This window comes from Mytilus trossulus, chromosome 11 (assembly GCF_036588685.1).
Source record: "Mytilus trossulus isolate FHL-02 chromosome 11, PNRI_Mtr1.1.1.hap1, whole genome shotgun sequence".
In the NCBI taxonomy this organism is placed as follows: domain Eukaryota; kingdom Metazoa; phylum Mollusca; class Bivalvia; order Mytilida; family Mytilidae; genus Mytilus; species Mytilus trossulus.
In genome coordinates this window covers 36350350-36469659 of record NC_086383.1, presented here as the reverse complement: position 1 = coordinate 36469659, position 119310 = coordinate 36350350, and the positions used below count along the sequence as shown (strand labels likewise).

At 33.6% G+C, this 119310-nt stretch overlaps 3 protein-coding genes across 3 annotated transcripts; 1 reads left to right on the top strand and 2 right to left on the bottom strand.

Moving 5' to 3' along the window:
- Nucleotides 1-11014: 11014 nt before the first annotated feature.
- On the bottom strand, nt 11015-46096 carry LOC134691043 (uncharacterized). Its single transcript, XM_063551237.1, has 4 exons — nt 45753-46096; nt 34703-34900; nt 25211-25974; nt 11015-17405 (listed from the first exon to the last, which is right to left on the bottom strand). The coding sequence occupies exons 1-3, from the start codon at nt 46045-46047 to the stop codon at nt 25229-25231; spliced, it is 1239 nt and encodes a 412-aa protein (XP_063407307.1). The 5' UTR covers nt 46048-46096; the 3' UTR covers nt 11015-17405; nt 25211-25228.
- Nucleotides 46097-59728: 13632 nt separating this feature from the next.
- LOC134690009 (uncharacterized) lies at nt 59729-72848 on the bottom strand. Its single transcript, XM_063549979.1, has 7 exons — nt 72739-72848; nt 71482-71501; nt 69958-70245; nt 68286-68606; nt 66992-67033; nt 65879-65929; nt 59729-62900 (listed from the first exon to the last, which is right to left on the bottom strand). Exons 1-7 carry the CDS (start codon nt 72825-72827, stop codon nt 60307-60309), a joined length of 3405 nt encoding a protein of 1134 aa, XP_063406049.1. The 5' UTR covers nt 72828-72848; the 3' UTR covers nt 59729-60306.
- A 15686-nt stretch (nt 72849-88534) lies between these two features.
- Nucleotides 88535-94723, top strand: LOC134690334 (uncharacterized). Its single transcript, XM_063550299.1, has 5 exons — nt 88535-89409; nt 91305-91431; nt 91997-92133; nt 92930-93107; nt 93854-94723. The coding sequence occupies exons 1-5, from the start codon at nt 88858-88860 to the stop codon at nt 94108-94110; spliced, it is 1251 nt and encodes a 416-aa protein (XP_063406369.1). The 5' UTR covers nt 88535-88857; the 3' UTR covers nt 94111-94723.
- The last annotated feature ends 24587 nt before the right edge of the window (nt 94724-119310 follow it).

Below are 119310 nucleotides of genomic sequence, written 5' to 3'. Positions count from 1 at the left end.
TAAATGCTTTGGTTTTTGAGTGATAAGCCAAAAACTGCATTTTACCCCTAAGTTCTATTTTTAGTCATGGCGGCCATCTTGGTTGGTTGGCCAGGTCACCGGACACAATTTTTAAACTAGATACCCGAATGATGATTTTGGCCAAGTTTGGTTTAATTTGGTCCAGCAGTTTCAGAGGAGAAGATTTTTGTAAAAGATAACTAAGATTTAGGAAAAATGGTTAAAAATTGACTATAAAGGGCAATAACTCCTAAAGGGGTCAACAGACCATTTTGGTCATGTTGACTTATTTGTAGATCTTACTTTGCTGAACATTTTTGCTGTTTACAGTTTATCTCTATCTATAATAATATTCAAGATAATAACCAAAAACAGCAAAATTTCCTTAAAATTACCAATTCAGGGCCAGCAACCTATCAACGGGTTGTCCGATTCATCTCAAAATTTCAGGGCAGATAGATCTTGACCTGATAAACAATTTTACCACACGTCAGATTTGCTCTAAATGCTTTGGTTTTTGAGTGATAAGCCAAAAACTGCATTTTAACCCTATGTTCTATTTTTAGCCATGGCGGCCATCTTGGTCGGTTGGGCGGGTCACCGGACACAATTTTTAAACTAGATACCTGAATGAAGATTGTGGCCAAGTTTGGTTTAATTTGGTCCAGTAGTTTCAGAGGAGAAGATTTTTGTAAAAGATAACTAAGATTTACGAAAAATGGTTAAAAATTGACTATAAAGGGTAATAACTCCTAAAGGGGTCAACAGACCATTTTGGTCATGTTGACTTATTTGTAGATCTTACTTTGCTGAACATTTTTGCTGTTTACAGTTTATCTCTATCTATAATAATATTCAAGATAATATCCAAAAACAGCAAAATTTCCTTAAAATTACCAATTCAGGTGCAGCAACCTATCAACAGGTTGTCCGATTCATCTCAAAATTTCAGGGCAGATAGATCTTGACCTGATAAACAATTTTACCCCATGTCAGATTTGCTCTAAATGCTTTGGTTTTTGAGTTATAAGCCAAAAACTGCATTTTACCCCTATGTTCTATTTTTAGCCATGGCAGCCATCTTGGTTGGTTGGGAGGGTCACCGGACACAATTTTTAAACTAGATACCCTAATAATGATTTTGGCCAGAGGAGAAGATTTTTGTAAAAGTTAACGACGCCGGACGCCGGACGCCGGACGACGCCGGACGCCGGACGACGCCGGACGCCAAGTGATGAGAAAAGCTCACTTGGCCCTTCGGGCCAGGTGAGCTAAAAAGTCTGTATAACTGTGATTTTCAACAATTTTCAAAGTTGTAAACCCTTAATTTGGCAAAAATTAATGGAGCGGAACATAACTTAAACTTGATCTGTAACTCATAATGAGTAACTCACATACCAAAAATCAGCCCAATATCTGAAAGCCTTTAGCAATGTTTAGAAAAAAAGTCTGTATAACTGTTATTTTCAACAATTTATCAAAGTCCAAAGCCCGTAATTACGGCAAAAATAAGCGGAGCGGAACGAAACTTAAACTCGATCTGTAACACGTACATCATGGTTTACTCACAAACCAAAAATCAGCCTAATATCTGAAGGCGTTTGTATAAGGATTGTTGTGGAATGACGAAATTTCAGAATTTCATACAAGGGTAAAACTATATGGCACCTACAACTTCATAGTGGGGCCAAAAATATAGGACAAGAGCAACAGTGTTCTTTCAAAACAAAAAAACATATCTCGGGAATAAAACAACATTATATGAAATTGATACACAAAAACATTGAAACATTGCTAATACTAGCATTTTTTTTTTATTAAATTGCCCACATAGATTGATGTGACGCTTACGTAAAGATTAATTAAGATTAATGTTTAGATAAGTATACTGCATTTATCATACAACCAGATGCTCCACATGGCACAGCTTTATACGATCGCAGCGGTTGAACCCTGAACAGTTGGGGCAAGTATGGACACAACATTTAAGCTTGATACAGCATATTGAAGAACCCCATATATTCAATTTTTGTTGAAATCAAACAAAGATTAATTTTTGACCCTTTGGACCTTAATGTAGACCAATTTGAAAACGGGACAATACTGTGCAATTGAATTTTCTTGCTATTGTACAAAACTGTGCAATTGAAAAATTTTTGCTATTGCGCAATATTGTGCAAATAGATATTTCTTGCTATTGTGCAATACTGTGCAATTGAAGATTTTTTGCTATTGCTTAATACTGTGTAATTGAAGATTTCTTGCTGTTGCGCAATACTGTGCAATTGAAAATTTCTTGCTAATGCACAATACTTAATATAATAATTTTGGATTCCAATTTGGACAAACTTGAAAACTGGGCCAATAATCAAAAATCTAAGTACATGTTTAGATTCAGCATATCAAAGTACCCCAAGAAATCAATTTTTGTTAAAATCAAGCTTAGTTTAATTTTGGACCCTTTGGACCTTAATCTAAACAAATTTTAAAACAGGACCAAAAATTAAGAATCTGAATACAGGGTTAGATTGGGCATATCAAAGAACCCCATTAATTCATTTTTTGATGAAATCAAACAAACCTAATTTGGACCCTAATTCGTTGGGACCAAAACTCCCAAAATCAATCCAAACCTTCCTTTTGTGGTAATAAACCTTATGTTAAAACTTCATAGATTTCTATTAACTTATACTTAAGTTATTGTGCAAAAACCAAGAAAAATGCTTATTTGGGACCTGTTTCTGGCCCCTAATTCCTAAACTGTTGAATTGGAACTAAAACTCCAAAAATCATTCCTAAACTTCCTTTTGTGGTCATAGACCTTATGTTAAAATTTCATAGACTTGTGTTTACTTATACTTAGGTTATTGTTTGAAAACAAAGAAAAATGCTTAGTTGGACCCTTTTTGGTCCCTTATTCCTAAACTGTTGGGACCAAAACACCCAAAATCAATCCAAACCTTCCATTTATGGTCATAAACCTTGTGTTTAAATTTCATAGATTTCTATTTACTTTTACTAAAGCTAGAGTGCGAAATCCAAATATCTTCGGATGACGACACCAACATGATACTAATATACGACCAAAACATTTTTGCGGTCGTATAAAAAGTCTGCGGCATAATTCAGAATATTGGTTAGCCCATTTGGTGAACGAGTTCATCTTTCAACCACTTTGATTGAGTCCTTCTGTTCTTTCCAACATAGTTAACGTGTAGGATGAAGTTTCTTATCAATGAAAGAAGAATGCTATTTATCGCATAAAAAGAGATTGTTATACAAGGCTCTAAGATGGAACATTTCATCTTTTGGACATATATATTCTTATTTAACACTGGAAGTATGCACTGTAAATTTCCTTTAACACAGTTTGTTTTCCCAGTCAAAATTGTTGACGTTGTGATGATGAGGGCAAAAATGGGCTTGGGAATGAATTTATAATGATTTTTTGGGATATTTCAAAATAGTTTTATGGATATGGGATATTTGTAAAAAATATTTATTGGGATATTAGGGGTAAACATTATAGAGATACGGGATATTGGGATAAAAACTTAATGGGATATGGGATATTGATACCCCCCCCCTAAACAAGCCTCAACAAGAGCTTACTACTTAAAATGTTTTTGAAATTGAAGAGCTTAACATAGTTATATGTTTGACTAAATACCAAAAACATTCCATTGAAAAAAACACCAAAAAATCAATTTGAAATTTTCAAGTTTTGCATTGACTTTGTAAGTTTCATAACTTCTATTTTATATAGTTGATATTGCATCATTATTTGCACTTTGTCAAATGGGGTCATCTGATATATCAAATTGAAGGTCTTAATAAACTCTACTTAAAAATGAAAATTTTAAACCCCCGTTTCATCCCAGGGGGACGGTTGGGGTCATTTAGTGCAAAACATTCAAATTTCTCTGATGGTAAGGTTGTCGCATATCAAATGAAAGAACATAAAGCGTACATTTCAAATTTCAATTTGACGTCTCCCACAAATGGGTTGGATGGGGTCATTGAGTGGAAAAAAATAAGTTTCTTTAAAGATTGGGTTGTTGTATATCAAATGAAAGGTCATGATATGTACATTTGAAATATCAAATTCCCGACCTCCAAAAATTAGTTGGATAGGGTTATTAAGTGCAAAAATCAAAAACTTTCTAGAACATGGCGTTGTCGTATATCAAATGAAAGCTCATCTACTCTATATGACATATATCATAATTCCGATCTCAAAAATGTAGACGGATAAGGTCATTTAGTGTTAAAAAAGCGAAAAGTGTCAGAAGGTATGCTTGTCGTATATCAAACGAAAGGTCGTACAAGGTACATTACAAAAACATCACTTTTACAGGAAATACAAACAATTGAGATACTAGTTGTAAATTTTGTTCGTCAATAAATTTAAAACTGCAACGGTGACTGGGGTATAGAAATGTTACAATTTCCGTTTTATCACGACAGTCAAACCATTTGTAGAGCGGGTTGACTGTGTAATGCTTAAATTCAGAAAAGAAACATGAAGTTTGATGCTTCATGTTGAGGATGCCATACACATCTTGGTATTTTGAAGAACCTCTCTGAAACAACTGTGTGATGATCCGTAGATTACCAGGGTAGGTACCCACTGTTATAATGCTATATTTTTCCAGGCCATCAATTCAGATCTATAACTATTGTATTCATTGTTAATTTGTTTTCGTCCTGATCATAAGTAAAATAATTGGCGCTGGACATAATGCATACTTTTCAACCTTTGTAGATGTATTCTGCTTTCGTCGATCTGATGAGTAAAAACCTTTTCTACTAATCTTCACAGTTTTTAATACGCTCATTTACGGGACGTATCATGACAATCAGTTGTCTATATCCGTCGTCAACACGTCGGACAAATACTCAAAATGCTTAAACAATTTTTATAAATTTATTATTTTGATAAAAGTAAGTAATATTTAATATAGTTGTTAATTTCCAGTCATCTGGTCTGTTGTGGAGAGTTGTCTCATTAGCAATCATACCACATCTTCTTTTTTATATTGAACTTTGTTTGAGCAGTGGTTTGTGTCCACTGCATGGCGTTTGTATGCATGTAGACTCCCTTCTCGTCTCCATAAAGCAACCATGACTCTAATCTATTGGTAACGGTCACCAAGCCTGCTATAAACGAAGACGGAAATCAAGTTGTCAACAGAGCGGGTCGATCGACCTTTTGACTGTGTGCGATGTTTGAATTCAGAAAGGATATGTGAAGTATGATGCCTCATGTAGATCTATACCTTTGTATTTGTTGTAAATTTATTTTCGTCCTGATCATACGTGAAATACTTGGCATTGGTCATAATGCGGATTATTATATACCACATGTACCAAGGTTGATGTAACACATGAGGATGTTATACACCTTATATACCACATGTACCCTGGTTGATGTAACACAGGAGGATGTTATACACCTTATATACCACATGATCCTAATAAAAGATGCATAATATAAACTTCTACATTTTACTAGAAACTTCTGTTGTAACTTTCTAGGATGTTCCATTATAGACTGTTCTAGAATCTTCCATGACAAATATATATATATATATATACAGACACTAAAGTTAGACTCACTCTTACTCTTGGATTTGGACTTAGACATCGATAGACATTAATATTCATAGCCTTTGGATTGACACTTTTATTCTACAAACAACATCATACTGGATTGTGACCGTAATATTCAGATTGGATTCCGAAAGATATCCGGATACAGATAAAGATAAAAGATTGGACTCATATTTTGACAGTTAAGTTGACAGTAATATTTGTGTAATACTTCTTGTAAACTTTTGTATAATAAATATTGTTAAATTTTACTATTGATTTGTGTCTTTTGTTGGCTACAATTTAAAGGTGATTTCTGGCCGTAACAACACCCGTAGCTTAAGTGTGAGCTATAATATAACCCAATGTCATTCCTGGGCGGTGCTGGAGGAAGATTTTTCACTCTTATGGATATTTGCCTTTATGTTGGTTTTCGAGGCTTTTATGATGGTTTATCGTGTTTACCGCTTAATGAGGCACCTATTTATGTTGGAAAACACATCTTAAAGTTACCCAAGGTCTTTACGGTGAAAATGATACATTGATTTATTAGCCAGTATTTTACTTTCTATTCCGGCTGGTCATGTGACCTTTTCTCTGGGTCTAAAAATAGATTTTGATTTTTTTTTCCTTCAAAATCTACATCTAGTGTCTTTATATACACTGACTATACTATGATTGGAGACAACTTTTTATTTACCACACACTGAATTTGAACACACTGCAATTTCGTATCTTTTGATTTGGCAAACAACCTTAACATCACTGCAGACAACGGAGGCTTGTATAGGGTAAATTGGGATACCGGATATTTGCCATTTTAATTTTAGGTATACGGGATATTTGTCCTAAAAGTAAATGGGATATGGGATATTGATGCATTTATAAGGATATTGAATTTTTAACATGAAAAACTAGAGGCTCTAAAGAGCCTGTGTCGCTCACCTTGGTCTATGTGAATATTAAACAAAGGAAGCAGATGGATTCATGACAGAATTGTGTTTTGGTGATGGTGATGTGTTTGTACATCTTACTTTACTGAACATTCTTGCTACTTACAATTATCTCTATCTATAATGAACTTGGCCCAGTAGTTTCAGTGGAAAATGTTAGTTAAAAATTTCAAATTTTATGAAAATTGTTAAAAATTGACTACAAAGGACAATAACTCCTTAGGGGTCAATTGACAATTTCCGTCATGTTGACTTATTTGTAAATCTTACTTTGCTTAACATTATTGATGTTTACAGTTTATCTCTATCTATAATAATATTCAAGATAACAACCAAAAACAGCAAAATTTCCTTAAAATTACCAATTCAGGGGCAGCAACCCAACAACAGGTTGTCAGATTCATCTGAAAATTTCAGGGCAGAGAGATCTTGACCTGATAAACAATTTAACCCCATGTCAGATTTGCTCTAAAGGCTGCGGTTTCAGAGTTATAAGCCAAAAACTGCATTTTACCCCTATGTTCTATTTTTAGCCATGGCGGCCATCTTGGTTGGTTGGCCAGGTCACGGGACACAATTTTTAAACTAGATACCCCAATGATGATTTTGGCCAAGTTTGGTTTAATTTGGCCCAGTAGTTTCAGAGGAGAGGATTTTTGTAAAAGATAACTAAGATTTACGAAAAATGGTTAAAAATTGACTATAAAGGGCAATAACTCCTAAAGAAATCAACAGACCATTTTGGTTTTGTTGACTTATTTGTAGATCTTACTTTGCTGAACATTTTTGCTGTCTACAGTTTATCTCTATCTTTTATAATATTCAAGATAATAACCAAAAACAGCAAAATGTCCTTAAAATTACCAATTCAGGGGCAGCAACCTATCAACGGGTTGTCCAATTCATCTAAAAATTTCAGGGCAGATAGATCTTGACCTGATAAACAATTTTACCATATGTCAGATCTGCTCTAAATGCTTTGGTTTTTGAGTGATAAGCCAAAAACTGCATTTTACCCCTATGTTCTATTTTTAGCCATGGCGGCCATCTTGGTTGGTTGGCCAGGTCACCGGACACAATTTTTTAACAAAATATCCCAATGATGATTGTGGTCAAGTTTTGTTTAATTTGGCCCAGTAGTTTCAGAGGAGAAGATTTTTGTAAAAGATGACTAAGATTTACGAAAAATGGTTAAAAATTGACTATTAAGGGCAATAACTCCTAAAGGGGTCAACAGACCATTTTGGTCCTGTTGATTTATTTGTAGATCTTACTTTACTGAACATTTTTGCTGTTTACAGTTTATCTCTATCTATGATAATATTCAAGATAATAACCAAAAACAGCAAAATTTCCTTAAAATTACCAATTCAGGGGCAGCAACCTATCAATGGGTTGTCTGATTCATCTCAAAATTTCAGGGCAGATAGATCTTGACCTGATTAACAATTTTACCCCATGTCAGATTTGCTCTAAATGCTTTGGTTTTTGAGTTATAAGCCAAAAACTGCATTTTACCCCTATGTTCTATTTTTAGCCATGGCGGCCATCTTGGTTGGTTGGCCGGGTCACCGGACACAATTTTTAAACTAGATACCCTAATAATGATTGTGGCCAAGTTTGGTAAAAATTGGCCCAGAAGATTTTTGTAAAAGTTAACGACGGACGCCGACGACGACGACGACGACGGACGACGGACGACGGACGCCGGACGCCGGGTGATGAGAAAAGCTCACTTGGCCCTTCGGGCCAGGTGAGCTAAAAATAAGTTGAATTTAAAAGTTAAGTACAGAAATATTTACATCTCACTTGATAAAATTGCCCCAAAAAGTTTAATATTAAAGGTCATTTTAGTGCTTTGTTGATTTTAATTGAGCTAATGGTCGTTTTATTTAAAAGTCATCCAAACCCAAGCAAAAAGTATTGATCTATTTTCGATATTTATATGCTCATGTGTACTGATAATTTTAAAAGTATTTATTTTGCTTTCCATACTTCGTTCCTTATTGTTAATTTTCCTTTTTTGGATGGTGATGTTCCTTTAGCACTATCTTAGTGTTTGTATCACAACACCTCCGCTATGCCCGCGTGTTGTAACGTTTTGGATTTTAATGAACGAAATCTATGTATTACTGGCAAATAATATTAAGTCAGGGATTTAGTTACAACAAATCACTTAAAATCTTTACTAAATTCTAGATTTGTTGCTTACCATGCCATTGGATGTTGGATGTGTAATGATTGATAATTTAGTCTCAGATGCATTACTTTTTATTAGTTGTAATCGGCTTTGAACTAGCTGTCAGTAACTGCAAGTACTCTCAGATCTAATAGAGATCCATGATGTTTATCGTTACTAGGTTAAAGTAATCGAGAAACATCACCCGTTGAGATGCTGAGTTATATTCAGGAAGAATACTTAGTGTCTTTTTGTTGATGGGATGTACAAGTACTCGGTCACGTCCACTCTTTGTTTTTGTTAGATGTATTTCTATTTGTATCCATCTGATGAGTTAAGCCTTTTTCAACTGATTTGTATAGATCGTTCTTATGTTGCACCACTGTCCCAGGTTAAGGGGAGGGTTGGGACCCCGCTAACATGTTTAGCCTCGCCACATTCTGTATGTATGTGCCTGTCCAAAGTCAGGAGTCTTTAATTCAGTGGTTGTCGTTTGTTGCTGTGTTACATATTTGTTTTGTTTATTTTTTTATACATAAATTAGGCCGTTAGTTTTCTCGTTTGAATTGTTCTACATTTGTCATTTCAGGTCTTTATATAGCTAACTATGAGGTATGGGCTTTGCTCATTGTTGAAGGTCGTACGGTGACCTATAGTTGTTAATTTCTGTGTCACGTGGTCTCTTGTAAAGAGTTGTCTCATTGGCAATCATACCACATCTTTTTTTATATTATATGCTCATATGCATTGATAATTTTCTTGAAATAATCATAGATTTTTGTTAGATGTATCCATCTGATGAGTTAAGCTTTATTGTTGTCAATGTTTTCATTTGTTTTGATGCTTTATATGATTACAGGATATTTTATAGTGTTTTACCTCTTATGTTTTACGTGGCGTGGCGAGGATCTTCAGAGGTCTCCACGTTTTACAGGTTGTTCTGATGTGCAAGGGCTGTTTTGCCAGACAAGCTGGGCCGAGGGACGTCAGAGCACGTCCCCTATCAAAAAGTAGATATTTCGCTGTATAAACTATGTTAATAACGAATAATTACTAAATAATCAATGTAAATTAATATATTTTCTTTCTATTACTGGTGTTGTGAGGAAAGAAATTAAAACAAGAATGTGTCCAAAGTACACGGATGCCCCACTCGCACTATCATTTTCCATGTTCAATGGACCGCGAAATTGGATAAAAAATATAATTAGGCATTAAAATTAGAAAGATAATATCATAGGGAACATGTGTAATAAGTTTCAAGTTGATTGGACTTCAACTTCATCAAAAACTACCTTGACCAAAAACTTTAACCTGAAACATGCACTTTCATTTTCTATGTTCAGTGGACCGTGAAATTGGGGTCAAAAGTTTAATTTGGCTTTAAAATTAGAAAGATCATATCATAAGGAACATGTGTAATAAGTTTCAAGTTGATTGGACTTCAACTTCATCAAAAACTACCTTGACCAAAAACTTTAACCTGAAACATGCACTTTCATTTTCTATGTTCAATGGACCGTGAAATTGGGGTCAAAAGTTTAATTTGGCTTTAAAATTAGAAAAATTATATCATAAGGAACATGTGTACTAAGTTTCAAGTTGATTGGACTTCAACTTCATCAAAAACTACCTTGACCAAAAACTTTAACCTGAAACATGAACTTTCATTTTCTATGTTCAGTGGACCGTGAAATTGGGGTCAAAAGTTTAATTTGGCTTTAAAATTAGAAAGATCCTATCATAAGGAACATGTGTACTAAGTTTCAAGTTGATTGGATTTCAACTTCATCCAAAACTACCTTGACCAAAAACTTTAACCGGAAGCGGGACAGACGGACGAATGAACAGACGGAGGAACAGATGGATGAACGGACGAACGAACGGACGCACAGACCAGAAAACATAATGGGGCATAAAAAAGTAACAAAAATATTGGGATCTATGTAATTCATAAAGTTCAAGATCACAGAGTCAAATGTTGTGTTATTTCTTTGCAAAACAAGGGCTGTGCAAATTTTGCCTGCTGTAAAAATATTGCAACAGTTAAGTGTAATGTAGGTACATTAGCAGAAAGCTTTCTTGTGTTAAATTTTGAGTTATTGAACTTGCATGCTAAATATCCACTTTTTGATATGGACGTGCTTTGACATCCCACAGTCTCAGCTTGTCTGGCAAAACAGCCGTTGGATGTCAGAGCAATCTTGGACAAGAGACAGGGTTGCGTCCTTCTGTTCTTTCTAACATAGGTTAACGTGTAGGATGAAGTTTCTTATCAATGAAAGAAGAATGCTATCAAAATTATATTTTACAGTCATATGCATCACGGTTTGAACAATTAAAAAAAAGAGTCTGAAATTAGACCCCTTACACTAAATTTATCGTTTAACATCACATAAAAGAGATTGTTATACAAGGCTCTAAGATGGAACACTTCTTCTTTTGTACACATACATTGTATATTCTTATTTAACACTAGAAGTATGCACTAAATTTCCTTTAACACAGTTTGTTTTCCCAGAGTCAAAATTGTTGACGTTGTGATGATGAGGGAAAAAATGGGCTTGGGAATGAATTTATAATGATTTTTTGGGATATTTCAAAATAGTTTTAGGGATATGGGATATTTGTAAAAAAATAATTATTGGGATATTAGGGGTAAACATTATAGGGATACGGGATATTGGGATAAAAACTTAATGGGATATGGGATATTGATACTCCCCCTAAACAAGCCTCACAAAGACAACGACGCCGCCAACGTCATACCAATATACGAGGTATAAAAAGTGTCCAATTAGTTATACATAACATAGTAGCCTGCTAGATAATAACACGTATTTCATCATTTATTGAGTGGAACACAAATCTAGGGAGCTTACATAAACAGACAATGAAAACTTCCTAGGATTCAAACTGTAGGAGGAGTTATGTGAAACAGCTATATACCAATAATGGGACAGAAGGACGGCTGGACAGGGGTACAATAATATGCCCCAAACTTTTAGTTGCGGGGGCATAAAAATTGCAGGTACCAAAGTGAATTAAACACAAAGTGCTGTAGACAGCAAATCCTCTGCAAGAGAGATATAATAAAGAGGAATACACATCATTCAAATATTTAAAATACATAATTTTCTTTACAAGTTTTTTATACAGAAATATAAGCAATTATAATTTTAAGCATTTATATATACATATATGGCATACACACATATACGAATCATTAAAATATGTAATTTCCGTAGCCAGTAACTTAAAGACTCCAACCAGCATAACATGGCATGCAATTCAAATTTAATAAACAGCTGTGTAAGGAGCACATGATCTGCCTTTATCATGTTTATTATGCATATTGAAATTGTCAAAAGTAAAATTGGATATTTAGAAGGCATTCAGGGGGTTATCAGCAGCAAATAAAATGGCACTGGAGAAATGAGGATACCCTAGCTAGTATTGCGTCTATTTGACTGTTCATAGTCCTATAAATCTATAAGGACAAACTAAAAAAAAATCAAAACCAAAAGCCTGTCTTGATTAACTTATACAACAAGAGTATTGATTTTGTAAAAAATTGATCAATAATTCAAGCGCTAGTAAATAACATATAAAAATGCCTTTTATTTATTCATTTTCAAAGTCCAATAACTCTGGAATGACATATTAAAAAATAATCGAAAATTGTGGTGTACTTTAAATTCGAAAAATAAGGTCGTAATCGCAATACTTTAAACTCTTATTTTGGATTTTTTAATACAAAAATGTATTGGTACCTTGTATGATGTTTAATGTATAAAATATCTGTCAAACTTAACCAATCACAGTACATGTGATAAACTAACATATATCTGACAATAAAAGTCATTAAACTAAGGGAAAAAAAAACACAATTCCAAATAAATCTAAAGGGGGTATTCGTTTTATCAATCCCAAGAACAATGTAAAGTTTTGTGGAATATTGGAGAAAGTGTGTGATAAATGTGTTGCATTGTTTAAAGTGGCAAAAGCTCCATTACTGTGAACAACATGGCGAAAAGTATGAAAATCTAGAGAGCTTTTATCTATCAATCATAATGTAATATCAAAAATACATAAGAATTGGTTAAAGCAAATTTGAATTATCATACATTGGAATTTTTTTTGGAAAAAAGTTTGTTTCCAGTTTTTGGAGAAAAAAATAATTTGTTTTTGATTCTGAGAAAAAAAAAATGTTTGTTTCCCCCTCAGCTGCCACTTTATGTAATGCTAAAATTGAAAGAAAAAAATTGTTTTCGACTTGTCGCGAAAAAAATAGATTGTCCAGAAAAAAAATCCATAGCCCCCCTCCCCCAGAAAATCAAATGGTTGCTGCCTTAGCAGTTCATCTTTTATGGACCTAATCACGATTTCTTATATACAAACTACAGAAAAATGTTTAGTAAGGCCACGGTCTTTTTAATTTGTTGGTTTACAGATTTTCTCCATGAAAAATAAGTTTCAACACACGTGTCAAAAACGTAATAGACTCGTCCACTGGAAAAACGAGAATATCGGGTAAATTTGTTGTCATGCATTCCCGTTTTTTATCCAAATGGACGATATTTTTTTATAATCTAAATACAAGAAAATTTCAAATTATTTGTTAATATTCAGTACTTTAACTTGATGTCTTAAACTTCCACCTGTCCGCATTTGGACCAGTCTATTTCTATGAAAAGATGCATCTTACAGACTGGTGACAAATAAGGGAAACAAACTTATTGCGTAATTGATTTGAATCACAGGTTTCATTCCACAAAATTATTTGCGCAAACGACATTTCAAGGTCATTAATAATTGGTTTGTCTATTTTTAGAAACGTAACCTGGAAGTTTTATTTTTTCACAACAGAAAGTGTTATCAATTCTGTTAGTGATTAATGCATTTCATTTCATAAAAAAGAGATATTTTAATTATTTTTCAGGGACAATGCATTTGTTAGGGTCGGTGGGAATAAAAAAAGCATGAAAAGTCAATTTTATTTTTATTCTGAAATCGGCAAAATCAGGTCGGGGATCCGTAAACCAACAAATTAAAAAATCCTGGCCTAAATAGACCATAAAAAAAATCTCTATAAGAATAAGAGGTGAAAATTTTACAACTCTATACACAAGAGTGCACACGCTGAAATGTCTCGCCTTCTATACCAATCATTGATATTATGTTGATAGTCTTAAGTATAAAGCTAAGCTTCATTACAACTGTCACATAAACTTAACATTAACCAAGATAACTAAACAAAGACCAATGAACCTTGAAAATAAGGTCAAGGTCAGATGAACCATGCCAGGCAGACATGTACAGCCAACAATGCTTCTATACAACATATATAGTTGACCCATTACTTATAGTTTAAGAAAAAGGTCTTACAAATCTATTGCGCAATACTGTGCATTTGAAGATTTCTTCTTGAAACTTTAAAAAAATTTAAAATTTGAAAAATTTGAAAAAAAAAATATGTCTATATACAACTGCATAACAAATTTCATTGACCTATCACTAGTGTTTCCTTATAAACTGATCCAAACACAAACTAAAACATTGTTGATGCCACTACCACTGTCAGAAACAACATATACAAATGTTGAAAACTAGTGTTGTACTGAACAAGTTAAACATAAAATAAGTTAAATTCATAAAATTAATAATAATAAGGTGACATTATACAATTAAAATACATTCCTATTATCATTAGTCTACAACTAAAATGGCTTAAATAATGTAGATGCCCTATTGTCTGAAAAAAATAATTATATTCATCTATAAAACAATCAATAACTCTCAGCAAGAGAAAAGTTGATTCAACATTTCACTATTGTTTCAGCTTTTTTTCAAGCCCTGAGACCGATATTATGTTAAAAAAAAAGCATTAAAATCAAATAAACATGTATAAGAAGCATTGTGTAAGCAGATAATTAATTATAGAAAAAATCATAATTATAAATAATTTTTTTACAAATTGATGAATTTATTTACAAATTAAGGTAGCCGAGGTAATTGTGTTGCATTATATTACTGAAATATATCAGTGGATATTCACATCCACTTTAACATCAACATCCTGTATCATTGTACAGCAGATATAGGTACTTACCCAGCAGGCGTGAGCGATTTTGAACTTACACAGTAACGAAAAATCTTTCTTTTGTTCACATAATATCAATGTGTACCTCAATCTTAACATAATTGATGTTTTAAGAAATGATTTGGTCGTAGGTTGATGATTAGAGATGTCTCATTATTTTCCCAAAACAAGAGAGATTACTAAAAGCATGTGCAAATACTTGTAAAAGAAGTTGGCCCTCGTCTCATCCGATATAATTCTATATTCATTGCAACTCTTTTTCTGAAAGGTCAATGTGTATGTGTATTAGGTATAGCTGTTTCAATAACCATGATAACTGGCAATGAAATTTTTCATACATATGTTATTTTTTTATATTTCATCCCGTTACCATGTAAGGTCAAAATCCATCATGCCAACTTGGTTAGTACATGTACCTATATCCGGTGAACTGATGATACACTGTGATCAAACATGTGTAAAAAAAAATCATCATAATAAGTGCAAGATACACTAAAATGTCTTGCTTGTTAACATTTAATAGGATGCAACAGCATGAATAGTATTACTATATTTTTTTAATGTCTTAATTCATTTAGAAAATAAATAAAAATAAAAATTGGATCACATCTAAAACAACAACAAACAAGAGTATAAATATTGAAACATGTCCATACTTTGCCAATTACCATGATTACGGTGAAAGTACTTTTATTCATTTGGTACTTATTTTCATCAAGATCCATCAAGCAAGTTACTATCATTTCTTGTGATTACATATGTTACAGGAGTGCACCAATTGTGTTTCCTTTGCAAGTTCTTTCATTTTAGAAAATATACATCAAAGGTTTAAAAGTAGAACAATGAAATCTGTTATAAAGTTCTAATTAGTTTATTGAAAATATGAGTTGTAAATAGCATACACTTATCTAAAATGTTTCAATAAATAGAATGATTATACCGTGATGCAATTTAAATGTTTTGTTGATATGAGCAGTTTTAACATGTTTAAAATAAGGATAATTATTTATAAAACCTGTGTTTTTTGCATTTGAACATCTAATGAACAACATAATATCATCAGGATTTTTTTTCTAAAAAATCGTTTTGATTAACTAGTACTGTCAGGTGATTAAACAAATTGAAATTTAAGCATTAACAAGTCAGCCTGCTTCTTCTACAAATAAAATTAAAATCAAAATTGAGAGGAATTTTGTCCGTAATCTTTCCAAATGACCCACAAATCAAAAGATGTTATAAAATAAATGCACTGTAAAATAAAACAGAATTCTTTTCATCATGCCTGTTATCCTGTATTACTCTTTAAATGTTTTTTTTTTCTAAAACCTACACATCCATGTACATGTAACTTTTCTTTTAACAATGAAAAAATTAATACCAATAAATACAAATACTTTCACAGACTGACAGTATGAATAATTGATCCTTACATTCTGAATTTTTTCACTCCTCAGATTTTTTCTACCTTTTTTTTTAACTGTTTTGAAGAAAATATAACATTAACTCAAATGAGTGAGCTGTGTAGATTGTTTCATAAACAATGGGGACCATTTTAAACTACATTATAACAATTTTAGTGGTATGTACACATGTAACGGAAGCAAATTATTTAGCAATGTTTCCATTTGTTAAGGGCATAACTCTGGAACAGTTAAAGTGACACCTCTTAAATTCAAACTTGATATGTATTCTGTTGTTATAAGCATTTTGTATAATGTTATACATTAGTAATTAGTAATAGCATTTAGTTGAGGCAAACTCAAGTTAGAAATTCAGCAATTTTTCCATTTGTAAAGGGGCAATATATTGTTATATTTTTTTGAAATCTTAATTTTAACTCTTGTGCTTATATATCTTAGTCTTTTTATTTATGACATACCAATATGGTGCAGATTCCATCAGTTCTATTTCGTTGGATCTGGTAAATATTTCTCAGGCTTGTTTGAATTTAAAAGTTTACGTTTAAATGATGATTTTGGGGCTTTAATTTCCTTTATCTCATGATCGAGGAACTTAGTTCTCATTTTAACTTCTTTTTCAATCCTACTCAAACGTTCATGAGTTAAACTAGATGCGAATCCACATGTCAAAGAAAACTTTTCAAGTTCTAATTGGGAAAGATTTGGTTGAACACTTAAGTGATTAATTAGCATCCATAGCTGAAGAACTGCACCCATGTTTAATGTTGCATCACATGGATTGTCTAAATTGTTCCATAAGGGTATTGGATCCCCATCATTTCTTAAGAGAATATCGTTTTCAGTATCATACATGTAAACATCAAAGCATTTATCACTTATTGCAATAGTTGGTATCATTGTAACTATCTGAGGAAAAGACTTGGGTTTTCTAAGCTGAAAACGTTTCTGATAAAAAGAAAATGTAACTGCTTGTGACACAAACTGGCTAACATTTGTATGCCCCCTTAATAATTTTGATTCTTTTTTTACTTCAATTAGTTGTTTTTCCTCATCTATATACTTCTCCTTTTTCTTGTCTTTGGGTAAAACTATACTACAGCTTCCACCAAGGGGAAATACCATTATATCTGGTTTACCATACCATAATAATTCTGAACCTGAAGAAAAAAATCACTTTTGTATTAACTTATTTAATCATGTTAATCAAAGAATGTTTTACAACCAGCCAACCATAGCTTACTATACACATCATAGGACAGTTGTTTCTGTGTTTAAACATAGGTATACCTTTTTTCCATCTCCTCATGGGATATTTATTGTTTACTGATTTTTTGATAAAAAATATATATGTCATTAAAGATGAATGGTCAGATCAGTCAGTGGTACATTTGTACTACATAAATGTACTATTTGTACAAGAATTTTTTATTTACTTGAAGAAGTAATATACATATACTTATATAAGTAAATTTGCAGGATAGTTATGCAAGTGTATTTTATTTACTTGTATAGTTAATAATTTTTTGGCTTTATTATGTCCCTTAGACATTCAGATTTCTTTACTTACATAAGTAAACCAGGTGCTCCGCAGGGCACAGCTTTATACGACCGCAGAGGTCGAACCCTGAACAGTTGGGGCAAGTATGGACAAAACATTCAAGCGTGATACAGCTCTGAATTTGGATTGTGATCAAATTTTTGACATTATATGGGTTTTTTACACAAAACAAATGTCAAGATTTTACAAATCAATTAAAGATTTCTTCTTCAAACTTATTTAAATCTAAAATTAAATAGTTGACACAGCATAGGTTTCTGACACAGAATGAATGTGGTCTTATGAACTTAAATTTTTTTTTTTTTGCCTTTGAGGAATTCACTATGCTGTTGAATATGTAATCCTCTCAAAAAAATGTTTAAAGAAATTTTCTTTTTATTTATGAAATCTGAAATGAGAAAAATTTAACCCCCCCCCCATTTTTTTTTCACATGCCCCTTTCCCTATTTCCAAAACTGATATCAATTCAAATTTCTAATGGAGTTTGCAACAATAACTACTCTTTTAAATACATCATAAAATATTAAAATGTAAAATAAAGTGCTTGTTATCACTGAATGGTAAAGATTGGTTGGTTGTAAAAGTGAATATACATTGGATATTGTATAAAACAATGATTTAAGTTGATTCAACTACTATTCTGAACAAAGAAAGATAACTCCAATAGAAAATTTCTTGCTATTGCACAATATTGTGCAATTAGATATTTTGTACAAGGACAGTGGAAGATTTTGGAAATAAATAATTGAACCCTCATTCTGATGAAAATATAAAAAAAAATCCATGGCACATGAATTATTGCATTTACTGAAAATAAAAAAAAAGATGTGTCTTATAAAAGAATAAAAAGGTTCGCAGAACGCAGCATGATACGACCGCAGTGGTCAAATAAGTGTTCATTTGGGCAAGCGTTGACACACTACTTAAATGGACACAATAATATGCTGGACACAGTAATATGCTGGACAGAAATTTAGACCCTTGTAGCTCCGAAACGGTAAGTCCCAGCTAAAATTTGAAAAGAATCATACAGGTTTGAAATTTCATAAACCAAACGTAACAAGAGTGCACACGCTGAAACGTCTGGCCTGCTCTCCATTATCACTTCAAATGGGAGGAAATGGACCTAACCATGCAAAAATACCACATACTCACAGACCTATGAAATGAGGTCAAGGTCAAAAGAATTATGTCAGACAGACATGTACACCCTAAGACCAATCTATAAACAAAATATAGTTACCCTACCACTTGTAGTATTAGATAAATGACGTAAGTACATGTTCTATGTGGAAGTACTGAAGAATGAAATTGTGAATTCTACTTTCGAAGCCATTAATGCGACTGAGCGTCAAATTGTAGAGCGTCATATCATCGCTACAGATAAGCTAAGGGCCGGTACTGAACATTCTAAAGTCCCCACCATGTATTGGTTACCAAAACTTCATAAAAACCCATTCAAATTCCGTTTTATCTCGGCGTCCAGTAAGTGCACTACAACTAATATTTCTGTCCTTTTAACTACTGCCCTCACTACTATAAAGGAACTCATTATCAAATATTGCAATAAAGCTTATGAATGTAACGGTACGAACTATTTCTGGAGTGTAAAAAATTCTTTGGAGGTTTTGGATAAATTACATGCTTTTGATAAGCCTTTTGAATCTGTTGACAGTTATGACTTTTCCACACTTTACACTACATTTCCACACAACCTAATTAAACAGAAATTTTCAAGTTTGATTAATGGTCTTTTGATGAATCTGATTGCAAGTATATTTGTTGTAACCGTTTTAGATCTTTTTTCTCTAGTGCTAAAGACAAATATAAAAGGTACACTTACTGGACGTGTGAGGAGATGATAAATTCTCTCAATTTTCTTCTGGACAATTGAATATATATATCCGGTTCGGTGATAAAGTTTATCGGCAAGTTGTAGGAATCCCTATGGGCACAAATTGTGCCCCGTTAATTGCAGACTTGTTTCTCTATTATTATGAGTCACAATTCATGGTAAAACTCAGTAAAGATCCTGCTAAACACCATTTAATTGACGAATTTAATAATACTTATCGTTATCTTGATGATATTTTTGCTTTAAATAACCCGGACTTCTACAAGTACACTGCAGAAATTTAAACTAAGGAACTGACATTGAATAAAGCTAATACAGACAGTTCACGATGTCCTTTTTTGAATTTGGATATTTCTATTTCACAAGGATCCCTTCATACTAAAATTTACGATAAGAGGGATGATTTCTCGTTCCCTATAGTTAATTTTCCCTTCCTTGACGGGGATGTACCGTTAGCGCCATCATACAGTGTTTATATTTCCCAGCTTGTTAGATATGGACGTGTATGTAGCGACGTTTCAGATTTTAATGAACTTAATCTTTGTATAACTGATTAATTATTAAGTCAAGGTTATCGTTACCATAAATTAATCAAAACTTTTACTAAATTCTTCCGTAGATACAAAGACGTTGTCACTAAATTTAATTGTACTTGTAGGAGTCTTATTAGGAACGGTATATCACATCCTTCCTTCTATGGGAATGTTGTGAATAAAGCCAGAAAATTTAAACGTAATCCTTTGGGACTCACTAGCCACTTGAATAAACTAATTTGTAAAGGTTATTGTCATAATATTGTTGTTAGATCTTTACAGATTGTGTTTTTTGGTACCGATATAGACATGCTGGTCAACAGTATAATTCGAAATTAAGTCTTTATTACTATCCTACAGCTTGCCCATAATTTATTTGTTATTTTTTGGCATGTGCACAAGGTCCTGTTTTCTTTATCTGTCGATGATTTTTCTGCACTAAATCATGTTTGACGTGTAGTAATTGATATTTTAGTTCTAGAAACTTGACTTGCTTACCAGTTGTTTTTTGGATTTTGAACTGGCTGGTAGTTAGCAGCGAGTACACTATTGAGGTCGATACACTTGTTGTCTTTTGTCTTCTTTGTTAATGCTTTAGTTATTGTATTTACCTTGTAACTGTATCGTTTTCTAGAGTTAAATCCTTTTCTTCTGGTTTTTATTGTTTGTTTTCTTGTTATATTGTTACACCACTATCCCAGGTTAGGGGGAGGGTTGAGTACTCACAAACATGTTTAACCCCGCCACATACTTTATGTGCCTGTCCCAAGCCAGGAACCTGTATTTCGGTGGTTGTCGTTGTCTTCATGTTCTCATTGTTATTTTTGTATCATATATCCTGAGAATAGGCCATTTGTTCTTATCTTGAATTGTTTCATATTTTATTGTTTAGGGGCCTTTTACAGCTTACTTTACGGTGTGGATTCTTGTCCATTGTTGAAGGCCGTACGGTGACCTGTAGATGAATTTTTATTTGTAGTTCAAACCTTTGCGGATGACTGTCTCATTGACAATCATACCACATCCTCTATTTTTATTTTAATCACGCAAACTTAACGTTGGTCGCTGAACCATGAAATGAGGTCAAGGACAGGTGAACTGTGCCAGACAGACATGTTCGCCTTAAGACCAATCTATAAACCAAATATAGTTGCCCTACCACTTGTAGTATTAGATAAATGGAGTTAATCACGAAAACTTAACGTTGATTGCTGAACCATGAAATGAGGTCAAGGACAGGTGAACTGTGCCAGACAGACATGTACGCCTTAAGACCAATCTATAAACCAAATATAGTTGCCCTACCACTTGTAGTATAAGAAAAATGGACTTAATCACGAAAACTTAACGTTGGTCGCTGAACCATGAAATAAGGTCAAGGGCAGGTGAACTGTGCCAAACAGACATGTATGCCTTAAGACCAATCTATAAACCAAATATAGTTACCCTACCACTTGTAGTATTAGATAAATGGACTTAATCATGAAAACTTAAAGTTGATAGCTGAACCATGAAATGAGGTCAAGGACAGGTGAACTGTGTCAGACGGACATGTACGCCTTAAGACCAATCTATAAACCAAATATAGTTGCCCTACCACTTGTAGTATAAGAAAAATGGACTTAATCACAAAAACTTATCGTTGATCACTGAACCATGAAATGAGGTCAAGGGCAGGTGAACTGTGCCAGACGAACATGTACACCTTAAGACCAATCTATAAACCAAATATAGTTGCCCTTTCACTTGTAGTATTAGAGAAATGGACTTAATCACGAAAAACTTAACGTTGGTCGCTGAACCATGAAATGAGGTCAAGGACAGGTGAACTGTGCTAGACAGACATGTATGCCTCAAGACCAACTATAAACCAAATACAGTTGCCCTACCACTTGTAGTATTAGATAAATGGACTTAATCATGAAAACTTAAAGTTGATAGCTGAACCATGAAATGAGGTCAAGGACAGGTGAACTGTGTCAGACGGACATGTACGCCTTAAGACCAATCTATAAACCAAATATAGTTGCCCTACCACTTGTAGTATAAGAAAAATGGACTTAATCACAACCAGATGCTCCGCAGGGCGTAGCTTTATACGACCGCAGAGGTTGAACCCTGAACGGTTGGGGCAAGTATGGACACAACATTCAAGCTGGATTCCGCTCTAAATTTGGATTGTGATTAAATAGTTGACACAGCATAGGTTTCTGACACAGAATGAATGTATTCAAATGAATTTAAAATTTTTGTTTTCTCTTAGAGCAATTCACTATGCTGTTGAATATTAATCCTCTCCAGGGGCGGATGCAGGAATTTTCCAAAGGGGGGGTGCTATCCCAGGGCAAAGGGGGGGTGCAAAACATATGTCCTGATACAAATGCATTGATCGACCAAAATAAAGGGGGGGTGCGAACCCCTGGAACCCCCCCTCTGGATCCGCCACTGCTCTCAAAAAAATGTTTGAAGAAATTTTTTTTTTATTTATGAAATTTCAAATGAGAAAAATTGAACCCAATTTTTTAATCACATCCCCCTTTCCCTTATTCCAAAACTAATTTCATTTAAAATATTCTAGTGGAGTTTGCAACAATTACTACTCATTTAAATACATCATAAAATATTAAGATGTAAAAAAAAAACTGCTTGTTATCACTGAATGGTAAAGATTATTTAAATTTATCAGTTGGTAGTAAAAAGTGAATATACATTGTAGATTTAAGTTGATTCTGGACAAAGAAAGATAACTCCAATTAAAAAAAATTCTTGCAGATATTTCTTGCTTAATATACTGGACAAAGAAAGATAACTCTTAATTAAAAAAAAATTTGCTATTTCACAATATTGTGAAATTAGATATTTCTTGCCATTGCACAATACTGTGCAATTGAAAAGACTTGCTATTGCACAATACTAATATAATAATTTTAGATCCTGATTTGGACCAACTTGAAAACTGGGCCCATAATCAAAAATCTAAGTACATGTTTAGATTCAGCATATCAAAGAGGCCCAAGAATTTAATTTTTGTTAAAATCAAACTTAGTTAAATTTTGGACCCTTTGCACTTTAATTTAGACCAATTTTAAAACTGGACCAAAAATTAAGAATCTACATACACAGTTAGATTTGGCATATCAAAGAACCCCAATTATTCAATTTTTGATGAAATCAAACAATGTTTAATTTTGGACCTCGATTTGGGCCAACTTGAAAACTGGGCCAATAATCAAAAATCTAAGTACATTTTTAGATTCAGCATATCAAAGAACCCCAAGGTTTCAATTTTTGTTAAAATCAAACTAAGTTTAATTTTGGACCCTTTGGACCTTAATGTAGACCAATTTGAAAGCGGGACCAAAAATTAAGAATCTACATTCACAGTTAGATTCGGCATATTAAAGAACCCCAATTATTCAATTTTGATGAAATCAAACAAAGTTTAATTTTGGACCCTTTGGGCCCCTTTTTCCTTAACTGTTGGGACCAAAACTCCCAAAATCAATACCAACCTTCCTTTTATAGTCATAAACCTTGTGTTTAAATTTCATAGATTTCTATTTACTTATACTAACGCTATGGTGCGAAAACCAAGAAAAATGCTTATTTGGGTCCCTTTTTGGCCCCTAATTCCTAAACTGTTGGGACCGAAACTCCCAAAATCAAAACAAACCTTCCTTTTGTGGTCATAAACATTGTGTTTAAATTTCATTGATTTCTATTTACTTTAACTAAAGTTATTGTGCGAAAACCAAGAATAATGCTTATTTGGGCCCTTTTTTGGCCCCTAATTCCTAAACTGTTGAAACCAAAACTCCCAAAATCAATCCCAACCTTTCTTTTGTGGTCATAAACCTTGTGTCAAAATTTCATAGATTTCTATTAACTTAAACTAAAGTTATAGTGCGAAAACCAAGAAAATGCTTATTTGGGCCCTTTTTGGCCCCTAATTCCTAAAATGTTGGGACCAAAACTCCCAAAATCAATACCAGCCTTCCTTTTATGGTCATAAACCTTGTGTTAAAATTTCATAGATTTCTATTCACTTTTACTAAAGTTAGAGTGCGAAAACTAAAAGTATTCGGACGACGACGACGACGACGACGACGACGACGACGACAACGTGATAGCAATATACGACGAAATTTTTTTCAAAATTTGCGGTCGTATAAAAACTTATCGTTGATCACTGAACCATGAAATGAGGTCAAGGGCAGGTGAACTGTGCCAGACGAACATGTACACCTTAAGACCAATCTATAAACCAAATATAGTTGCCCTTTCACTTGTAGTATTAGAGAAATGGACTTAATCACGAAAAACTTAACGTTGGTCGCTGAACCATGAAATGAGGTCAAGGACAGGTGAACTGTGCTAGACAGACATGTATGCCTTAAGACCAACTATAAACCAAATACAGTTGCCCTACCACTTGTAGTATTAGATAAATGGACTTAATCACAAACTTAACGTTGATCGCTGAACCATGAAATGAGGTCAAGGACAGGTGGACTGTGCCAGACGGACATGTAAGTCTTAAGACCAATCTATAAACCAAATATAGTTGCCCTACCACTTGTAGTATAAGAGAAATGGACTTAATCACGAAAACTTAACGTTGACCAACATAAATTTTCAAGAGGTCAGTGAACCATGAAAATGAGGTCAAGGACAATGGAAATATGCCAGACAGAAACTTTATATCATGAGGCATCTACATGCAAGATATTAAACATTCAGCTCTTCTAACTTCTAAAATATAAAGTTTACAAGAGTGCACACGCTGAAATGTCTCACCTGCTCTCCATTATCACTTCCAATGGGAGGAAATGGACCTAACCATGCAAAAATACCACATACTCACTGACCTATGAAATGAGGTCAAGGTCAAAAGAATTATGTCAGACAGACATGTACACCCTATGACCAATCTATTTTTTTGGGTAAGGTGAGCTAAAAATTTGGACCCGTTACATCTATTGAGAATGCTAAGGATATATACACAGTGATACATACCTGCCAAAACTAATGGACTTATGTAAAGTAACGATGAGCCATTCCAGCCAACTTTTGCAACACATTTTGGGCATACTTAGACATCGGTAGGTCAAAAGCTGTCTTTGGTGGTTGCTCCTCTTTTTTTACTTTTTTTATTGGCAAGTATCTACTTAGTTCATTTTGATATATTGCAAGAATATCACCAGGCAGTTTTTCCTGAAAGGTTGACTTTTTAAGCCCAACAGCTTCAAGATCTTCTGCTGAAACACAGTTTTGGAAGTTTTCAAAATTTAACACCAACCATATACAAATGACTGTTCCAACATTCAGACTGTCATCCTTATTCCAGAGAGCTATGTTTTCAGACATGTAGAGTCTGTCTTGTGTGCAGTTGTACATCATAATTCTTAGTTTAACATTTGAGACTAAGAAAGATGGAATACAGAGATTGTTCAGCTTTGGATTCAGTTTTGACTGATAAAAAGCATTTGTAATAGTTTGAGCAAAAGTCTGTATCAAATTCTTTTCATTGGCAAATCCCTGATCTTTTTTCACCTCAATGCTTGTAGTGAATACATCAGGGCTTAAATTTGAGCCTTCCCCACCAGCTCCCATTTCATTCTGTTTATCATTCGTGACTTTTAACCTTTTTGCATCAGGTTCTCTCCACTCATAGTCTTGAGTTTCTTCATCTTCAATGCTCTCATCTTCATCTTTTTTAACTTTGACAGTAGTTTTATTAACTATGATATCAGGAAAACCATACCAAACTTTGTGATGTCCTTAAAAGAAACAATAATCTGGAGTTTAAAAAAACCCTTAACCACCAAACTGTCTAAGGTCTAAATTGAAAATAGGTTTGTTTATTTGCTGTTGACTGCTTTACGCTCCTTCAGTTTGACTCTGAAATTTTTTTTTATATCGCAGAATTATTTTGTGTTTATTTCTGTAAGCAGATTCATGGATTTCCACTATTTGGTTTGCCATAACATGCATGTATCGTTTCATCAAAGTGCTAAGAAATTTTTTTTTTTTTTGAGTTGTATAATGTTACATGTACATGTATGACATATTAATGTACCAAGAATCCCCATACCCAAAAGAAAATTTCATTTGTAAATAGTATCCCTCCTTATAACCAATCTGAATAAAAAGCTCCGCCGAGCGGAGCATGATACGACTGCAGTGGTCGACAAGTGTTCATTTGGGCAAGCATTGACACACTACTAAAGTGGACACAATAATATGCTTGACACAGTAATTTGCTGGATACAGTAATTAGCTGGACACAGTAATATGCTGGACACAGAAATTAAGACCCTTGTAGCTGGGAAACCTTAAGTCCCAGCTCAAATTTGGAAAGAATCAAACGGGTTGGAAATTTCATACGGAATCCAAACTAAAAAAAATATGTTGAAAACGGACAAGAAATAAAAAAAGTTCGTAAGGAACATAATGAAAAAAACAAAACCAAAATAAGATGAAAAACAAAAATTTGACAAAAGTCAATTTTGGCCCTTTTAAGCCCCTTGTACACTACAGTTCAGGTGGATTTTGACATGTCCACCCGTCCACAGTGGGAGTGGGCACAGAGTGGGCAAAACTTCCAGCTTGTCCACCATGCCCACCCTATGGAGTGGACATGCTATTTCTCAGTTTTAAGAATTAGACTAGCATATACTTTGCCCTGAAATAAACACTGAAGCTCTCTCATTCAATAATTCTGCAAAATTTGAATTTAAATTGGAGTGGGCAAGAGTGGGCTGCCCACGGTGGGCAGGTGGAAATGTCAAAGTCCACCTGAGCTGTAGTGTAGCTAGTAAACCATAAGTCCTAGCTCAAATCTGAGAAATTTTTCGCATTGGAAGTTCCATAAGAAATCCAAAGAAAAAAACCCATTGCAATCGGACAAGAAATAAAAAAGTTCGTTTTTTTTTTTTATTTAAGACCACTTTGGCCCCTAATAGCTTGAAAACGGTAAAAGCTATAGTAAATCCATTAAACTCTGCCGGTGCGGAAGTTCATAAGGAATATAATGAAAAAAACAAAACCAAAATAAGACGAGTGATCATTGTAACAGGATGCTGTTACGAAAGTCTCCCAAACAAACCCAAAAATTTCTGGGGAAAAGGTGGACACAAGATTAGTTTTTGACACATTAACATGTTGGACTTATTATCCAAGTTGAATACATTGTAAACAAGAGGCTCTCAAGAGCCTGAATCGCTCACCTTTATTCTTTTGGTTAAATCTCTCATCAATGATTATTTTGGCTTTTCAATTTATTTAAATGTTTTTTGGATCGTCCTATTTTCTTCAAAAGCCAAAAAAAATAATCATTTTCTCCTATGTTCTATTTTAGCCATAGTAGCTATGTTTCTTGACATACAAGGAAATAAAATATAAAATTTATACTAAATACTCTGAAACTCATTTAGCCTAAGTTTGGCTGAAATTGATACAGCAGTTTCAAAGGAGAAGATTTTTTAAAGTAAGTCAACATGATGAACAAATTGCGAAAAAAGTCCTTAAAGGGCAATAACTCCTTAAGGGGTCAATTGACAATTTTGGTCAAATTGACTTAATTGAAGATCTTACTTTGCTGAACATCATTGCTGTTTACAGTTTATTTCTATCTATAATTATATTCAAGATAATAAACAAAAACAGCAAAATTTCCTTAAAATTATCAATTCAGGGGCAGCAACCCAACAACAGGTTGTCTGATTCATCTGAAAATTTCAGGGCAGATACATTGTAGATCTTGACCTGATAAACATTATAACCCCAGGTCAGATTTGCTCTAAATGCTTTGGTTTTTGAGTTATAAGCCAAAAACTGCATTTTACCCCTATGTTCTATTTTTAGCAATGGCGACCATGTTTGTTTATAGATCATAACTTCGGATACAATTTACAAACTAGATACCCTAAGGAACATTCAGTTAAAGTTTGGAAGTATTTGGCCCAGTAGTTTCAGAGGAGAAGAATTTTGTAAAAGATTTTTAAGATTTACGAAAAATGGTTAAAAATTGACTATAAAGGGCAATAACTCCTAAAGGGGTCAACTGACCATTTCCGTCATTTGACTTATTTGTAAATCTTACTTTGCTGAACATTATTGCTGTTTACAGTTTATCTCTATCTATAATAATAAGTAAGATAATAACCAAAAACAGCAAAATTTCCTTAAAATTATCAATTCAGGGGCAGCAACCCAACAACAGGTTGTCTGATTCATCTGAAAATTTCAGGGCAGATAGATCTTGACCTGATAAACAATATAGCACCAGGTCAGATTTGCTCTAAATGCTTTGGTTTTTGAGTTATAAGCCAAAAACTGCATTTGACCCCTATGTTCTATTTTTAGCAATGGCGACCATGTTTGTTGATAGATCATAACTTCAGATACAATTTACAAACTAGATACCCTAAGGAACATTCAGTTAAAGTTTGAAAGTATTTTGCCCAGTAGTTTCAGAGGAGAAGATTTTTGTAAAAGATTACTAAGATTTACGAAAAATGGTTAAAAATTGACTATAAAGGGCAATAACTCCTAAAGGGGTCAACTGACCATTTCCGTCATGTTGACTTATTTGTAAATCTTACTTTGCTGAACATTATTCCTGTTTACAGTTTATCTCTATCTATAATAATATTCAAGATAATAACCAAAAACAGCAAAATTTCCTTAAAATTACCAATTCAGGGGCAGCAACCCAACAACGGGTTGTCTGATTCATCTGAAAATTTCAGGGCAGATAGATCTTGACCTGATAAACAATATTACCCCATGTCAGATTTGCTCTAAATGCTTTGGTTTTTGAGTTATAAGCCAAAAACTGCATTTGACCCCTATGTTCTATTTTTAGCAATGGCGACCATGTTTGTTGATAGATCAAAACTTCGGATACAATTTATAAATTAGATACCCTAAGGAACATTCAGTTAAAGTTTGAAAGTATTTGGCCCAGTAGTTTCAGAGGAGAAGATTCTTGAAATAGTTTACGACGACAGACGACGGACGACAGACGACGACGGACGCCAAGTGATGGCATAAGCTCACTTGTCCCGAAGAGCTAAAAACACATTGATATTTTTGGGCCAATCATATAGATCATTCAATGCGTTTTGTCATGAGGAACAAGAAAATATATGGTTTAAGGGTAGGAATCTCATCGTTTTCAAGTTATTCAATCATTTTCAAAGTAGGCGTGGTTGGGATGACCCGGGGGACACCAACCCTATGTATCATTCAATGTGTGACTGTCTTGTCATGGTGAAAATTCCCTATGTCAGCAATTTTATAAGGAATCCAGAGAAAAAAAAACCCATTGAAATCGGAGGAGAAATAAAAAAGTTCGTTTTGAGGGATTTAGCACCTCTTTGGCCCCTTATAGCTCGGAAACGGTAAAAGCTACGTTAAATCCGTAACGATATCACCAGTGCGGAATTTCATCAGGAACATAATGAAAAAAAACAAAACCAAAATAAGATGAAAAATAAAAATTTGGCGAACAAAAAGGAGAAGTCCTTTTTAGCCCCTTTCAGCCCCTTGTAGCTCGGAAACCGTAAGTCTTAGCTCAAATTGGTGAAAATTCCCTGTTTCAAAAATTTCATAAGGAATCCAAAGAAAAAAACCCAGTTGAAATCAGACAAGAAATAAAAAAGTTTGTTTTTGGGGATTTAGCACCACTTTGGCCGCTAATTACTCGGAAACGGTAAAGGCTACGTTAAATCCGTTGACAAACTGCCAATGCAGAATTTCATAAGGAACATTATGAAAAAAATTTCATTAAAATTGAACAAAAAATAAGTCCTCCACATCAAAATTAATATAAACACTTATTTTTCCTCTTTTGGCCCCTATTTCAGGAATCAGCGGGGCATAACCCCCAAAAACAATCCCAAGCTGTATTTTGTGGATTTATACCTTATGTTAAAATTTCATAGCATTTGCTCAATCAGAACTCAAGTTATCGTCCGAAAACCACAAATCTGGACACCCATGCCGCCGCCGACGACGCCATGGGCGATAACAATATACGACCGCAAATTTTTGCGGTCGTATAAAAATCTTTAAATTTTTGTTTCCATGGTAACGGCAACAATTTTGAAAATTCCTGGTACCAAATGGACATGTATGCATGACAAGACCCATTTATGTAAAGTTTTATAAACATTGTACATATAGCAGATTTTAAATTTTGCATATTTTTGCGGTTTCCATGACAACAATATCCATTTTGAAAATTCCAGGACCAAAGTGCTCAACTAGGCATTGGTCTCTTACTTCATGTCAAACTTCTAATATAAATCAGTTTTGAACAATTTTCAAAAATCTTTAATTATCTGTTTCCATGGTAATGGCAGCCATTTTGGAAATTCCAAGGACCAACTGGACATGTATTCATGACAAGACATATAAGTGTAAAGTTTTATGAAGATTGAAGCATCTTTTAAATTTTGCATATTTTTGCAGGTTCCATGGCAACAGCAGCCATTTTGAAAAATTCCAGACCCCAGGTGCACAACTAGGCATTGGCATCTTACTTCATGCCAACCTCCCATATTCTATGACTTATGGTTCCAGAGAACTGCGATGGACAAAATTTGGTGGAAAAAAAAGGGAAAAAAACTAGAAATAGCTAATGTCAGCCCGGCCTGTTTCCATGGTAATGGCAGCTACTTTAGATTTCCCATACACTGACTTAAAAAATATGAATGAAAAGTAACATTTCTAAAAAGTTTCAGCCAGTCTTGAACATTTTTCAATTTTTTTTTATTTTCGGTTTCCATGGTAACGACAGCCATTTTGAAAATTCCAAGGACCAGTTTGACATGTATGCATGACAATTCACATTTCTGTAAAGTTTTATCAAGATTGGAGCATCTTTCAAAATTTCGAATATTTCTGTGTGGTTTCCATTGCAACCGTAACCATTTTGAAAATTCCAGACCCAGGCATACAACTTGGCATTGGTATCTTGCTTCATGCCAACCTTCTATTATGAATAGTAACATTTCTGCAAAGTTTGAATAAGTTTTGAACATTTTTCAAAAATCTTTTATCTTCGGTTTCCATGTCAATGGCAGCCATGTTGGAAATTCAAAGGACCAACTTGACATGTGTGCATGACGAGACACAATTATATAAAGTTCCATTAAGATTGAAGCATCTTTTGATTTTTTGCATATTTTTTGCGGTTTCCATGGCAACGGTAGCCATTTTGAATATTCCAGACCCAGGCATACAACTAGGCATTGGCATCTTGCTTCATGCCAACCCATTATAGAGTTTGGCTTATGGTTCCAGAGAATTGCTCCGGACAAAATTAGGTGGAAAAAAAAACCAAAAAAAACCCCAGAGAAACGGAAGAATAGCAATATGTCGACCGACTAGATCGTTGGGCCGACATGCTTAAGTTTATTTTGAACATTATCTCCAATGTTGAGGCAGTCTCCTTTCAGAATTATATTTGATGACCTTGACCTGCATCCAAGATGGTAGCTGTCAGCTGACAGACAGTCACTACATGTACCTGTCTTGTGTGACCTTCGAAGGAAAGTTTGATATTAGGTCACATAAGACAGGTGGTCACTTAAAACAGGTTGATCATTTTCCTAGTGTGACATAAATGATAACTGGATATATTTGTATGTAAACTCTGTGCATCTGCAGTACTGCTTTTGGTGCTCATTGTATCAATACAGAGAAAATTTCATTTTTGGGGCATGTTTATTTTACCCCCTCTCCCTAGGGAAGGGGTATATAGTGATCCACATGTCCATCGTCTGTCTGTCTGTCCATGCTTTCGTCTGTCACACTGTTCGTTTCCAGATGATATAAAGAGAACGCCATTACATAGCCAGTGTTCATTCCAGAATTTCAGATTGAAGGGTCAAAGGCCCCTTTGGCAGTTAATCTAGGGGCCATCTACTGATATTGGTGGGTCATGAAATTTGACCAAAATCTCATTAATATCAGTGCAAAAAGCAAACAGTTGTTTCCTTCCTGTAGGCACTTATAAATAGATTTTATATAACAAAATTATACTTTTTATTAGTTGTTTTGTTTGTAAATGTTGCTTTCATTTCTTTATAAAAAAAATCATTTATTGAATCATTGATGTACTTGTAACTTGTCCTGGAATATTGTTCGTCTCGTTAGCGAAAGCATTGCCTTGTTTATCATATAATAATTGCACAATGGTCACATTTCATAAGTTTCGCATCGTAAATCAATCACGTCTGCACTGGTATTCGGTTTAATTTTCTCGTATCACCGCTTTTAGTGTTGTTTATCATTCGAGAGTCTTCTGCCACTTCTTGATCAACAATTTAACCGGTAGCATCCTTTAAACATTAAGGAAAACATAGATTTCAAAGCAACTTTCGTTTTCGTTTATCAGCCATGATTAAATTTAATAGAAAGGTCTCTTGTATAAAAACACTGAGAACAATGACAGGGAAGACCATGAAAAAAATCCGGAAGTTTCCTATTGTGGACTACGGAAAAACGACGCGCCCGACAGGCGCAAGTGGCACGTTTTCTTTGCGCCATGGGTGGAAATTATGCATCAATGGCGCAATGGCGCGGCCTGGAATGAACACTGCATAGCTTTTTAAAATTTTAATGTTATTTCCTACTATATAAATGAAGGTCAAGTTCAATTTTTGTACAAATTAGGGTCCTATGATAAAACTATGTCGGCTGATGTTGACTGCCTTGGTTGGCGGATGGAATCATCAGACACAATTCTGAAAGGGGGCAACCTAACAGGGCTTTTTCTACCTTTTATTAAAATAAGACCCAAACCCTTCAATTTAGAAATTTCCCTCAAACACCCTAACTTGGGAATTTTGCATCTCATGTTCTTACATTTAACCTTTGGGTCAGGTCAGGTGAGCTAAAAATCTAAGAAGGATGTGTCCATGGGATACAGAGGCTCCAACTTCCAACAAATAACTTCTTATTTTCTACTTATGGCAAAACCTTGAAATTAACACTTGAAATCCAGATTTTTCCAAAAATGCACATAACAATAATCGATAGTGTGAGTCAGTTAATTTTTGCCACAATTTTTTACTTCTATATAAGAACATGGGTGAAAGTTATCTGGGTTGGTAAAACCGGAAAAGTATGTCAACGATTTTTTGGATTTTGCCCTACCTATAACTAGAGACTATCAGCACAGCTCATTATGTATACCCCATGCCCCTTCATCTGCCAAGCCCCATTAGTTAGATGACTTACATCAGATATTAAAATACAGCAAGTAGTTCAAATTTCAATGATTTACCCACCTAGGCTCTACAATACAACTATGAAATGAAGAAAACAAGCTTACACATTTAGAGACACGAAGTGGATGACATTTTACTACCATATACTAAAGTAGGTCAAAGATCAAAGTGACCTAAATTTGGTACATGACACATCATATTTGTATAATGCATCCATATATCAAGTTTAATTATCCTAGGTGCTACAGTGGTACTATCATAAGTGTCAAAGTCAAGGTCACAGTGACCTTGATTTAGTACACAACACATCGCCTTTGCATGATGCATCAACACACTAAGTTTGACAATCCTAGGTGCTATGGCACAAAAGTTCTGCACAAGACACGAAGTGGGCAAATTTTACTATCATAAAGGTCAATGGTCAAAGTCAAGGTCATAGTGACCTAGATTTGGTACTTGACACATCGCATTTCTATAAATCGGCCCTTAAAGTTTTCAATGTTGCTCAATGTTGCTAAAAGGAGTTCTGATTGGATGATTATGTAAAATCATCCAATCGCTGAAAAAAAATCTGCACAAGACACGAAGTGGGCAAGGCTTTACTATCATAAAGGTCAAAGGTCAAAGTCAAGGTCACCGTGATCTAAGTTTAGTATGCGACACATCACCTTCCCATGATGCATCCATATACCAAAATTGATAATCCTAGGTGCTATGGTACAAAAGTACTGCTCCGACAGACTAGGCGATTCCTATATACATGGTATACTCATAAATAGTGGTATATATACCTATAAACGCCCGCCCGCCCGCCTGCCTGTCGTACCTTGCCAATCTGATAACCGATTTTTACATTCGTAAAATCCCAGTTAAAAATCCTAGGTGCTACGGTACAAAAGTTCTGCTCAGCTCTGGACACAAAATTGACAAGGTTTTACTATTATAAAGGTCAAAGTCAAGGTCACAATGACCTAAATTTGGTACATGACTCATCGCCTTCCCATGCATATGATGCATCCACATACCAAGTTTGATAATCCTAGGTGCTACGGTACAAAAGTTTTGCCCCCGACATGAAACGGGACAGACGGATGGATGGACGGACGGACAGACAGACAAACTTCATTTGCGGGGGGTATAATAAGGCAAACTACAGATTATACTGATCTGATGGTTTTTTAGAAGTCTTTCTTTTTAATTAACAATTAAGAAAAAAGATAAGGGATTGCAAAGCTCACGTGAATCATCTCAACAAAAATCTTACCTATAGATGTATTCCCAAGATTCAGGTCTTCATGACATGCTGGACATTTTTTCAAATCTGCAGGCCAACTGTGATGGCCATCAATCAAATATTCTGCTGAAGGAGCTAACAGTACAAACAAATGATGGGAAAGGATTGCTTGTATTTCTGCTTCACTCTTTGCACTTTTGACCTTCTTTAAATGTTCGATGTTCTTCTCTAAGAAAACAAAAGAAAACTTTTTATCAAAATATAAATTACATGATATACCAATATACCTATTCACTGTACAATAGACCATATACTAGAGGCTCAGGTTAGCCTGTATCGCTCAACTGATTTAAACAAGCATTCTGTGAGAATTGCTAAAGCAATTTTAAATTTTAATGTCGGAAACACTGGAACCACTAAATGTCAACAAAAGTTTAGCTCATGTGTGCTTCAAGCAATATTCATCTTGTGATTTCACTTCATATTTTAAAAAATATTTAGAATATAAACCAACAGAAAATGTCCTTAATTTATACTTTGAATGTTGCTAAACTTTTTTTGTTGAGTATAATTTTGAAAAGGGACCATCCAAGGGCCATTCTACAAAAGTTTAACCCAAACTGGCCAAGCAGTTTCAGAAGATTTTTAATTGATTTTTTGCTCAATTTCTTTTTTAGTAAGGGCGGCCGTCGCCAGGTGGGGTCATGGGATAAACTGAAGGAAACCGCATTATGGCCACGTTTGGTTCAAAAATGCAAGATTCATACCACATTGTCCGTAATTTTTCACCATCAAAAGTTTTGCAATTACACATCTGACGTCATCAAAGTTACCAGTTCATGGGGCAACTGGATGCCAGTTATACTGTAAACAAAATTTCGTATAGTGGTACATGTATCTTTAAACCAGCTAAATAACTTCTTACTAGTGTTAATGTTGCATTAGAAAGCCATAGAGATACGTCATGTCGCAATGACATAGAAACTGCGGCACAATAACTAATGTCTCAGTGCTTAATTCAGGACATCCTGGGGGCCGTGCGAATGCAAAATAATCAAGTAATTATCAGAAAAATGAATGAAAACTTTAAATCGTCTAAATTAACAAATATCCTGGAAAATGAAAATCTCACTTTACTGTCTCAAGTATGAAAATCTCACTGAACAGTCTCTATTGTGTGAAAATCTCAATGAACAGTCTCTAATATATGAAAATCTCAATGAACAGTCTCTCATAAAAATCACTAACCACTTTATTTAACCAGTCCATTTCTTAATCTTCTCCTTTGCAGCATGGGATCCTATGTTAAAACTATGTTGGCTGCCTTGGTTAGCGGATTGGGTCGTTAATTCATTACATTTATAAAGTAATGGACCCTGGTGCCAAGTTTGGTCCAAATTGTCCCAGTGGTTTCCTAATGGAAGATTAAAATGTAAAAAGCTAACGAAGACAGACAGACCCCAAGTGGTAGTGATAGGCTAGCTCACATGAACCTTCGGGCCAGGTGAGACAATTAAACGATGGGATTTCATGATCTCAACACAATGGGATTCAGGAAAGAGCATTTTATTTCAACGCAAATTCAGGATTATTTGTTAATGGGAAAATGATTATGTTGTTGATAAATTTTTACACTTTTTAACTTGGCACTTGTTAACGTTACATCAGGAATGTAATTATAACGCAAATGTTAGATTTACATCCAGGTAAGGGGCAGCAATTAATTACGGAATAATGCTGATGTAACCGTAACAAAAAAAATAGAATTACATGGATTAAGGTAGAGGCTGACACTGGTCATGTGACTTTTGAAGGAATTTGATATAAAAGCGGTGAAATGTTTTACTTTTTGAATTCTTTACATTTATTTTGTAAAAGTTTATGAAATTAAACTAGAATACATTTATAAATTGATTATGTCAACATTTTACATGGGACATTTTAGCGAAAACAAAAGGACGTTTTAGCAGCTTAGTATAGGACATTTAAGCGCCGATTTTTAGGACAATTTAGCGAAAATAAAAAACATAGTAGGACATTTTAGCGACATTTTTGGGAAAATTAGCAGGAAATAAATATATATTAGAATAAATAATATATAAGAAGCACTGGCACTAAATTTAATGTATTATAATTCAAGTTGTAATGTAGCATATTTACATTGTACTAAAAACACTCGATTTAAAAAAAAAACACTAAAAATACTGGTTAAAACTCTTATTAGTTTAAAATATCAAAATATTGACTTAAACAGTAAAACACAGCACTACGATAAGTGTTATTTTAACTGCAGCTTATAATAATTCGATTGAAATCTGTAACTAAGACTTTCAGTATTCGTCAACTCTGTATCTAAAACAATCACGGACTACAATTCTGTTCCCCCAATACATTTCAGTTACTTAGAATAACGAAGTCATGGTCGTTCTTACAGAAATTATTGATCTCAAATGCTGAGGGACATTTGACGCGTGTAATAAATATATAATAGAAAAATACTTCCATAGCCAACGAAAAAGATAAGAATTAATTGGTACATACATTTCAGTTCAGGATTACACACAACGAACTGGCCAAAACTGGTCAATTAAGTCATGTGTAAAACTAGAAATTATACATATAAATAATAATATGCTTATTTTTTTAAATATGTATTACTAATTTTATACAAATACTTGGATTTGTATCAAAAATGATACTACAGGTAAAATTTCAATGAAATGTCCTTATTAAAACACAGGTAAATTTCGCTAAAATGTCCTATCCAAAATACAGGTAACCAAAATTTTACGTCACTAAAATGTCCTATGAAGTCGGCGCTAAAATGACCCTATGTACTTTTTTTCTTTTTGCTAAAATGTCCCATGCCCCCTCATCTTACCTACAATGAACTTTCCATCAATAGCTATAGGTGCACAAGAACCAAATCCCTATTGATCAGCAATAGATAATCTATATGCACATATCAAAACACACCCTGAGATTGGTATAAGGGTACCTTTATATAATTTAATCGTACCCAGGGTACAGATATACAGGGTTTCCTCTGGGTTGAATTTTTTTTGAGCCAATACTTGAGCCAAAAGCCAAAGGAGTAGGGGCAATAAGGCCCTTATTTGGCCCAAAAATTACTGCAAATTTAAAAGTTATCATACATATTCTTAAACTACTGAAAACTTGACTAAGTAATAAGGTACTAAGAAAAACAAAACAAATTTGACATCGAACAAGTTACCATGGCAACAAATCATGACTTAATTAGCATATTTTGTTAAATTTCGTGATTTTCCTTGTTTTTTCATCAAATTTGAAGTATATTTTAGATTGAAAAAGTATGTGCGCACTCCAGAAACAACTTTATATTTGGTGAGATTATGCCAATAGTTATAATAAAGCTTCTGTTAAATTATTTTTTTGTTTCTCGGCTGCGCACTATGTTTCCTCAACGGAAATAAAGATAGAAAACTGCATAAATTCTGTATTTTCATCGTTTTTGTGAAAATAGTATACATTATGACGTAATTGTGACGTCATCAGATAAAAATCTTAATGTTTTTCATTTATATTTCTTGACCCTATGCATTTCTAAACATTATGTGCCAATTTGAAATAGTTATCAAACATTTTATTTTCTTGGGCCAAAATTGGGCCTTAATGCCCCTACTCCTTTTTGAGCCACTTTGAAATTTTTTGAGCCAAAAATACTTCAAATGTTTAGGCACTAAAATGCACTTAAATATTAACCATCTACTCAGTCCCAATATGTCAATGTTACCCTAAAACATTTAGATTCTAATTAAAAATGTCCAGGCAATTTTATTTTCAGCATTATTAAATTGTTTACTTTTTACCTGTTGCTTTATGTGTTTGCATAACTATTGTTTATGTATTATGTTACCTTTCTTATGTAATATGATTAATCTAATTAGTAAATTAAAAATTACCTGATCAATCCAATGTTTGTTAAAAAATGGTTTCAAGTTACAATGTGTTTAAAACGATAGTAGTTAAATAAATTACAACTTTCTCCAAATTATATAAACAAGAGTGCACACACTGAAATGTCTCGCCTGCTCTCCATTATCACTTTTAATGTGAGAAAATTGACCTAAACATGCAAAAAATACCACATAATCACTGACCTATGATATAAGGTCAAGTTCAGCAGAATTATGTCAGACAGACATGTACACCCTAAGACCAATCTATAAACCAAATATACTTGCCCTATCTTTTGTAGTATTAATTTAGAGAAATGGACTTAATCACGAAAACTTAACGTTGATCGCTGAACCATGAAATGAGGTCAATGACAGGTAAACTGTACCAGACAGACATGTACACACTAAGACCAATCTATACGACCGCAGAGGTCGAACCCTGAACAGTTGGGGCAAGTATGGACAAAACATTCAAGCGTGATACAGCTCTGAATTTGGATTGTGATCAAATTTTTGACAATACATGGTTTTTTTTTACACAAAACAAATGTCAAGATTTTACAAATCAATTAAAGATTTCTTCTTCAAACTTTTTAAATCTAAAATTAAATAGTTGACACAGCATAGGTTTCTGACACAGAATGAATGTGGTCTAATGAACTTAAAAGTTTTTTTTTGCCTTTGAGCAATTCACTATGCTGTTGAATATTAATCCTCTCAAAAAAATGTTTGAAGAAATTTTCTTTTTATTAATTATGAAATCTGAAATGAGAAAAATTTAACCCCCCCCCCCCCTTTTTTTTCACATCCCCGTTTCCCTTTTACCGAAACTGATATCAATTCAAATTTCTAATGGAGTTTGCAACATTAACTACTCTTTTAAATACATCATAAAATATTAAAATGTAAAATAAAGTGCTTGTTATCACTGAATGGTAAAGATTGGTTGGTAGTAAAAGTGAATATACATTGTTTATTGTATAAAACAATAAAAAAAAACTTCATCAGAAACATTTTATATTGGCAAATTTCCAATGAAGTTATTTACATAAAGTTATTGGCAAATAAAAATAGAAAATGACATCATAGTCATGTCTGGCAAATGTCCAACATACACTATCTAAAAACATTTTAGATAAGATAAGGAAAAAAAGCTTCATCAGCAACATTTTATATTGGCAAATTTCCAATGAAGTTATTTACATAAAGTTATTGGCAAATAAAAATAGAAAATGACATCATAGTCATGTCTGGCAAATTTCCAACATATATTATCAACTACTATTCTATACAAAGAAAGATAACTCCAATTGAAAATTAATTGCTATTGCACAATATTGTGCAATTAGATATTTCTTGCTATTGTGCAATACTGTGCAATTGAAAATTTCTTGCTATTGCACAATATTTGATATGGAATCCTGATTTGGACCAACTTGAAAACTGGGCCCATAATCAAAAATCAAAGTACATATTTAGATAAAGCATATCAAATAAGCCCAAGAATTTAATTTTTGTTGAAATCAAACTTAGTTTAATTTTGGACCCTTTGGACCTTAATGTAGACCAATTTGAAAACTGGACCAAAAATTAAGAATCTACATACACAGTTAGATTTGGCATATCAAAGAACCCATTTATTCAATTTTTGATGAAATAACAACAACAACAACAACAACAATACTTTATTTTAAGAGGGTTACACAGTTAGCTATATAACTAATCTTCCCTGAGGCCCTCGTAATGAAAAATCAAACGAAACACAAACATATACTAGTACATTGCATACATACATTAGCATAAAAAGTCAAGTGTGATAATAATGTTCAATACAACTTGATAAAATGTTATGAAAAAATAAACATGATGACATGATCAGTTTTTTATATTATTTATACAGCTAGGTTGATTTCAATAAATGATCTGTTATTTTGTATTTGAAAGAATTAATATTTGTAATATTTCTTAACGGTATTGGCAAATTATTCCACAAGAATGGTCCAGAATACATAAAAGATTTTTTGAATAATTCTGTTTTTGGTTTAGGGAGTATGAGGTTTCCTTGAACAGCATTTCTCAAGGGGTACGGATTTCTGTCTGAAACATAATGAAACTTGTTAGTTAGATATGATGGGGCATCATTATTAATACACTTAAATGTCATCACTAACTTATGATATTTTATTCTCTGTTCAACTGTCATCCAGTTTAAGTGTTTGAATAAGGGTGCAGAAGGAGCGAATGGGTCTGTTTCTAGTATTAATCTAGCAGCCCTCTTTTGTAATTTTAATATCCTTTTTAAACCCTCACTGCTACAACTACTCCACACTATACAACAATAATCAATAAGTGGCAAGATATAACCATTATAGAATAATTTTCTGCAGTCTAGATTTAGAAATTTTTTAATCTTTAATAGTAGATATAGTCTAGATGATATTTTTGAGCAGATCAAGTCAATTTGGGTTGTCCATGTGAGGGAAGGGTCAATTTTAATGCCTAAAAGACTTTCGCATGTGGAAGATTGTATCACTTGATTGTTAATAGTTAAACAACTCTCATTGTAATGTGGCATTGCTCTTTGCTTCGTTCCAATAATCATATATTTTGTTTTATTTTTATTGATGAACATATTGTTATCATTGCACCATGCCTCTACACCATGTAAATCTTCTTGTACCTTTGACTGAAGAGTTTGATAACAATTACCAGAAAGATGTAAGGTTGAATCATCGGCATATAAATCAGTGCAACAATTTTTCATATAAATAGGAAGGTCGTTGATGTATAATATAAACAGAAGGGGGCCTAATATGGAGCCTTGGGGAACACCATACTTGATATGAAGTTTTTCAGAATGAGCATTACCAATTTGTACCTGTTGAGTTCTTTCATTCAAATACGATTGAAAAAAAGAAACAGCAGTATTATCAAATCCATAAATTTCAAGTTTTTTTACAGAGGATATCATGATCTACTACATCAAAAGCTTTCTTAAAATCCAACAGGACTGCTAAGTTGATATTACCATCATTCATATCCTGTATCCATTTATCTATGATATTGATAAGGGCAGTTTGGCAAGAGTGTTCTTGTCGAAACCCAGACTGTGCTGGGTGTAAAAGATCTAATCTTTTAAGATAGTCAAACAAATGTTTTGAAACATGCTTTTCTAAAAGTTTTGATAAAACTGGAAGTACAGAAATTGGTCTATAATTTGTTGCCATGAATTTTTCACCAGCTTTAAAAACAGGGGTTACTCTTGCATTCTTTAAAACACAGGGAAATGTACTTGTGTCTATTATTCTATTAAAAATGTAAGTTAAAGATGAAGTTATGAAAGGAGCACTCAATTTTAAAATTTTTGGTCCTATGTTATCAGATCCGGTGGATTTATTAATGTCAAGTTTGATCATCTCATTAAATAGACCATTTATTGTGACTGGTGGAATTGAAAATTTTACTTGTTCTGACTTAGTAAATTTCTTTTGTACAAAATTATTTAATTTTGCATAATCATTATTTTTGCTCATACATCTGTCAGTCCTCAGGTTTTCAACACAAGATGTAAAAAACTTATTAAAAACATTACAAATGTCCCTGACATTATTAGTTTTAATACCATCTTCATTTAAAAGTTCATATGGCTTTTCTTGTTGGGATGGGTTAAGACTGTGAATACATTTCCACAAATCTTTAGATGCTTTTGAATCTTTTACCATCTTTGAATAAAAATTTCGTTGAAACAAAGTTTAATTTTGGACCCCCATTTGGACCAACTTGAAAACTAGGCTAATAATTAAAAATCTAAGTACATTTTTAAATTCAGCATATCAAAGAACCCCAAGGATTCAATTTTTGTTAAAATCAAACTAAGTTTAATTTTGGACCCTTTGGACCTTAATGTAGACCAATTTGAAAACGGGACCAAAAATTAAGAATCTACATACATAGTTAGATTCGGCATATCAAAGAACCCCAATTATTCAATTTTTGATGAAATCACACAAAGTTCAATTTTGGACCCTTTGGGCCCCTTATTCCTAAACTGTTAGGACCAAAACTCCCAAAATCAAACCCAACCTTCCTTTTATGGTCATAAACCTTGTGTTTAAATTTCATAGATTTCTATTTATTTATGCTAAAGTTATTGTGCGAAAACCAAGAATAATGCTTATTTGGGCCCCTTTTTGGCCCCTAATTCATAAACTGTTGTGACCTCAACTCCAAAAATCAATCCCACCCTTCCTTTTGTGGTCATAAACCTTGTGTTAAAATTTCATTGATTTCTATTTACTTATACTAAAGTTATTGTGCGAAAACCAAGAATAATGCTTATTTAGGCCCTTTTTTTGCCCTTAATTCCTAAACTGTTGGAACCAAAACTCCCAAAATCAATCCCAACCTTCCTTTTGTGGTCATAAACCTTGTGTCAAAATTTCATAGATTTCTATTCGCTTAAACTAAAGTTATAGTGCGAAAACCAAGAAAATGCTTATTTGGGCCCTTTTTGGCCCCTAATTCCTAAAATGTTGGGACCAAAACTCCCAAAATCAATCCCAACCTTCCTTTTGTGGTCATAAACCTTGTGTTAAAATTTCATTGATTTCTATTCACTTTTACTAAAGTTAGAGTGCGAAAACTAAAAGTATTCGGACGACGACGACGACGACGACGACGACGCCAACGTGATAGCAATATACGACCAAAAAATAAAAATTTTTGCGGTCGTATAAAAAGCTGATCATCGATTTCCTGTTACATGCTTAGTTGATGAGTAACATCCGATAACTTCTGAATACCGCAACATGCATGTTCCGAAGTAACGAACTAGAAAATGACATCGATGTTCGCAACAACAGATTAGAATGACCAGAAATCTTTTGCGCCACATTTCTGCGCCAAAGTAAATATTTTTGCGCCAAATTAATAGATTTATCGCCAAATGCGCAAATGGCGCAGGCCAGCGGAAAGCCTGGATATACATTATAGGAATGTTCACAAATCTCATTAGTGATGTCATATTCACTAATTTGCATCTCATTTAGTGTCATTTTGGTTGGCAAGTAAACAGACTAATAAACAATGGCCAATTACTAGATAAAAATCCCAATTTTCAAACTTTAATTGCTTTGTTATTTCTAGATCGATTTTTGGTCTGTAAATTTAATTTTAAATCAGAGTTGGAAATAGCAGCCCGACCGCCAGTCCATGACTGGCTAATTTTTGGCAGGGCTGGCTAATATTTCCCCAAATTTATATAGCCATCTAGTAAATATATTGAAATATTGCATTCAGGGCTGGCTAGAATTTTTTTTTAGAAAGTTTTATTTTCATCGGTGGAAAAATGAATTTATTATTGAATTTTGAAAATTCATCCATGTAGTTTGGAAAAGTTTGAAAATGAACCTACATTTACATACACCAGATAACTGAATATTTATTCCAAAAGTTTACCATTACTAAGAGCTTTCAAAATGATTTTAAGAACCAAAAGAAATTTATAATTATCTTGAATAATAAAAAAGTTACAAATGTATGACGATTTAAAGTTAATACCCGCATCTTTATGCATTTTTTGCCCACCAAAACAAAAACACAGGTGACCTGTGACGTCATGGCGAACATTCCTATAATAGACGTATTTACACTTTCGTCCACCATTGCACAAAATCATACAGGATTCTGCAAAATTTTGCGTCACAAAATAAACCGTTTGACGCCATAATTTAAAAGTGATTGTCGAGTGACATCAAAAGGTTATTCGAAGACAATTCTTGGGGTCATTCGGAGCCGAATTCCAGGTGTAAATTCAACTATAGTACCCTGGGTACGTTTATAACAATTTTAGTTACCCAGGGTACAGTTATACATTCAAATAGTACCCAGGGTACTTAGATATAGTACCCAGGATGACAATGACCCCTTCAGCCTTACTTTTCAATACCATACATCAAGGAAGTAAATTTAAAGTCGGTGAAACATTAAAAAGTCCTTGCATACATGTACATTATTTGACAGTAATAGGAACCCCAGATGACCTTGTTGCCACTAAAATGTTTAAGGCGAGTATTTATTGCGGTGGTTCCGCATTCAATATCAGGTTTACTCTCTGCAGTGGGACCCCTGATTTATTTTGGGTTATTTTGGTTATGCAAGGTACCCCCCCCCCCCCCCCCCCCCGCCCCATAAAAAATTATAGAGTAACTGTACGTGGAGTCGTACACTTAAAAACTGTTAGCAATTGACCCCTTAACTGAGTTGTCAAAGATAAAACTTTTGTATTTGAGCAATAGAGTATTATGAAGAGTTGTAAAGGGTCATAGTTTTATATGTCACGTGTGCCTCGTTTTGAAATTATACAACAAAACATAAATAAGATATGGCCATCTGCAGGCTAAAATCGGCACTTCTCATATAGTAATAATTTTTAAAATCGCCTCATCACAACTGACCAGTTTTTGTCTGCTGGTTTGCTTACTGGTGTCAGAAAAACAAGCCAGATTGCCATTTTTGCATTATTTCCTGGTAAACGAAATCAAACAAACCAGTAAAATAGCACGTGCAAAATCACAATTCTTTATTCAGTAACTACTTAAATTTGTTTGTCTTACAACATTTATCAATTGCATCAAGTTTCTTCAATATAACGTTGCCCTCTTTGTTGTTTTTGGGAGAAAACTGTGTTTTCCTATTTTTCCAATTTAGGTGCATGCGTACTTACTTTTATTTGTGGTTATTTATATTATTTTACCGTAATTATTTACACTATACTGTTAAATCTGAGGCAAAATAAACCTTTTGAAAGGCAAAAATGTTTATTTATCATAGGTTTAATACGTGAAGAGCAATATTTTCCGGGTGTACGACTCAACGCCCTTTTTTTTCAGGATTTCTAGGGTTCAATAAATCAGCTTGCAGTAAGAAATGCCAGTCCCCATATTTAAAAACCAAAACCAAAACCAAATCATAAAATACCCGTCCATTTACCAACACATGATCAAATAAAATCACTGGGCCTATAAATGTCTCAAAAGTGTACGACTCCACGTCCGGTCACTCTACATGTTATATGTATGTCATGATTAACTAGTGTCTTTACTGAAGTTCTATAAAAACTTTCGTGTCTATTAACTTACCATCTCTTAAAAATTCTCGTAAAAGTCCAACTATACGGTCTCTTGAACCATTAAATTTCTTGTTTTCACGGTATAAATTTTCCACAACTTCTACAATGGCGTCGCACCAGAACCATGCAAAAGGCACCCCTAGTCCTACGTCATATTTGATGTCTACGTCTGAAAATGATACCGGATAAGCAGCATCGCAAGTTTTTATTTCTATGCTCGAAAACAGACTTCCTAAAACTGAGCCTGAGGAATTTCGATTTCGGTAATCAAAATGTTTCCGGAGAATGTCTTCCATTGCGTCCATTGTTATCTGATTATGTGCCCCTGATTTTTGGTAAAGGTCAACCTCTACCAAAACAACCAATCATCTTTTGTCATAGAAAAGTAGTCCTTAATAAATAAAATAGTCCCACTTTGACTTTGCATATCTTCTTCTTCTTCCGAATACGGGAGTAGACTCCTAGGTAGGAGTGTAAAACTTCCCGGACGGAGTCAAATTACAGGCCTTAAGATATGACAATCTGGCTATTTTTGCCTTTTTTGGCAATTCTTCATTCATACTTTCAAATTTAACTTGAAATTACAATGTTTGCACAATTTAGCATTTAGATCAGTGGAATAGATAAATTATGACATGCTAAAGGTCAAAAGAACAGTTTTCTATCATTTTTTGGGGTAATGTATCAAGTTTTATAGGTTTGCTTAATGCGGCGAATAATGACTTATGCACTTGGGATATACTTGTATTAAAATTTCAAATTTTAATTTAAATTAGATTTCAACCAGTTTTTAGCAATTTATTTAGCAATGGGAGAAGAGCGAAGAGCGGGCCCTTACTTTATGAAAATTTCTAGATCCGCTAGGAACTATCCATACGAACCCCGAAAAAAAAATCTGTGCCGTATGCTTCAATTTGTGTTATACTAAGCTAAGCATCTGTTTCATGTTCATTCTACATAATTCTACCTTTTAAAATTTGTAAAGTGCGTATGACGAACTTGTTGTAGGAGTTTAGGAAGTGCGTTACAGCTTTTACATTAATGCTAGCAAGACAAATCTTTGTTTGGCTTGCTTGCTTTGTTTGTATCAGTGATTGCTCAAGCATGGTAATTAAGATAGGCGGGGCTTCAGCTTGTATACATCATACTTAGATTTTATTGGACATTATATGTCTGAGGTTAAGGACACTTAATTTTAAAACATCACATGACAAATACACTTTTTTCTTGTATGAGGCTGAGAAACTGGCCTTCAACATTAACTGACTTAAAATTAATATTGTTTTTATAACATATCAATCTATTAGTTCAGTCAGTTATTTCCATGTCTGTCCTTCGATTATGAAACTCCAGAAAATATTCTAAAAAATGGGAAACAATTGTATTGAAAAGAGAAAATCGAGTGCACCTTTTTTTATGTTAGGGTGTGTTTGAGATGAATATTTTGTCTTGAAAATGTACAAAACAAGAGTATATGATACATCATCTCGCTTCAGACTCTATCATTTTATATAGCAAAGCTACAGGTTGACTTTATAACATAAAAAAAATCACAGTACTAAAAGATGAAATATAGGGGTCAAGTGAAATACCATGCGCGTAGCTACGTTTACGTCAAAACGCCCGGGCGTACACTTGAATTTTGAAAAAAAAAAATCGACATAGAATAAGAAAACCTGGTCAAAACCACATCAGCCTTGTGCTTCTTTTTTCAATGGATTGTAATTATGAATAAAAAGGTACTAAATTTACTCAAATAGATCATTTAATATATTTGTTCTAATCTGTTGTAATAGTCTGTATCTACTATGAATTCTACGTTCTTTTCTAATATTTAAAGCAATTCATTATCTGCTCAGATTCGATATAATGTTTGTAATTTTGTCAAGACTGTTATTTATGTCCCAAAAGCGAGACAAAGCGGCGTCAATATTTAGGTTCCGAATGTGGATAAAGTCTTTTGAATGTCTCTCCGTGAAATTTTACGAAAGTTGGACAGAAACTGTTTATGATCGAAAGGGTATTCTGAGCAATATAGTTATGCAATTATATCTTTAATTATCCCGCATTTTTAGGACAACATGAATTTCTTTCTGTAATTACTAAGTCATTATAAGTGGTCGTATTTTGTTATTTCTCAATTACATTAACTACTTGTCGAACCTTCATCGAATTTCATAAAAATGCAGAGGAAGCTTTTTCTGATTAATGTCTAAAGCTAAAATTGTGAAAGCATTTGTTTTTTTCATTTTTTTGTTCTTTTCTGATTGAGATATAGCTGGACTCTTCTTTATGCAATTAATTATTTTACATGGATTACTCAATTTATAAAACCTTCATATATTGTCGTGAAATATTCCAGATCAATTTTAGATTTCTTTTGAAATCCCTTTATGGAATGATAAATTGATTCACTTTTTGTGGGAAGAAATCCTAGGTGTTTCAGAATCTTTTCATATTGCTCCTCTTAGAAATATTTTTTTTCCGTGTTCATTAAAAGGTGCTTTTGTCGATTGTATGCTCACTCACAGCACCCTTTATTTAAAGTTATTTAAACTTATTTAAAAGTAATATTGGTTTGGACGTTTTCTCTAAAACCAATGATCGTTAGGCTAGCTGCCATTTTGTAAAGCTGGGGTCACATATTCACGATTTTTACTGCCGTCCTTGACAGGACCATTCCCGATAACAATTTGTCAAAAGTCTGATCAAGATCCTGTGAATCCTGAATGAAAATTCAAACTTTAATTAAAATTTATAAAACAAATAATTTAATCACGACAACAATCAGATATTGTTCAGGAAGCGTCGATATTCAACCGTTTCCAAGCGAATTTATACCGATAATCCCGTTCTAACTCCGCTTCTTATCAAATTCGTATCTTTCGCCAGGTAAAATTCGACCGAGTATGTAACGACTGCGTCCCGATCCTACCGAATTTAATCCGACAGAGATCAGACAGTGACCAGACAGTGAACCGACACTGACGGAAGTTCGAAAACTGTCGACATAATCGGGATGAGCAGGTACTGTCGGAACGTTATCGTAATAAGGAAGCTACCATTTGATTTTTAGGGGGGGCAAGATTGAAAAATGTTGTCCTGCATTTTTTTTTAGCTGTAATCTCTGTCCTGCCTTTTTTTTTACCCCAATTTCTCCTACCTAAATTGTTGTCTTGACTTTTTTTTTTGCAAGTGTCTCATCCTGCCTTTTTTTACTCAAAACTTCTGTCCTGCCTATTTTTTTCAAATTTCATCCTAGTCCCCCCAGAAAAATCATATGGTAACTCCCTAAGGTCCGCTCTGTTGCATTGCGAACGGCTTGTCTGGTCTCAGTCGTATTGTCGAGACTCTGACGTGGGTATCATTGACGAATTTCGTATTAATAACGGGACTGTTCCGGGACGGTTTCGGCAAAAACGATTCGCACTCTTCACAAGATCTGGATGCAATCTTGATTCAATCGGCAGTTAAACACGCAATGAAAAATTTATCCAGATCATTCCCGTTCCACAGGACACCGTCCAGAATACACAGATTATTGTTAAGATTTTGATCCGATACAGCAGAATTTGTCACGACAAAAGGCACGATTGTAATCCGACTAGACTAAATCGGCTGGGTTCCCCTGAATATTACGGGACGCACCAATTGCAAACTGTCCGGGTACTTTGCCGAACTACTCGGACCCTACCCGACCCGTAGGAATCTGTTACGAAATTAAACGACTGCGTTCAGCCAATGATAGGACATTCAAGATAATTGAGGATAGTAATCCGACTTTTTCACTTTTCGTTTCGTATCGCAGTCTGATCTCAAACGGGAGCAATAATCGGCAATGTGTGAACCCCGCATTACACGATGAATAAGTTAACATATTACAAAATTTAACCAAAAAAACAAACCATATAGATTCAAAAGTATGTTGCTATCAATGAATTTTTTACTGACAGGAATCATTATTGTACATTCTCGATAACTTTCCCGTTCGAACCAACTACCAGCAGGTGCTTTAATATTGAGCAGTTGGGACCTTCATATTCCTCGGCAAGGTTCGGGCGTACACGTAAAAATTACCCAGCTACGCCACTGGAAATATATCGCTACAGTTTAAGTATGCAGGGAAATGCATAGTTAAACCCCGTGCCTACTTTGGTGGTCATTTTTACGCACGAAATGCTGACTTTTACGCCAATAATTGATATATATATATATATATAAGCAACTCACTAAAACCTCAGATTATTTTCGAAAATGAATAAATAAAAAACATTCAATTTGTTCATTTTTGAAAATCTCGAAAATATATAAGCAAATACAGTTTGTACAACTTTTGTGTGTTTGGGGTAATGTTAGAATTTCATTTAAATTAGCATATATTTGAAGGACTTTAATTTCGAGAGAAATAAAAATAACATTCAAAATTGGGCATTAGTAATAAATTTTGTTTGTAATCATCAAAATAAGACCATAGTATATAGGATACAATTACAAAAATAGTATAATGTGATATTAATTTTATTATGCCTTTTTTTACACAGGCGAATTAAACAAATCAATTGATTTAAAAAATCATTATAAATTCTACCTAAAATATTTGACCTCAGTTTTTCTATTTTGACCTCTAACCCTAAAAAACCTATTGTTAATTACCATTACCATACTTTGACGTGTTCATGCGGACGATGTTATTTAAAGTGCTACTTTGCATATATTTCTGGTGTTGTAACATGATTTTTGTCTGTAAAATGAGATCAGAGACGGAATACGGACCATGTAGGAACTAACGTTTGAATAATTCAAACAGGGTGTGTTTCTCTTTACTTCAATCCCTATCAAATATGTATTTATTTTCAAAAACTGAGAATCATGTGGCGTTAACGTATTATATTTGTTAAAGTTAGTAAATTTGCCATTGTGCCCATAAAATTCTGCAGCTGCTGCGTTTCAATAACTACTTGCCTATTTGAAACAATGGCTTTATATACATTATATATTCTAGATTAAATAGTGTTTTATGACAACTTATTCAAATAATATGACACATTATACAATGTTCATTGTATATGTCAAATACATAAAAAAAAAAGTCACCTTACTTACCAAAACAATGTCTTAACAGCCTTTTACATCAATTATATAAATCAATATTTATGTCGTCAGAAAGTACACACACTTCTATAATAATGGAAATACTATCTCAAGTTACTATCAAGTGTTTTAAAGAGTTATTATACATCAACGTGATCAAGTAGATCCCTTCCTTTCCGGAAGGAATGGAAATCTTTTACATGATTCTACACGATGATGATATACAAACAAATATTTTTTTTCTCTTGTGTTTGCTTAAAAGAAATGAAAATAATCAAATTAAAAGTAAATAAAGTTAGAATAAGTAAGGCGCTTCTAGTGAAGTGAAACTGGTATCGTTATTGTTATCATTTTCGACAAAATACGGTTTCGATTCAATTGATACATCATCAATAAATACATGTTATTTTCTTTCAGTTTTTTTCTGGCATTATCAAAGTAGCTACATGAAATCATATAGAGATATTCGTCACAGTATATATCGAGTCACAGAGATTGTCTATCTTTCGATTTTTGGCAAATTGCGCCATCTCCTGGCCTCGACTAAAAATTGGTGACTAATACATGTAAATTTACGAGGGATGTGCATTGTACATAAATTAGAGTGAAAACTCTAGAATATATTTTTCAAAAAGAAAATGAGTTTTGAATAATCTATAGCATAATGCCTTAAAAGATTTGAACATTTCTGAATACAAAAATTGTATAAATTGATCCTCAAGTTTCTGTTCACTTCTGTTCTGTTCTGTTCAACACACTTTAAAATCCATATTGACGAAAAACACAGTTTGGTTTTGCCAAATATTTGACATGCCACAATCATCCAAAATATATATATTGTTTAATTTTTTTTACCCAACTAGATTCATAACCATAAGCTGTGTAGTCAATATGTCTCAATTTATATAAAAATGTGTAAAATTTTGTTTCATTTTCTGTAACTACACCAAACATTTATCATATGTTTCTTTATTTGTAGTGATATAGGAAATATTCATAGCTCACCATATGCAATAAAGTTGGGTGTAGCTTGCTTTAAGTGTAATTTAATTTTACAAAACCGCAACTGTTTACTTTCAAGAACATCTAGGTTTTCAAAACCTCAAATTTATATTAACGTGTGAATGAAGAACAGACGATCTAATTGACCAATCACATTAGAGTATTTGTAGATACGGACATACTTAACTTACATTTTATAATTAAAACTGGTTCCGTGTACAGAAAATGTTATCATGCGTATTATTTTCACTTTAGGCCCAAAGAACGATAACTCAAACTCGTTGTGTCAAATAATATTTAAAATTTAGAATGGAAATGGGGAATGTGCCAAAGAGACAACAACCCGACCATAGAGGAGACAACAGCAGAAGGTCACCAACAGGTCTTCAATGCAACGAGAAATTATCGCACCCGGAGGCGTCTTTCAGCTGGCCCCTAAACAAATATATACTGGTTCAGTGATAATGAACCCCATACTAAACTCCAAATTGTACACAAGAAACTAAAAGTTAAATAATACAAGACTAACAAAGGCCAGAGGCTCCTGACTTGGGACAGGCGCAAAAATGCAGCGGGGTTAAACATGTTTGTGATATCTCAACCCTCCCCCTATACCTCTAGCCAATGCAGAAAAGTAAACGCATAACAATACGCACATTAAAATTCAGAATTTGTATTTCAAAATGCTCTCATTGTTGAGTAATCTATTTTGAATTGATAATTAACGTAGTAAACAATGTATTTCTGTCATCTAAATATAAACTACATGTATGCCTTGAAAATATCCTCGCATATAGATTGTACCAAGACACATGACAAAGGTAAATTGATTATTTAACCTCCATATGAACATGATGAATATGTTTTACATACTCAATCTCAGCCTTTTTTATTTTTTTATTTTGAACTAGTCGTAGGTTCTTTTATGTCAAGTCTGCATGGTGTTGCTGTTGTTGTGTTTCCGTTATGAGAATTTGATGTTGTTGGTAATGCTTTTACAGTGTTTGTTTGTATCACAATAGCAGCGATTTATACAGCTTTAAATATTTGACAGCTACCTGTTTACTGTTGAAGAATGTACAGTAACGATTTCTCCCCTATTACGTACAGTTAAATATGTCAATTGACCTGCGTAATCTTTTAAAAAAGAGGCGAAAGATATCAAAAGGAACATCCAAACTCATAAGTAGAAAATAAATTGACAACGCCATTGCTAAAAAAGAAAAAGACAAACAGACAAACAACAGTACACAAACACAAAACAAAGCATATAACTAATGACTGAGAAACACGAACCCCACCACACCCATTGTATATCTGCTTGATTGTACAGTGTATGGACTTAACACCTGAAGCACAAAATATACAACTGCATCTGATCTAAAGTACCAACAGGTTCAGCAACAAGAAAACAATTAACCCCGAAGGTATGTGATAAATAGATATAAGAAGATGTGGTATGAGTGCCAATGAGACAACTCTCCGTCCAGGTCACAATTTGAAAAACGTAAACCATTATTGGTCAAAGTACGGGCCTTCAACACGGAGCCTTCAATGTTGGATCACACCTTACAGCAAGCTATAAAAGGCCCCAAAAATGACTATTGTAAAACCATTCAAAAAGGCAAACCAACAGTCTAATCTATATAAAAAAGGAGAAACACTTATGAACCACATCAACAAATGACAACTACTGAATAACAGGTTCCTGACTCAGGACAGATGCTAACAAATGTAACGGGTTTAACGTTTCAACAGGTGCCAACCTTCACCTCAACCTGAATGTAACATCACAACATAGCAAGACACGCTATAAAATATCAATTGAAATGGTTTAACTCAGTCAAAAGACATATTTACTAAAACAAGTAAACATACACTGAACGAATAAATGTGATCTTTGACACAATGTAAATACAAAATTAATAAAAAAAGATAGGAGATGTAAAACAATATCAGAAAATATAACTTTGGATAAAATATTGTGCACAGGTAAATATAATTGTTTTGCTGTAAGGAGTACATGGAGTAGCGAGAGGTCTCGTAGTTAAGGTCACTGCATTATGAAAAATATCGACGAATTAGTAAATTCAATAGCAGTACATTTCTAACGACTTTGATAAGATAGCGGATTTTCTGTAACAAGAAAGTTAATGTACACTTTTTTTTATAATAGAGGTACTGTAACAACTTAGCTATTTAAGTAAATAAAACATATTGAATTTTTTTCTTCAATTTGTAGTTTCATATGATTTTAAGAAATCTCGCAAAAACTATCCGAGGGGTCTGTAGATTGCCCGTATCTTTTGTAATCTTTCAACAGATTTTCAACATAATCTGTTCACATAATAACCATGAACATAACAACTAGAAAACATTTTGGAAAAAAAAATCAGGGCAAATGGACCCTGGGCGAACAGGAACTAGGGCGAACGTGAATCAGGACAAACGGCAATCATTCCAAATCTTCCTATTAGGATATTTCAAATATTAAGGTTAAATTAATATTAATAAAATTAAAATTAAAAATTTAACTAAACAGGCTAACTGTAATGACTTCATTCACTGGGACCAGCAACTTTTAAAAAAAGCTATTGGTCACTTACAAAATGTACATGTACATGGAACTCAGTTAACACTTGAACAAATACTAATTTAAAATTGAGTCATTGACTCTCCCCCTTTCCAAAAAATAAAAATATCCTATTTTATGAATGTTCTTTTATTCCACATTTAATAAAAAAAAAATAGAGGCATTAAAGAGCCTGTGTCGCTCACCTTGTTCTATGTAAATATTAAACAAAGGAAGCAGATGGATTCATGACAAAATTGTGTTTTGGTGATGGTGATGTGTTTGTACATTTTACTTTACTGAACATTCTTGCTGCTACAATTATCTCTATCTATGATGAACTTGGCCCAGTAGTTTCTGTGGAAAATGTAAGTAACTATTTACAAATTTTATACAAATTGTTTAAAATTGACTATAAAGGACAATAACTCCTTAGGGGGTCAATTGACCATTTTGGTCATGTTGACTTATTTGTAAATCCTACTTTGCTAAACATTATTGCTGTTTACAGTTTATCTCTATCTATAATAATATTCAAGAAAATGACCAAAAACAGCAAAATTTTCTTAAAATTACCAATTCAGGGGCAGGAACCCAACAACGGGTTCTCTGATTCATCTGAAAATTTCGGGGCAGATAGATCTTGACCTGGTAAAAAATTTCACTGCCTGTCAGATTTGCTTTAAATGCTTTGGTTTTTGAGTTATTAGCCAAAAGCTGCATTTCACCCTTATGTTCGATTTTTAGTAATGGCGGCCATTTTCGTTGGTTTAGCGGGTCACGCCACACATTTTTTTAAACTAAATACCCCAATGATAATTGTGGGCAAGTTTTGAATAATTTGGCCCAGCAGTTTCAGAGGAGAAGATTTTTGTAAAAGATATATAAAATTTACAAAAAATGGATAAAAATTTACTTTAAAGGGCAATAACTCCTAAAGGGGTCAAATGACAATTTTGGTCATGTTGACTTATTTTTAAATCTTACTTTGCTGAACATAATTACTGTTTGCACTTTATCTCTATCTATAATAATATTCAAGATAATAACCAAAAACAGCAAAATTTCCCTAAAATTACCAATTCAGAGACAGCTACCCAACAAAGGGTTGTCCCATTCATCTGCAAATTTCAGGGCATATAGAACTTGACCTGATAATCAATTTAACTCCATGCTTTGGTTTTTGAGTTATAAGCCAAAAACTGCATTTTACCCCTATGTTCTATTTTTAGCCAGGGCGGCCATCTTAGTTGGTTTTGCGGGTCATGCCACACATTTTTTAAACTAGATACCCCAATTATGATTGTGGCTAAGTTTGAATAAGTTTGGCTTAGTAGTTTCAGAGGAGAAGATTTTTGTAAAAGCTAACGAATGACGACGACGACGACGACGACGACGACGGACGACGGACGACAAGTGATGAGAAAAGCTCACTTGGCCCTTTGGGACAGGTGAGCTAAAAAAGGGAATCATGTTGTTAAACCGACCACTTTTAACTGGGAGAAGTATTTTGTATTACTTCAGCTTTGGCTATGAAAAGGCCTCTGACTGTCTGTTTTTTGTCTTCATCCTCATGTCAAGGTTACATTTGTTACTTTTAATTACCCTGCTGAAACTTTATACCAAGTTTGTAACAGTGTGGTGTATAAACTCTGACCTACATATACAATGTAAGTAGTAAACATTCATTCTCTGTGGGATAACACTATAAACAAGTCTGCTTTCTTCAGTTGTTATTTCTTGATTGTAGTAATTTGTACGAAGCGATACTTTTCAGTCAAAACGCTAATTTCAAATGATAGTTTAAATCTCTGTGACACAAACTTAGCTTTAGTTGTGTCTTTAAAGTAACATTAGTAAAGAACACAACCAGAATTTCTTTGATGACCGCTGTATATTGTATGATAAACAACATTGTAAATTTGCCTTCACATGTAGTGAAGCATAACCGGAAGTGATAAATTTCTCAACACTGTTAATTACAGAATACATTATGAAATTATTTTGTTTTACTTGTTGTCTTTCTTGAAATAGTAAGAAAAAGCGGTTAATTTAAAATGAAAATAACTTTTAAATGATAATAGGCTACAAATATAATTTTTGACATGTTGTTTGGTAGATTCCATATTTTCTGAAATGCTAAATGGTTTACTACAACTCGCCTCCTGACGGCAGATTTATGTTATAGCATCCATCATATTTCCGATACTTATATAATGAGAAAAACCATGCCCATCTGAATTTTTATAAGAGTATAAAGACATTAATAGTAAGCATTAACAATTAAGGTTGAAAATATGTTAATTTGTACTCAATGTGTGTCACATAACCAAATATCAAGCATATTGGTTACATAGGGTCAATCACTTTTTCTTTATATTGCATGAGTCATATTTAAGTACGTATTGTTAAGATTGTTGTTTGAAAATGAATCATACAATATAAACATAAACATTATTTTCAACGTGCACGTGTATGTGGCAGTTGCCGCAGTACATTTAGTTATACCTTGTAATATTATCCTGGCTACAAACTACTTATATTTGATTCAACGAGTGTAGCATTGTAAAATATATAACAACAACATTCATACCTTATAGGTTAACACAGTGTTCATTTGCGACACTATGAATTAAGTTTTAATTCCGTATCAATACTTCAAAAAAATATCAATGATATATAATAATGCAATCGATAAAAAATAAAAAGAGCTCGTTACAAACACTCCGAAGCGCATTTGTGGATTTTCATTAACCATAAACGATCAAAAGCGGAATATTTGAAAGCCAATGATTTATAAAAAACAACAATTATAGCTAAATAAAATTAATTATTATTGTTCAAAAATGTACGTTCAATAGTTTCATCTGCCGCCATGATTGCAGCTTATTAGAAGTCTTAAATAAAAAAAAATATAAAAGATAATATGGGGGAACAAACGTGTATCCAACAATATAATGCCTTAACGTACAATACAAACATATTAATACTCAACTATAACATAGTATTTGGCTTAATGCGAGTTGATTAGTTGTCACTGTTCAGTGTCATGATGGTCGTTCGGAATATATAAACAATGAATGTTTGATAATTTTAAAAATTAATTTCTGTGTACCATTATCAGAGTAACAAATTAACTAATATTGTTTTTTGACAACTTTATATAACAACCGAGTTTACTAACATGGTTGCAGGTATGTGCACAGTACTTTTCATTATAATTTGACAAAAGTTCGTCTAAATACTTCAGCTACGGTCATCTCTCAAAGTAACGACCATCTTGTGTCGGTTACGAATATTATTATTAAAAATACTATATTTGTCACTACGACCATCATGCTCGAATTTTTGAATGACTAATCTATGAAATTTGGAATGATTTAATGTGTCAAATTTGGTTTCAATAACAACGCACTCACAATAAGTGTATATGAGACAGGCGGTTTGACTCAAATGAATCTTTGACTGCACGAAAATCGGAAAAGAAAAACTTTTCCCCAGAGTTGTCTCCCATATTCGGAAACCTGCTATCAATTAATTCAGTGTATCTAGTTCATTAGGTATTTTAAGTTATATACTTATAAAAACACCTATTGATATCATATAAACATCTATTGGAATGTTTTTGTTGGCGTTCAATGAATAGGTAACATATGAAATGTGGGCATTCGATGAAGACATTGGCAGTATACATCTTTATAAATCGCACGGTTATTTCAGGTGATCCTGTCGTATGGCACTTCGCTCTTTGATTTACATTTACGGTCTTTTGTTTGACATTGAAATGATTTTAATAAGTCACTTCAAGTCAAATCAAAATAACACTTTATCAATTTGACATCTCGCTCCTTTGGATTCAAGAAACTCTTTGTGGGTCCGTAGATGGCATGTATGAGTAAAAGTTTATTCCTCTATTCAGGAATACTTTTCCTAAGAAGTATACCCTCCTTTTCTCTAACCTGGTTTACTATTTAGCAAAATCTTCCAATCAAATGCATTCTTAAATTGGTCTTGTCCTTAGTATCCATGGAATATTTGCCACTAAACGCAAGCGACAAAATTAGTGGAACTCGTTTTTTGAGATGGAACTAGACAACTAGAGTAGATTTAACTTTTAACGTTAATTTTATACACAATAGACAATATTTATTCGAACAAACATCTTTTCAATTCAAAACCAATATTGAAAGATTAATTGAATGTCTTGTATATATTTTGATATGAAAATCTGGTTTCTCTACATTCATGTTTGAATTAAACGTGATAATTTTTTTTCCGATTTCAAAAAATGTCAATACCGATATGATATATGATATGATAGTTTAATTGACAATGATTCCAAAAAAATATATAGTCCATTTAAATTGCATTAACCAAGGACCTCATACGAAACGATCTTTATTATGTATGGCAAATGAGTCACATCACCATACACATGATACATGTAGTTTTAAATAGTAGAGGGGAGAAAACTTAATGTCAATGTGCAATGTATCCTTTAAACCAAAATGTATGTGTTACGACATTTTGCAACTTACAGTTTCGTAAATGCATGTTGTCTTTATTTTATACAGTTTTGAAAAGAGGTGATGATACACCAAAATCAAAATTTAGACCTTGACTTTATTTGTTCCCTTTCGGTCAAAGGAACTCTGATAAAAAAAAACCTGGATGTTATATGTGTTAGTGATGTCACTGGTTCATACGAATCGATAATCTATTTATTATTAGGGCCCAGGTGGTCGGGTTGTCTAGCGCGTCCGGCACAGTGCACTGCAAATGAGTGCCACGATATATCAGTAGTATAAAATCGAATCTCGGCCAGGGGAGAACAAAATATTTACTTCCATAAATCTACTATTTGATAACTGACATGTACCAAATACAATTAATATGTGATAGTTTCATGGCTATTATCATTACCGACTCAGTTATCCCGTTGCTGTTGGCATTTTTTTATAAATTCATTTTTTTTTTTTGTTCTTATCGTTTTACAAAGTAGAGGTAAAAGATACCAAAATGCAAACAAATACAAAATGTAGATATAAGAACCAGCATATGTAATACAACAAAAATCAAACACAACAAAATACAAACTATCAAATAGAAAAATTCGTAGCTTAATTCGGAAGCACAAAAAGTTAAAAGCAAAAGGAAAAACAAGCCTTAAAACATCAAAAGTCATAAAAAGTTAAATTTCAAATTGAAATGGCCTTATCAGATGTCAAAACTCAATAGCTCGAAAACATCAGGCAAATGGAAAACAACTGTCACATTTCTGACTTGTTTATTATTTCACTATTTATGAAATGGTGCATTACCATAGTTTTATAGATTTGTTAACCTCTCAAATGTACATGTGTGACGATCGCATTATATTGACAACATTATAAATGTTCTCATTTCAATAACATAAATTAAGCCGTGAGTTTTCTCGTTTAATTTTTTTTTAAATCTGTCCCTTCGGGACCTTTTATAGCTGACTATGTGGTATGGGTTTTGCTCATTGTTCAAGGCCATACGGTGAAACATAGTTTTTTTTCTGTGTTATTTGGTTTTTCTTGAGGAGAGTTGTCTCTTTGGCAATCATACAACATCTTCTTTTTTTTATATAAAAAGGAAAAAGGTACAAATCGGGAACAACAGTCAACACTCTCGTTTCCTGGTACATTACTTATTATGTGTCAAATAAGAAAATTATCTCTCAAATGGATCAGGAGATGTGGTATCAAATGTTCTTTGATGTCTTTCTCATTGTTAATTTCTGATCACAAAAATGTTTCCCATTTGGGTGCGGGGTTTCTCGCTACATTGAAGACCAGTTGGTGACCTTCTGTTGTTGTCTTTTCTATGGTCGGGTTGATGTCTTTTTGACATATTCCCCATTTCCATTCTCAGTTTATTCCCATGACAGTTTTTTTTCGTCAATTTCATGCTTCTTCAAAACTTTCATTATCTCTAAATGTTTGTTTTTTTCAGCAATCTCCATAGGTGTAACGTTGTTTACCATGCGTAAATGGGCATTCGCTTTGCAAGTTAACAACTTTAAAACAATTTCCAAATGTCCGTTTTGACAAGCTTTGAATAATGCTGTTTTCCCGTCTGTGTCTGACATATCTAAATTAGCCCCAGCTTCAATCAACTGAAAAACAACATGGGAATGACCGTTTTGTGATGCTAGATAAAGAGACGATACGCCATCAGCTGTGCATCTGTTAATGTTGCATCCATGTTTCAATAGTTTTTCAACGGTCTCAACATCGCCATTTTGGCTAGCAATCATAAGTGGCGATGCACAATTTTCACGATGTACATTTGGGTCTGCATTGTATTGGAAGAGTAGGCACACAGTTTCATAATGACGATGTTGACACGCTATAAAAAGAGGTGATACTCCATCGCTGAGGCATGAATTAACATCTGCCTTATGTTCTATCAATTGTTTTGACATCTTTATGTTACCATTTGCACATGTCATTATTAGTGGTTGCCTCCCAAAATTGACGTCGGCATTGTGTTCCAATAATAGTTCCATGGCTTCAAAATGGCCTTTCGAGCACTGGCACGTTGCATACAAAGGCGAAATGTTTTTGTTATCGAGTATATTAACAGATATGTTATCTTTATCCAATAACATACGTACAACTTCTAAGTGGTTTTTGTAGCATGCAGCATGTAATGGTACCTGGCCAGTATTATTTTGACGATTAATATTAGCCCCATAACTCAACAGATTTTTCACAATTGATAAGTAGCCTTTTTCACATGCGATAAACAATGGCGAAACATCTAATTTGGTACATAAATTGATATTGGCTTTGTGAATTAATAAATTCTGCACGATTTGAGCATGTCCATTTTGACAAGCAAAATACAGCGGTGAATATCCGTTCTTATTTTGATAGTCTTTGTCTACATCGGTGATCCTGAGGATTTCATTAACAATAGTTGTATGCCCATTTTCACATGCCACTGAGAGAGGCGAATCATCAGTATTTTTCTTTATAGTAGCATCAGCTCCATATCTTAAAAGCATTTTTAAAAGTTCAAGATGACCATTTTCGCAAGCAATGTATAATGACGTTGTTCCATTTTCCCTTTGCATATTTATGTGTGGGTGTAAATAGTTGTTTCTATTCACACGCGATACGACTTCCCTCAAGTTTTTACTTTTGGCAGGAATTCCTGTGTTCTCTAGTAACCATTTTGTAAGCGAAACGTTTCCAATGAAACTGCTGAGCAACAACGGACTATCCCTGCTTTCATTGTCTGTTTTTTGTGCCAATCTTTTCTTTTCTGATGCATCTAAGTTGTTTAAGGCTTTCATTAATTTGTCGATAAATTCATGATTTTTCATGTTTATATTACAAAAAACACTGGCAGTGAGACCTTTGGTCCAATCTTGTATCAACCTATGTATATAGATATAAACATGCGTGTCAAACAATGTAATTGAGAGGTTTGTGTTATCTTGGGAGGTAAAGACTGGATTCCAAATGAATCGCTCACGTATAAAATCACTACTACAATTTGAAATACACAAATCTACATTATTGCGTACAACAATCTGGGCAAGAAAATCAAATAGTTTGTCGTGAATTGTTCTGTAGGTTCCATCTACTTTAGTAAGTAATGTATCTTCAAGTGTTTTAAATGAGTCTTTTAAACATTCAACCGATGTGCCTTTGTTTAATTTGCACTCGATGAATGTTTTTTCCATTAGATCCTGTGTGTGTATGTCTTGACTTTGTAGTTGTTTTTCAGCGATTCTGTTGTTGAATAATACACAAAGGACAAGGCAGCAATACTTAAGCTTCCCACCTTCTCCTTCAATTCGCAAGCTCTCAATTTCGTTTCTGTAAAATTCGAAGGGGTTATGAAAGAACTGTTTGATTTCCTTACAATTGCTTTTCTGATATAACTTGCATAATAAGGGGAAAAAGTCAAACTGATCAGAAAGACCTTTTACTTCATCAGCATGTTCTTTGAAGTACATTTCGGCTAATTTCGATAATTCCTCTTTTGTAAACTTAATTGTCTCCGAATTCAGATTACATTCGCTTGAATTGAAAAGGGATAAGACTTTGAATTTTGCATCTTTGAATACCTGCAACCTACATGTAGCAATGATCTTGCACGGATTCTGTTCCAAAAATGGTTGTACAATTGCTAATATTTCTTCCCACTTGTCTACCTGATTGTCGTTCAGAGTAAAATGACCGCATATGTCATCAATAACAAAAAGTGTCTTGACCCCTTTTTGTGAAAAACGTCTCAAATCTTTGGGAGTACATGTAGGAATAATACGATATCCTTCTTTTTTTAACAATAAAGCTACATGTCTCATAGTAGCTGTCTTACCAACCCCTGAATTTCCAGATACGATAACGCTAATATTATTCCTAATACGTTTCAAAACTTCGTCTGCTGCTCTGGTGCAAACAAATGAATCGTCTTCATTTCTCCACTGCTCTATAAGGACATTGTGCTGATCTGAAAGATGATGTACTAACTATTATGCATGTTGAATCAAATTAAAATATCCTGCCCCTTTTATGTTATCATTTTTTTGTAATATAACACAGTTTCAAATTTACATTAACTCAAAAGTATGTTTTCATCATAGCCAGTAAATGACAATTATAAGAAATATGTGAAAACTTCAAACTTTATATTGTTTTCCTCGATAAGAGTAAGTCCGAAAATATTATGTTCGTTGTGAATAAAATAAAGTTTTTTAGATTGTTAACTTTGAATGTATGAAAATTGTTTCATAGAAAACTGAGTGTTACAAAATCTGAAAAGAATATTTTTCAGTAAAACATTTTTTTTTAAAATGGGTTTAGCATGTTTGCTTTCCAAATTTACTATTGAAATCTTATTTCCCCAGTATTTTCAATTTTCGTGCCGAAGATCTAGCTGTGGTTCTCTCCGGTCATGTTAAAAATATTTACGATGTGAAAAAAATTAATTGCAATATTTTGCTAGACAAACTAACTTCACTGAGCATGTATTTGTATATACATTATGTACACAGCCATGTATCACCATCATTGATGGCGATCCGATGGATAAATCTGTTGTGGAGATGTCACTGACTCAGACGTATCTATATTTATATTCACGTTGCCATTGATTAAAAACAAAATTCGTCATTAAATGTATAATCTTGAACTTTGAGTTATTTACAACGCAGCAAAATCCAATGTAGATTGAGCTGCAAAAATTTCTTATCTAGGTGAAGTCGGAAGTAAATAAGAAATTTTACAGCTCAATCTATATTGGATTTTGCTGCGTTGTAAATAACTCAAAGTTTAAGCTCAATACAACCCCAGTAGTGAAAACCTTAATAGTTTGGAAAAGAAAAATTAAGAATGGAATGGGGAATGTGTCAAAAAAAAACCAACCCGACCAACGAAAAAACAACAGCAAAAGTTCACCAATAGGTCTCCAATGTCGCGAGAAATACCTGCCCCCGGAGGCGTCCTTCAGCAGGCCCCTTAACACTTATATATACTAGTTCAGTGATAATGAACGCCATACTAAACTCAATATTGTACACAAGAAACTAAAATTAAAAATAATACAAGACTAACAAAGGCCAGAGGATCCTGAAATGCGGAGTTAAACATGTTTATGAGATCTCAACCCTCCCACTATACCTCTAGCAGAAAAGTAAACGTATAGCAATACGCCCATTAAAATTCAGTTCAAGAGAAGTACGAGTCTGATGTCAGAAGAATAAACAAAATGATACATAAAAAACAACAGACTGCTAGACGTTTACTGACATGACAGTTCCAGACTTCAATTAAACTGAATATACGATTATTTTATCATCATATGAATATTAGGCACAATCCTTCCCGTTAGGGGTTTAGTAATATACCATTATAGCATCTATGAGAAGAATATAACCGTGTCATGCCAATAACTGTTTTTTTTAATAAATGTGTTTAGTTCGGATGCCCTATAAGTGAATCAATATTAACGCCAAAATATGCAATCTGTTATGACCTGACAACAGTATCGTAAATATATCCCTTCTTAATAAGTATATCTTAAGGTTTAGTTAGCTTCTGAGGTGAATACTGACACTTCAATCAGATTGATACAGGGATATGATTTATTATTGAATATTTGACACATCATAGGTTTCTGACACAGATAAATGGGGTCTACAGCGTAAAGAAATCAAATTGTACATTTAACTTTTATTGTCCAATATCATTAATATAAATACATAGATTAAGCATATCGAACAATCGAATACTTAGTTATTCTAATTTTATTGAAATTATACTGAGTCTACCTTGTGACATTAATTTGGACCGTATTTAAGAGTTGTTTGGTTTTTTTTTAATGTTTCAAGATTGTACATGGTTTTGGTTATCTTCGTTAAAAGTTATGACATGACTATACATGATATTCAAACGTTACCTTAAAATGTTAATATAAAAAAGTTAAATCAAAATCAATCTTGAACTCGAGTGTCACTGGGTCACATCTCTTTTGGATATAAGAACCACTATATATCTTGAATGTCTATTTGACTTGACAGGGTATTTACGTTTCAACACTTGTAATATAGTGAAATGCTTGTTTCGTATATAATATTAAGAAAATCGAACAACTGCTATTTTTGTTCGTACTAAAAACTTTTTAAAAGCATTTATAGACTCAGTCCTTAATTTTTACCCATCATTAGATTGTAGATACGGGTCGACCTCAACAACTAAAGTCTTCCAATGCTGTTAGGAACCAGTTATGATTACAAGTACATTGAATAAGCTTTTAAGATTGATCATACAAATATTTATGCTATAAAAAAAAGTAAAATCACACAAGTACTGATCTCAGAGAAAAATCCAATCGGAAAGTCCATAATCACATGGCAAAATTAAATGCCAAAACACATCAAAAACGAATGGACAAGAACTGTAATATTCCTGTCTTGGTACAAGCATTTTCAAATGTAATAAATGGTAGATTAAACCTGCTTTATAGCTCCAAAACCTCTCCATTTGATGACAGTTTCATCAGATTCCGTTATATTTACAATGATGAGTGAACTAAACAGACATAATAAATAAAATAGTCAAAATACGGGTACAACAGTCATCATCGTGTTACAATTTTAAAAGGAACAATTTAACAGAACACAAAAACATCTATCTATAAACACATTCATTGATTCGCGAGTCTGACGTCAGCAAAGTTTATACGTCACATATATTTGTCGTTCTATGTATATACAAACAATTTTAAAATTTCACACGGGCAATGTGAGCGTACAGCGTAAAAATATTCAATAGTATGTAAGATTAAATTTCGGAAATAGACCGAGATTTAAAATAGTCCAAAAGTTATATAATTTATAAGAATCCACAAATAGTTCATGCCACTACGCGATTACATAATTTTGACGTTTGTGGTTTAACGTATTTTCTAATTCAGAATAGATATATTACCTTGTATATTCCTTGGTATTACATTTTCAGTTTGCTCACGTTTGTGTATATCTAAAAATCGAACAAAATTATGTAGAAAAATTACTTCATGAATATGATATAAACAGATACCAATAAGGTAAAATAGTTATCAAAGGTAAAAAGGTCTTGCACGATGGGTTAGACTAAATAAATATAAACAATTGCGTTGTCATCTACAATCTCACCACGTGATTCGTGGTACACTTGTCCTATATCCGATAACAATGAAAAAAAGAAATAGTTGCACTTATAATACATTCAAAAGATAGTCCTACTGTATTTTATTTATTCAATTTTTACAGGTTTTATGCAAAGCAGTCCTATATTTGGTAGCAAAGAACTGTAACCACTAAATAGCGGTACAATGTAATGATGGTTTGGTGATTCACGTACATGTATATTATTCACAATTAATAAAAACAAAAACAATGAAGTTTGTCTAAAATAGTCGTTGAATAAAAGTACATGATAAACAAACTTGTATAACAATACATTGTGATAGTTTAACAATGCGTAAGGATTGTTTATTATCATTGGTCTTAAATTTTACATACTATATTGTATGACAAAATTCAGCATGGTGTTTTAAAAATACTTATAGTTAATGCCGGTTCATAATTTTGATTTTTAATGATGAGGAATGTTGGATCCTCAATGCTCTTCAACTTCGTACTTGTTTGGCTTTATAAATATTTTGATATGAGCGTCCCTGATGAGTCTTTTGTAGACGAAACGCGCTTCTGGCATACTAAATTATAAAATCCTGGTACCTTTGATAACTATTAATTAAGAATTAATTAGATTCTCAATTAATACAAACACTCATTTTTCTTTCATGTGTAGGCTGCATTATTCAGCCTGTCATAAGTCAGGAGCCTCTTACCTTTGTTAGTCTTGTACATGTTGTATGATTTGTGTATTTAATTTTAGCTCATTTATATGTTTTATAGTTTTGTGTGACGTTCATTTTCACTTAACTACTACACAATTTCATAAGGGGAAATCTACGCAAAGATGAGTAATAGTTATGTCGCTTTTACCGGATATTCTTAAAAAATAACCGTTTAAATAATTTCTCTAATTTATGTGTACCTCTTGTGTGTTTTTCTTTATTTTCTTTTGCTGTTATTCTCCCTTTAGAATACAAAATTGATAAACGTCCTAACTGCATAGTAATTCTTTTATCTCATGATAAATACGGATCGTAAAGAATGCACATTTTAATTACATAATCATACATTTAGGATTTTTATGCATTCTAAAACAAGTTGTGCAGAAAAAACAACAATTCTATCATTTCATTCTGTTTTGATCCGTGTTTATGGTGTATTTTAATTTACTAAAGACAAATGCCGTTTTCATTTTGTATCATTGTTCGAGTTCTTTTCATTGACTATACAATGTAGTTTATCTTACCTTCTATACATTTCTAGGAATATGATTGGTTAAAAGCGACCTCGTGGAGACTGTGTGTATTCAATATTAGGTTAGTAGGAAGGCGGGGCTTAATTCAATAAACGGTTACTGGTGAATTTATGACTTTGGCACTGTTGATATTGTTATATCAAGGTTGTTGAACACTTGAACACTTTAATATAGAAATAAGAAGATGTGTTATGATAGCAAATGAGACAACTCCAGTCTTATTTCAACAAATAAAGATAGTCGGTAAGATAAATTCTTTACATATGGAATTTACTAAGCCCGTATATATCATATTAGGTCACTAATACATTATGTAACTAATAATATTCCCCTTTCCGTCGTTAAACAACATTAAGCTATAGGTCAGCAGTTTGCTAACTTTTTCTTGATGTACATGCACCCTCACCAGAAATGCCAAAACGTAAACCTTTTGAATTCAGTGGATATTTGAGACCTTTTAGAAGAGCTTCCTTATACAAAAGAGGGAACAAATAGGAAAAACTTTAAGGCAACTTTTCCAATGTTCTTTAATTGAGGCAACGACTCTTCAACCCTGATTTGAAAGAGAAAAAGCTCCAGATTATCTTCAAATAGTGCTGTTTTGTCGTCAGTACATGAGATATAGCTTTTTAACCACGACAGAACTTAAAAAAAAACAAAGCCCGTGTCTGTATTCTATCAACCGTAATCTACGATTACGTTATATAGGGGTTTTCTGGATTAAAATTTACATGTTTGTGTTGTTTTCGTTAATTCAACAAAATGTAGTTTATATCGTGCTTTTTTTTAAAAAAATGAAGAAAAGGGTATGCTTTATAGAGATTTTTTGTCAAACTGCAGATTGTGCAAAAGTATCAGAGTTTTTCGAGGTTTCACTCGAAAAACCAAAATTTGTTTCAAAGAAATATTTAAGATTACACATAAGATAAAATAATAAAAGTAAAAAGAGATCACAAATTACCAATGTGTATCTTTATCTTGTCCTCATCGGTAACTTCAGTGTTCTTTATACGTTTTGAAAGTTCTTCATAACAAGTATCCTCTTCTAAAGCTGAAAGGAAATGTGTATATGCATCAGCGTTCTTGTACATCAGCTTAGTTAAAAGTAGTCTATTGCTTTGTTCCTTGGTGTTACCTTGGGCACACACCTCAGCCTGGTCTTCTAAGCATAATACTTCGTCACTAATGAGATGATCTACTATCGTGTTTGTAGTGGCTAATTCATTGACCAATATTTTGAAATTCTTTTGTAGTTTGATGGTATGACTGCTTAAATTCATTACTGAAATTACAAATAAATTACAAAAGATCGAATATCAAATTAAATCAAGTATAATTTTGCTTTTTACAATTAAAAATGTTTTGCAACATGATGTTTAATTTAGAAACTTGAGAAAGCCAAAAAAAGAAAGAAAATGTAAATGTTGAACGCGTTTATGTATTGATCAACATGAACACTTTTAACCTGAGATCACCCCCAGTTTTTTGTAGTGTTCGTGTTGCTTAGTCTTTAGTTTTCTATGTTGTGTTTTCTGTACTATTATTTGTCTATTTGTCTTTTTATTTTTAGTCATGGCGTTGTAAGTTTATTTTCTATCTATGGGTTTGACTCTCCCTCTGGTATCTTATTCCCTTCATCGTCTTTTAAGAAATGTATTTATTTGGGCAGAAATGGACTGCCGGCAATTGACTGTCATTTAGTAGAGTGACGTATTTGTATATTTTTGCGTTCACCGTTGCAAATGTTGAGGTAATAAAAAACTAGTAGGAACACAGGTTCCCTTTCTGGATAACTCTACACTATAACCGCTAGAGAAGAAAGTTACGACAGGCTCACATCAAAACATGACTGCGTGCTACCTGTAACTAGAAAAAAATCCGACAACAGCAAAATGAGTTTATATTTCTTGTCCATCATTAGGTTGCTACGTATTTAAAACATAAGTCATTTCTAATTATTTAATTTAGCTTCAGTTTGAAATGAATGAACCTCTTGAACAATTTGTGTTTGAAAATACCCTCTAAATAGCTCTGAATGTTTACAATGAAGATGTATGCAATTGGATTGTAATAATTGAAATAGTCTTCAAAAAAGACTAGATATAACACTTTCATACATACAAGGGCTAATGTTTGAGATTTCCGTTATGTTACTTGTTTGGCATCAATGAATATTGCTTCTCTTATTTTGTTAAAATTGCGACAACACGCTATATAAACACGCTGAAGTTTTAAAAATAACCATAATCTATTTTTGATATTATCATGATTATATACATGATCGAGGATTAAACTGTCGACTTCAAAGGACAAGTACATGTATTCGAAACAATGGCATTTATGACAATTAGGCACTTGAATGAGTATACTAAAATTGATAGCAAAGTTATACATTTATATAATCAATTTTGAAATGAGGCTTCTAGAAAAAGCTATCAATACAACTTTCCCTATCCCCACTGAAACCAGCTCACCATACTAGCTCATTAAAAAGCCAACCAAAAAAAAGGCAATAACTAGAACTGAGAAATCCGAGAAAAATATTACAAAGATAAGTTTTCGCAGAGCAACAACGACAACCAACAACACTATGTAAAATAGAATTAACTTCAAGTAATAATGTAGCCACCTACCTTCAAATACAGCTAAATTGTATTCGCCTTCACAATCGTAGTTCTTCATTTTGGACACAAGATCTATTTTACTTCGGTCAAATTCTAAAAGTTCTTCTGAAAAGGTTTGAAAGGTACCGTACGGTCTGGCCATAAGAATGTTCAGGATCATCCTATTTCGTTCTGACAAGCGTCGTTCATTCATTATATCTTCGCTGTCTTCATTCGTCAGGCAGCACTTAGATATTAGTCCATCCAAAACAGTTGTGTCAAGCGTGACATTGTGTACAAACTCATCATAATTTTGACCTGTGTCATGGGAATTAAAATCGTCAGACAGTTAACTAAGTAATATGTATTACCAATTTCGGGCTTATATCTTTAAAAGTAGTTACAGATACTTAACTTTCCATATGTTCTTTTACATGAATATTGAAAATACTTCCCTTAAAAGCGTTAGAATGAATAACATGAATAAGGCATTTATTCAGTTTTTGTCCATGAAAAGAACAGATGAGAAAATCCTTTCTATTAGAGCCTACGTATCACTATAACGAGTTTTCTTTTTTTACGAGTTTCCCTTATTGTTTTGTATACATAAATTATAAAGAACCCATACGAAACCCCATAATAAATATCGGCTTGATGTTCCACTACACCATTATCCCATGTTTCTTAAACTATCCTGATTACAAATATACATAGTAAAAACCCTATTGAAAACAGGAATAGACCAATTGTGTCTTTTTACACTGTTAGAATACTTGGTGTTTAACTTTAAAAAAAAGTTTTACAAATGAAATGTTATATGATTGATTCGTTTATACCCCTCCCCACCCACACTACTCCTTAATGCATGTACCAACTATTACACATATAATGTATGAATAAATTCCGTCTATAGGTAACGTAAAATTGCTAGAGCCCCGATCAGCAATGAAAACGGCGGAGACTTACAGCGCTGTTTTGTTTTTCTAAGTCAAATCTAATTATTTGATTAATTTTTTTTTTCAGCTACATGTATTTGTTAGACATGTTAGAGGTACATGTAAGAAGAAATAAGAAAGTTCAGGTTTTAAACAACACTGTTGCCTATCAAAATGACTTACATATGTTCAATGCTATACCAAATCACTTTAAATTACATATTTCGCTTAAGCGATTAAAGAATAAAACTGTCGGTGTTAAGGTTCATTTTTAGTTACCCATGATCTGATATTTTCAATATTGTTAACTCCATAACATTAAATATGTTGATATTGTGAGGTGAAAGTAGTTGACGTTTTTAACCTTATTCCGAAACTTAAAAAAAAGGAAAATAATTGCATGCTTTTTTTAATTTTCTCCCCTCATTTCCGAGCCTTATAATGAGACACGTACAATGTGTGATACTGATATACTAGTATGGCCTAACAATGACATACCAGTAAGTGTATCGATATTGATTAAACGACTGAATACGAATCATTTAATTTTTTAAGTAAACATAAATACATTTTCTATATGTTACTTACGCTATAAAGCTGCTTGTATTAACATACTTACAAGATACTGTTTCAGTTTTTCTAAAAGTAACAAATACTCAAACTTAATAACACTGGACAGATCATTTTTCTCATTTTTGTGAATGAATTACAATCTTTAAGACAGTTAACAGTTATTGGCAGTTACAGAACAAATGTGGTTCCGAATCCAAAACAATAACACAATGTTAAATGCTTTCTTGATTGTAAGCCAAATCCGAACTACATGTAACCGATACTCAACGGTATGACGTTTACTAATTTACTGTCGTGCTGTGTTTCGCGTCAGATGTATTTTTCCACTGAAAAATCATAAGCTCTTATGACATCATTTCACGGTTATTTCATTTAGATATACCTTTTTTCGTAATAAAAACGGTACATATTGGTTTCACGTACAACCTCGAGTCAGAAAATGTAAAATCTAAAGCATGTAGAGGTACTTTAACAATCGCCAGTAAGATACTATAGGATTATACACCGCACGTTCGTCCGTCTGTTAGTCATGCAGATCCTCAATCAGTGTGATAGATATTTTTTTAAACATTGTTTTTGAAATATTTTATCTATTGGTTTGCAGTTCAGTTTGCGACAAAGTTTAAGACTGCAAACGCTACATAAGGTCATTGTTACATCGATATCTATAAATTGAAGATACGGTTGCCGATTGTTATCTAAATTGACAATAATCGCAAAGGTCTGTGATTTTATCAGTATATTTTGGCTTCCTATACAAATAAAAACAGGCCGTCCTGATTTGGCGAAAGGTGGTGAAGGTGGCATTAAACGACGCTAACAATCAAACAAAAATAGGAAGCCATACTGCTGAAAAACGACTAACATATACTTTTGTGAAACCATAAATAAAGTTTTTAAAACTCGATTTTACTAACGTAATGCATTTTGAAATATACTTTAACAGTGTACCTGTCAAGTACCTGAAAATACAGGACAAATGTTTGCATACTATTTTTGGATTTCCTTCGACATACTAGTACTTGAATTGAAACACAATTATCATTTGAAAGTGTGACTGATTCATATATGACATTTAATTTGTCAACATTTACTAGTATTGAATTAATATGAAACATAACAGTTGTTTTTCTAGTCAGATTTATCATTAAAACATTTTTTCCTTTATTTTGTTTGTTCCTTGTTTGGATAGGATAGACAACTAAAATAAACAAAGACGACATAACACAAACAAAACAAAGGAAAATAACGCTGTATTGATGCAGATACAAACAAATTATGATTAAGCAAATGATTTACTTACTCCTGTTGTTCAACCATCTCAATGATATCTGTACTAACGTCGTGATTCATATGAACAGACACAATCACATCTTTCTTCTGAGACTCCATTCTATATTGCTAAACTGTGTTCTAAATAGACAAGAAGAACACAGATGGTTAAAAAGAGATTTTCACATTCGTATTGTCTTTGCATATATAATTAAAACAAAATGCAAGACGAGCATGTCGTCCTCATTTTTGTAATGAAGATTTATTCATTTTCGAATTCAGATGGTCTCATTTAGTAATTGTGAGTATCATACCCAGTTGTGATGATTAAAATGTCAATTAATGTGAGGCTAGAGGAATCATGCAGATTAAAAGTACAGTTTCAACAAAGTTTGCTCCACATCTTTACTTGCGTTTCTCTAATAACGATATTGAACAACACGGTATTTTCATATCAGCAAATCTATTATCGCATTTAGCAAATGTTTAGTGTCACAAGTATTGCAGTACATTCATTTATACCTAAATTTACATTTAAATCGTTTGATTTAGCTACGGATCATATTACATGTCTTGTATTTTATAGTAGAGGCAAATAACTGTATTATGGGATTTCGTTATTGGAAATTGATTGAAATGAATAAGATAAAAAAATATTATCATTTCAATGACTTTTCGGGTGTTTTTTAGCCCATGACTAATTTTGGGAAATTTTTAGAAAACAAAAATCATTTCTGATTGACGTTTATACCAGGGCATGAACAGCTGCATACCTTATTTCTCTTTTAGAAATCCTGAACAATCCAGTTCATTCAGTTAATATCTAGCACCCATACTCGTAGTTTACTACCTTTGATTAGTGTTTAGTATGACGATAAATGTTTGCATTTGTTCTTGTAGTAGTTACAACAAAATTGATTTGTAAAACTATTTCCGTTCTGCATGCATACATGTACCTTACAACAACATTGTTTTTATTTAACTGTACGTTATTTTATTTGGCGCCATTGTGTCCGAGGGATGGTTGTCTTTTTGACGTTGTTTTAAATCTAACGCCCTGGTTTTGTTGATTTTGTATTTACATTGTTTCATAGATCAAAGGTATTCGTTCAGTTCACTTGTTTTTGTTAACATGTCTTTTGATTGATATTTTATAGTGTGTCTTCTATCTTTTGATATTACTCGATTGTTTCAGGTAGGGGGAACGTTTAAACCCGCTGCATGTGTTTGCACCAGTCCTAAGTTTTTCATATAGATAAGACCGTTTGTTGGTTTTCTGTTTGATTGGCTTTACACTTGTCATTTGGGGCCCTTTGTAGCTTGTTGTTCAGTGTCGGACAAGGGTCGGTGTTGAAGGCCGTACGTTGACATTTAATGGTTAATTTTTATAAATTGTGACTTCCGATGGAAACGTGTCTCATTGGCACGCATACCACACCTTATATATCTATAAAAGCCGTTTAAAATGAATAACGACTTAGTTTAAGATTAAATCTAACCTTATGTCAGTTGTCATGTTGAAACAATAATAGAATACATGTACATGTTAATGAAAACATTAATAAAATAACAAATAAAATATTATCTCACAATTTTTATATAATATGTAACGATGTATTGTTTCACTAGATCAATGACAAATAACAACTAAAAACAACTATAATCTTATTTCTGTTCCCAATTTTTTAAAGTGTCACGATATCCAGCAATACTCATTCTTCAATTCTCTTTATAAAACTATCCTACAATTCGACATTCTGCAGTTGCGTTTGGAAAACTACTTGAGCGACAACTTGTTTCTTTAAAATCAATCTCAAACAAGATTTACATGTATATAGAACTTTTTTATATCCCATGAACAAAATTATATTTTTTTGATATCCCATGAACAAAATTATAACTTTTTTTATATCCTATGAACAAAATTATAACTGTTTTATATCCCTTGAACACAATTATAACTTTTAGTTTGCAGATGTCTTAACCATATTGGTGACATCCCATTTGTCCGACAACCATTATTCCGACAGCCCACTACTCCGACAGCTTACTATTCAGACAGCCCATTACTCCGACAGCCTACTGTTCCGACAGCCCATTACTCCGACAGCTCATTATTCCGACAGCTGATAACTCCACAATGCATCTGTCTTATGTGAATGGGAAAATTTTCTCTAAAAAGACAAACTCCGTTCTCTTTAATATTTGTGGTTGTCCGTTTTGATCCCAATTATTCGTTTCATGAGGAATATTTGTCGCAGTATATTGGGGATACACAAAATAGATTCAGTATTTTATAAAGCAAATCATATGCTGACCCCGCCGGATTTGTTGAAAATAGTTTGATGAGAATATGTACAAATAATTCCCTGTATAACGTAATTCGAAATCTTCATATACATGTACACGTAATTGAAATTGTGTATAGTTCACATGTATTTGTGTATGCGGTATGCAAATAATTGTTACGTCATGATTCCGGGTTTTTTTTACGGAATTCGAAGTCTATCCAAACAGAAATAACTTTTTATGCCCCACCTACAATAGTAGAGGGGCATTATGTTTTCTGGTCTGTGCCTCCGTTCGTCCGTTTGTTCGTCCGTTCGTTCGTCCCGCTTCAGGTTAAAGTTTTTGGTCGAGGTAGTTTTTGATGAAGTTGAAGTCCAATCAATTTGAAACTTAGTACACATGTTCCCTATGATATTATCTTTCTAATTTAAATGTCAAATTAAAGTATTGTACCCAATTGCATGGTCTACTGAACAAAGAAGAAGATAGTGTGAAGCTCAGGTTAAAGTTTTTGGTCAAGGTAGTTTTTGATGAAGGTGAAGTCCAATCAACTTGAAACTTAGTACACATGTTAACTATGATATGATCTTTCTATTTTAATGCCAAATTAAAGTATTGACCCCAATTTCACGGTCCAGTGAACATGTAAAATGATAGTGCGAGTGGGGCATCCGTGTACTATGGACACATTCTTGTTTTATCCGTTTCGTTTCTTAATTCTATGAATACATATTAAACGATTTCTGATATACGAAAAGGCGCGAAAAATAATTACTCTATAAAACACAAATTGTAAATGCGAATACAGCTGTAGTAGATTTCCTTACTTTACGGTTAACTTATCAATGTTAAATATTGATCGACTAAGTCTAGCAGGTTTGAAATATTGAATATGATGCCTATAAGTTTAACAAACAGGAAGATGAGTTCTATATTTATTTCTATGGTCAGTATATGTTTTTCCAGTATAGAATTTCTACAAAAAGAGATTAAATTATCTAATTTTAATAAAAAAATAAGTAAAATATGTGTTTTGATTAAATATGCATATTGAAGTCATCTATTAAAAGTATCGACCAATGAACACCGACAAAGGGAAACTTGACACATATTTCATTTAAAGACAGTTTTCAAAAATATTTAGATATTATTGATTTTGTGACGGTAGTCATTTTACTGTTACAAATGTAGTCCTTAAATATTTACTGTTCTTTAATAAGAAATAAACAATAAAAGAAAAAAATATGGGGTCAGCCACTTCCCAACCTATTGACTCGGCAGTTCGGTACTGATGGGGGTTATTGACTCTGCCCTTAACAAATATAGAAAAATGAAAAAACTACAGATCGAACCGAATTTTTTTTTTGGTATGCATTCTAAAAGGCCGAAAACATGGAAACTAAGCCAAACTCGATAATTTTGGGACATCCACTTTCCGACCCATTGTCTTAGTAGTTTTTTTTTATGGCTAGGAATTATAAACGCTGCCCTAATATAAACTATTGGATAGTACTACAACGCAAATGTTATGAATCTCTGGGGGTATGCAATTGGAAAGGCCAAACAAATTTCGTCCGCAACATGGAAAAAAAGTGAAATTTGATAAAGTACTAATTGGAGTCAACCACTTCCTACCTCATGCCTCGGCAGTTCTGTATGGCAGGGATAAAAGACTTTGCTCTAATAATTTTTTTTCTGTGTTTTTTTTCTTCTGAAGATGGCGGTGCATTCACAACCAGAGAATGATCAATAGTTATCAAAGGTACCAGGATTATAATTTAGTACGCCAGACGCGCGTTTCGTCAACATAAGACCCATCAGTGACGCTCATATCAAAATAGATGTAAAGTTTTTAAACTGATACCCCGATTCCAGATTTTACAACTCTTCTTGGTATGAAAATTCTAATCTAATCGATATAAACACTTTATTATGTGTACGTGACAGATGCTTTTCAAACTTTGATAAAACATTATTTTTTTGGGGTATAGAAACAAAAATACTTATGAAGATTTAAATATGTGTAAGGGTTAAATTGTTACCCTCGGTAAATAATAAGGGAAAGGATGTTTGGATTGCAAATGCAACAACTATCAATTAAAGACGGAAGGACACAAGTGTGATTAATGATAAGTCGTCAAGAAGGGTTCCCAAACCGTATAGGAAGTAATGTAAGACTTGAAACAATGTGAATCAACAAAACACCAACGGCTTATAAATTATAATAACGATAGAATAATAACAGTTATGACAGACAGCATCGCTGGACTGCAGTACCATGACTAAGAAGGCACACTTCGAATGTGGCAATGATTAATTTGTTAATGAGAATTTCAGCTTAACTGTGTATCGATCTTTCAAAGAATTCAATTAACAACTACCTTGTGAAAACGAAAAACACGCTTCATATGAGCATGCCATTCATTGATTACGTACTATGAATTATTGAATGTTATTTCAGGCACGGCCAAAATAAAGAGCTTTGCAAATATGCACACCATAACATAGGGGCAAAAACATTGATGGCTACTTAAACAGAAAATAGCATGAACGCCTACATTTACCACAAAGCAAATGACATATTCAAATGATGAAAAGCGCAGGTGCATTATGTTCTCGAAACAGTTGTTCATCTTGATTTTAGGAGGTCATGTATTATATTTCCTAACGAATGAATAAAGAGATTTTAAACTCGTTTTATCTGCTTCTTTAACAAGCACATGGCCATCTCGAATAAAATTACGTCAAAGCGGTTTTACTATTTACTTTTTTTTATTGATGAGTTGTGAACTTCTTTTTAGTACAAACACCGTTGAATATATCTATACTCTTTGTTGACAAAATTGTTTATCTGAAACTACACGATTGTCTAAGCTTTTGTGAAGCTTTCATAAACATTCCCTCTTGCTTTTAATTTAAGTGAAATACATATTACCTTTATTGTTTATCATTTAACTGCTGGATGTTCAGTAAAACACATTGTATAAGACAAACAATATTATAAAAAGAGAGATAAAAACTCGACTTACTTGAAGGTAAAGCTTTTTTAACAACCTTTAAATAAGAAAATATGATTAGTACGTTATAAATCCTTTCAATTACATCCCATTTTTAATTTTAAAGTCCAATCTACATAGCAGAGAGTTGCATTACCTGGCAATCGGTGACACCTTATTTTCTTATTTAAAAGAATTATCGCTTGAAAAAGCATAAACGCCTCTTTGTTACATTCTATTAAAATCATCTAAAAGAAGTTTATCATATGTAAAAAAAACATTTTTTCTTTTAAATTACATAAATTGCCATACTATAAAGGATACATTTTATTTTGTTCCGTATTTCCTAATTATATGCTTACAAATGCAACTTTAAAAATTTCAGGAGCTTACAATGTACGTCTCAACCTTTGCCCGCAATCTTTTGGTGAATAAGATTTGATTGAGTAGGATAGTACAAGATTTGCCCCGCTTTATGTTGTTCGAATATATTAGATTTGCAAAATATCTAGTTTTTATTTTAACGCAAATTTTAACGACGTTAAATGCGATAAGGGTTGTTCTTGCTTGACGGGCGTCAAATATATATTAACTGATGCTAAAAGAAAATCGCATATTTCAAATGGAAGCCTTTGGATATTCAAATTTAGTTCGCCAAAACAAAAAACATCAAGAAATTTATGATGAGAAGCAACTTTCTTAATTATTTTAACATTTTAATCATTGCTAATATTTATCATAACGTTTTGCTTATTAAATATTAATTAGTTGTGGTACGAGTGTTAATCAGACAACTATTTATTCAAGTCACAATGTGTAAAAGGTAAACACATATAGGTCAAAATGCGGTCTTCTTACTGACTCTCACTGAACAACAAGCTATGGAGGGCTTCAAAATTACTAGTGTAAAACAATGCAAACAAGACAGCCTATGGAACGCCAAAACTGTCTTATAATGGCCATTTGACATTATATGATGTGATTTTACCCTTATGTGATGTGCATTTGTCAATATATGATGTGTACAAACCTTTATATGATGTCCAGTTGACATTATATGCTGTCCAAACATCCTTATATGATGTGCATTAACACTTTTATGATGTGCATATATACTTATATGATGTCCAAATATCATTATATGCTGTGCAAATATCCCTATATGATGTGCATATGTACTTATATGGTGTACAAATATACTTATATGATGTGCATATTTACCTATATAATGTGCATATATACTTACATGATGTGCATATATACTTATATGATGTGCATGTATACTTATATGTTGTGCTTACATCCTTATGTGATGTGCATTTATACTTATATGTCGTGCATGTATCCTTATATGATGTTCAAATATCATTATATGATGTGATTGTGTCCTTATATTATGTACAAATTACATTATATGATGTGCAATTGTCTTTATATTATGTGCATTTACCCTTATATTATATGCAAAGATCTTTATATGATGTAATTTTATCATTATATTATGTGGTTCTATTCACTTTATTATATGATGTGCAAATCTACTTATATAATGTGTTAATATACTTATATGATGTGCAAACATCCTTATATGGTGTGATTTTGTCCTTATATTATGCACGAATGATTGTATATGCTGTGCACATGTCTGTATATCATGTGCTTTTTTCCTTATATTATGTGCTAACATCTTTATATTATGTGATGTTTCACTTATATTATGTACAAACATCTTTATATTATGTACAAATATCTTTATATTATGTACAAATATCTTTATATTATGTACAAATATCCTTATATTATGTACAAATATCTTTATATTATGTGCGTTTTCCATTATATTGTGTGCAAACATCTTTATATGATGTGGTTAGACTTACTTCATTATATGATGCCAGAACGTCATTATATGATGTGCTTTCATCGTTGTTATGGTCAATGAACATGATTATGATTAGAATGATTATACCACGTGGATCATACGGTCTACGTCAAAACTGATTCCGATCCGATGTTTAAATAATTTTTACTTAAGATGGCGTCGACGCTAACAAACGTGGAAGCAGTGCTGACAAAAATTAATTTAAATGACTTGTTAAACAATTTCATTGAAAGTAAAGTTGACAATTTAGAAACGTGTCGTGCCTTAACAGATGCAGACTTGTCGCGACTGGGAATTACGACAATTGGAGACCGAACACGGTTCAGGTCAGAGGTAAATAAAGGTAAGAGCCAACATATAATTATATATATTTATTCATAAACATTTGCGGATACAGAACTTTTTGTTAGGGGAGAGAATGGGCTCCAGCAGTGGCGGATCTAGAAATTTTCATAAGTGGGGCCCCACTTACTGACCTAAGAGGGGGCCCGCTCCAGTCACGCTTCAGTAACCAATTTTTTTTCCCAAAAGTGGGGGGGGGCACACCCCTAAATCCGCCTCTGTCCAGTCATGCGAAAGTGATTCCCTATATAACCAACCAATTTTTTTCAACTTAAAGGTTCCGGGACCTCTAAGGCTCCCCCTAGTCCAAATAATTATGACGTCTTGAAAGGTTTTTCTTTTTTTTTCTTTGACGCCCTACATCGACGTCTTGAAAGGCTATTATATTTTTTTTCTTTGACGCCTTTTGACGTCTTTGGTTTAGGCGTCAAAGAAAAAAATATAATATGTAAGGCGTCAAAGAAAAAAAATATAATAGCCTTTCAAGACGTCATTATTATTTGGACTAGGCTCCCCCTAAATCCGTCCTTGGGCTATATGTTAGCACAGGAGTTTGAAATCCTAAAAATAAGGGGGTAAACATATACCAAAGTCGACTATCAAACGAGAGAAGCTCTACTGTGATAGCCCCCTTATTGATAGGATTTCAAACTCCTGTGATGTTAGTCCAAATATTTCTGTCGTCTTGAAAGGCTATTTTATTTCGACTAGAGTATATGACTTGTATAAAAGTGAAGTTTTCCTTTGCCACAAGTTTGAAAAAGTCAAAGCCTGCATTAACCGTTAAAGTAACTGTTTTAGCATAGGTCCGTTTGGGACCCGCCCCTCCCTGCCCCTCCCTGACTCCTTCTCTAACAAGGGCTTTGTTTTTATCCAATCTGGATCATAAAAAAACGTAGGTAAAAAAGCAGTAAAAATATGTGCAAGTTGGGTGCTCTCACGTAATAAACTATAAAAAAATCAACGTCAAAGAAAAAATATAGGTGATGAGTGTCAATATAGTTACTATATAGAGAAAAAAATAAATGAATAAAGAGAAGTGGACGATCTAGAAGTATTCATAAAAGGGGGAGGGGGAGCAACTCACTGTAAAAAATTCTTTATTTTGTCTGGAATCCGGTAAAAGTAGTACATAATTTTTAATTTGTAATTTAAAAATGAAATAAAATAAAGCACATGTTTGCTTGCACTAATGGAACAAATTTTTCCACAGTTTTCTTTAATATTGAATTTGTAAGTGGAAAATAGGAGCCATGAACATAAATCAAACGGATTTCATTAAAAGTATATCAGTTATTCAACGTTTTACTGAAAAACTGCAATTATCAGCTTATTGCATGGCATTTTTCATATCGTATAAATTATCAGTCCTAGGTACAATATCAGCTCAAGGGTCGCATGACTCAAAGGCTGATATTGACCGAGGGCTGATAAATCATGCGATATGAAAAATGATTTATTATATATGCTCCAACAATGGCGAAAAAACCCCAGATTAATGGAAAAATAGAAGTTCAAAGAGTGAAAAGTTCACAGACGTCTGACCCAAAAGGAAATACATTCAAAATGAGAGATGTCTATCAAATGCCTCAACAGAGAAATGAAACAACAGTATGACTTATTCTTATGAGAACGATTGAAAAAAAACAATTCAACAAAATACATAATGAATACGGTATGGAAAAATCATCCAAGTAATTTTCTGAGATATGTTGCATTCTTTTTAGAATGCGTTTTTTTATCATTTGTTAGTTCGTTTATCTAATTGATTGCTTGATATTCTTTTTATTGAATTTTACACAATATACTTTCCTGTATCCAAAAAATTCTTTTGTACCCTACTTTTTAATGTTTTTTCACTGAAAAGTATCATTGATGTGATGTGTATCACCCGAATGTCCAACGATAACGTTACTACGGAAAGGCACGTGCTAATATTTGAAGCATATGATAAATATTTCATATAAGCCCACTAAGCACCAATTCGAAATTTATGGAATTTACGATAATTTCAGTCTATTATCATACGGTTATAATCATACTAATCATATATTTAGTAGTATTAAATACAGTAGTTTGATAAATAGCCTGCTCGGCTGCTGTAAGACAAAAGAAGAAATGAAGGTAACCCAGGTGCTAGGGATCAGAAAGCAGTTCACATATATACTCTCCTGTTGAAATATATGATACAGAGTATAAATCATTACCAGGCTCAAGCTAGCAGCCACTCGCTAGCAGTCACTACGCTAGCAGCCACTTTTCGGGTATGTCTATGAACCCAAAAATTGAATAAGATTTAAACGTACTCAAAATTCTTTTATCTATATATAACCAATGTTTAATATATAAACAAGTTGCTTTTTTTTTTAAAAAGAAATGCAATCGTAAACCCAAATGCTTGTTTGACATTATATATTAGATAGTTGTTTAATAAAGATGTATTGTTTTATATTACTTTTGTTGTGCATAAGAATTAGAAACTGACATTGCCTGCTTACTTAATGTAATACCGGCTTCACACATCAACATATAGCTCCGACGTACGTCGGCCATGGTAAAAAAAATCATGCACGCTACCAATACGTTAGTAATGTTGATGCATTCAGCCTGTCAATCATATCTGTATCGTGTGCACAACGAGCTTAAAGCGTGTATTGGGTGTGCGTGAAGCGTACCTATGCGTTTCTCCTAGTCTTTCTACATTCCCAACTGCAGGTCTGTCTATATGTGAATGTATGTCAATAAGTCGGTCACATTCATCCGTCTGTTTACATGTTTACCAGTCCGTCTATGTCCACTGGTTCGTCTACTTTTTCACTAGCTTTGGAATAGCTTTCGGTAAGTGCAAGTACTTTTATTCCAGTGATTTGTTTCTATTGTTTTATGTAAGTGATTATTGTGCACCGTACCCATATCTTTAGGGACGCGAATTGCAACTGATATTTTACAGTTTTTTATTGCGATGTGCTGTCCTAGGTTTGGTTCATATGGGAGGGTTGAGTTTATGGCCACCACATTGTTTATGTGCCAATGCCCATTCTTAAGCTAGGAACATGAGTACAGTGGTTGTTGTTCATAGTTCATGTCGGTCAAGTTTTATTTCGTTAATTATTTCGTTATCAATAAGGCTGTTTAGTTTTGTTTGATTTTTGTTTTTAAATCTTAATGGTCGGGGCATTTAATAGCCGACTAATTATAAATAGTTTTTTTTTTTATTGTTGGAGGCCGCTCGGTGGCCTTTGAATACTTACTCCCACGTCATTGTAACTCTGATTGATACTTGTATCATTAGTGCTGGACCATGGTCGATCCTATGCACCTTTGAGGCAGGTGGGATATTTTAGTAGATCTTGTACAGCTCAAAATAATGGGAGCATTCCAGTGCTTCTATGTCTTGTCCCATTCTGCATGGTTGGAGAGGGTGTAATATCTTCTGTAGGTTTGATGAAGTTTCACCCGTATCATACTTCTCCTGAATGAAGGCTTTAAGGAGACGAGTATTTTTGTATGCAATGTGCCCTTAACGTGTCTCAAACTTATCTGTAGCGTTTTCAACGCTCTTGTAGCGTGTATATTATGTGCGTGCAGTTTACAGGTATACGCTTGACAAATGCTTCAGCTGAATGATTTTTTTTTTATGTTCCAATAATTGCATTTGATGTATGTTTCATTATAATACGTTATTCTGATTGGCTAACTAGCAACCTCGTGATATTCCTGAATCAATTGCATTACACAATGCAACTTTTCATTTATGATGACACGAGGTCCCACAATAAAGTGCACAGAAAAATGAAATAAAAACTTGATAAAAGGCGTGTTTTCATGATCCTATAGGTAAAAATGTAATTATAAGTATTGAATGTTTTTTTTTTGTACCTTTATAGGGTTGTAAAAGCGTTGACCGTGCGCACATTTTTAGTATGAAGCGCTTCCGCGCTTCATATTAAATGTACTTGGTCAACGCTTTTACACCCCAATAAATTTACAAAAAAAAGCATTCAATTCTTAATTAAAATTTCCTGAGGTAAAAGCGTTCACCAAGCGTATACCTTTGCATTTCGGCGTACTTCAAACTTATGCAACGCGCGTTTAAACGCTTGCGTAGTGTTCCTCTGGTGAGCAACTAAGTTACGCATACGATGATACGGACTTTGTTAATTTTCTGTTTTGACTATTTGTTTTACATTATCATTTCGGGTCCTTTTATAGCCGACTATGCGAAATAGGCTTTGCCTGTTGTTGAAGGCCGTACGGCGACCCATAGTTTGTAAATCTTGGTTTCTTGCAGATAGTTGTCTCATTGGCACCAAACCATATCTTCTATGGGTGCCCGACCCCAACTTTGGACCAAATTAAAAAAAAAGCCGAACCACACCCTTGATTTTTTCTCAAGTAGACCTTAGCTATTCAGCTTCACATTGCACCTAGTGGCAAAAAAAGTATTGCCGTAGAACATTTTTTATTTATATTTCCGTAAGGGTGGGGTAGGGTGCCCGACCCCAACTTTGGACCAAATTTTAAAAAAAATCTAAGCCGAACTACACCCTTGATTTTTTCTCAAGTAGACCTTAGCTATTCAGCATCACATCGCACCTAGTGGCGAAAAAATTATTGCCGTAGAACATTTTTTATTTACATTTCCGTAAGGGTTGGGTAGGGTGCCCGACCCCAACTTTGGACCAGATTTAAAAAAAAATCTAAGCCGAACAACACCCTGGATTTTTCTCAAGTAGACCTTAGCTATTCAGCTTCACATTGCACCTAGTTGTGAAAAAGTATTACCGTAGAACATTTTTTATTTATATTTCCGTAAGGATGGGGTAGGGTGCCCGACCCCAACTTTGGACCAAATTAAAAAAAATCTAAGCCGAACTACACCATTGAAATTTTCTCAAGTAGACCTTAACTATTCATCTTCACATTGCACCTAGTGGCGAAAAAAGTATTGCCGTAGAACATTTTTTATTTACATTTCCGTAAGGGTGGGATAGGGTGCCCGACCCCAACTTTGGACCAAATTAAAAAAAAAATCTAAGCCGAACCACATCCTTGATTTTTTCTCAAGTAACCTTAGCTATTCAGCTTCACATTGCATCTAGTGGCGAAAAAAGTATTGCCGTAAAACATTTTTTATTCACATTTCCGTAAGGGTGGGGTAGGGTGCCCGACCCCAACTTTGGACCAGATTAAAAAAAAAAACTAAGCTGAACAACACCCTGGATTTTTCTCAAGTAGACCTTAGCTATTCAGCTTCACATCGCACCTAGTGGCGAAAAAAGTATTGCCGTAGATCATTTTTATTTACATTTCCGTTAGGGTGGGTTAGGGTGCCCGACCCCAACTTTGAACCAAAATAAAAAAATCTAAGCCGAACCACACCCTTGATTTTTTCTCAAGTAGACCTTAGCTATTCAGCTTCACATCTCACCTAGTGGCGAAAAAAGTATTGCCGTAGAACATGTTTTATTTATATTTCCGTAAGGGTGGGATAGGGTGCCCGACCCCAACTTTGGACCAAATTAAAAAAAAAATCTAAGCCGAACCACACCCTTGATTTTTTCTCAAGTAGACCTTAGCTATTCAGCTTCACATCGCACCTAGTGGCAAAAAAAGTATTACCGTAGAACATTCTTTATTTATATTTCCGTAAGGGAGGAGTAGGGTGCCGACCCCAACTTTGGACCAGTTTAAAAAAAAATCTAAGCCGAACAACACCCTGGATTTTTCTCAAGTAGACCTTAACTATTCAACTTCACATTGCACCTAGTGGCAAAAAAAGTATTGCCGTAGAACATTTTTTATTTATATTTCCGTAAGGGTGGGGTAGGGTGCCCGACCCCAACTTTGGACCAAATTTAAAAAAAAATCGAAGCCGAACTACACCCTTGATTTTTCTCAAGTAGACCTTAGCTATTCAGCTTCACATTGCACCTAGTGGCGAAAAAATTATTGCCGTAGAACATTTTTTATTCACATTTCCGTAAGGATGGGGTAGGGTGCCCGACCCCAACTTTGGACAAGATTTAAAAAAAATCTAAACTGAACAACACCCTGGACTTCTCTTGAACTGAATTTTAATGTGCGTATTGTTATGCGTTTACTTTTCTACATTGGTTAGAGGTATAGGGGAGGGTTGAGATCTCACAAACATGTTTAACCCCGCCGCATTTTTGCGCCTGTCCCAAGTCAGGAGCCTCTGGCCTTTGTCAGTCTTGTATTATTTGAATTTAAGTTTCTTGTGTACAATTTGGAAATTAGTATGGCGTTCATTACCACTGAACTAGTATATATTTGTTTAGGTACCAGCTGAAGGACACCTCCGGGTGCGGGAATTTATCGTTAGATTGAAGACCCGTTGGTGACCTACCGCTGTTGTTTTTTCTATGGTCGAGTTGTTGTCTCTTTGATACATTCCCCATTCCCATTCTCAATTTTATTCATAATTTTCGATTTTGTTCTAAAGTAACTAAATTATACAATTATGTTGTTTTTTATTTGGTCGAGTTGTTGTCTCTTTGACACATTCCCCATTTCCATTCTCAATTTTATACATATATTCAAAATAAGAAAAACAGCATCCCATTTGAATTTGTTCGATACTATATGGCTTATTGACAATTTAAAAAAAAATCAATATAAAACAAGAGTGCACACACTGAAATGTCTCGCCTTCTTTACTAATCCTTGATACTATCTTGATAGACCTAAATATAAAGCTTTATTACAACTGTCACATAAACTCAACATTAACCAAGAAAATGAAACATTGATCAATGAACCATGAAAATGAGGTCAAGGTCAGATGAACCATGCCAGGCAGACATGTACAGCTAACAATTTTTCAATACAACTATTGCTTATAAATAAAGAAAAACAGACCAAAACACAAACACTTAAAACTTAGCAATGGACCGTGAAAATGAGGTCAAGGTCAAATAAAACCTGCGTAACTGACATATAGATCATAAAATATTTCCATACACCAAATATGGTTGACCTAATGCATAAAGTATTAGAAAAATAGACCAAAACTAAAAAATTTAACTTTGACCACTGAACCATGAAAATGAGGTCAAAGTCAAATGACACCTGTCAGCTAGACATGTACACCTTACAATCATTCCATACACCAATTATAGTAGACCTATTGCATATAGTTTAAGAAAAACAGACCAAAACACAAAAACTTAACTATAACCACTGAACCATGAAATTGAGGTCAAGGTCATATGTCACCTGCCAGTTGGACATGTACACCTTACGGTCCTTCCATACACCGAATATACAAGACCCATTGCTTATAGTATCTGAGATATGGACTTGACCACGAAAACTTAACCTTGTTCACTGATCCATGAAATGAGGTCGAGGTCAAGTGAAAACTATCTGACGGTCATGAGGACCTTGCAAAGTACGCACTTACCAAATATAGTTATCCAGTTACTTATAATAAGAGAGAATTTAACATTACAAAAAAATTGAACTTTTTTTTTAAGTAGTTACTGAACCATGAAAATGAGGTCAAGAACATTGGACAGTTGACTGACGGAAAGTTCGTAACATGAGGCATCTATATACAAAGTATGAAGCATCCAGGTCTTCTACCTTCTAAAATATTAAGCTTTTAAGAAGTGAGCTAACACCGCCGCCGCCGCCGGATCACTATCCCTATGTCGAGCTTTCTGCAACAAAAGTTGCAGGCTCGACAAAAAACAATAGCCTTGGCCTTGTTTTTTATAGGAATACCTGTTCAAGGTATAAAAATAGATAATGTGACGTAATTTCATGTACTATAATGAGCATCTACCGGGTTCTTTAAAACATGATTAGCCTATCTAATCGAATGAAAAGAATCAAGGGGAAATTGGTCATGGCTTCGGAATAGCAATGCAAATAATTCCGTATTGTACAAAACAAACAAACCAAATATTAACATCAACAATTCTTTATTTGAATTTTAATTTTAAGAAATGTGTTGCTAGATTGCCTCCAAATTTGCGTCATTTCTTCAGAGAGCTCGAACGACTGTGTTTTGCTGTTTTCCAGAAAAGAAAAAAAAAAAAGACGCAACCCCAAATCGACCTCATCGTTTGTTAATTTTATTGTGACTTATTTCATACTGTAGGTAAGAAAAAAATGCCATAGGTATCACTGTGAGATATTTAATTATTTTTTAGCACATACTCGCCCACAGAGAGGTGAAAATAGAATTGCACAGAATCTTGAAGAAAGAATTTCATTGTTTAGACCATCTAGGTCCAGATTTACTGCTACCACTAGTAGCAGACAGAAGAATAAAAAACCCAGGACATGGACTTGTGAGTTCGTCTGTCTGTCCAACAGAGACGCCATTAAAACGCCTACCGGAGAAGAAAAGGTGGTGCTGAAAAGAGCAGGCTTGGGAAACAAGAAAATACAATTTTGCTTAGATGATAGTGAAGAGCTCTTCACAAAAAAACTATTTAGCGAGGAAGGATTCAACAAGTTGCGAGATTGTGGTGGGTTTGAGCTTCTACGATGCCAAAGCAATTGCAGATTACTAGAAATCATATCTAGTAAATATACACCAGAAAGTTTGAGGTCAATAATTGGTGGTCAATCTAAAATTTACATTCGACCAATTCAAGCAAACTTATCAATGAGTGCAAGTCCCGTTGTCCAGATTGCAAATACATCGGAAATAAAAGAAAAATGCAGATTTTGCGAAAAAGATATTCTGATAACAGATCTTAGAGATCATTTGAAGGATTGTGATGATAATGTACAAAATGTACAGTCAACAGAACCTTTTGCAGAAATACAAAGCACATCTAGTTTTAACCTTCCAACAGAATTTGATTCGGTTGACAATTCAGATGAAGATCTTCCACCTTTGCATTTAGCTAGAAATAATAATGAAACCACTACTGAAATGACGGGACAGACTGAAGATCTATTGAAGCGAACAATAAACTCTTGCATAGATTTCTGTACCGAACATAAGGTAACAGATCCTGTTGACATTCTTCGGCACATACAAGAGAAAATTGTTTGTGGCCGAGACCTGGATCTTTCAGATGATGCCACAACTAATGATGGTGAAACCAATTTTATTTTGGTTGATAGGGATACTTTGTTGCAATCGGCTTTTGAAGAGATAACTGCCCTTACAGATCTTAGATTGACTTTGCAAGTACAGTTTTATGAGGAGGTATAGTTTTATACTTGTATCATTAATTTCAATTACTAGTATACCATATGCAATGTAGCCCATGCAAAATGTTTATGACAAGATGAGGCAATATATTAAACAAAGCCTATAAATTATACCATTGTTAATTTTGAAACACAAAAGAAAAGTATTTAGTCTGAGATTTATCCCCAGCTATTGATAAAGTTCATCCTAGGTTCTTCCCCGAACGGAGTATGAACCCACTCTTCTGTAGCAGTGAAATTATTCAAAATTTACTTGATATGAATATTCCATGTACAATGTTTTAACCAAAATATGTCGTTTAAACTTCTTAACTTATTTTTGGCATTTACGTCACAACGTTTACCATTAAAGACGGTGGCATTGACCGCCAGATCAAATTTGTCCAAATCATCAATATACCAGGATAAATAATGGTTTACATTAATGTTACTTAGTCATGTACCGATGTAGTCCCTTCCTACTCCAGCAGGAGCTGGGCTTTCAATTGTTCACTTTCACTTATATATATAACCTACTATGTATTACATCTGTCGTCGTTATTAAATCTTTTATATTCATCTTCTTCTGTTTTTCACTTTCTTTCTAAGAACTATACAACATAAATTTTTTTACAGTTAGTTAAAAATGATTTGTGCACATTAAATGTTTTGAAACGTTATAAAAATGATGTCGATAAAGTGGTAAAGATGGCAGATATCCATGGAAATCCTATGCGAGGAAAACACATATGCATCTGCTTCTATGAAAATGATTAGCAAATACTAACCTGTAGCTCTTTTTCAGGCCAGACACTTTACCCTTTGGCGACATTTTGAGAAACAAACCAAAACCAGTTAAGCCTCGGTCACACCTTACCGGATAGCTCGAACGAACGCCTAACGGATAACTTTTTTTCAATCCGTTCATGTCCGTTAGACGTCCGTTTTTATCCGTTAGACGTCCGACCATATCCGTTGCATGTCCGTTAAGCGTACGTTTTATCCGTCGACGTCCGTTCTGTCCGTTGGAATTTTTTTAGCATGTTCAAAACTTTGAACGGACGTCCAACGGATAAAATGTCCGTTGAACATCCGTTATGCGTTCGTTTTATACGATACTCGTCCGTTTCGTTTCCGTTTTGTAACCGTTACGTGTCCGTGGGACGTCTGGAAGATTAATTCACCAACGGACTTCTACCGGACGTTTAACGGACGTCGAACGGATGAGAAACGGACTTCTACCGGACGTTTAACGGATAAAACGGATATGAAACGGATAAATGCAAATTAAAAATTTCGCGTCTGAAATGCCAATTATTGGTATGTCAGATTTCTTAAGGTTCATGAATTCTTATCATTCATAATCGATCTTAGAGTAAAGTCACGTCTTCACAATCAAGCAGTTCTTATTCAGGCCAGACACTGCATTTTGGCGGAATTTTAAAGAATAAACCATAACCAGAAACATTTGAATATTTATGCGATTTACATTTATTATCATTGTCGCCTTTGGTTTTTCCGGATATCTTGTTCATTCATTTTATCCGGTACGCTTCCGTTAGGTGTCCGTTTTATGCGTTACTCGTCCGTTGGATGTATGTTCGACATCCGTTCAGTCCGGAACGTGTCCGTTTCTCGTACGTTGCATATCCGGTGTGTGTCCGTTATGCATGATCCGTTACACGTCCGTTTTATTCGGTCAGTCCATTAACGGACTCTCTACGGATAACTTTTTTGTCAACGGACAACTTTTATTTTCATCCGTTAGGCGTCCGTTCGTGCTATCCGGTAAGGTGTGACCGTCGCTATAGATGTGACCATATCTTAACATTTGGTTAGATAGTAACATTTAATGTTTTCAATGTCGGGCTCTTCCAATGCAATATTTACAAAAAAAAATCTCTATTTTAGGGTGCAGTTGATTTGGGTGGACCACGAAAGGAATTTTTTGCAATTCTAATGAGAGATATCAAACAGAAGTATTTTGATCCAGTTAAGGAGTGGTCAAAAGATTATGAGGTTATTGGGAAGATATTTGGTAATTATTTCTCACTAGATTATGCATATGTTCTTCTCGCTATATCTATTATCTAGATTACTTAGCTCGTAATTAGTTTCGGATCAATTTTTTTTGCTGACTGATTAAATTTATTGTGGGAGGAAGAGCGGTCTTCTCATTCATTCGTATAGATATTTATATATTTCTCGACAAAACATTTTTATATGATCTACTTACATTGTATAAATGTTTTTTGAAAACATATTTTCATAAGTAAGTAATGTTATTTTGCACTCGATAATATTTGCGTATCTATACGTAATAAGTTCGGATATCAGTCACACGCAGAATGTACGTGTCCAGAAATCTCTGCGGCAACTACACCTGTATGACATCTCATGGTAACACCCAATATATCTCTTACTTAATTCTTGGGTATTATTTTAAAGGGTATAAACACACTTATCATGTATTATATTTAAGCTTGGAACATAAAGCAAGATAACGAAATAATTGAAAAATGTTATTTTTAAATAACAGTCTCAACTACTCTGTATTTTAATATACAATGTATCCTATATTTATCTTTCTGCTTCTGTTCTAGCTCTCAGCATCCTTCAGAATGGAGCTCTACCACGAATCATGACAACAGATCTGATAGAAGAACTTTTTGAAACGGAGGAACCAAGGCAATTTGTAAAAGACCTTCGCAGGGGTCTTGATTCTTTGGGATTTTATCAGGTACAGCTATAAAATTGAGAATTGAAATGGGGAATGTGTCAAAGAGACAGCAACCCGACCATAGAGCAGACAACACTGAGCAGAAGGTCACCAACTGGTCTTCAATACAGCGAGAAATTCCCGCTCCCGGAGGTGTCCTTTAACTGGCCTCTTAGCAAATATATATTCTAGTATAAGACTTAGTAATAAGTTCTTGATATTTTGTTCATAGATGTGCCTTAAAAAACAAGAGATACTGATAAAAATAGGGTAGTCTTGACCTACATTTCACAAATGAGTGACTGATTAAAGGTTTATGATAGGGTTCATATCTGAGATACAACTCGTAAAGAAAGAATGATATTTTATCAGGAGATGAGTCTTTAATAGTCAGAATCGAGGGTCCTAAAAATATGTTGTCTTTCACATAATGTTCATGGATGAACAAATGAGATGAAAGGCTGCGTTTAAATCCATATCTGAGATGAGGAATACAAATATTTTGTCAGTATATGCATTTTTGATAGTGCTGAGTTTCGAAATCAACTCGTGAAAATGAATTCGATGATATTCCTTTTCATTAGCTTCAATTAAAATATATTCGATTTCATCAACTGCACAATATAAAATAACATCTTATAGCATTATCAAATAACTACTAGTTATTCGAATGAACCAGTTCTGGCAATTTAAGATTTGAGTCATCTCAATATACAGATGATACTATGCACTTTTTTTTATACCAAAAACCTCCATATTACCGGCCCAAAAATGTGGTGCGTGCACCAATTTACTCTCTTGTTTTTTTTCTTTTCAGTTGGTCAGAAGTTTACCCTCATTAATCCACTTGTTCACACCAATTCAACCAACCCCGATCACTTTCAAGAAAATAACAACTTTATTGAAGCCTGAGTTTGCTGCAGAGGGGTCAAATCGAATGAAAGCCGAAAAAAAAGTCTATTCTAAATTTCTTAAATATTTAAGAGAAGCTGCTAGTAAGTATTAGATTTAATAATACCCGATTTATGACTTATAGTAAACGTAATGGAATACTCATTTGGTACGAGTCCAAGTCTTTTCGTCGCTTCAGTAGTTTTTAAACTCCTATAATTGACATAGGTACTTAGGTACAGGACCTATTCACGTCGATCACTAATAAACCAATATACTTGTTTAAAGTTATCAGAACCCGCTGTTGATAGTGAAATAGGATTTGATAGCACAGAGAAAATACATGTTACAATGTACATCTGGTATATTTACATTAATATGACACAGAAAAACGCGAAATTTACTGTGAAAAACAAAATAATATCAGATTATAAAAAAATGAGAGGAGCTAAACAAATAGATTGTCCAGTCCATAAGACATACTAATGAAGTTTTTATACCATGCAAAAAGAATAATCCAGTGGTTATTCTACTTCATCAAAACCCTTTGACTGCTATGTAACACATGCACAAAGGCGTATCAATTCAATCTTTTCAAAGTGTCTGTAACATCAATTTTCGAATCATCCCATATATATTTTGAGCAATGTACGAATCAAAATATGTAGGGCCCAAAAAAGCACGGTTTAAGTTCATCTGTTGCCGAGTATCAACCACTTTTGCTATCGAAGAACAATTTTTAAATGAATCCTATGGAGGTACTGTGCATCTAGTATAGGCTTGTATGAACCTTACTATATTTCAGATTTTCGATTCACATCTCCCATAATATGAATTTATTTTGTTTTAGGTGGAAGAAGGGGCGATGTTAACTTAGCCAAAGTTCTGAAATTTGCAACCAGTGTGGAAGAGGAACCAATATTAGGGTTTACATTGCACCCAAGTCTACATTTTTCAGAGCGTAAATCACATCTACCCACAGGCAATACGTGCATCAACCGACTAATGCTAACAGTTCCAGAGAATGGAGGGAAGCTTCCTGAAGAAGATGTCTTGTTTAACTTTTTCGATTACGCTTTCTGCAATGCTTACTATGGATTACAGTAGTCAGATCTTGAGTTCAATTACATTATGTGTATTTTGTTAATTACTAGCAGAAATAGAAAACACTGCTCCTCGTATAGAACATGTGTTTATACTATTAGAAAGATATTAAGACAGATTTTAAAAATTTATGTACTTCAAATATGATTTGAGTGTTTGTAATTTCCCTTAGCTTGATTGAACAGGAGTCAATACATTCCAGTATTGTATATTATATATATGTCAAAAATGACAGTTCCTTGAATCAGTTCTTAACAGCAGTAAATGAAAAACTGTTCTATCTAAGACATTTATCTTAAGCATGGAAGTGTTCATATATTATAATTGTATCAGGACTATAATTATGGTTAGAAATTTGTTAATGACGTCTAAGATTGTATGAAGTCTTGTGTTTTACTTTGACGATTGAACAATTAGTTTCATTATTTTGTAACTCATGTATGAAGCTTGTTCCCATGCTTATATTTTGTTAAACTATAGAGCCATTGCTCTTGACTCTAAAATTTCAGGCATATGATTGTTTTTACTTAACACTGTAGAGAGAAAAGAATTATTTCTTCTGAATCTTCACGTGGACCGAGTTTTATTAAACTTTTAAGATGGGGTTTCATTGAAATCTATGTTCTTGTTTTACCTCACATATCAAAAAGAAGATGTGGTATGATTGCCAATAAGACAACTCTCCACGAGAGAACAAAATGACACAGAAATTAACAAATATAGGTCATCGTACGCGGGCCTTCAACCATGAGCAAAACCCATACACCGCATAGTCAGCCATAAAAGGCCCGGATCTGACAATGTAAAACATTTCAAACGAAAAAAACTATTGCCTTATATAAATAAATAAATGTACATAAAACAAATATGTAACACATAAACAAACGACAACCACTGAATTAAAGGCTCCTGACTTGGGACAGACAGGCACATGCATACATTTTGTCAAACTTTCAATCTACAGTGAATATTCTACTTAGAATACTTTTTAAAGCAATTTAGTATCTCCTGTGATATAATATGTGTTGCTTTTATTTCGTATGTCACATGCACCTGTGCATCTATGCAAATAAGTTATGTCATGCGTCCAATATCGAAATGTTCTCGTATGAAGGTGTGAAAATTATATGAAGTTAAAATACTTGTTAAAGAACTTGCTTTTTCACTATTTTTATAAGGTTTGGATTAATTTTTTTATGATAGATTGATTTACCATGATATCATCTCCATTTAACCATATTCTAAAGTATCTGGTTTCGGACATTATTCTCTATATCAAAAGACAATTAAATTCTAAATCAGGACAATGAAATCACCTTGAAAAAAGAAATTTAATGAGAGACTGAAAATCTCAAAGTTGTATACAAACTCATCACTTGAAAAACAAGAATGTGTCCACAGTACACGGATGCCCCACTGGCACTATCAAATTGGAATAAATTCTCTAATTTGGCATTAAAATTAGAATGATGTTATCAAAGGGAACATGTACACTAAGTTTCAAGTTGATTGGACTTCTACTTTATCAAAAAATACCTTGACCAAAAACTTTAACCTGAACTTTGCACTATCATTTTCTATGTTCAGTGAACCGTAAAATTTGGGTCAAAACTCTAATTTGGCATTTAAATTAAAAAGATCATATTATCATAGGGCACATGTTTACTAAGTTTCAAGTTGATTGGACTTCAACTTCATCGAAAACTACCTTGACCAAAAACTTTAACCTAAATGGGGACGGACGGACCAACGAACGGAGGCACAGACCAGAAAACATAATGCCCCTCTACTATCGTAGGTGGGGCATAAAAAGACAACCCATTTCAAAAGAAGAAAATGGTCGAAACTATAAAACAGTACATGAAAGGCTTCATAGATAACTACAGAAGGCAATTTTAACCCCATCTGAAAACGAAGGCGAAAAGCGAACCCTGGTCTACAGAATAGTAAGCATTTAACATTCCGCATGTGACATCCGTCGTGTATGAGTAGAAAGAAACCAACTAACTCGTGATGACTATAGGAAATTTGCTTGAAAAGGGATGATTTCAATTTCACCGCTTTGAACTCTTGGTCCCTTGTAAGTAGCGACTTCATTCAAGGAAATCATGATGGAAAAAAATGATTATATCACATCAACTAGGAGATATACTCATATGAAGGTTTTATAAGAATTTTGCTACATAGCAATGAAAAATTCACCACTGGGAAGCTGCAATCATCGCGTGATCTTTCGGGGATTTCGCCTCCTACCCAGAGGTCCTCTGCCCTGGGGTGGCTGAGACTCGGTGGGGCATTGGCTTCAAAACTTGGTCCTACCCAGAGGTCCTCTGCCCTGGGGTGGCTGAGACTCGGTGGGGGTCATTGGCTTCAAACTCGGTGAGAGTTTTGAAGCCAATGCCCCCGCCGAGTCTCAGCCACCCCAGGGCAGAGGACCTCTGGGTAGGAGGCGAAATCCCCGTAAGCTCAAAACCATCACAAAGTTTGAAGCCCTGCTGTAAACTATATCTGTAGGTGTTACACCACTAATTCGGCCCCGGCCATAAAGCACATACCAGAAAGTAGTACATATTTAACACAAAGATAGTTCCTACGCATGAGTGTACTAAGTTTTGAAATATGTAGAATATTTAGGTATTTTTGTTATCACATGACAGCTTGAGGACTGGTGATCATTGTAGAACACTTTTGGACTTTTAATTTTAAATATTAAAAAAACTGCACTAAATTTAAAAAAGAGGGTAAATGTTGTCTGTTTATCAGATCTAAAGTACCTGTTTTTGGTACATCCGAAGTTCCGGGAACCAGTTCTTTCTTATATGCCATTATGTTGATTTTTTTCAGTACAAGACACCATAAAGTATGCAATTGCTTTGAAATGCAATGATTGCCACTTCATTTTAACTTAAAACAAAGGAGATGTGCCTGCTTGAAACAGAGGAATTTAACATAGAAAGCAATGGGACCATGAATTAGTGGTGTACTTTGTATTCTCCTACCTTATTCTATCGCAAGTCACTCTCGTCAAAACTATGTTAACACTATTCTATCGAAAAATTTCGACATTTTGAGATTTAAAAACACGCTGAGAGTTAGACATTGAACTCGGAAATATTTCACAAAAACACACTGCGATTAAAAAGAATGTTTGTGAAGTAAGCAGCCGGTTCGTTATTTGATATTCGATGTCAATATCCAACCGGATGCTAGCAGTCGGTTCAGTACTAGTATTCAAATTTCATAGAAAATGTCAATACTTTATAACATTTAAAGCATGATTGTTTTGTTAAGAGGAGTAAAAAGATGTAGACAAATATGCAACCTACATAAGGGTTTATATGCGAGGACAACGAAAATTTACGACAGCTTAAAGGGGAAACTTAAACATTTCCTACGTAACGTTTCACTCCTCATAACTCTCAACACTATGCTAAAGGAGTAGGTCCGGTAAGGGCCGGTTTTGGCCTCAAATTTCAATTTCATCTAACAAAAGGTTTTGGACACTTTTTAAACACTTAAATATCTATTTCAATTGATTCGATTATTTTTTGTGAAAGTTTCTAACTGATTTAGTCATTAAAAACGCTCTGATGCAAGCTTGAATATAAAAAATCTAGCAAATATACCAAAAAACGTCACTTTTCAGATGGTTTTGGTCTAAAATGAAAGTGGCCGCATCCATGTTCATTATCAACCTTTATATAATTATGTTATGTATTATCATCAAATACAACTTACATTTCAATATTATGAATGAACACGAATGCGGCCACTTTCATTTCAGACGGAGACCGTCTAGAATTTAACGCAAATGCAAAAATTGTGAAGATTTCAGTAGTTCAGCATGACTTAATGATGCTTTTACCCGATATATGTACATTGTATTGTCAAAAACAGCCTATATTTATGAAGCAGAAGCATACTACTTTCCAATAAATAGATAGCAATTTCATAATTTAGTAAAACTACTATATTTTGGACCAAAAAGGGGTCTTACTGAACCTACTCCTCTGAATATCGAACCGACTGCTAGCAGCCGGCCGTTGGATGTTGAATATTGAATAACGAACCGGCTGCTACCTCCACATACATAGCGTTTACCAATGTGAAGTCTTTTGTTTGACTCTTAATTGAATCGAACTTAAAGAACCCTAACACTCTAAGTGGGGATGCTAAAAAGACACTAAGTCACATCAAATAAACGAAAACCCCGGTGTGATCGTATGTGCATCTGAAGTTTATACAAAGCATGTCTTGCACAAGTTGACAAATGTTTTCAAATTTTTTCCAAATATACTGCAAGCGATGAATTTAAATATATAATGCTAATGTTAAGGAGATATATGCAAACTTTTTATTTTATTGATAAGAGTGGTTTTTTTAATCAGGTATAATAGCCAACAACGTAATTGCAATTTTTATGACTATGATTCTTCCCTGAATCTGACTCTGTACTTAAACTTCTTCAAGGCATAAGTATCCTTGCATAATTCCACATACCTACTAAATCAGTTCTTAAATGTTTTTAATTTAATAGCGTATCAATAAATCTTGCACGATACCAACAAGTGGTTTTAAACGTTGCACATTTCATAAAAAAATGTCACTTTTTTCAATCAATGGGCTTCTAGAAAACTAATGATGTATATTTTGTCGTTTTACTTACTTAGTAACGAAACGACAAGAGACAGTAATCGATAGAAATATGTTATCTATTTTAATTGTAACTGAAATATAAACAACCTATTGGAAATTTTAATTCGAGACCAAATGGCAATCGTAGTTGTTCTCTTTGCTAGTCTTATTTTCAATAAAAAAAAATCAATTATTTGCTTAAGGATGTTAGGTACATGTTCAATGCAAGAATGTTTCCAGCTTCATTACTACAGAATTTTTTTTCACATTTAGGACATACTGCCTCTTTTAAGGACCCTGAGAATTCTGTCACTAGTGAATTTACTGCACATTCCGGACATTTGTACGTGGCTTTTTGCAAACCTGTAAAATTTTTCATAATTTTCTCTGCATCTTTGGCCCCATGTTCTTTAAAATAGTCAATTTCACGTTTCGACAGATCATTCAATGTCCAGAAAACATCAATGAATTGAAAGTCTAACACTTTTGAGTTTTGTACTTTGAAGAAACCCATGTCTGCCCAGTTATCACCCCACGAATTCATAAAGCGAAAGCATTCACTATTGAAGCTAGTAAGAACAACGGCATGTCCACTTAATTTATCATCAGGGTATCGTTTGTCTAAATCAATTTCAGCTTTAGTAAGAATACCGCAAGGGTCTCTTCTAAAAAACTTGTCAAACTGTGTCCATTCAATATCGGTTAGACGGAACGTAGCAACAACAGGACGTTTGGCAGCAATCGCTTTCATTGCATCTTTCGCGTCAACAATCTTGCAGTGCAAACGGTATTCTGGAGTAATTCCTTCAAGAACGTTTAGTGTATTAGCACCCTTCTCTCCATGCAGTTTGACAATTTTTTCTCGCAGATCGTTAAAATCCGGGTACCCTTCGTCTCGACCAAGAATGCGCTTCATCGCTAAATGAAGAACTGCTGCCGAGGCGTTTGCGTAACAAGTGTCACCTTCTTGCTCTCTTGCTGTAAATTGATTTGTGCTCTGATTGATATAGATATCAAGGGAGACAGACACCAACAAATCTGAAAGTGAATCTTGACAGCAAACAACATTTCTTGCTAAATTGCATGCTTCGTGTATGTGGTCAGGATGGTTAATCTGTAAAAATAACTTTGTTTCGTTATTGCTTATATCAATATCCCATCCTCTCTTGATGAAAATTGTACGTGGAAGTAACTGTGAAGGTATGGTTGAACTTAATTTGAATAAGAATTTTGCTCCCTCGTCCCATTCTTCTTTTTCAACACTGTATAACTTCCGTGGTTCAACATTGGAATATCCAGAGATAAAACAACCGACAACGATTACATTGAGATGTTTCAAGCTTTCAGAAACCACATGGACATCTCCTGAATCTGTAGGAAGCCCATCAGAAAGGATAAATAAAACCTTTGTATGTTCTGAAAACTCATCTTTCAAAAAAATTGGCAATGTTATATTCAATGCCTCGAACAATGGTGTTCTACCATAAATAAAAGGACTGATTACTTTCATGATTTCATCGGTTTTCCTCTCAGCTGAAATGTCATCATCTCGGCAATCATGAAAAATATCCCAGGCTGTCATAACTGAAAATACAGAGCCGACATTTTTCATCATTGTCTCATCAAAATATTCGGTAAAATGTCTACTTTGTACCACTTCTTTATATTCTACCTTTGCTTTTTCAAAAACCATTGAAATATTTTTTACTACTTCATCTATGTTAACCAATACTCTACTGGCAATTCTACAATTAAGCATTTGAAAACGATTGACCAATTTTCCTATTATGTTTTCACCCCCAATGTCTCTGCATGCTGGTGGTAAACACTTTTGAATAAACACCTTTAAGAATTCTTCGTCTGTTTTAAGTTTATCCAAAATGTAGACAGCCAAAGAATAACAGACAACGCTCTGTATCTCATCTTTTGGTGCCCATATTCGTGTCGTTTGTGCACCATTCTTTTCAACAAGTTGGTAAAACTCTTCCAATACGTCGTCATAAGGCGTTATATTGTCCATACGTTTATACAGACGATGAGACAGAGAGTGCGGGTTCTTTTCAACGCCGTCGTGAACATACATTTCGTTATACTTCCACTCTACTAGAGGATATTCATGATATTTGTGTCTTCGTTTCCTTCCAATGTCTAAAATCTTTTCCCATTGCTTATCCATGTCAGCATTCTTTCCCCATTGCTCTTCCATGTATATAGTATTTTTCCGTGCTAGTTTTTCGTAAAAAAACTTTCCATATTGCATTCCCGTTTCTCGATTAACTTCCTGTAGCATATCTTTTACTGAAATCATTCCCCATTGCATTCCCATGTGCAATATCTTTTCACGTTCCATTTCTACTTCTAAAGTCGTATCACGTCCCATTTCTATATCTACGGTCTTTTCACGTTCAATTTCTATGCCAAAAGTATTTTCCCATTGCAAATTCAAGTTAACACACTTTTCCTGCTGGATTTTCTTGTATAAAATCTCTGTCCACTGCGTTTCCATGTCTATCATTTTTCTCGGTTGCATTTCCATGTTTATAGTATACATGGTACATGTATATTCCCATTGCCTTATCTTGTTTTTCAACTTTTCCTCTTCCATTTCTATGTATATTCTCTTTTTGCTTTGCACATATTGCATATGTTCCATATTAAAATTTAAAACCTTTTCTAATTGCATTTCCATATATAAAATTTTTTCCTCTTGTTCTTCCATTTGTATACTCTTCAAACATTTTTCCCATTGCACTTCTATGTTTGGACACTTTTCCCGTTTCATTTTCCTGTAGAAATTCTGTTTTTTCTGTTCAGATATTCCTTTTACATTTTTTAACAATTCAATGTATAAACTGTTGTCGCGTTTTATTTCTACGTCTAAAGTCTTCTCCCATATAAATAGATTCTTTTCACGTTGCAATTCCATGTATAAACTCATTTCTCGTTGTATTTCCGTGTCTAAACTCTTTAAACTCTTGTCCTCTTTTATTTTTATGTATAAATTCATTTCCCGATCTTTTTCCATGTCTATCTTCTCTTTTCGTTGCATATCCATGAATGCATTCTTTTCTCGGTGCATTTTATTGTATCTATGTTGTACTTCCTTAACTGTTTCGATGACGTCAAAAAAAGGTCTTCTTCCATTCACCAACAGAGAAAATATAATTGTCATTCGAAACGTCATGTTTTTTAAATTGTCAATTACATCAAATATTGAACGCGCCCATTCACCACCTTTCTCTTTTATTTTACCACCTGCATTTATTTTCATTGAACCAGACACATCAAGGAGTACACCGGTCAAGGTTGCCATGCTGATGTGATCTACAAAACATATAAGATTTGATTGCAGGAATATAAACAGATACATTTATGATAAACACATATAAATGTGAAACTACATACAGGCAATTATAAAGACATTTAAACTCAGAGATCCATGTTGGGAGCAGATCAAGCACTCCAAACGCCATACGAACACGCATAAATTTATTTAGGGCTTGAAAACATGACATCGGATGCATATTTAAGGGAATTTCTAACTTCTCTCAAACATCAACGTGTAGTCGCACATTGTTTGCTCTGCAAAAGTAAACATATTAGACGAAATGTGCAAACAATACTCAATGTACGGCAGTTTTAAATTATGCAGAGGTTTTGATGTTGTGATTGATGTTGATATTACTTCTCTTAGAAGTTAGTAGCAGATAAATGTTGAAAATGTGCAGCACATGCCTATATTTTGACCTTAAAAACTGGAGGTGCATATCAGCTTTCAAGTCATAAGATATATTTTTTTTTCCGAAATTTCATAGTTAAAGTTGTACAGTTTTGGTCGTAAAAAGAGTTCCTATGGAAAGTTGTATTGTCTATATTTAAAAAATAATATTTTGAAAGCGTACAAGAGTGTGATTTACAGTATAACATAGGATGAAAATGTCAAAATCAATTTCTTAAAACTAAAAGAAGCGCAGGTAACATCTGGCATATGTTAACTATATGAGAAGTTAAAGTTCATTTCACAAGATGCCTAAAGTTTCTAGGGATTTTAATCCTTATCCCGACAACAGGATAGCACACAAGATCCATAACATTATTGAAACATACACTCGAGCGGAGTTGTTTTAAAATTGGTATCAATGCAAGGGAATATTAGGTTATCAAAATGCATTTCTGTGATGTAACAAAACTACTCTCCTGGTTTTAAACTATTTTACCCAGCGTTCAATACACAACAACAACAAAATGTTGATGATACCCACATTTTAGTTTGAAAATTTGAAAGAACATTTTCTAGAAGTCTTTAAAAAAAGTTAAAGAAATATATATTGAAGAACATTTAGACACTCCGGCTACCTGAATTAAAATATGAACTGTTTTCTTTTATTTCTAATTTCGTATCAAATATACTTACTGCAAAATAAAGGTTGCTTATCTATCAGGTTTGGCTCGACTTAACGTTTTCTTTAAATCCAGGTGTATATGGGAACAATTTCACGCCTTTATAGTCCTAATCTACCATCAAATCTAAAAATAACCTTTTAATCTCAACAATTGTAGTCTTCCTTGATATCAAAGTGAAAATAAATAGTTTAGTGGCTAAACAAATAGTGTTTTATCAATTTCGATATGGTAAGAGGGTACTGTAAATAAACTCATCATAGATACCAGGACTAAATTTTATATATACGCCAGAACTTGTTAACATCCCATTGCTGCTTATGATATTAAAGCGCAGCCTAAAACCCAAATTACTGAAAAACAAAGGGTTCATTGATGGTAAAAATATGCTGAATGTAAAAAAATATGTAGATAATTTGAGAGGTACATGTATGCTATTGTGAGGTTTTTCAACAATTTACAACGATAACACATGCTGGAGCCGAAAATCTTATATTGCAATGTTTTATTTGAAAATAATTGCAAATAACTAGATATACACAGATTGTAAAGGTCGATACGTGTACTTTCAAATTTGCATACTATGAATTATTTAAAATGAGAAACAAAATGAATATAAGATCTGACCACCTATATGCCACTTTGAATAAAACAAATAATGCAGTCAAAAAAGAGAGGAAAAACTCAATTTATTATTCATAATATATTTGTTGTATAAAGTTTGCGATATATATTTTGTATACTAAAATATACACTACGACTTCTAATTTCTTCAATCCATTGAGGGAAAACTGCCAAATCACATAAATCAGTAGTGTACTTATTAAGAATTAATTTTACTTATACTTTTAGTATTGATATATTGTCACAAAAACTAATGGCTAACGATCATTCAACGTTAATAATACAAATAAGGTAATGTGAAAATACATTTTTGAGTAGAGAAGTTTCTTGTTTTTTTAAATTTCTATTTGAAAGTGAAGTGTCAAATGGCACTGAGGTGAAAGGTAAACGTAAACCGTGAAAAATATTGTTAAGCAAAGCAATACTGCAATCACAATTTGTGGGCCTCGGTGACCAAGTGATCTCAAAAGTTACCTCTGTAAGCACTAGCCAGTCAACACTGAGGTGGTGAATTTGAACCCTACTCGTGTGGGTGTACTCGACGCCTATGTTTATTGACAATAATTGTCAGTTTCCTTTCAAAAGTCAGGTGATTTTCTTCGGGCACTCCGACGTCCTTCACCGATACAAACTGGTCGCAATGACACAGCCTGAAAGGGGTGCTTAAAAATTGTGTTAAAACACCGGAAATCAATAATGAAGTCATTAACAATATGAAGTGCAAAATGGCGTATACAATAAAAACAATACAATTTCAGTACACAACGTAAATTAAAGATAACATAAAGGAACTTGTATATTAAATGATGGAGGGAAGTTTTGAATCATTATACTAACATACATGTGTTTATATCATCACAGACATTTGATATGGCCAAATGTTTGCATTTTATCTCATTATTCATATACATATGCATATCAAATTTTCACATGACATCAATGACATATGTATATATTCATCCTTATTGATTACTCTGTAATCACTGTATTTATATTCGTACCACTTGTGTACATTATTTAACATGTTGACAAGATAATTAAATATACAAATAAAGAAAATTAAGATATTTTCTTTGCTACAAATTGGACCACTTTACTTAAAATATTAGTTGGTCGCTTGCAGTCTAAGACATACATGCTATTTTGAATGTTTGGATATTTTTCAGAGAAACTGCTTCAATTTTCAAGTTTTCATAAATATAAATATGTTACATCGAAGCAGTGTTAATTTAGTAAAATTGCATCGTCGACTCCTATCAAAAAGATTTCTGTCTAGTTACATGCTCTCTGCGTGAAAATTTGCATGTGGCATCATTGTACTCGACAACGCTTATCAACTTACTAAAAGTTTGATACCTGGTTTTTTATCTTTGTATATATAATTATATAATACTATTACAAATGTATATATATATGTATTTTTAATATTTATGTAATATAATCATTAAAGAAATGTGGTATGATTGCCAAAGAGACACATACCCACTAGGGTTCAAAAGAAGTAAATGCAAGCAATTCCTTTTTCTAAAAATATATTCTTTTTTTCAAATAGAGACAAGAGATGTATAAAATGGTGTCAATGTCAAATATAGGTAGAAGATAACGCGTTTCTGTTGCATCACGTACATTTAAGTCTGACCGATTTATCAAATTTTATCTAGTCGTTATATCAAATGTAAACATGTCACTATCAAAGACGACTTGTACGTTTTGTATACTTCCTTGATGATATCTAATTTTGAATTACTAGGAACAATGTATTTATTAAATTTCAGTACTTCATTGGAATTTGAATGACGAGATTCATGAAATAAATAGATAAGAATCATGGTCATTTTTATAAATGTGCTCTCAATTAATAGACCTACACAATTAATGAATAATAGTTAATGGATAAAATGATTTCATGCAGTAATCGAAGGACATTCGTGCTTTTTATCCTGAAAGCTTTCATAAAATTTGTAATTTCGAAAATGACACATTGATAGTACAACATATACAATGAGCTAAAAGGCTGTTACTCTTAATTCAATAATATAAAGTTTGTTTAATCTCGATGTAAGTGTACAGATGATACAGATTGTATTTGAATAACCAAATATTATTAGGGACCTCAGTGGCCGAGTGGTCTAAGAGGTGACAACTGTAATCACTAGCTAGTCAACACTGAGGTTGTGAGTTCGATCCCGCTCGTAGGGGTGAACTCGACTCAATCTAAATTTACCAGAACTGTCAGTTTTCCTATCGAATGTTGGTGGTTTTCTCCGGGTGCTCCGGCTTTTTTTACGCCAAATCTGGCCGACAAAAAATAGCCCGAAAGCGCTGATTAAAAGTGGCGTTAAAACACACAAAATTTCAAGAAATTAACACTAATTCGTTGCACTTACGAATTCACAGCTAATATAAACCGGTAAGATATGCACTGCACAATTGCAATTCATTGTCAAAATTATGTTTTCTGTTCGATTTGAATTATCAGATTATATGTAAAGTTAAAACATCTTTGTCTTTTTAAATGATTTTCTATTCCAGCGTCACTGATGAGTTTTTGTTCAGACGACGAAGTGTGCATTAAAACATTTTTATACTAGTATCTTTGATGAAAGATTAACAACGTGGCATTAATGAAACATAAGGAAATTTGGTATGAATCTTGTGGATTATTCAAGCATAAGTCAATCATATGAGTTACTTTGTAGGCTCGAGCAACTTTTGTATTGATAACTGATTTTTACTCAGTGAAAAAATTTAACGATCAAAACTTCAAAAGTGAGTCACTCTAACATTTATTTAGCAGAGTTTTGATCTAAGATACCAATGAACGTTCAGAATTTTTGTATATATTAAGTCATAGGTGTCTGCAGCAAATTCTTACCAGCTATTTTATTTGTTCTACTGTCTTGCCACTTGTCAAATCCTCGAAATTTTGTGCTTGCTTGACTTACAATGTAAATAAAAAAAAATATCAGGCATTGGCTATAGTAAGTGAATGGTTATTTATAACATAATGACTAAATGAAATGGGCATTATTGCAAATAAAACATAGGTCAAGGTTTTAGCCCATTTTCGTTTTAATTCTGGTAGATTTAATATTTCACCTGGTTAGCACATACATGTATATTTTGTTATACTGCAACTAGTTATGTTTATTTCCTAAATATAGTAAATTAGCTATATTTGTATAATGTCAATTTCATCAATCGCCACTCTCTCCACAATCAGGGGTTCCTTAAGGGATCAAAATAAGTTTCACATTTTTGCTACGATTGAAAAGGCGATTAATGTGTTAGTTTAAGTTGCAGTATAAAAACAATATAAGGTCAATGTCATAAAAATATAATCTTTTTTTTACTCGGCGCAACACTGCGGAAGGGCTCGGTAGAATCTCCTTCTTCCCCAGTTTCTAAGCCTCATACTAAAAACGTTTATATTTTTCTTTCATTGACCTAATAGTGTATATGTATTTTAAAACCAGGTGTATGAATTCAATTGGAAATGTCTCATGTGTCTACACAGGTTTTTTTATAGTATTCCTTTGGGTTTTCCTTTTAAAAAATATATATTTCTAAGACCTTGTTAACTTGTATGAAACATTTCGTTTGGTTTTTTGAGATATCAATTGTCAAAACGCGCTTCAAAAGGGATTTACAGGGACGTAGCTCTGAGTGTATTTTTTTTAGCACAATTCAAAACAATTTTGCATCTGACCTATCACGTCGTATAGCGTCTTAAATTCAGTGTTTCTCTTCCTGCTAACAAATAACTCGTAACATTTGCATCAGTATAGTGACTCAATATATCATTGATATTGTCTTCATCTAAAAGCTCTTTATCGGATAGGATAAACAACATTTTTGACAGTTTTCTTATACTTGGTCTGGATAAATAACATTAAAGACTCTTACAGAATCTATCCATATGAGTGATGTCATTAAATAACTGTATGACCATCCGAATAAAATATTTGTCTCTGCCATTCGTCAAAATTAATTTACAAAAAATATTGTACTTGACACAGTTGTAAAAATAGATAGGTCTAATAAATTATCTGAATTAATGAAATATATTGGAATACCCTTTAACAAGCATTGTAATAGTAATTTCAAACTGAAACTAGAAGATTTCTACAAAAATAAAATTGAATTTGAACTATCTAAGATAAAAGATGGAAACTGTGGTTAACTTTAGCAATAGAAACTGGTAGGTATGCAAGACCAACAATACTCTCTAATGAGAGATTTTGTAAATTTTGTACAGGAAAAACTGAAATTGAGATTCATTTCTTGAGTGAATGTCCGCAATATAACAAAATTAGGTCTAAATATAAAATTAATGATATTAATTCAAATAATTTGGATGAACATTTTTCCAAAATGTTAAATCCTATGTCTGAAAAAGGATAAAATATATTTGTATGTATATTGAAGAAGCTCTTCATATGAGAGACCACGGTACCGTTTCATCAGAGAATAATCTTTTACAGTAATTCGTGCATATACACCTAATTCTTATATCTTATATAGGTGATTGTGTATTTTAAGTAAATTTATGAAAATTTGAGTAACTTAATGATGTATAAGTTTATGGTATCAATATCAGTTTATAATGTAATGTCTTTCCTACTGTTATGAAAGATTGTATCAGAGTTGAGCCGTCCTTTGATAATGCATGCTGTTAAATTGTATAGTATACATCATTGTTTGCAATACGAGCAGTCGAGCCAACTGCATAGCTTGTGTCAGGTTTGACGACTGTTTATCTTAAATAGCAACCAAAGAACAGTTATCTATGTAAAACATAACTTGTTTGTCCCTCAATTTGAACTTAAATAATATAACTATGGCCAGTATTGGAACAAGTTATAAAAACAAACAAAAATATCATACCTTTCATAAATTACCCATTCGTGAACCAGCCTCATATTGAGGGACCCTACAATTTATGGCATGATGGGGACCATTGCATCTCAAACATTTATGAATGTATCGACATTGTGGTAACATACATGCACCTATGTTATTGAACTCGTAAAACATTTCTGTTAGTGTTAACCATATTAACCCCATAACTAGGTGCATTTTGCTGCACTGTATGAATATATAACATCCAAAGTTCTTGGTCAACAGTAGCCCATGACATATCTGAATTTCTAACTTTCTTTAAACGAAACTGTTGATTATGGTCCTTCGAACCTGGCCCAATATTGAACGACTTGCACCCAACTTAACCGAATACATACATGTTAAAATATCTTGTGTATCTTCTAAATGTACACCAACATAAATACTTATGTAAATAAGGAAAGCATCTATCCATGTGTAAAAATCAGTAATCTTTTTACTTGGTTTAGTTTGGATAATCAGCTGTCCATTTGTATCTACAGTTAGAGAATTTGATTGCTCTGTGCCTGAATTTGTATTAAAGCAATCACTAAACCTACATATTCATCCTTAAATATTTTGTTCTGAAGTTTTTGTGAAACATTTAAACATAGATTATCATTTACACTAGTTATTGGCAAAATATTAGAACTTTGTGTTATACCTGTATTTGATTATTGCCTTTCATTGACTGAGTCGGGAGATGTAACAGTAGCTGGAGAGTGCATAAGGGCATTGACAATCTGAACAACTTCATTTTTAAGTTCTGGAGTGATCATACATGTAGCTGAAACTTGCGTGGAAGTATGCTGTCCAACGACATTGCTAGATCTGTTTCCCAACGGTGTCGATTACGTCCCTCTTTTGTAACCTTTGGCTGCATTTATAACTTTTAGAGGGCCTTTTTGACATACGTACAGTTTTCCCCATTTCCATAAGATGTTTGATTTTTAAAACTGAAAAATTACTACAATAATATCAGTGAAACGACCGCTGAAAAGTTATAATAGATATACAATTCGTCCAATCATCGACCCAACAATGTTAGATCTGTAAATTTGCTTTCGCAAATTATAAATAGATATATTTTAATTTTTATAAACTTCATACATTTATTCATTATTGGTTTCTCTTTAAATTGCTTGCTGTGTAGCAGATGAAACATTTCATATAACGATAGTTTTAAAATCGCAGACGTCCATGCGACACGTGTCTTTAAAACCATGTGCCCAGTTTTTATCAGAAATTACTGGTCTGTTCAAAAATTCTATTTTTGGAAATATAATTCATGATTTCCACTGAATTAAACCAACAATTAAAATTTAACATGAAATATTTAGAAACTCTTCACAGAAGAAACAACAAAATATATAAAATCTTCAACACTATTTTATACTGGATCAAAACCATGTGCTTTTCTATCTTTCAAACTTTCCGAACCTTTTCAGTAAAATAATATTTTTTGAAAGACATCCATTTCATATACCAAATCAAAGAAATAAAATTCAATATTCAACCAAATTTGTTATAATTTGAATAACTTTGAAACAAACATTAGTTCATTCATACGGAACCCAATTTTTTACGTCTTCCCTCTGCTGTATCGTACGTGGTAAAGAAAGAATGATGACGTCACAGTTATCAAGGTTAAAATAATTAACGTGACTCATAATACATAACAAGTTCCACCACGCGTGCAAAGCGGGACAACTCCCAAAACGTAAGCCCACTTTCCTCCGATAACCGGATTTATTCTTCATAGGAATAAATCTTATTATGTCTATGTACTTTATGTTGTTTCCTTACCATTTTCAAATGTCTGGAACTCGGAAACTAGATCGGTTACCATATCAAATTTTTCGATTTTTCATTATCTTTTTAAAAGTTCTACGTGCATACAATTTCTTTTTAAAAATCGCAGATCAAGCCATTTACGTACCTGTTACCTTAATGTATGCAATCTTATCTACAGTATAATCTGCCATCCATGCTGGTTTTCGCCTTATACGGCGCCCTTCGTAACTACTTTCTTGTGTATCTTCATCAGGCAACGTTGAGTCATGAAGAGCAATGTCTTGAAAATAAGGTGTCTCTACTTGAGCATCTTCAGCACTATTATTTTCAGAGTCCACGAGACTAAAAGTGTTATTCTCCAGTTCTCTCCTTAGTTTCTGTTTGGTCTTTTTCTTAAGTCTATCGACATGTTTAACGTTTGGTTTTTCTCTATATTCACAGTCAAATCTATATGTAAGGTCACCATACTTGTTGAGAAATTTTAAAGAACCTTTCCAGAAACTAGTCAGTTTTGAAGACATCCCAGGTTTCTTCACTGGAAAATAAACGTATACCTCGTCATTTTCTCTGAAATGTAGGTATCAAAATTTGAGGTCTTTTTCATCTTCGCTAGCCCAAGGTTGAGATCCACTTTCTTCCACTTCACCCTTGACAGATTGAGATAGAATTTCGGAGACACAAGGTAATGGTTTTCATTGTTGCAGTCGAAACGCGCTACATACAATCAAAAAACGCCTATAAAATGATCACGTGTAAAGGTAGAAAGTGTTTGTAAACAATTTCCACGTGCTTATTGTGTAACAAGTCTTTACATCCCTAAACATAGTGATACGACTATATTTTTAGTGACAATTTGAATGTTTCTAATCAACTAATATAAGTTTCTGTGTATGTTTCTTGCACAAATGCATGTATGCCACATATATTTTCGTTTCCTGTTTTACCAAGTGTGTATACAATGTAATCTAGACGCTACTGTGTTTATACCTCCAAATTGTAAAGTTCAAGTGCTACCATTGGTCACGAATAATGTATTCGAAATGAGCTTGACTTAAATCTACCGATAGATGGCGCAACATTTTATCACAAATGTTGGCTTTAATCTTCCAAGGGTGGAGAGGAGAGAAGTGATTTTAGTCATAAAATGTAACGCAGTACAATACAGAAACAGGTCCACAATAAGTGGTGACAGTAAGCCCCCATTAGAAATCCGATAACTTGAAGATATACGGAATCTCCTTCGCATTTTTCTAGTAAAAAGTCAAGTGCAGTTATCGTATCAAAGCAAGTCCAATTGGCATAGTTATTTTGTTTGGTGTTACTTAAAAAAACGCCTAAACATATATTTCGACATTCTCATTTTTTAAACGTCCATTCAACTAAGTGTGCAATTTTTCTTTTTCTTAATGAGATTATTGGAAGAGTGGTATATAGTGTAAAACATAAAAACTTTGAACAGATTCGAGATTACAAATAAAAGTATGCAATTTACAAAATCTGAACAAATTGTTACATTGTTTATGGTACAGCATTCGACAATCGATTGATTCGACACATTTTCTTTTGTAGTATAACTATTTTGTCAACTGTACTCGATCGTATCAGTTTGTCGATTAAATCAATTGATGTACCAAATTAACATACTTCATGCAAAAGTGGCACCTAAAAAAACGTTGTGTTTTGTTTATAATCAGGATACTTAGTGTGAATGTGTATGTGTATTCATGTTTTTTTGTTCTCTTATCATTCTAATCATTGTCTTTATTGTGTAATTCATTTGATTGTTTTGCTCAAAATTTGGGCACCAGGATTGGTTAATAAAATCTATCTATATGTATATTTCAACTCAGTCAACTGTGCTATTATTATAATCAATTCAGTCAAATGTTTCTTTATATTGCGGTCGGATCACGATCGTATCGATCGAAGTCAGTCGTTACGATTGTGCAACAGTTGAACAATATAATCAACTCAAAATTCATCTTTTAAACGTTGCACGATCGTATCGATCGTATTCAATCGTTACTATTGTGCCACAGTTGATCAATATAATCACCTCAGTCAACTCTATTCTTATGTCAAACACTGCACGATCGTATCGATCGAATTCAATCGTTACGATTGTGCCACATTTGAATAATATAATCAACTCAGTCAACTCTTTTATTATTTCAAACCCTGCACAATCATATTTAATCGTTACGATTGTGCAACAGTTTAATAATATTATGAAATCAGTCAACTCTATTTTCATATTTTAAACGTTGCACGATCGTATCGATCGTATTCGATAGTTACGATTGTGCCACAGTTGAACAATATAATCAACTCAGTCAACTCTATTCTTATTTCAAACCCTGCTCAATCGTATCGATCGTATTCAATCGTTACGATTGTGCAACAACTGATCAATATAATCAAATCAGTCAATTCAATAATAATCTTTTAAACGTTGCACGATCTTATCAATCGTATTCAATCGATATGATCGTGCCTCAGTAGATCAATATAATCAACTCAGTCAACTCTATTTTCACATTAAAAACTTTTCACTATCGCATCGTTTGTATTCAATGGTTACGATTGTGTCACAGTTGATAAATATACTCAACGCAGTCAACTCTATTTTTATATTTTAAACGTTGCACGATCGTATATCGATTGTATTCAATTGTGACGATTTGGCCATAGTTGATCAATATTATCAACTCTATATTCATATTTCAAACGTTGCACGATCGTATCGATCTTTCTGCTGTTTCTTTATATTAGAAATATTTTATAAGATTAATCAACTCAGTAAATTGTTTACGGCGCTAGATGGCACTTAGATACAGACTACGGTGCTTAATGGCACATTATCACGGCCAAAGGAACTAGATGGGACACATTGCCCGATGGCACGCTGACACATTTACCGGTACTAGATTGCACATTTAATAGAGTATAACCCTAACTCTAACTCTAGTTTTAACTCTAGCCCTAACCTATACCATTAACTCAAGCACACAACAATGAGCATACAACGCTTTACCTTTGAGGTATATTGACACAATTAACGGATCATGCAATTTGGTGATTTTTATTATATGTTTACAGCCTTCACTCTTTTACTAACCCCTAACCTAACACTGTCACAAGAACAAAGCCTACTGCGCTAGGTTGCATATTGACATAGACTACGGCGCTAGAAGGCACATCAACCCAGTTAACGGCGATAAATTTCATATTTATAATAGTCTTAATGTTGCTCTAATTCTTACCCAAACCTGAGTCGGCCACAATCACATAGTCTACGGCGCTAGATGATATATAGACACAATCTCCGTCGCTAGAAGGCACATCAACACAGTCTACAGTGCTAGATTACTTATTTGATATAGTCTTGATATTACACTAACTCTCTCCCTTGGCTAACTTAAGTATTACACAATTAAATAGCCTACGGCGCTAGGTGGCATAATGACACACCCTTCAAAATCGGCGCTAGTAGGCATATTTATTACAGTCTAACTATTACCCTAAATCTAACCCTAACCTAAGTTTAACACCATAACATAGCCTATGGCGCCTCTAGGCGGCTTATAAACACAGTCTATAGCTACGGCACTAGAAGGCACATCAACACAGTCTACGGCGCTAGATGGCATACTTATTACATTCTTACTATTACCCTAACTCTAATTTTAACCTAAGTGAAATACAATAACATAGCATACGGCGCTAGACGGCATACACATACAGCCTATGGCGTTAGAAGGCACCTCAACACAGGCTTCGGCGGTAGATTACATTCATGTATGTATTACAGTCTTACTGTTATCCTAATTCTAACCCTAATCTGGGTTACCAATTACATAGCCTATGGTGCTAGGTGGCACATCAACACAGTCAACGGCGCTTGATTGCATGTTTATTACAGTCTTACTATTAGCCTAACTCTGACCCTAACCTAAGCTTGATACAATAATATAGCATACGGCGCTATGGCCTGAAAGGGCATAATCAATACTAGACTTACTATTACCCTATATCTATCCATAATCTTAGTTTAAAAATAACAAACGCATACGGCGCTAGGCGGCATATGGACACAGCCTACGGCGTTAGAAGGAATATTTAATACAGTCTTACTATTACCCTATATCTAACCTTTAACATAAATCTGATACAATATATAACATCGACTACGGCGCTAGGCTGCATATTGACACAGACTACGGCGCTAGAAGCTGCATTTATTACAGTCATACGGTCACCTAACTCTAAAAGAGGGACGAAAGATACCAAAGGGACATTCAAAACTCATAAATCGAAAAAGAAACTGACAACGCCATGGCTAAAAATGAAAAGGACAAACAGACAAACAATAGTACATATGAAATAACATAGAAAACTAAAGAATAATCAACGCAATACAATACAATACAATATTTCTATTGTCAATGAAGAACGCCCTAAACGAGCACAATTTATTACAATGATTATCATTAATTCTTTATGATATATAATGACAAAATATAGAATAGAGAAAATAAACAAAAGAGCAGAATTGAAACCGCAGATATTTATATGTATTCAACATATACAAATGTTATTCAACTGTTTGTGGATACCATTAGTGCCATTAAATTTAAATTTGGTCTATGAATGAATTACTGATCAGAGACTGATTATTAAATTACATAGGTGTTTTAGAAGATCTTGATTCTGATAACCCATTAGCCATACAAACATATTTTCATAGATAAGGATAAGAAATACCAAGTTCTTTAATATATGTTACTCTATATGTTTCTTATTTTTAGCATCGTAAGAGAATGTTGATCTCATCTTCCACCTCCCTCTCACAAAGTTTACAAATACGCCCATGAGCTTGGATGTTTTTGTGCTTGCCTATTTCAATTGCAAGTTAAAAAAAATAATGATCCTTCCGCAGGTACCCCACCAAAAAATAGGGGTGATCTCCGGTGCTCCGTAGGGGTAAACAGATCCTGCTCCACATGTGGCACCCGTCGTGTTGCTTAATTATGTCATAACAAATCCGGTAAATAGTATAATTCGGTAGGTGACATTCATTAAAGGGAAAGAGAAGGGGATTGTAGTTACGACGTAAGGAACATATCCGATATATATCATTTGTTCCATAAAGCCTCGGTCACACCATAACGAATAGCTCGAACGGACGCCTAACGGATAACATTTTTTCAATCCGTTCATGTCCGTTAGACGTCCGTTCTTATCCGTTGTATGTCCGTTCAGCGTACGTTTTATCCGTCGACGTCCGTTCTGTCAGATGGAAAATTTTGAGCATATTCAAAACTTTGAACGGACGTCCAACGGATGAAATGTCCGTTGAACGTCCGGTAGGCGTCCGTTTTGTACGGTACTCGTCCGTTTCGTATACGTTTTGTATCCGTTACGTGTCCGTTATACATCCGTTGGAGGTCTGGAAGATATTAATCTCACCAACGGTCTTCTACCGGACGTTCAACGGAAAAAACGGATGTTGAACGAATGAGAAACAGACTTCTACCGGACGTATAACGGATAAAACGGACGATGAACGGATCTGAAACGGATAAATGTCAAGATTTCGCGTCAGAAATGCCAATTATGGTTATGTCAGATTTCTTAAGGTTCATGAATTCTTATTATTCATATTCAATCTTAGAGTAAGGGCACGTCTTCACAACCAAACAGCTCTTATTCAGGCCAGACACTGCCCTTTAGTGGCATTTTAAAGAAAAACACAAAACCAGTTACACAGAAACATTTTGAACATTTTTGCGATGTACATGCACTATTATTATCGCCTTTAATTTTTCCGTATATCAAGTTCATCCGTTTTATCCGGTACGCTTCCGTTAGGTGTCCGTTTTATACGGCACTCATCCGTTGAATGTACGTTCGACATCCGTTCTTTTGGGTACGATTCCGTTGTAAGTACATCAACGGACTCCTAACGGATAAAAATGTTGTCAACGGACAACTTTTATTTTCATCCGTTAGTCGTCCGTTCGTGCTATCCGGTAAGGTATGACCGATGCTTAACGGTCAACTAACTCGTGATGAAGTCCTTAAAATTTACGAAGAGATGATGTCAACTTCCCATTTGGAAATCTTGATTTAATAGCTTCCTTGTGAGCATTAACCCTCTATCAAGAAAAACATTATAGGAAATGCAAGCACGGGAATATCGTATCAATTGGGAGATATATATACACCGTATGCAGGTGCTGCTGGAATGTTGCTACTTAAATTTGAAAGTTCACAATTGGAAAATAAGCTGACATCATCTCTTTTTGTTTTGTTTCCATAGACCCTCAATGTCAATGTCTAGAGGTAAGTCAAGATATAAGGCCGACTTCACTGTATCTGTTGTATCCTTTATCTCTAGTTCAATGGGATAGATGCATTCGACATAGTAATCAAATTTAGAATTATTTAGTGAAAGAACATAACCTATATAGCGGAAAGTAGAGTTAAAGGATAGTGCTAACTTCTTATCTTTCTTCCTAAGAAGTCCCTGTATGACTTCAGACTCATAATAATAAAGAAACAAGTCGGCAAGAACACGGCCAAAATTCGTTCCCATTTGAAATCCGAAAGTCTGTTGAAAAACACGTCCTCCTTACGTAACAAATATGTTGTCAATCAAGAAATCAAGCATCTTGATAATGTCAGTTTCAGATAATTTTTTGTTTAAATCAGAGTGATCCTTTACAAAGTTAGATTTATCCCTTCCCAAGACAAGATACTTGTATCTTCGTTGGCCTTTCTGTTTTATTAAACAAAGCAATACCAACTCTTTCAATTTGTCTTTTAGTTTGGAATGTGGAATACTTTGAAGTGTAGAAAAGTCAAATGATTTTTAATACTATTACAAGATGAAAGAAAGTTAGATTGTATGTACATAACCGTCACGAAGTCTGACACAAAAACATAGACTACGGCGTTATGCAATAAATTGACACAGCCTACGGCGCTAGAAGGCACATCACCACAGTCTACGATGGCTTATATTTAATACAGATATATTTTTGTTTAGCATAATGCGCAATTAAGCCGGCATATCTTTATATTTTTCATACAACAGCACACGCATGCGCATCGGATATCTCATTCCTATAATATTCATTTGATGATAATTTTCATGCTGGTTTGCTCATTTCAGTGTCTTCATTTTAATGTTCTATGTATACTGCTGTCATAAATTTAGGTGTAATACTACCAAATCATGGTACGTCACATCCGGTTGTATACGAAAGTAGGTCTAAAAAAATATTCCCTTGAATTTGACCGTTGTAGGTAATTAATCCTACATTTTATTGCAGTAAAACTATTTCTGTGTCATAAACATATGTCTTGGGTATTTCAAAACACCATTATTTTTTATTTGTGATTTCTATACATTTTTTTGTAATCTTGAGGTTACATGGTGACTAAACCTTGTACACAGATAGAATAAGGGGAGAAATTTGATTGGTTAACTTCCAATGATGGTTACTTTCTTATATGCAATGAAATGTTATGTGAAATTTTTTCTATAGAACTGGACAGGATAAAACTTTACTCATGCCAAGTATTTCTTTATTTGAAACAAAGATAAATTCTGCACGATTTTTTGAAAAGTGCAAATTTAACAAAGACTAATAGGGGAAAATCAATGGTGGTATTACACCTAAACTGTCTACTACAATACACATTTTTGTCACATACATACATTTCTCTCCCGAAACTGGTGCTTTGAACCTTCTTCAAACTGGAATTAATGTAAGAAATGTTTATTAGTGTTAAAAGTCTTTGAAACAGCCAATTCCTATGCTTCAAATTTGTATATTTTTCAATTGTGTGTACTTATTGTGTTCACTATATACATATACTAATATCTCTGTACCCTTTCTGACATATATAATTATTTTCATAGAGTTTATCTCCACCACTGCTTATGTGTGAAATACAGTACTATAATTTATTTTGTTCAATCTTTATCAATAATACTAGAACACACCCGTGATATCGCGGGTCCGTGACTGAACTTAAGTACATAACTATGCACAAGCCTTATTTTAGTATTAGTATTGTCATCTGATAAAGTTATGCCGATTATAATTAAGATACACAGTTTTCTCTGCTTTCAAATCTTTCTGTTTGAACCCGTCGAACTGAAACTTATCAATTATTGGTAATATACTGACCGGCTTTAGAAACGCAACACTAGATTATTTTTGTGTTTTTTCTGAATGAATGTGTCACCGTCAAAAGCGATGACTGCCTGTTACAAACGCCAAAATGATTGTCAGAAAGGTCAACAAATACTGTCTGACATGTTTTAGGTTCTGTTTTACACCTTCTGATTTTGCATTTGCTCGACCCATTAATTGCTTTTGGCAATTATGCGGTTGGAACTTGAGGGCTTTAAAGGTTTTCCTTCAGTCGGTTCTTTGGTAATTCAGTTTATGGCAAACATTTATGGCATGAATCTGTACTCAATGACACTCGGCAATTTGATTAGCAGTTGAAGTGGCGGCCGTAAACATGTCTTGCAAATGACGTTGCGTATTCAAATTCTGTTGACGTTTCATTGTCACTACACTTTGATCTGTTCATTGATGGTTAGAAACAAACCTGGTCTACTTGTTTCGTTGTCGGAAGGACAAAAAGACGAGTTTCTGAAGTCATAAAGTATGGTTGCAGCACGTTTATGATTTCATGTTTGCAGTATTCTTAAGGGATTATTCATTTTTTTTATTTCTCAGTCTTGGCAAAATGGGATGCAACATTTTTAAACTGAATTAAGCGAAACAACGGGTTAAAAGAACTGTTTCACAAAGCAAAAAAACCTGAAACAATCTTTCATGGGTC

Bases quoted from the DNA above. Each gene is read 5' to 3' on its own strand.
- LOC134690009 (XM_063549979.1), bottom strand. From the start codon at position 72,827: ATGGAGTCTCAGAAGAAAGATGTGATTGTGTCTGTTCATATGAATCAC. The intron at 67,034-68,285 runs GTAATTTGTGAT...TGTATTCTAAAG, and splicing joins CAAGATAAAGATACACATTG to GGAGAATAACAGCAAAAGAA. The intron at 62,901-65,878 runs GTAATATATCTA...ATCATCTTTCAG, and splicing joins AATACCAAGGAATATACAAG to ATCAGCACAATGTCCTTATA.
- LOC134691043 (XM_063551237.1), bottom strand. From the start codon at position 46,047: ATGGACGCAATGGAAGACATTCTCCGGAAACATTTTGATTACCGAAAT. The intron at 34,901-45,752 runs GTAAGTTAATAG...TTGTTTTCTTAG, and splicing joins ACGAGAATTTTTAAGAGATG to AGAAGAACATCGAACATTTA. The intron at 25,975-34,702 runs GTAAGATTTTTG...GTTTCTTTTAAG, and splicing joins TCTTGGGAATACATCTATAG to GACATCACAAAGTTTGGTAT.
- LOC134690334 (XM_063550299.1), top strand. From the start codon at position 88,858: ATGAGTGCAAGTCCCGTTGTCCAGATTGCAAATACATCGGAAATAAAA. The intron at 89,410-91,304 runs GTATAGTTTTAT...TCTCTATTTTAG, and splicing joins AAGTACAGTTTTATGAGGAG to GGTGCAGTTGATTTGGGTGG. The intron at 91,432-91,996 runs GTAATTATTTCT...CTTCTGTTCTAG, and splicing joins GGTTATTGGGAAGATATTTG to CTCTCAGCATCCTTCAGAAT.